This window comes from Hyalella azteca, unplaced genomic scaffold (assembly GCF_000764305.2).
Source record: "Hyalella azteca isolate HAZT.00-mixed unplaced genomic scaffold, Hazt_2.0.2 contig16941, whole genome shotgun sequence".
Classification (NCBI taxonomy): domain Eukaryota; kingdom Metazoa; phylum Arthropoda; class Malacostraca; order Amphipoda; family Hyalellidae; genus Hyalella; species Hyalella azteca.
This window is the reverse complement of record NW_025946746.1, coordinates 1-115,684: the sequence shown is the minus strand read 5'-3', so window position 1 is coordinate 115,684 and position 115,684 is coordinate 1. Positions and strand designations below refer to the sequence as shown.

At 37.8% G+C, this 115,684-nt stretch overlaps 7 protein-coding genes across 14 annotated transcripts; 5 read left to right on the top strand and 2 right to left on the bottom strand.

The window, feature by feature from the left end:
• Positions 1–2,742: 2,742 nt before the first annotated feature.
• Positions 2,743–11,374, top strand: LOC108664475 (myeloid leukemia factor 2). 5 transcript variants are annotated; one of them, XR_001930365.2, is made up of 9 exons: positions 2,743–2,877; positions 3,736–3,970; positions 4,401–4,487; positions 4,920–4,985; positions 6,124–6,319; positions 6,491–6,878; positions 7,894–8,207; positions 8,269–8,669; positions 9,763–9,824. XR_001930365.2 is itself a non-coding variant. In XM_018151067.1 (8 exons), exons 1-8 carry the CDS (start codon positions 2,810–2,812, stop codon positions 9,827–9,829), a joined length of 1,176 nt encoding a protein of 391 aa, XP_018006556.1. In that variant the 5' UTR covers positions 2,743–2,809; the 3' UTR covers positions 9,830–11,374. The 5 variants fall into 5 exon arrangements, 3 of the variants coding, with proteins under 3 accessions (XP_018006556.1, XP_018006557.1, XP_018006558.1); XR_001930364.2 differs by having other exon boundaries at positions 7,894–8,669; XM_018151067.1 differs by lacking the exon at positions 8,269–8,669 and having other exon boundaries at positions 7,894–7,962; positions 9,763–11,374.
• On the bottom strand, positions 11,292–15,639 carry LOC108664476. 2 transcript variants are annotated; one of them, XM_018151070.1, is made up of 5 exons: positions 15,251–15,639; positions 14,748–14,877; positions 13,774–13,906; positions 13,086–13,191; positions 11,292–12,261 (listed from the first exon to the last, which is right to left on the bottom strand). In XM_018151070.1, the coding sequence occupies exons 1-5, from the start codon at positions 15,452–15,454 to the stop codon at positions 12,145–12,147; spliced, it is 690 nt and encodes a 229-aa protein (XP_018006559.1). In that variant the 5' UTR covers positions 15,455–15,639; the 3' UTR covers positions 11,292–12,144. The 2 variants fall into 2 exon arrangements, with proteins under 2 accessions (XP_018006559.1, XP_047741067.1); XM_047885111.1 differs by having other exon boundaries at positions 14,748–14,856.
• Positions 15,640–21,850: 6,211 nt separating this feature from the next.
• Positions 21,851–31,155, top strand: LOC108664479 (AN1-type zinc finger protein 2A). The gene is made up of 7 exons (XM_018151072.2): positions 21,851–21,942; positions 24,112–24,250; positions 25,475–25,517; positions 26,185–26,356; positions 26,681–26,898; positions 29,215–29,317; positions 29,893–31,155. The coding sequence occupies exons 2-7, from the start codon at positions 24,196–24,198 to the stop codon at positions 30,088–30,090; spliced, it is 789 nt and encodes a 262-aa protein (XP_018006561.1). The 5' UTR covers positions 21,851–21,942; positions 24,112–24,195; the 3' UTR covers positions 30,091–31,155.
• Positions 31,156–34,114: 2,959 nt separating this feature from the next.
• Positions 34,115–40,695, top strand: LOC108664477 (probable tubulin polyglutamylase ttll-15). Its single transcript, XM_018151071.2, has 4 exons — positions 34,115–35,686; positions 36,074–36,629; positions 37,076–37,244; positions 37,631–40,695. The coding sequence occupies exons 1-4, from the start codon at positions 35,533–35,535 to the stop codon at positions 38,339–38,341; spliced, it is 1,590 nt and encodes a 529-aa protein (XP_018006560.1). The 5' UTR covers positions 34,115–35,532; the 3' UTR covers positions 38,342–40,695.
• A 3,845-nt stretch (positions 40,696–44,540) lies between these two features.
• Positions 44,541–49,487, top strand: LOC108664472. Its single transcript, XM_018151061.2, has 5 exons — positions 44,541–44,849; positions 45,647–45,748; positions 46,857–46,974; positions 47,208–47,370; positions 48,133–49,487. Exons 1-5 carry the CDS (start codon positions 44,783–44,785, stop codon positions 48,217–48,219), a joined length of 537 nt encoding a protein of 178 aa, XP_018006550.1. The 5' UTR covers positions 44,541–44,782; the 3' UTR covers positions 48,220–49,487.
• A 17,547-nt stretch (positions 49,488–67,034) lies between these two features.
• LOC108664473 (neuronal membrane glycoprotein M6-a) lies at positions 67,035–94,620 on the top strand. Of its 3 annotated transcripts, none has more exons than XM_018151062.2 (7): positions 67,035–68,263; positions 86,603–86,762; positions 87,512–87,529; positions 90,305–90,464; positions 91,137–91,278; positions 91,744–91,889; positions 92,478–94,620. In XM_018151062.2, the coding sequence occupies exons 1-7, from the start codon at positions 67,144–67,146 to the stop codon at positions 92,607–92,609; spliced, it is 1,878 nt and encodes a 625-aa protein (XP_018006551.1). In that variant the 5' UTR covers positions 67,035–67,143; the 3' UTR covers positions 92,610–94,620. The 3 variants fall into 3 exon arrangements, with proteins under 3 accessions (XP_018006551.1, XP_018006553.1, XP_018006554.1); XM_018151065.2 differs by lacking the exon at positions 67,035–68,263 and adding an exon at positions 69,462–70,743; XM_018151064.2 differs by lacking the exon at positions 87,512–87,529 and having other exon boundaries at positions 67,036–68,263.
• LOC108664474 (transmembrane protein 147) lies at positions 94,615–98,797 on the bottom strand. Its single transcript, XM_018151066.2, has 5 exons — positions 98,500–98,797; positions 96,928–97,063; positions 96,339–96,425; positions 95,742–95,876; positions 94,615–95,540 (listed from the first exon to the last, which is right to left on the bottom strand). The coding sequence occupies exons 1-5, from the start codon at positions 98,574–98,576 to the stop codon at positions 95,292–95,294; spliced, it is 684 nt and encodes a 227-aa protein (XP_018006555.1). The 5' UTR covers positions 98,577–98,797; the 3' UTR covers positions 94,615–95,291.
• Positions 98,798–115,684: the final 16,887 nt, after the last annotated feature.

Below are 115,684 nucleotides of genomic sequence, written 5' to 3'. Positions count from 1 at the left end.
GTATTATAAATTTTTGTGTCGTCAGCATACATCGAGCAAACGCTAGACCCAGCTTCTGGCAGATCGTTTATAAACGCAACGAATAGAATAGGCCCGAGAACGTTTCCTTGTGGCACGCTGCTGCGCACTGAAGTCCAGTCTGATACGGACCCATTAATACTGACACGATTCTGACCAGAAACTGGCGCACAGAGCTGGGATAGAACCCGCACCTCTCTGCTCCAATCTTGGTACTCAGGAACTTTAATCACCGGGCACTGGGATTGTTCTGTATTTTAAACAATAACTGACTCTGGAACACACTTCAAATCAAATTTCAACTAGCTGTTTGTTGTCTTTTTTTGTTGCACCTTCAAATTTGTTTGTCACTAGTCGAGGAGCGAGCAGAAATTTAATCATGAAAACATGTCCTAGAAAGTTTCCAGAATATTCGGGAGTCGTCTGCATTGCCTGCTAGGTGACTTATTATCAAAGTTATCCATATCATTAAATGATATGTTCATGTTTTTTTCTTATTATTAAATTTAATCCTACAAGAAAATTATACTGAGCAACCTCTACGACACATGGTTACGAAATGAGAAACTCGAAGTTTCCATTCGTCACGGATCAGCTGGTAACTTATTTTATGTGAAAACTGCGTGACCATATGACCTGACCGCCGCTTATCACTAATGTACAGTCTTAGTCTTAGTCTGGATTCGGTGAAGAATGGTGGTTGCGGAGAGTGTCTAAATTTGTTTGTTGCGTGTTATCCTTTATGTCGTTTTTCACGGTCTTTGAGACAAATAATTTTAGCTAACAAATACGTGATTGATCGATCGCGTGAATATTTTATTCATAGGATTGTCCCGTGCAAAATGATTTTCATGGAGATGCAGATCATAGTGGCAAACCAGTAAGTTTTTAGAATCAGTTCATTTTTAATTTCCTCATTTACTCAAGATTTCAAAAAATTTCTTATGTATGATAATTCTGGTATCCAAGATACTTTACTGGTCTACTTATAGGACTCAAAAATGAACTTGAGGAAGAGTCTAAAAACTCTCTGCTTTGCCACTATGATGCAGATGATGTGACGATGTCCCGTCCCGTGCAGACGGTGCCGTGTGCAGTGTTCACTCGTGCAGAACTCACAATTCAGAAGTGGCCGAACAAACGCATGACATTTCTAATTTCAATACTCACTGACCCTGGTCCCTGACTGACTCAGAGTTTCAGGTGCAATGGTTACCTATGAGGCTGTGACAGACTCTCAATGCTGTGAGCCTGTGACCTGTGTCACTGTCAGACTGTCAGTATGAGTTATTGGCAATAGCAAATAGCTAGGTGCATAACACATAAATAATTTTTGCCTTCATGCTTCAACAAAACTTCAAGAATCATTGATGATCAGGTTCACAACTTCACATTTGCATTTTATTTCATGCAAGTGATGCAACTGTGGAAACTGGAAACTAGGAAAAGCTTTAGCCATGTTGGAAAAGTCATTTAGGGAAGCACTAGTCTAGTCTGGTCATTATCATTCATGACTGATGGCCTTGAAGGTAGATCGTAGATGTTTTCCATTCTAGGACTTCTTCTATTAAAAGTATTTGATGATCATTTTAATTGATGGGGAAACATAATTTTACCTGCTAGAAATGCAATTTGTATTTTGTATGCTAATAAAACTAGGGTAAACGCGGTATATTCCGACACATTAAGGACGCATCGATAAATGAAAAACTATAAAAAAAACGTTTGCATTATGTAAGTTCTGTTGGCTTCATGTGACTCCATAGTGGCAAAGCAAAGAGTTTTTTAGACTCTCCCTCAAGTCCATTTTTGAGTCCTATAAGTAGACCAGTAAAGTATCATAAAGGTATTATTGCAGATTAACTACATCCAAAAAAAAGGGTGTTTTTTTTTTTAATTATATGTTTTTTGGGGTGTAGATTACGAATCTGAAATCCATTTTTGGCGGTCGGCATCGGAAAACCGATTTTTTTCCGACCCAAAAATCGCGCTAAAAATGCCTAAAATCTGCGAAATCGGTGAAAAATCGGAAAACATTTTTGAACTAAATCAATCTGGGAATGACTGTAAACCTATGTAAAACCCTAAAATCGCGCTAGGTTAGGTTAGGTTAGGTTAGGTTACGATATAGGCTGCTATTCCGCACCACCCAGGAGGTTTCAGCTTAGGCTCGTTAAGGCTTTAATTTATATACCACGGGCCTTTCCCCAAGAGGCCTATGGGAAATGTTACCCGTTGCACTGCAACGGGTAACATTTTCGTCTTCTTTGTCCATAAATCTGGAGATACATTGCCACATCGAGAGATCACAACCTAACGCCAACTTGCAGGTTGGGTTGGTTCGCCCAGGTTCCTTTTAGATCAAAATGCTATCTAAAAAAAGGAACTTGGCTGACTTAACCCAACCTAAGAGCTTTTTGTAAAATTTCGATGAACAATCCGACCCTAAGACCTAGTGTTTTGGCAGTATTTTGATGCGCAAATGTATGACGTCACCATTTCAACCATCAACAAATGCATGGAACTAAAACAAAGCTTAATATAAAGGAAAAGCTGGAGAGGTGACGGAATTACCCACGATGTCGGAATATACCGCGTTTACCCTAAATTTATTTGGAGTTTGGTGATATATTATAGTTATTATTACATTTTAGAGTTCTAGTTTTTGAGATTCGCTATTTGGTAATCTCTCTATTAGCTTGTGTATAACAAATACTATTTTTCAGATATTGGCAAGGGATTGACTTTTATTCAACAACTAAATTAGCAAGTCAAGACAAATTATTAAATAATGTCTTTGTTTAGTGCCTTAGGCTTAATGGGAGGCACTGGAGGCTTTGAAGAGGATCCATTTTTTGGGTGAGCATGAAGTAATTTTAGTAACACTTAAAAAACAGTTTGTTCCATTCCATTAGGTAGTTATAGAAATTATAATATGATTCTTCAATATCAATATTTGTTGGTCGAAATTGGATCCTGCTATGCTTAGAATTTCTGGGTGTTGGTATTGACCTAAAAATTACAAGCTTTATGCACTATCCTAGAATTCCAAAATGCTGGTCTACTCATTGGACTTCTAATATTCATGGGTGGCCTGACCATTTATTTTTCAACTAGGGTATTTCAGAATGACACTGTTGTCCTTGTCTTCACTGTTGAAGTTATTTTATTAATACAAGATCATGATCAGAATGTGCTGATAACTTTTCCAATGATAACTGTTGCACAGTGCTTAATACTTGGATGCTTAAACTGCCAGGCACTGTTTTTATAATTGTTAAATGTCTTGTTATCTCTTGAAATGTCTCACTCCTAAGAGGCTAAGACACATGTATAACCATAGCATATACATTGGCTGTATGAATGTCTTTTTAAATTGTGGCTGTTGCTTATAGACTGTTGACTCTTTCAAACAGAAGTTGTAGTATAGTGACACACTTTGTGACTCACAGTTATTTAACAACTTGCCAGCCAACAGCTATGTCTGTCACCTAAGTCTGTGGAGCCTGCTGCTGGTTGTATCTGCACAATGTTTAGTCAGAAAAGCAACTTTGTGTGTGAATTTAGCATCCTTATATAGGCAGTTGACTTATAAAAATTAAATTAAATTACCAAAAATCCACTCAAAGTAAAAATAGTACAACACATTAGTAGAACATTTTTGAAGTTATTGATTAATATCAATGCAAGTAAATCTCCCCAAACGACTTGTTTCAGATCGGCATCTGGAATGATGCGGCAGATGGATTCCATGATGTCCTCTATGATGAGGTCGCCCTTTGGTGGTGACCCATTTGGGTCTATGATGAGTGGCCCAATGATGGGAATGATGAGACAGCCACAGCAGCAACAATATCATTTACCCGTCATGGGAAGCCACATGAACAACATGAATTCACTCAGCCTCATGGCCAACCCTATGTCCATGATGAATAACCTCATGGCTAATATGGTGAGAATGTTAGAAAATGTGAAAATGATTCATGTTGGATGATCTTTATTAAATTTAGAAAGAATTTAACCAATGTGAATGAAAATGTATCCATTTTTCAGCTAAATTCCAACTTTGGGAAAGTTTTGAATGTCAGCATCTGCAATTCAATTCCCTTTCACATAATTCAAATGGCACAAGTTCATCCTAATTTTTACTGTGATTTTCTTGGAATTCATGATTTTTCTCTATAATCTCTTAATTTTCCATCAAATTGAAACTGATCAGAAATTGAGATCATTCAATAGATGAAAGCATGGGAATTTAATGAGCTTTACTTTCATTTTTAACTGCTCTATTTAATTTATTTTATTTATAACTTGAATTAAATGGAGACTCTGATTTTGTCTGTATTAATGAGAGGGTTACAAACTTGTATGTCTGCTGGCAGGAGCATGTGCAAGGTGAGAGCAACACGCAGGTGTTCAGCAGCTCTTCAGTCATGTCCATGACCATGGGGCCGGATGGCAAGCCACAGGTATGTCCAACATATTTTGATGATGTATGCCTGTGCCAGATTCTTTGTAATTCTGTCATAGGGCCATAATATCAAAAATAATTATGATTTTGTAACCCCATTAGCCAATTACTGATGGTTTTTCAAGTTAATCCCGCCAATCATAGACAAGAAATAGGCCACTATGTCTACTTTGGCCACTACATGTATATACTTGAGTGAATTTGATGGGGCACCTGGTCATCTATTGTTCATTTTTGAAGTGCAGGGAAGCTGAATGAGTAGATTGTTTCATTATCTTCAGGTTATATTGGAATCTTTTAGTTAACCATCTCTTTTCCTGGAGGGTCTTTGCAAATGATTTGCTGTTGCATGAAATATAAATGCCATGCATACTGGAAGAGGTTTATGATACTAGAAAATTCAGCTCTTATTAATATCAAACATTGCCAGATCAAGATGGCAAACAAGAGTGATGGTGCTCGCAACGTGACGCGTTTTGTGGGTGGTCGTGGCAAGGTTGGATTGTGTCTCTGAATTAATTTTCCATTGCATCCTTGCCAATATACCCTCAAATATATTCCCTGTGTGTTTACCTTATTTCTTATGCAGTGCTTGATTCAATTGAAGTTTACTTTGTGAGGTGAGCTTTCACTAACTTGTTGTTGTGGTTCATCTAATGCTGCTGAGGCATCATGTGGTGGTAGAGGTGCCTTATGAGCTTTTTAAAATGAATCCTACTGCAATAAAAATTATATTGGGAGTGTTGTGAGTGCTCCAACTTATCCCATTAACGAGTTTTTGTCGAGGTTTTCTCTGAAAAAAAAAAGTAAAAACTAAAAAAATAATCTTGATGATTGGTTTTACCTGGCAGTTAAAGGCGCATGCAAATTAGTATGCCTGTTTGTTTGAGATTGTCTTAAAATGCAAGAATTACATTGTTCAGTGGACAAGAATGAATTGGTTACTAACTCAAACTCATAACCTCTTACTTTTTCAGTCTTTTTGATAACTTTTGCAAGCTGAGCATATTTCTGATTCGATTACAAGTTGAAAATATCAGTACATGGATGAAATGTGACATATTTTGCAAACTCAGTTGTTTATATTGATGCAGCAAGACAGTACGGCACATTGACCTGTTTGTGTGCCATCTGTCTGTTGATTTTATTGATGAAGCAATACATACACATTAACACGTTGACTACGTATTGGTACATATGCGTACCACAAAATGTATTTCTCCAGGAGGTAGTGGTACATAATTCAGGTTGCCTAAAATTGGCCAAATCCGAGAACAAAAAGGCCAAAAAAGGCCGATAATTCAATGTATACTAGTTTATTTGTAGGTTCCGCTATAAAAATTCCATTTATTTTCTTTTTGCAGTATTTAGAATTTAATTAGGAAGTACCCCTATCATAAATTTTAGCCGGCCAACGCAATTGAGAAAAACTAAATCACGGAATTTGTCCAGAAAAAATGACCGTCTGGCAACCCTGCTTAAAAAAAGACAAAAATGAAATAATAGCACAAGATGAAGCAATTGTAGTCAACGTGTTAATGTGTATGTGTTATGTACACCTACTGCTACACAGAAACATCAACTACGTTAATGAAACAATCTTGACCTTGTGACAATTGCCCTGATTGTGTCAGGTTTACCAAGAAAGTTCAACGGTGCGCGGAGGCCCTGGTGGTGTGCGTGAGACACAGCGCTCTGTGGTGGACACCTCCTCTGGCACACGCAAGCTCGCCATCGGCCACCACATCGGCGAGCGCGCCCGTATCGTCGAAAGAGAGCAGAACCGCGACGGCGAAGAAGAGAACGAGGAACTTCTCAACCTAGATGAGAGTACGCGAATTTATGTTGAAGAAGCATAGTATCAGATGGTATACTATTAAATATTGAGCTCATGTCTTAAAAGAGACCTAGAAATGGCATATCCCTTTATTTAACTAGGTTGATGCTGTTAATTATTTTCAATGCCCAAGAAGTAATTTAAAACATGATTCGTAATTTCAGGTGAGGCAGACGAGTTTGAACGCGAATTCCGTCGTGTGGCCAGCAGCGGCGTTCAGCGTCGCGCAGCTATAGAGTCGGGGCGCGTGGGGGGCAGCCGACGTGCCGTCACGCCCCTCGCTATCGAGGCTCCACCGGCGACCGCGACCTCTCGCCCAGGCACGGACCGCCACGTGGACTTCAGTGAGACTCGAGGCCACGACACCAGCGACCGCTACAACCTAGAGCGCGTGCCCATCGGCCGCAAGTCTGGCATCGACGTATCGAACTTTGACCGTCGGCCCTCGGACCGCTTGAGTGGAGAGCGCTTCGAGTATCACCGCCCCAACACCAGCTACACTCCGGCCCCTACCAGCTACACGCGCCCCAGCTCATACATGCCCTCCGTCAGGTCTGCTGTTTTACAGTGTAGTTCTTGCCTTTCTTTTGGGTCCTACTTTTTATATTATATCGATTGCTATACTTCCGAGGCATCTTCATGTATGCCGTATTTAAGCTTGAGGCTCGCTAAAAATCTTTCAATGCATCAATGCCTCTTGACTTATCAATCCCGTATTTGTCTAATAGTAAGCTGGTTTATCGCCCAACCAACTGGAATTTAAATCCTCAACCCTCATGAAATCCATGAATTGATGGTTTCAAATCAGTATTTAAGCTGATGCTCCAATGTAAGTGTACCTCAATGGTCTAAAAAATTCCTCATGAATTCGTCAATTGGAAAATGTTCTAAAAGACTCTAATGTTTTTAATCCAGTAGTAGATGATTCTAGAGGCATTGTTCTTGACGTAGCTTAAATATGCTCCGTAGCTGCACTTGTACCTGGAGAAAACGTTTTTATTGTATTTTATTTATTATATTATAATTTGAATGCCGTGTCATTACAAGGCGCTTAGCACATTTCTCTACTTGGCTTCGATGCACGCGGCTGAACGGTTAGCTTCATTGCATGATTTTATCTGATGTACTGTTTGTTCATTTATTGTCAAGCTATGGAGTAGGTATCTGCGTAGAATTTATTTGGGATTGCATGAATCAGTCAGTCTTAGTTTGTTTATATCATATTATGGGATGTTCTATGATGTGCTTTGATTTTAAAATCGATGTGTGAGTACAGAGAGACGTCAGTGGTCCTCACGTGCAGGTTGGAGTGTAGGATGCTTCAGTATGATTCAATAGAATCTCGTTGAGGACAATGTTGACGTATGGAAATAGCATGTGATGGGTGAATGCAACCCGTGACTGTGTGGAGCCCGTGACTGTGTGGAGCCCGTGACTGTGTAGAGCGTGTGTTGTGACCGTGTGTGGCAAGTGTGAGAAGCCCGTGAATGCGTGTAGCGAGTGTGTGGAGGCCCGTGACTGTATGTGAAGAGCCCGTGACTGCGTGTGACGCAAGGCATACCCGCAGCTCCCGCTCGTACCGCACCAGCGGGCTGGGCCGCCCCCTCAGCTCCTACTCTGGCCGCCACTACAACAGGTACTGAGCCGCTCCAATGCCCTCACTGACTGCAATCACTCGTGCCCCTCCGGCACCGCTGTTTCTCTCTTCCTCGTGTCGCTTTGGTGATGCGTGGCAACGCATGTCAATTCCCTGCAAGATTTTCTTCGCCCTCTATCCTTAACTTGCCAACGAATATCGTTGTATATAATTCCTTGCTAGGTTTTCTTCGCGCTCTCTTCTTTACTCGGCAACGCAGATCTTCGAATTCAATTCTCTGCAAGGTTTTCTTCGCGCTCTCTCTTTACTCGGCAACGCAGATCTTCGAATTCAATTCTCTGCAAGGTTTTCTTCGCTTCGCGCTCTCTTCTTTACTCGGAAACGCAGATCCTCGTGTTCAATTCTCAACGAGGTTTTCTTCGCGCTCTCTTCTTTACTCGGCATCGCAGATCTTAGAATCCAATTGATTGCGAGTCTCGTCTACAAATTTCCACTCTGCATGGCTTGCTGTGTGCGTTCTGATCGCTCTAACGTCAACAAACAATTTTCGAAAAAACGAATCTACCTGCACGAAAAACTGATAAGGTATAAGTGATTGACCAACCATTGCCTGTTGCATCTATAATTGAGCTCTTTTTATCACGAGATGAGGAACCAAGTCTCCTAAATGTCTTCATCATATCGACATTGCGTGAGGCTCTCTTGCCTGACGCTTCTGGTACCTGTGGGCCCTGCGTGGAGTGCAGGTGAGAGGCCGTTTCCCCACCTCCACCCAAGTGTGCTGCTGCAGTGACAAGCTTCTTGACCTGGCCGAGTGTTATATATGCCTTCTTTTGCTGCTGCATCTTCGAGTTAACTTAGATGGTGGTGGCTGTGATAATAATTTATCGCAACCATTGTATTGTTGTTTTCTGCAAGTTAACCCGATTATCGATCAATATTTTTAGTTTCCTCAGGCATTGATTTTAGATTCATTGCATGCACTGGAAACCCCTGTCCTCTACAACAGGTGATGTTTGTACAAAAATATTGAGTTTAGAGTTTTTTTATTTGTAGATAACAATGCTCATGGTTTTGTGCATGAAATTTATGTTCTTATTACTCAGTGAATTTTTTTGGAGTTTTAAGATCCTACGCAGTATCTTTTCAGTTTTACTAGTACGGTTGATTATGATAATAGAAACAAGCCTTATATATATATGATGCAATGAAAAGTAGACTTTATATCGATGTATACATACATCATTGAATTTGAGTTCAGTTCTCTTCAATATAGAGTGTTACGATGATATTTTGACGAGGAAGACATTATATTCACGACCTGAATGTAACGTGCGTGCGTTTCATGTAACAAATGTTTTCTGATGAGCAGAATTTGTCTTCCTATCTACTGATGTAGTTTCATAATTAATGCTTGATTAACGTCGCTTGAACAATTTTGTATTCGCTTTGAGGTTCAATATCGTTTTTGGTTTTCTCCTTTACGACAAGATTTACTAGCATTTTTTCCCCACACTCTCGTCTATTGCTTGCCGTTTGCCTTGCATTAAGTGGTCGGTTTATAGCTTGCTGCTCTTTGCTCATGCTGCAGGAATCGACTGAGACTATACCATAACATACGATACTGATTGTGCTGTAGTGCTGCTGAGCAAGTCGTAATCATACCATTTAACGATTGAGTGATAATGTTGCATATAATTACTTCTCTAATGGATGTTTATAATTGCAATCTCGAGTATTATGCTACACATCCCATAGTACGTATGAACTTTTTGGAACATTTCTCCAATTTGTCTTTTGATTTGATTAGTCATCTAATTTGTTGTCTTTGATGTACAGCGGACGGGAGGGTAGAGGCGCGCACCCGTCTAGGAGTCACCGCCGCGCCGGCCCCTACGACCAGTGAACGGCACCACCCGACCTCCCCTCCCCCCGTGCTCACCACCCCTCTGCTGCTTCTTAATTCTCATGCCATTTCTGAAATATTTATATTTTTTGTTTTATTCCTTATTCTTAACCGTGCTGACCCTCTCTTCTTATTAATATTTTGTGTATTTTGCTGTCATCAGTTTATCCTCTAGATTCGTCCTATGATTGACTACCACATCTCGTATGTGTTCTCTGTCTCAATTCTATTCTTTCTCTTCCATTATAGTTTCTTTTATGAATTTCATGCTATACACGGCTAAAACCATGACCTACTAAATTTTCATAGTTTGCATTTCAAATAATACTATTTCAAATAATACAAATGCATTTCAAATAATATTATTTGAATAAATAATATTCAAATAATACGATCTAATAATGACAATTTTGTAATCTCGAGACGTTAGACTGGCAAATCTATCGTGTCTTTTTTGCTCCTGGATCTCAATTATTAGAGAGCTTATGCACTTACACACTATCGGGTGTCATATAGGTATGTTCTTTCGTGTACTTCTAAATGCATTAACTTGAAATCTAGGTTACTATTATTCAACTAAGTAAATCCTTACTGATTTATGTTAAACTGGATTCTAACGTTGACCTCTTCTCAGCCAAAGCTAGTTCTAGGGAAGTAAACATCATTGATACAGATTTAGAGCCAGATTGTGGATATGATGACTGTGTCGTGAGTTGTTGACATCAGAAATTAACGTTCAACGTCTGTGGTTGACAGGACTTAGGTAACAGCGATAAGCCTATTAATACAAGGCGTCGTAATTATTAATCATGATACTTTATGTGTAAGTGTAGGAGAACTGGATTCAACTGTCTATTATTATTAAAATCTATTGTTCTGCATGGTTATTTTACGGAGTTATTATGTACGAATACTTGATTATTCTATTCTAGCTTGTTTTGAATCTCAAAATCAAACATAATGATTCGAGCTCAGGGTTTGTGTCCTGTGTGTCGATGCGGCAGTTAGGTTGTTTTACATACACGTTTGCTTGTTATGCTACGATACACGGCTTCCTGTTATTTTACGAATAATACGAATAACGACGGACTATACAGTCTGAAATAAGTTTTTTTTTTGTTCTTTTATTTGCTGTGACGCTGTAAGGTTCTTAGGTACAGGCGAGAAATGGAAGACCTAGCCATTCACTTGTGCATTGATGCCCCCCATGCGACATCATCAACGTTATTAACACGATCACTATCTGTTCATTTAGTTCTGTAAGCTTCTCTTGCGTCGTATGACGAGACGAACTAGGTTTTCAATGCAGTGATTATGTATATTTTTGATCGTCAAAAGGTGTTGACTATCGGCGTCTTCGAGACAATGGTTTTACCCATTGAAGGTGCGGTACCTTAAGCGAAATACTTTTTGAGCGAGTTGAAGTAACACCTTATTTTAGATGGAAGATTGAAATCCAAGGTCCTTGAATGTTTTATTTGATTTGCGTTACAACTTGAAAGTTAAGTATGAATATGGCCACAGTAATACGAGTTTCTGAACGTTTTGTGCGTTTATTTATCCTCACATCGGTTGCCAAGAGCAGTTTAATTGGTTGAGTTTTTTTAGCGCGGCCAGTTTGTATTTACTGGAATGCATTTCATCTTCAACTGTGACAATGACTGCCGGTCAAGTTACGTCTCTGAAACCTTAATGCCAGATTTCAGTGCATCACAGGAACAAATATTGCAGATATTGTTCAATTTATTAACTTCGCATTACAAAACTTCTTGTGATCGGTGCATGTCCCGGGATTGTGCAAGTCGATACTCTGATCGGCCGAGCATTTCCTCCATACCAAAGGATACTTAGGCTACCGCAACCTATTTTATTCCTTTTAGTCCTCAACTAAAGTACAGTTTCTTGACCAGTAAAGCGTTTGTATGATGTACAATAGTTGTTCTGTTTGACCACTTTAATTAGTAAATGGCATCCTTTCTTGAAAAATCCGTTTCCTTTCCAATTTCTTTCGTTAAAGATAAGGAACATATCAGTAGAATCTAGTAAGAATTTAAAACAATTTAACATCAATCAAGAATTGGCAAGACATTTACCGCTCGATAAAAATGGGGCGTGAAATTTCCAGACTCTGAAGAGCATGGCTATTAATGGGCTGAAGCCTCAGATCAACAATATTGTCAAACACATACAGCAAATACTGAATCAGCTCAGCTATCAGGTGTAACTGACACATCCAATAAGCGTTCTAACTATTTAAAGTCTCATCGGCTTCGTCTATTATACAAAAATCCATGATTTATGCAAGCATGTTAGTGTCAACTTTTCTCCTGAACACTCTTCTGGGAATTGGGAAGTTGCTCCAGTGAAGATAAGTCCATGAGCAGCATCCGCAGAGACCCGTGTAGCTGGGACAAAGCACTCACGCAGCTCTCCTAGAAAAAAAAGTGAGAATAGCGCATGCAGGCAGGTACAACAAAAAACATAGGAGACTTGTTAAGATTTCGATGTAAAAAATAAATCTAAATAATAAAATAAATAAATAATAAAATCTAAGTAATAAAATTATAATAAATATTTGTTTTTTAATCGTCACCAAAATCCCTGGATTTAGAATTGGAAGGATACTTTGATGCACGATTTACTCGGCAGACACGGCTATTTAATCCAAAATCCACCGCGCCATATGATCAAAAAAACTCAAAAAGCCAGATTCGATCCGGCACTGGAGACTCGCTGCATTTAACTAAATTATTTACGAACTTGGATCTGTAGTAGTAGTAGTAGTAGTAGTAAAAGATTTACTAGCGCTTCAGATAGCTATCTATTTCGCGCCGGAGGTGAGGTCTTCAGCTACGTCAAAGATGTTTGGTCTCTTCCGTCTTCAAGGCTTATAGCCTGATCCATTTTAGGCGCAGGGGCTGGGCGGTAGATTCCTTACTGGTTCAGTTCAGTCAGTAAATCTTCGTCGGTATAGTTCGGGCGGTTAAGGTACCAGATCGTGCCGCGAGTCTCATTGAGTTTCTCGTGGGCGGCAGCTGTAACTGGTACATTGGCTAAAGTCTTTATGGTCGTTATGGCTTGGCTCTGTTGGTAGTTCGCTACCTCAACAAGGGATCGCTACTTGGATCTGTATATGTGATCTTCTTTTACTGTTAAAACACGACATTTGATCTTGTACATTTTATGATTTATGAGGGATCTTATAATCCACTGTGTGAGTGAAGGCATAACTATATTGAACCAGGGGACATCTCACTATAGTGGAAGGCAAGCAGTTGTCAGGGCAGCGCTGAACGAGGCTGGCATTGGTGCACGTGTTGTTGATGATTTGACACAAACCCTGTAGTAGCTCCTCAAACTCACTGAAATAAACAGGCAAAGAATCTAAATTTAAAATGTTAATCTAACGACAACACATCAATATGCAGCAGTTGAGTGCAACTGTAATTAAGACCAGATAGCATCAGAAACTGAGAATGATAGGTAGTATAACCCAATCAGATCAATAAAAATGAATGAATGCAATAATTATGCCTCACATGAAATTTCACGCAGGAGCTAATTTAGGGATGATTTAATTTAAAAACTGGTATAAGCTACTCCATTTTACTATGAAACTTAGCATACCTATCACTTGGTAACAAATTTATCTGCAAAAACCAAACTTTGCAGATACATAGAGCAATATCTAAAGTAATAGAATCCTTGAATTAATTTGATGAAAATGATATTAAAATTTTTTTTCATCAAAGGAAAAAGGCTAAAAATATGGTGAAATGACAATTTTTTATGAAGATATGATGAAACATACCTACCAGTGAATATGAGTGCTAACACTAGGAGCATACATTTCATCAACAAAAAGAGTAGCCTTTTTTGGGAAAAAAGTTTCTTTATAGAAATAATTATGAATTCTTCATTGCCAGTAAACCATGAGAACTGACCGGTGGTGCTTGCGTGGCATGGTCAGGCAGGAGTGAGCAGGGGGCTGCTGTAGGTAGTACAGTAGCAGATCCCTCTTGCTGCTCAGGCTGGCCAAGTGGTCCATGGTTACAGAACACCAGCTGATTCGCTCCTCTGAAACATAGTACTACTTGATATTTTGATCCACAAGTCGTACAAATTTAATGTGTGCTGCATTTAGCCAAAACACATTTATAGAAACAGGAAGTGCACTCAGTCTATCGTTTTTTCAAGTACACAGTATGGGTATATACTATATACAAACTAAGAATTAATAAGTATCAATGGACCAATGACTTTCTAGCTGAAGAAATAAATTTAACTAATGATTGAATCAGCAAACAATGAATCAATTTTTATATTGCATCTGTGTTGCATCTGTATCAACACTGTTGGTGATTTTTGTTACAGTCAAACATGAGTGAAAGTAACGTAGGTAAGGTACCTATCGCAAATTTTACTGTAGGTACATAGCAAGGCTTAAACAAACATTCATTGCAGGTTGCTGTCGTAATACCTACTTCACTTAATTTGAATAAAAGTGAAATGGAAAAAAAGAATAACAAGAAAAACTAAAAGTATACTACAAAACAAATAGAATTAATTTTTCATAAATTATAGGTACTTATAAATAAATAAAATTAGGTGTTAACTTATAAGGTCAATACAAAATTCTAAGTTGAAATAAATTCTATAAATTAGAAACCTCATGTGAATAATTATGCCTCCAAGAGACGTTTTCACTTCATACCACATCAAGATGAGTTTTTTAGTCTGTAACAGTATTTATAGTAATTTAAATTACTTTAAGATAGCATTGGAGCATTTAAGAAAGCACTCGTGTAATCATTACTCATTAGTAAAACATTCTTGATGGTAAATTAGTATAAAATTGCTGAATCTCTTTGTCTTAATACATAAATTAATGCTGCAACCTACAATCAAGGATTAATACCTAAATTATGTATGTTGAGCAGGTTAGAAGACTGCTGGCTCAGTCTGGCTTGATGCAATTTGTTCTTGGCCTCGTGAAGTTCAGAGCGGAGCTCATGCAATCTGGTTAGCTGTTTGACAGTTTTTGTAACCTAACAAAAATATTAGTATAGAAATATATAGTGGTGAAGTGTGGGAAAAAATTCAAATGCAAATGATGAAGCCAATACTAATGTCAAGACAAACTGACCAAGGGGGTTTTTTACTGTGACCCAAGAAGTTATACATTTTTACTAGGCACATTGCTTAATAAATTCTTTTAAAAAAATCTATAAAACATTGAATGAATAATCATAGCACATATTAAAAAAATGTGATATTTACAAAAGAATACCTATTATAAAAGATAACAAATATGATTTCTCTAAAAAATATATACTTCATTGTATAAAGTAAATTAAACACATTCAATGACAATTGTGCACTTGATGAGAAGATTTGGTCCTTCATATTCCATATGCTTACCACATCACTTGAGGAAATCTTATCTTCTTCTTCAGTCCAAGGGAAGCAATCCTCAGCACCAGGTTGAAGATTTAGTGAGTCCCCGATAGCATCTGCTGGTGTGTAATTCTGAGCTTCAAAGCCAAACTGCTTAAGTGTGTTGGCAACATCGGCATGAGCATAAATCAAAACATCCATTGGAGTCATCATGATGTACTGAACCATTGAGGCAGACGCAGGCAGTAAAGAAAGTGCCGGTAATCATAAATTTTGATAGATCCTTTCCCGCTCAAGTTTTCATGTTAGGAGCAAGAAATAAAAGAACTATAAAAGCACAATTCTGCATATGATACGTACATCTAATTCTATTTTTAATCTAATATCATCACAGCATGTGGATATAAATATAAATACACTCAAGAGTTCAACATAAGATTAAATAAAATTGCTGAAAATATCTAAAATACCATAAAATGGGGTAACTTAGACTCCCGGGGTAACTTAGACCACTTTTCTTTTCTTAACAAAAACCCTCAAAACTCAAAAACTATTTGACATAGAAAAATTTTGTCAATGGCCATTAAAGGCCTAATACTGAGGCTACATAACACACTAGAAAGATTTAAAAAGTTTGCATATCTAATAGGTTAAAAAATTAAAATTGTGACCCACAAAAAAAAAACTACCGGTATTATTTAAAGCCTGTCAGAGTACCTCCTCCAATCTTTATATATTTTGGTAAAATAACTCCAGGTTTGATGCATTGTAGTAGAACTCTTCTAGTTACATATGCAAATGACAAATTTTAGGAAAGTGTCATAGTTAGTAAATGGGGGGTGCCGCCTGCAAATGGGGGAACTTAGACTACCTAATGTCAGCCCTGACGGGGTAACATAGACCGGTTTGGAAGTTAATATAAAATTACCATATATAACATATTTTATGTTTGACAACCTATTAATGTTTTTTCTTTATGTTTCAGACTCTACAGTCTTATATATGGTAATTTTAACTTAATTTCCAAGCCAGTCAATATTACCCCGTCAGGGCTGCCATTAGGTAGTCACAGTTCCCCCATTATGGGGTGACGCCCCCCATTTGCAAACTATGACACTTTCCTCAAGTTTGTCATTTGCATATGTAACTAGAAGAGTTCTACTACAATGCACCAAAACCAGGAGTTATTTGGAGTTATTTTACCAAAAAAATAATTGATTGTACCACGCAGTCTAAGATACCCCAAGAGCTGGGGTAACAAAGACCATCACTTTTTTTGAAATTACATAAAGACTATGAGAGGCAGGAGCCAGCAATTTATGATGAGGTAACCTAGAGTATAGACCTGCATTTTGCATGTTTCAATTCAAGTTTAATTTAGCAAGTAAAAAATTGCATCATTTAAAAAAAAAGCGGTCTAAGTTATCCCATTTTACGGTATAATGTTTAGCTTGCCCAATTATATAAGATATAGTCAGTCATATGACTCATATCAGATATATAATATATTCCTGTTAATAAGCTAAGAAAAAGAATACAATCAACTTTAAATGAGTTTAGCCATCAATCATCATACAGCAAAAAACACTTAGAGGAGAGCCAAATACATAGCCAAAAGCCAATCCAATTTGCTTCAATGCTAACATTGATCAGTTATCATTTCCAAGAAATTTGTCATTCCTAATAATGCATCAAAAACTCGGCAAAATAGTATTGTAACAAATCTTCTCTTAATTGATTACATCATACATGTGCAACAAACAGAGATGGGCAATGCAACTTTGAAATGGTGGGGGAATTTCCTCCTGGGGGCGGTGGAAAGATCTGTGGGGGCCTCTGGAAAGATCTGTGTTTAACCTTTCTCTTTCAAAATTGCAGCATACTAAATATAAAGAAGGAGGCATTTGTTTTTATATGTGTCTGTCATCAGGGGGGCACTAGAGATTCACTGGGGAGCCAAGGGGGGTGCCAGCCTGGAAAAGTTTGGGAACCACTGCTCTAAATGTAGCGGGCGCTATCACTACCGCTACAATTGCTTAAATGTAGCGCCACTACTGCTACCGATAATGTAGCGACCGCTACAAGTAACGCACTACTGCCCACCTCTGGAAACAACTGACATGTTGACACTAGTAACAGGCTGAGGTTGACAACATTATACCAAAATCTTTTGTGCAGTTTTATTCTGTAATTTATATTATGTATGTATCATGCTGGTTTTTAAATAATATTTAATACTATTAAGTAAAATCTAAAGGCTTTATCTATAAATGTAGCAGCAGTGCTGTAGCAACAAAACCTTGTATCGCTACTTAAATATGTAGCCAGCGCTACTGCTACAGCTACAATTGCTTAAATGCTGCACCGCTACTGCTACCACTACTGAAAATGTAGCGCGCTACTGCCCACCTCTGGCAACAATCAACATCAGTATACACTTGCAGTCTCTGCTTTGTCACTTTCTCTCATGGCAAACTGGCAAAGCGTTACTGGCTTACAGCCAATACTTTTTTAGACTCTACCTTCTTGATTTCTATGCATAAACCACTAAACAGAGTAAAGTAACCTGGAGTATGGACACCAACCGTATCGAAAGATTTACCTTTTCCCACTTATTGAAATCTCATGTCCCATGTCACCAAACCAAATGACACATTTCCAGCCTCCAGGAATTAGTAATTTGAGAGCCGAATCATTCACTTTTGTTAACAATTAGAATGTAATTCATCAAGCAGGAATCATAAGAAAAATAATATAAAAAGCTCTAGCCACTAGCCAGTACCAGTAGCCACAGCCAGGCATGGAATATATCTACTTGGCAAGCCATGACTGAATTTTTCAGTCTGATTTTTTATGGATTTGCCAGTCATCATTCTGCTTCTTTGAGCCATGATTCCATTTTGATGAGTCATAATTCCCTTTTCTTGAGCCGTGAATTCCATATCTCGGCCATGAAAAGCCATTTACCAGCCGTGAGTTTATTTACGAAGTCCATGCATGTCTTACACCAAATCTCTGATTTTACCCTAAAAACAATTGAATAGTGGAAATGGTGGGAAACCTCTAGCATAGTGGCACAGCACTGATTTTTAGAATTAGTTCATTTTTAATTTTCTCATTTACTCAAGATTTAAACCTATTTTGTATGTATGATAATGCTGGTTTGAGTGGTATCCATGATAGTTTGCTGGTGTACTTATAGCCTATACTATAGGACTCAAAATTGAACTTGAAAGTCTAAAAAACTCTCTACTTTGCAGAGAATAATTAGACAGTAATTATTGCTGTCTATGACCTCTAGTTTTCCCACACTTGGCTTGGAAGCTACCATCAATTGATTCAATTCAATGCCAATAACTTTGCCCATAGCAAAGGTTACTAGCTAGGTAGCTATTACTATTAGGGCATAGTCATAGTGACAAGTGACAAACCACATACCGGTATTTTTTAAAATCAGTTCATTTTTAATTTTCTCATCTACAGTTCTACACTACAGAACTTCAGCTACTCAAGTCTCAAGATTTAAATTTAAAACCCATTTGTTATGTATGATAATGCTGTTGGCATTGGCAAAGACTATACCTAATTCATATTTCATAGTATAAAAGCAGAGACGTTTTAGACTCATCCTAATTTTTGACCCCTAAAAGTAGCTAGACCAGGTCACCAGTAAAATGACTGAGTAAATTAATATGGATACCAGCATTGCCATGGGCTCACAGTCACAGCCAGTCAGCCACACATGGCAACAGTACCCAGCCTTCAATTGGACAACAATTGATAGAAACAATCTCAATCTATCTTCAGTGACACATAGGCTGCCATTTTGCAAATACTGCATTTCCAAAATTACTGCAAATATTGCACTTAGGGCTGCAAATATACATAAAAAACTATTATACTCAATATACATATACTGGTCATGAGGAAATAAATACAAATAAACTTTAAAAACACAACCGAGCATAGCAGGAATATTTGTCGTTTAAGTGGTCAGTGAACTCAATCAACAATTCTACGGACCCGCCTGCAAACTCGCCTGTGGAGTGTGGACTAGCGCAACTGGGCTGCTCATAATTCCTTCAATACTCAACGGATCTGTATGAATTTTGGAATGTGAGTATTAATTATCAATACGCTACCGCAGGATTTATTACAGATTTTTACATGAATTATTTTTTAATTACAATTAATTACATATATATATATACAATATTTTCTAAGTAACTGGGAGTCGCATAGTGACAAAGCAGAGAGTTTTTTGACTCTCCATCAAGTTCATTTTTTAGTCCTATAAGTAGACCAGTAAAGTAAGTATAATGGATACCAGCATTATCATAGGGTAAACGCGGTATATTCCGACACATTAAGGACGCATCGAGAAATGAAAAACTATAAAAAAAACGTATGCGTTACGTAATGCCAAGACCTAGTGTTTTGGCAGTATTTTGACGCGCAAATGTACGACGTCACCATTTCAACCATCAATAAACGCATGGAACTAAAACAAAGCTTAATATAAAGGAAAAACTAGAGAAGTGACGGAATTACCTAGGATGTCGGAATATACCGCGTTTACCCTACTCAAGAAATTAGTTCAAATCTTGAGTTATTGAGGAAATTAAAATGAACTGATTCCAAAAAAGCTCTGGTTGGCCACTATGACTGGGACACTCATAATTCCTTCAATACTTAACAGATCTGTATGAATTTTGGAATGTGAGTATTAATTATTGATACGCTGACGCAGTAATTATTACAAATTTTTACATGAATTATTTTTTAATTAAAACCAAGAAACGTATTTTTTAAGCAAATTGGACACTCATAATTCCTACAATACTCAATGGATCTGTATGAATTTCGGAATGTGAATATTAATTATTGATACACTGCTGCAGGAATTATTACAGATTTTTACATTATTTCCTAACAGGCTAACCTAACCCAATCCCAACCTAACCTAAAAATAAGTCATGTAAAAACCTGTAATAATTCCTGCGGCACCGTATCAATAATTAATACTCACATTCCAAAATTCGAGCAGATCCGTTAAGTCATAGTGAGTAGTGACAAACCTGTCAAACCAGAGATTTTTTAGAATCAGTTCATTTTCAATTTCCTCATTTACCCAAGATTCAAACAAATTTCTTATGTATGATGATGCTGGTATGTGGTATCCAGGATACTTTAGGTACTGGTCTACTTATAGGACTCAAAAATGAACTTGAGGGAGAGTCTAAAAAACTCTCTGCTTTGCCACTATGCTTTACTTGTCTACTTATAGGACTCAAAAATGAACTTGAGGGAGAGTCTAAAAAACTCTCTGCTAACTGCTTTGCCACTAAGCGTGACAGTTAAGTCTTAAGTGTAGCCTATTGTTGAAGGAATTATGAGTGTCCCAGTTGCTTAAAAATTACGTTTATTGGTTTTAATTAAAAATAATTCATGTAAAAATCTTCAATAATCCCTGCGGCAGCATATCAATAATTAATACTCACATTCCAAAATTCATACAGATCCATTAACATCAAGTATTGAAGGAATTATGAGTGTCCCAGTTCACCAGTGGTATTATTGCAGATTAACTACATCCAAAAAAAAGGGTGTTTTTTTTTTTTTAGGCATTTTTAGCGCGATTTTTGGGTCGGAAAAAAATCGGTTTTCCGATGCCGACCGCCAAAAATGGATTTCAGATTCGTAATCTACACCCCGAAAAACATATAATTAAAAAAAAAACACCCTTTTTTTTTGGATGTAGTTAATCTGCAATAATACCTCACCAGTTACTTAAAAAATACGTTTATTGGTTTTAATTAAAAAATAATTCATGCAAAAATCTGTAATAATTCCTGCGGCAGCGTATCGATAATTAATACTCACGCTCCAAAATTTATACAGACCCGTTAAAAGTATTGAAGGAATTATTAGTGTCCCAGTTGCGCGAGTCCGCTGGCGACTGAGTGGCGAGTTCGCAGGCGGGTCCGTATAACTGAATCGCGTATAGCCTAATTGTCGATTGAGTGGTCAGTGGCCAACTGGCCATAATTACAATTAGGTACCACCGTACCAGTTGTAGGGTATGATTGTCAAATAAAACTTTCAAGTTTTTTCAATCACACGAGAAAGCTGAGGGTCAGTTTCGATTAAAAATATTGTTCATTTTCAGCGCCAGCAACACAAGTGCTGTGCTGCGCTAATAGAAGTGGCGTGACTGGCGTCATGCCATTGACTATTGAGGCATGACGCAAGAAATAGGAATTGGGTGATTTTTCAAACGTACCTCACAGTACTGGAGGAAATATTCCTCAAGTGATTTCATCATACAATGCTCCTTTTGGAAACTTTGATCCCATTTTATGGGATTTTTGTTTCAAGTTCAAACATTATGAGATTTTTCCCATAAAGTTTTTGTATAAAAACGGATATTACAGGTTTTCAAGAAGTAAAATAGAATAATTTTGATCCCCGATAACAATTTATTATTTTTCTCTCTGTTTATATGTATTTTCTTATTTGAAGCTCGTCAGTAATGATGGAAGGAATTTTCGTCCTCTGCATTTTCCAGAAATCACAAATTTTGTGTTCGAGTGCTGCGTCACTATCAGCTGGGTGAAGTGTATATAAGCCAGTGTTTGGGATGTTTCGAGCACAAAGTTAGCCAACGCTAACGTATTCAGGTGTTTGCTAGTTGCCACCATATCTGCTGTGAGACTGTGAGTACAGGCTGAGGCACAATGTCAACATACTATTTTATTTTCTGTTTTAGATGACCTTGATGATATGTTTCCCTTGAAATAAATTTCATAACTAGGCCTATTGTTCCTTGAAGTTTTACACTTGAAGGCTATTCCGCTATTTCTGGCCTTCTGGATTATACTGGATAGCATAGTAGTGGATACTGGAGAACTGAAATATACCTATCATTACTCAGTCATTAGTAATGCTTGTTGAGTTGTTGTTAGGAGTTGTCACTTATGTGCTTGATCCTGATTCCTGAAAGCATGCTAGCCTAACTTGCTAAAATGCTAATCTAAGCTGTCTGCAAGACTGCAACTGTATGCTAAGCTAAGTAATTTGGATTCTGGAATATATGGCTAAAGTTTCTTAAAATTGTGGGTATAATAAGTGTTTTATGAGTAATTTAATAATATTGCGGGCAAAAATATTTTTTCCTAATAATTATAAGGAAATTAGTCAAGGGCCACTAGATTTAGTAGATTAAAATTTTCCTACACATAAATTAAATATTGTGAATCCAATGTAATCAATTCTCAATACATTTGTAATCTTGCTGCCAAATTGGGAACTTGAGAAGTTTTATAAGAAATTAGATGGGATCATTGGGATGGGAGTTGGGAGATAAGTCATCTAGTAGGAAATAGGAATCTTGCAGCTCCAAAAAACAGCAGGAACCAGAAAGGCTCTAATTGCAGCTTGAATGGTAGCTTGGTAGGTATTATCTATATTTCATGCTGGTTGGGCCATAGCCTATAGTATATTAGGAATATGTTAAATTTACTGCAGTCTGCAAGCATAAGCATTTTCCAGGTCTCATACAATGGCAGTAGTCGTTGTAATTTCAAAGACTTTTGCTGAAGTTATCGACCAATTTTTTTACTTTACAACGACTTTCGAGCTAAAATAATAGGTCATTTATCTTTTTCAACGACTGCCAACTAATGGGACTCTTTCACAATAAACTTCTGACGACTGCCAACAAGCGACTTAGCGAGACCCGACAAGATACGACTGCGGTACTGACTAAAACCCGGACCCCAACAGCGCATTACGAGCGGCGGATGTAAAATGTTCAGCCCCGGGACNGATAAGAGTAAGGTGTGACCTCCGTATTTTAGGGAAAGCTTGCATTTGTTTACGCACAATATTTACGGTGAGGTGAAGCGGTGAATTCATTAGTAAAGAAACCTAAGAAGGCACTGCTGGTTTGAAAAATTAAACATTAATGCATTATCTGTTAGGTGTTTGTTGTATATAAAGAATATAATGTACATAGACTTAAGGTTATCTCATTATTAACGACTAGTCACTAGTGTTTTCATTGTTAAGTTATCGAACTACTGAAGAAACCTATCGACTATCGACTGCATAAATCCTATCGACTATCGACTGGCATGCGGTTGTTCAACGACCAGATGACCTTGAGATAAATTTTACAACGACTCTTGTGCCACACTATGAGACCTGGAGCATTTTTGTCTCCTTCATGAGTGGCCATAGGCCATAGCATAGCCTCTGCCAAATTTTCTTGTTTGGAAGGCATGAATATATATAGCATATAGCATGAAATATATTGCATGGCTCAACATCAATGAATTCAATCGCCTGTAACTATCATCATCTTACTATGCTGTTGCAGAGGAAGGTTGTGTGGTGGCTGTAGCCTTACCTAATTTTTGTCATGAGAACTTGAGAAAATTATGGATATCTTACTCTGTTCTTCATACCTACAATTCTTTGAAGCAATAAATGAAGAAGATTGGAATTTGGGAAACTGCTTCTTTTTACTAGAAACTAGCTGTGTCTGGTTTGGTGCTAGTGCTGCTAACTAGGGAAATAAGAGACTTTGCAATTATTTTTCAATAATTTTTCATTTAAAATCAAATTTTAAGTAATCACTAATCCCACATTAGTTGTTCTAGATTTGAATCAATAGATTTTTGTATTAAAGCATTTGCAAGTAAACCTTGATATAAAAAAACAATGTATAGGTATGATTTTTGCTTTCTGCCAATCCTGATACTTGCTCATCAGTTGTATGGCACTGGAAACAATTAGAACCCATATATACTATAATGAGTCTTTGTCAACTTATATTTAGTGCTTTTACAAAAAAGTGACAAAAGGAAATTTTATCTAAACAGATTCATTCATCACAGAAGAGTCAATTGCTCAGAGTGTGAATTTTCTCTCAACACTGAATTTGAAAGTTTCTTCAGACATTAGTCATGGAATTGCCACATATTGGAGAACACTGCAGTGAAGTGGCTTGCAGACAGCTTGGTAAGACATAGACAATAAGATAAAATGTCCTGATTTGTTTGCAAGTACGTTGTTCATGATAATGCTAATATTAATATTTGCAGCTATATATTATGACAAATGTCATTGTTATAGTTCATTATGAACATTACATTGCTTTGAATCTATGCTGATATTCTCATGAAACTGTAAAAGTTCTAGATATATTTGGATTTAGTTTAATTCATAATGTCGAAGTTCAAACAATAGTTGATGTCCAAGTAATTTTTCATTTTCAATACCATGTATTTTTCTATGTATATATTGCATATTATGAACCAATTTTACCATCTTTAAGAAAGCAAAGAGGACTAACTTCTCTCTTCTGGAAAAAAATTTTTTTACTCCTAAACAAAATATATGCATATGTATGTGGCTCATATGGATTCATGATAGATTTTTTTTACATATTTCCTATCTTTAGTAATATAAAATTTTTTATGTTGCTTGCCAAATAGTTCAATTTATCACTGGCTATGATAAGCATCTCTACTGCTAATGGTTGGGATAGTTGCAAGAATAAATGTGTGGCTATTTAGCCTAAAATATTTCATGTGCAGACAACAGGCTTGACCATGTAGCCCAGGTTGTTGAAGTGGTAATGTTCACTGGCAAACATACTAACCTTCTGGTGATCAATTATTATTATGACTCCTTATTTTTATATTCATTATGTCCTGAATTTATTAGAATTAATCCCTTATTCTAAGCACATTAGTCTCCATTCATCTCCAATTTACTGCATTACACACTTGTATTGCTGCAGTAGCAATGGCAAGATATCTAATACAGTAGGTCCTTCAATTATACATAGTACAATTAGTTGATTGTGTGTTCACTGATATAAATTGCATTAGCTGCTTCATTTTTTGTTTAATATCTTATTTATGACAATAATAGTATATATATGAAGATAGTCTTCTGTATAAAAAAAGATGGGGGAACATTTCTTGATTTCTAAATGAAAACCAAAAGAGTGGAATTTATCATTAAAGTCACCTGAGCCAGAGCTGTAGATAGACTTTCTAATTTGCTTCCTAGCCCAAAGAATATTTCAAGTTGTGATGAAAACACCTGAACCAGAGAATGCCTGAACAAAAATTCAAAAATTGCACAAATGAAATATCTTTACATTATTTTGCAATGCAATGCATGAATTCATCCCCAAACTTAGCAAAATTCTTATCTAATGCATGTTTTTTTCAGATTTCTTGCCGTTCACTTGTTCCCACTGCAAAAAGATATTTTGGTAAGTTACTTCAAATAACTGAAGGTTTCTTAAAGCTTCAGCTGCTGCTAAAATTTTACTAATCATTAATTAGGTACCTAGTTTTTCAAAATTTGCCTAAAAAAAATCTATTTATCCTCCTAGAAAATGCTCTATTCTCTTAGTTACTGGTAACTGAATAATTTTTGCCTCTCATTCAGTTGTAGTCTTTTTACTATATATCTACTATTTCAGTACTTATGCATCTGCACAAAAGACAGAAAATTTCAGTTCATCTGCCACTACCAGTCTCTGTGTTTGACAAGGTTTTGCTCCTAGAATATTAAAAAAAATGTTCCAAGTGTTAGACTGGGTAGAGCATTATTTTGTCCTGAGCTCAGGACACACGGACCTATTATTATATTCTTTCCCTTCATGATGCATTGTAAATACTCAGGCAAGAGTCCATTCCTTGCTCTAATTTGTTGACTGGTTTTATATGAAATGATTGAATTATCAGATTTCCCTGAAATAAAATTTTATATTTTAGAAATGATTATTTCTGCATCTTGGTAGGTAGAATTTAGTAAATTTCAGCTACAAATGAATCTTAAGCAATTAATTAATTTTTATCCACATTGATCAATTGATTGAAAATGAATGTTAAAATCCTTATAAATCTCATTTGCACCGTTGTGTATTTTGACAGCCTGCAGCACCACAAAGTTGCCAACCATCACTGCACAGAAGCCAGGCTCGTGGACGTTCAGGTTCCGGTGTGTCCACTCTGTGACCAGGCTGTGCCTGCACCGAGAGGACAGCCTCCTGACATTGCAATCAGCCAGCACTTGGACAACAACTGTAAAGTTAAGAAAGAAAAGGTAACCAGAGAACTAAACAGTTTGCATGAATGGCATTAGCAAAGTCATGACTTGCTCAAGGCCCTTCTTTCCTCAGTGGGCATTTGAATCTTGGGAGAAGCATCAAAAAAAGTATGATTATTCAGGATCGTCTCCCTTTTCTATCAATGTATTTAAACAATTCATTTTTAACTAATTTATACAAAAGAATATAAACTAATTTATTAACTCAGCTGCTATTATATATACCAATACAAATAAAATCAATGCTGCATACCTATACTTTGTTTACTTGTTTACTTTTCCTTCTAAAAGGAAGCCTAATTGTGGGAAAACATCTCACAGATTTTCACAAACAAATGCTGTTATCGTGGCTGCAAGAAAAAAGAGATGATGCCCATCGAGTGCCGCGACTGTGGTCTGAACTTCTGCTTGTCTCACCGCCACCCAAACGACCACACGTGTTCCAAAGTGCGCCGCATCAGCAGCACCGCTAACACCTCAGCCCAGGACAACTTTCCCTCACATGGCTCCTTTCTGCAGTCTCTCAGAGACCAGGCGGCGTGAGTAATTAAAATGGGTTGTGGAACAGATTGTGTGGGTGCCTGCAAACATCGTAATGCTTGGATGGCCTACTGTCAAAACTGCTCAAGTGCGGCGGATTGCGTCATGTAACGGCCGATTTCACATCTCTATGAGCTTAGATTGAAAAGCTGTTAGTGACTGGCTGACAGAGTAGGGAGCTTGTGGCTATTTTCCACATTACGGCGCCTGGACCTTTAGAAAGTCGGTTATTGTGCCTCTTATTAGAATCAGTGCATCAAATTGTCATTTTTAATCCAATTTGTGTTCTGAAATCTGTTCTGAAAATCTGTTCTGAAAATTAATATTTCTGTTGATAATGCAATAAGCAATTGCTGCTAACTGTTGAAATATTATTCATGAAAACAATCGTATAAAATAATTACCTAACAAATTCAGTGCTTGCTTTTAGGTTCCAACAATTAGTATGGCTGTGTCAAGCTTCATGTTTCCAAAATTTAGTTACTGCATCTCCTTTTACTGAAATGAGTGGAATTTATAACGCAGAAATCAGCAGCCATATTTTTTTATGTTGCATTATTTGTTCCTCTGAAATGAAGTCACGTAGGTTACGCTGTACAGTGAAGCGTGGCAAACGGTTTAGTAAGTGTGCTACCGTCGCAATGGAATTACTTACCATCATTTTCTATAGTAGATCGTTTCACAATATTTTTAAATGGTAAAACCAAGTTTTTGAACAACATCATGCTGATTTTAATGCCATATTTATTGCACCCTTATTTCTATAGTATCATGTTGATCGAAATGTTATGTTTATCATTTGCCTGCCGCTTCGATGTCATTCATGCAAGGTATGGAATAGGGGCGAGTGCTGTCAAATCCTGTTAATTGCTCATAAGCTTTTATTTTGCAGAAAACTTAGCTGCTTCCACTCTTAGCTGCTCATCTTGCCCAGTAAGATAGCTGCTCGGTGATGCCTGTTGTTGCTTACACTACAGCACCTCACAGCTTGTCTGAATGTTATTTTCACGAGAAATGTCAGACATTTATGCGCATGCATATATGATTTGTATCAGTTAATCGTTCGATCACTCATTTGTTTTGTCCTCATGCACATAATTAACAAATATATAGCTTATTAACTCTGCAACTTCCGACTAGGCAATTGAGTCTCATAACAAATAATGGCTTGAATTTTGAAAACAGGACATCTCGATTGCCATGACATTTCCGACTGACCCACATACTTTCTAGTAAGAAATAGATTTACTCAGGGATAGAACTTGCAACTTGTATGGCACACGTTCGCAAATAATCTAAAAAGAATTAATTTCACTGCTGGTTCCATGAAACGATCGCATTTATTAGCCGCTGATGTCAGGATCCCAAGTTAATTTAATGTTGTTTATGATATCGCCTATAGCTGAAGTCATTATAGCGCAAGCAATTTATACAAAATATTTTTTTACCGCAGTTCCCGCCTAAACATTGTGACTAGATGCATAGCTTTAATGAACTTTTATATCATTCTTAATGATTGTGTCATGATTAATGAGCCAAAGGATCATTGAATCCTGCAGACTAATTGTAAGTATCATATAATTGATTATGAATGGGCTAATACTTGAGGCGCACCCAGCATAAGGCGAGACACTCGTTCTTATGCTGTCAAGTCTACTCGGTCTTTCAGGTCCCTGAGTCGCAGGCTCGAGCAGTGCAGTGCTTGCTGCTGTTCTTGTTTAACTCTTGCAAAAATTATTTGCTGAAAAATGACAATTTATGATATTTTTTACATTTTTTCGTTATTTTTATATTTCAATTTTCTTATCTAAAAATATTCTTGAATTAGAATTTTATATATTATTTTGTATTATTATTCTTAAGTGATAATAACAGCGTTTCTGTTTTGTACATGAAGAAGCACAAGAAGCACATTCATGAAAATAAAACGAATTTTGATTGCTTTTTACATTTTGCATGCAAAAAGTGCCTATGCATAGACATACAATATCTTGGCTGAAAAAATGGGATCTCAGCGGATGGTAATGTTACTGTGCAGAAATCGGATCCGAGAAACAGGCGTCCAAATTCCCAGCAATGGTCAAAGAATGTCAATTACAACGTAATCTTCCTACCAAACGCGACGAAATAAGTCGATATGAACGTAATCTTCCTACCCAACCCCATAACATAAGTCAATTTGAACGAAATCTTCCTACCAAAGGCGATGAAATGAGCCAATTTGAACGTAATCTTCCTACCGAACGCGACGAAATAACATGTTAAAAATTATTGCATGATGTTTTCATTGTTGACATTATTTTTTCACTGCGCAGTGCACGCTTCGGACCGAACCCTTTCACTGCCGTCAACAGTAGCTCCTCTCACACCTCGGGGGGCGTCAGTGCTGCTGCTGTATCCAGGATACAAGCTGGCATGGTGGGTTGTCATGGACTCGTCTTGAAGCAAGTTGTGCAGTGAAAAAATTTCGTGTCTAATGAGGAACCCGGAGTAGAGAATTGTTTGTCTATTAATAATTGTCTACATTAATGTTGATAATAATTAATAAACTTAATTGGTGACTAGAAATTTCTGTAAATGACAGAATGTCGATATGTTTCTATTTTCCTTTTCAATCTACTAATTAAATTTATTTCCGTAATACGAAATTTTCTAGTGCAAACAAAATGTAAATAATCAAATAATATGTGACTAAATAACGCTGTACTGACATTTCAATTGGTGATCCTTTTTAACGTGCGCATGTAATTATATCAATAAAGATTTTCTTCCTGAAGCATTAACTGAAACCTAATTAGTAATTTCGAAGTCCACGATAATGTTTGGCTAACACTCGGCCAACTTAATAGTGGTTGGCATTGAATGAGTTAACGTAGGCTATAATGAAAAAAAAACACACATACATACATACTGTGCGTTAAAGACACGATGCTTGACGAGATAGGGCAGTTATTACAAGGAATGAGTAAAATTAACACGTACAAGTGTTGCAGAGTGAAGACGAGGCGCTGGCGCGAGCCCTGGCAGAGTCTGAGCAGCAGGTGCGCGTCGCCACGACCACAGCGCCTAGCAGCAGCTCCCCCGCCACGCCTGCTGACGACGACCTTCTGCTGCAGCAGGCGATCGCCGCCAGCCTGCGCGACACACGCGCTTCACAGCGGCGCTCTAGTCAAGACTGCCGGCTCTTATAGCACAACGCTCCTATACTTATAACTTATTTATAACCTCCTCCTCACTCCTTGGCCTTCATGAACACTGGTAGTTGTAATCATTACAATTAACGTCTTGATGTTCTATTACACAATGAGGTGGTGCAGCTCTAGCTAACTGTAACGGTGAACGCGATGCCACTAAATAATTACTAATAATACAATAAATAACGGGTCCTTCAGCTACTGAAGTTGCAGTGCCTGCATGGCCAGACACGCTTACGCTTGGCGCTGCTGTGGCAACATAGAGCAACATCTAATACTTGTAATTTATTTACTTATTAAGTTGATGTTATTGCGATACGGTTTGCAATTTTGTGCACAGACATAAATTTGGGCTTGACATGACGACCTGTTGGGCGGTTACTGCCTCGTATTTTATTAAAATCTGCTGAGCGTGCGCTTAAATTCAATTCTGTTGCGAGTCAGGATACCACATGAATAAGTTTCAAATTACTGGCTGGAGTTGTTCAATTATAAAAAGTTTCGATTATGATTTTTTATTGTGGATTCTTTTCTAATTTTACTAACAACTATTTGATGTTTAAGAAGCGATTAATATTTGAAAATTATTGCTGCACCACAATGCCCTTCATGTTAACTCATCACTTGGTGCAATGGAATTTGTTGTGCCATTGCAGTGCACTGCACGGCCACTTGTTACCCATTGCTTCTATGAAACTATTCACAGTCATCTACTACGAAACTACTCGGCGCATCACCTTGTGCGAGTATACTAGAAATTATCGAATTTTTTTTTCTGATTTAATGTCGTGGGTGTTTTACCCTCGCTCGTTCTGCTGAGTGTTTTTACTGTCTCGCTTCTATGAACGGAATAACGCGTGTCTCTGTGCCAGTTTATTCTTATTTTAGACGGCTGTTATACAGTACCGAACTCTGTACTGTATCTGTAATTACTGTGTCAACATGAAAATGTAACTATAATGTTGTTCATCACTCATTTGAATGAATTAGCTACTAAGAATATTTTATAAATGGATATATTTTTCATGGCTCTTAATGGCTTGTAGATATTTATGCAACAAATTGTTGGTTTCATTGTTCCAATATATCCTAAAAAGAAATAATATACGTTTAAAAATTACTTTTTAAAGACAACACTTCTAAAGAATCCAGTGTTTCCAATGTTACAGATGTACAATGAATTTCTAATTTTATTTTCGAATATTAAAAAATTAATTTTTTTAATTTATTTCAATATATAATTTTTTTTTCAACATTATTTATTCTGTCAATTTATTCATGCATTGCCTCCAACTTCACACAAGTGTGCAGAATTTCAGGTCAATTGGACAAGTAAAAGTGTGTCAAATATCAGTTATAAGATTTGTAGCTGACAAAATTATTTTTTCACTCTTTTTAAAATTGGAAAAAAAACATTTATTTTAATTTTTAAAATAATTTATTTTGTCATTTGATTCTTGCATTGTCTCCAACTTTACGCCAGTGTGCAAAATTTCAGATCGATAGGATAAGTAGAAGTGTGTTAAATTTCGATTATAAGACTTGTAGCAGACAGACAGACAAACAAACAAACAAGAAGTGAAGTTAGAGAGAAGTGTTATAAAAAAGATAATCTGCAATGCGTTTTGTATGTCGATTGCGTACAAACGTCTCAAACAAGCTACCAGAAAGAATTTTATTCAAGTCTAGTTTATACTTTTGATTATTTGAAAACTCCGCAATGAACTTGTCGGTCTCTGTCTTTGCTACTCTTGACATGGGTAAGTAATGGCTTAAAAGCTACTGATGTGTCGAGTTAATATAGGCTGCAACTTATTGGTATGGGGGATCCATCTACGTTTCTTCGTCTTTTATGTCATCTTCGACTCGTTAGCTGTCTTGAGGATATCTCTTTATTTTAGTCATACTACTTTGGTAATAAAACACAACATAAACGTGATGTTTATGGTAGTAAAACCAGTCTGCATCGCAAGACTTGTTTGATAATTATATGACGAGTGAAAAAATCAACTACCACGAAACTTTAGTCTCAGTTGCTAAATCTGCTTGAGCAAACAACGAAAACGAATACCAACCAATGTGCCTCAATACAGTTAATTTCTCATTATTCTTTTCGAATTAATTTTGGACAACGGAGGTGCTGCCTGAGTTTGAGCTGAGTAAAGCTCTTGTATGCAATATCTTCTCAACATTTTTTCCTATAAATGACATATTTTCCTTGATCGTTGTATCTAATACGTCTAATTTACTGGAGTGACGTTTTATTTTTTAAAGACCATCTTTGCTCACTCGGCTCGCTAGATAAACTTTGTCTTGTTTATTTTGGGTATCTTTGTTAGCACCTATGGAGGTGACGTTTTACTGACGCTAATTCATTATTTTACTTGGAGATAATTATCCGTCTTCTTGCCTACTTTGTCATATCTAAACTTTTCAATTATGTGCCTTGTGATAACTAGTCTTCTGACACTTCATCACTCCTGTCATCTGGAAAACCACAGTAATCATAGCAGCGATTGCTAGTGAGATCCTACCACCAGTGCCAGTGAGTTTGGTGATCGAGCGAGTAGAATATCGAGGACAAATTTTGTCCAGTAACCTTATTCGTATTTCGCTGTCCAATTGAATTATCCTGTAAACTGAATATTAATTTTAGGTACTTCGTGAACAATGCGTGCGCTTCAACTTGTCAAGAATATCTCTCTGATCTTGGATAAGCATTTCATCTGAAAATGATGTGAAAAGTTTTTATAATCATTTGTAGCGTCTGGGGAGAAGCAGTTTTTTTTTAAGTAAGGATGATAGGAAATGAAGTTAAAGTAAAGTTACGTTCTCCGAACGCTTCATGTTCTCCGAATGTAAAGCTTCGGGTAGCTCTGTTTTTTCCACTTTTTTAAAATTCTTTAACTGTTTTTTTCTTTAAAAATCTGCTTTCTCGTTTGAATGTACTAGAAATTTACTGAGCATATTTACACATTTTTCCGTCCTGTCTCATGAGGCATGTTGTATGTCATCAAGTCTTATAAAAAACCTTTCCATATAAAGTAATATATAATTTCAACTTTGTTTGATATGAATTATCCTTTTAGTGCCAAATAAGGTTTTGCGATTACTGGTTTTATGTGGGGTGCGCGGCGTGAGCGAAATGAATCACTTAACTAGCAGTTAATAGATTCTCTTACATGGGGTCGTCTGACGTTTTAACGTAAATCGTTTTCTGAGGCAGTTTACTGTAACTACCCACCATCGAGCTTAGAGTGTCATACTACGGGTCTAAGTTATGAAGATTATCTTAGCGCTTTTCTACTGTCATAAGATTAATAGCATTCTGCTGTCCTAGTTTTTTTACTAGGATTCTTAGCGTTTGTCATTGTCTACTATATCTTGAGTGGCTGACGCATCGTGTAAGCGACCTGTCTGTTCTGTTGCTGCTCTCTTGTCCGTTGTTGAAGTCTAAGAAATGCACCCGCTCATATTTTTGTCGACGAACTGATCATTTACCTCTTAACACCCCCCCATGGTGGTGGGTGGTTAGTGATTTTTATTATTTAATTCCTGATGACACAGGTCTGCCACCTTGTTGATGCTTGTAATTTTCTCAAGGCACTGGTGCTAATAGGCTTCTTATGTGATTTGTTAGTAAACCTCGGATCTTGTTGAGAATAAGCACTCCAGTTTGACCTTGTTAATAAAACGCTCCCCAGTGTAAAGCTTTGTGGAGAATAACTTTGTTGATCCACCCTTTCAGTATTAACCTTTTCAATTAAATACCTTGTTAAGAATATGCACTTCAGTAATGATCTTGTTAAGAATACGCACCATATTAACATCTGGGGTGCTTATCCTTACAAGATCCTAAACCTCTATACTACTTTTACTGCAAGGAGTGCGAGACACCAAACTTTCCCGGCTTCGATCTCGATGTCTACAAATATAATATTCTCATTCTTGAAGTGTTAATGGAAAACTGCAATTAATTTTTTCACCCAAACTAATAAAGTTGAATTCTAATCATGAATTGGAATAGAACTTGATAAAGTACAAGTAAGAAACGTATTTCGGCTTTGTTATTTAACAATAAAAACTGATTCCAATTTTTGAGTCAACATTCGTCAGTTGCCTTGACAAGTAACTTTTATTTTCTGGTAAAAAGTTCGGCTATCCAGTTAATTTTTTCTTGCGTTAATTGTTGCTTGGTGTCTCGCGCAGGGGCTTGGACACACCCCCGGTCCTGAGTCCTGGTCAGCTCTCTGATTCCTTATTGCTAAAGCGCTAGTAAACACGTGGCCACTAAACTAAAACTAACTAAACTCGACTACCTTAAAATAGTGTATTCCTTGAAATATTGAAGTTGACTGTATACACCATATAGCATATAAATACATACTTAAGTTCGAAATAAAAAATTTTCATGTCGTTTGGGGAATATCGATCCTCACCTGACGGAAAATTCATAGCCATCGTCTGGTATCAGCATCACGTTTCAAAATTTGCGTAAAATAAAATGGCTTATTGCTTATTAATAGCGGCAAATGTTTACCGTGCAAATATTTGTTCCTAAGTCGTTGGGATAACATGGCAGAAGAGGTTGACCATGTTAAGGAAAGCTTCAGGTCCTCCACTGTGACGTTTATATAACGCATTCTTCTTGGCTCCCGAACTCCACCGTGAGCTCGTCTTGTCTGACGCCTGCCTTCGTGGTGACATGCCTGCCGTGGCACGCCCTTAGACGGAGAGGGTTGGTGCTCGGTGCGCATCATGGAGGCTATCTAAATAACATTCAATTGCAGCTAATCTTAAATGATTTGTTCTTCTTGTTAAGGAGATGATGTTTATTTGTTATTAAAATGAAGAGTAGAATAAGGCAGTTCAAATTTAATAATATTATTATCGTCTTATAGTTGTCAGGAGATCAGCATAGAAATGTAATTCTGTCTTGTTAACATCATTCTGTCTTATCAACAAAAATGCGGACCTCTTTGACTACCGTATACTCAGTCGAATTCATTTATCAACAGACATTGTAAAAGAAGTGGAAAAATCATTCAAGTCAATCCTCTATTTAATCTATGTGCGATGACATTGAGTCAATTTTCAAGCTAATGCTGATTTCAAGCAATTTATTAATATGGATTTATTAAGAAAAGAAACGTGTCGTGAAGCGGTGTTCTCCTCGTCCAGCGACGTTCCATTTTATACAAAATATACCAGCATCAGATTTTTCTGAATATTCACCCGCTCGTGGTCGGTCGAATATGAGTCAGCGTTTCGATGGTACCGACGTATCATAGGTACGTAAAGCTCTGATACACATTGAGGCTGCTGCGACGCATAGATGTGCTCACGGCGCGTCCACCGGTTTTTTCTTATGTTGGCCTTCTGCTGAAATAAATGTGAGTGTCCCTGGTTTAGTTTCACTACCTCGAAGAGCTGTACAAGATGGCGATACGGCTATCGAAGAAGAGGCGCGTGTGGTTGCTGCTGTGCGTGGCTTCCCTCACTCTGATGCTGCTGGCGGCGACCAGGTGGATGCGTGGCACTTCTGGCCCTCAGCTGCACCCCTCAGCCCTCACTCTGCACTCTCGCAATGCAGGTGAGTTCTCAGTCTCTACCCTCTAGCAGTAGATGTTATTATCAAACACAATTTCAAAATAAAGAATTTCTAGCCCGAAGTTATTCATTGTTTAACAGAATCTGCATTAATTGTTTTCTTGTAGCTACACTTATTTACCCTCTGTGATGTCGCGAATTCGCACCGATGTTGCCATACGACTGACTTTGACAAATACTTGTGACTAATCGCTTGTATGAACTGGACGGACTGTAAGCGAGCTTTCAGAGTCTTCCAGTTATTCCAAGTTGTTTACACAGATTAACAATTGAATTTGATGAAATGTGCGATACGAGTATGTCTCCAAGGTAAAATTCATCGAGTTCAATTAATTTTCGAAGGCATAATGTCTTATGATGCATTCTTCAGGTGCTCCAATTGCTTGGGTGCGAGGCCAGAATCAACACACAGGGTATCTGCGTCACGTACACGAAGTGCTGAGCTTCCTTGGTTACACGGTGGTGAACTACACCGACGCTGAGGGCCTCACGCAGCCCTGGGACTTGTTGTGGTCACACGCTTACCCTTTCAAAGAGTTACGACCTTTGATGCTAAGACTACAGCCACACCAACGAGTTAATCACTTCCCTGGCTCCGGGTTCATCAGTAACAAAGTTACCTTGGCTGAAAGTGAGCTGAAGTCGGTGCCGCACGCTTTCCGTATCCCCAAAGATCGTGAAAAGCTGCTCAATTACGCCAAACTTAACCCTGCTAAGTTGTTTGTACAGAAGAGCAACAACCATCGAGGTATTGCGGTCAAACCTCTCTCTGAACTCGACCTCAGCGCTGAAGGTTCATTCGTCCAGGAGTTTGTCCACAATCCGCTCCTCATCGATGGACATAAGTTCGACATCGGGCTGTACGTCGTTTTAACTTCCGTGCGTCCATTGCGCGTATACATCTACTGGGGCGACGTTCTTTTCAGGTGATTATAGTCTTTATAATGAAAGCTAGTTTGCACTGAAACCTCTGAGCGATATTCCTCCATCTGGCGATAATTGAAGCTGAAGCTGTGAACTCACTAAATTCTGAATGAGTGATTAACACGACAGAATTTTTTTATATTACGGCTGGTCGTATGTGGTCATTGAACGAGCTTCCCCAATGCCATAGTCTTAGTAAAAGAAATATACCTTCTAGGACACTCTAGTTTCAGATCGATGTAAACTGAGCTGAAATATTTCGATTGCTCACTCATTTTAGACCATTCAATAAATAGCATTGCAGTTAACGACACCAAACAAGTTAAAGGTCAGTGTCCTGTAACTAACCTCAAGGCTGGACGTTTTAATTATATCGCCGTGAACTGAACCATGTTATCATGTTGATTTTTTTCTCTTCAATGTTACTATCTCGAGATTCATGGTTCAGGTTCTGCCCCGAAAAGTACCACCCATTTGATCCCGCTGTGAAGGATAAGTACGTTGTAGGTGACGACTACATGCCTACGTGGAAAGTGTCTTCGCTCATCCCGTACTACACACTGCAGGGCTTTGGCATGAAGCAGTCATTCGATGCCTGGCTCAGAGATCAGGACAAGGTTGGTCTTTTTCACTATCACTCCTCATATCTAAACTACAGCTCAAGTCTTACTCCTGTAGCTTTTATTGCTGGAAGATACCAGTGCGAAATTTTATTCCTTTCTCCGAAACTCATCCTGTTTGGAATGTAAACTCATTGAGAATGCGGTCGCTGCGATTTTAGCGTAAAATTTTCAGTTATTTTGTTTGTTTAAACTTCATTTTAATGGTGATGTCTATCTTATAGTCCAGATCTAAAGTCACTGTGGATGCTGTTCAGAATTGTCTCGTTAAAAGCTCGTAGGAAGACGTCAGCTCTCAAGATACGACATTTATTTTATTTATCATGCTGCCTGCATGCAGCGATGCCCTAAGCATCCCACAAACTGCACCTGTTCCTGTTCAGGACCCTGAGCTGGTGTGGAAGGGCGTTAGAGACGCCATCTCCGAGGTCTTCTACGCCAAGGAAGACGCGATCATCGGCGCCGTCCTCAACTACAAGCGCCGGCACAACTTCTTCGAGATGATGCGCTTCGATCTCATCGTTGACGCCGACCTACACGTTTACTTGATGGAAGCAAACATGTCTCCAAACTTGTCTTCCGCGCACTTTAAGCAGAACAAGCTGTTGTACCGCCAAGTTGTTAAGCATGTTTTGGGCGTCGCCACGTTGCCCGTCAATGAACTGATGGCCGCTGCCAGACTCAGATCAGAACATTTGACCAAGACCGACCCAAGCGTCGCTGTTAATTTAGAGTTGTCTGAAGACCAGCAAATGAATGCAGCTTTTAAGGACGTAAGCGTTTTTCCTGAGCACTGCGCCACCAACTGCGCCGGAGATGCCAAAGGTTCCAGCGACTCGAAAGGTTCTGACTGCGATGACGTGTCGTGCCAACTCTGCCAGCGCTGCGTCAGTTCAGAGCTTCTACAGGAGCTCCTGCGAGCTCATGGGGAGCACCAGCGCAGGGGCATGACCCGCCGCCTCCTGCCGCCCCCCATTACGCCCCCCAGTGCTGCACACACTCCAGCCAACATATCGCACATCAACCCTGACAACACGCTCATCACTGAGTGGTTCAGAGGCAAGTGCTTGCTGGACGACACTTTCTGCTCGTAGTTGAATGATAGGCACTACCTCTTCGGACCCTGGTTTTGCAGCGATAATATTGTCGATAAGAAATTCAAATATGATGCAGCGTAAACAGCTTCAATATCGACTCTCATCATATGCTTTACTGAAATTGAAAAATAGTTACGCGACTATGTGGAATTCGATTCGAGACGACAGAAGTCAATGTAAAATCAAAGGAAATTGAACATAATAAAAACGTTACAAACTTAGAGAACTCGGGAGCTCAAAACAAGCCACTCGACGAGATACTCAAACCGATGTACTCAGAAGACAATAGTGTTCTTGTCAAAGAAAATACTGATCTTGAAATAAGCTCGGAATTATGTGTATATTATTTCTCGAAGTTGAAATCGTCACTGGCGAACTCGATATTTGTCAAAAAGCAGTTTTCTAGTGTGCGAATAAGTTAGGCTCATTCCAGTTTGGATAGAATTCCGGCTTCCTCATAATTTGTATTGCGTCTTGTATTGAGTACTTCAGTGTTTTACTTTTTCTGGACCTTGACTTAAATGAGATTAAAGCGAGGCTGCTGAAATTAAGGGTACCATTACTTCATCTAATGAACTCCGTGAATAATTTTCTTTAAGAAAATGGACATAATTTATAGAACAATATAATTTCAATGTGAGAGTCGATATCCGTTTCTGCATGAATGAGATGAGTTTGAAATATATCCTGATAGTGGCTTTTTGAAATAAATCCTGATAGTGGATAAATAATGAGTGATAACTCATGAAGCCACTGAGCTTCCACGAGTGGCAACTCATGTTAGTTGTTATCTCGACTTCGTGGTCTTTAATTATATCAAGTTAGAGCTTTTAGCTGTTTTTTTTTATTCGTCTTATACTTTTACTGATAATATCAGGTAGGCTTTAGAATTTATATACATAATTTATTTATATAATCGTGATGTATTTTCGTTAATTTGGGCGCGAGTACGTAGGTCCTCTTTATTCGAACATCCTTCGACTAGAACAATTTACAATCCGAAAAAATGGGTAAATAAACTTTATTTATATATGTTTATAAATAGGCCTTGTTGCGGCGTCTGCAGAAATTCTTCTCAATAAGTTCACCTAATTAGTTATTTCGCTATTTATTCCCAACTTTTTATAGATTTTTTGAGATTTTGGATAAATGTTACATCGCTTGATCGTCACGGTATTTGCGCCGTGTGTAAGCGCTGGATTAGGTTACGTTTTTTAGTTACGCTTTTACGTTTTTATTGCTCAATTTATGGTGCTGCAAGTTTTATGTTCTGATGCATGTTAAGCTGAGTATAATTATAGTGTAAGGATAACTCTGTTGCACATGAGCTATTATATCTTAGTTTATTGTGATATGTTACGTTTAAAGTCGCAAGAATGGAAGTACTCATATTATTTAGTTGAACATATTTTCCCCGTGGCAGCTTTTTGTGTTAGCTCTCGATTGCGCGATTAGTTTGAATGTCCCGTAGGTAAAGCATTCGACATGACCGACCTAAGGCCAGAGGTGACCAAATTGGGGCTCGCCACCCCAGTTCAACAGGCCGAGTGACATCACTTGAATTGACATGATTAACCTTCAGAAGCCGTACTAACATAAACACTTACGAGTTCCTAACTCCGTCAGCCTATCAGCGACGGCTTTTCAAACCAAACTTAGACATCACAGACTAGAGATCGGCAGCTACGCGTACTTACGAGAGAGTTTTGATATTACGGCGCGTTTCTGGTTTGCAAGTAACAAGCTTTTTCAGGATAATTTCGGTCCCTGGTGTCTTGGACGGGTCTGAGTTAGTAACAAGTTTGGGAATTAAGTCCTTTGCCGTGGGAATTACGGAAGCTACATCACGGTAAAGGACTTCACTCTGTGGTCTCATTTATCAGTGATGAATAATATTCGTAAACTTAGAATCTCTCGTGTTTCATTTATTATCGACGAATGCTATTTTTTTATTAGCATTTATCTACCAAATTTTATTTTTAGCATTACTTGGAATATTCAGCAAACTTTGATGCTGGTAAATGTTATAGCTCTGCGGCTTTGTGTGGGTGCGAAGTAGACGCTATCATATATTTAATATTTTCGACTTTCAGACAGCTTCGAATTCTGTGACAGAATCAAGCAATTATTTCGTCCATCGAGCTTTGATTTCGTTCGACTGTCAATAGACTGACGTTTCTAAAACATGTGCCGGTATTTATCGAAATGTCGAGGAAAATTTCATGCGGAAAAAGACTTTTGAACCAAACATGCACTTACCTCAAAGGTTTTATCCCCTGTTAAAGTAAGCGTTTACAATGTCATTTTGGGTTTCGTGTTTGCAGCGATTACATATATTTTCTGTGCATTCATGTGTCTTTAAGTTATAACCTTCCATGCAATGGCTACAAGAGTCGAAAACTGTCCCTAAAAGGGGTAATGTTAAGTAACAGTGTTCAAGTCTTCATACTTTTTATGCATCTCAGCGTTTGTAACCTAATATATGAATTATGTGCCTTTGAGCATTATACAGGGTGTTTCAGAATTAAGTAACCCTTTTAATTTGTTAATAAATAAAAAACTAAGAACGTTATGAAGTTGAAACTTGTTTTATTTAAAAGAAGAACATTTTTATGGTAATATTGTATCCTAGTTTTTAAATATAATATCTTTTAAATGCCCACCACAATTGTTTTGACAAAATAGGGCTCTTCTCTTCGTTGCTTTCATAACCTTCATTAGTGTTTCTGACGAGAGTGCAAATTTTCGATAAAGATATTTAAATGTGTTTTTTGAAGGATCCTTGTTTTGAAATGGATCCTGTAATCACGTTGAACTTCTGTTATTGACATCGTTATTGACTGTAGCGATAATTTTTGTTCTTTCTTCTTTGCTGTAGCGAATCATGATGAAAATTTAAGGCTTGATAATTAAACACAAATTTAGCAAGCTATACAGGATAATGACGTAACTATGATGCAATATTACCATGAAAATGTTCTTCTTTTAAATAAAACAAGTTTCAACTTCATAACGTTCTTAGTTTTTTATTTATTAACAAATTAAAAGGGTTACTTAATTCTGAAACACCCTGTATTTACTATTCTGCATCACTCCACACTAAAGTAAATAAAGTAGTAAGTAAATTAACATTAAATTCATTTTAAACTATCATTCCAGCCCTTGACATCCACTTAAGGGTCGCAAAATTGGAAAATGAATTCGTCTTCATGAATAAAAATTGTTATTTTATATAATTTTATCTCATTCTTAATATGGCAGGGGAGACACATGAATGTATTTCGTCACAATTAAGAGTGATGACGCATTGCTGGTCCGGTACTGTGAAGTGGAAAGATCTTTGCCAAATGTTTTTTGAGGCGACTTCTTGTGTAGAAAATATGTATGTACAAATTTGTTTTTTAATTTCTACAGAGAAAATTCTGATTAATATAAAAAGTGTTTTTTTTCTATGCATCTCCATGTTCAAAAAATATCAATGAACAAATTAATTTATTAAATCTTTGAAGAGCAAGTGGCATTATCTGGATAGTACTTGTAGTAATGTGGTATCATTAAAGTCTTGTACAGATAACTTGAAAAGAGCGCCTGCTGTCCGGTAAATGACAACACGAAATTATTCGGTTTGATAAATTTATCAATAGCAGCATCTTTGTGATAATCGAATGGCAAAAAATTTGAACGAAATTTATCCCATGAAATAAGCGTCCACTCGCGTGCAAGAGATAGCGTTTCATCAGACTACCGTACTTCCTAAATTGAGCTGATATAAGGTATCAGATTTATTGTGTTCTTTCGATAATTTTATCAATTATTTTTTAATAATATTTTATAGAATCAGTAGGACAAGACGTGGACAAGAAATAGAGTTGTATGTGCAGAGACCCCGATGGCAGTGAAATATAATGATTAAATATATAAATGATAAATTAACTATACAGCACTCCATTTCCGTTTAATTACAATAAACTTTTCAACCAAATAATGACTGTTTATTTTCTTTCGCATCATCGTTTATATTGAAACTTTTGTCGAAAGCTAAATTTGTCGAAATATTTTCTTTATCTAAAGTGGTGGACTTTTTGATATCAATTAAATCGCAAATAGAATTGTAACTTGTCACTTTTTTGTACTAGTCGAGAGTAATTAAGCTTGATGCTAAAATCCTATAATCTGACGTGTTAAACTTAAATTATGAAACTTCGGGATGAATTTATCATAGAAATCGGCATGTAAAGTTAACACCCGCACGTGCCGTGTTATTGACTCACGTATGATGCTATTATTGTTAGTACAACTCACTTATATAAGAAATACAGAATTCAAAAGGACTAATAATTTTAAAGACGTATTAGGAGTGATAATGAAAAGGCAAACTCACCCACTCACCCAGTCAATCGACTTTCTCTGGTGCATAAGTACGATCCTTACGGATATCCTATGGAGACTTGATCACTTAAGGCCGAGAAAGATTATATCCCGTCATGTTGAACCAATACTGGGGCTGTGCCAGTGTATATAACATATAGAATAGGACAGAAGTGTCGGCATTGAAGAAATAGGCCCATGGCCTGTTGCCGATTCATGAACTTTTCGTGACTTGATTCACGAGGGATCCGGCCTTTGGAACCCGATCTTTCCATAACTGACGATTGATTGAGATAGGTGCTGGACTTATTGCCTGGTCCGTAATTTGCTAGGCATTTTAAGACTGAACATATGCTCCTGCATAGCTTCGTCTAGTCTGTTCTTGAAGATGTTCATACTCGGAGCGTCAAAGATGCTATCAGGGAGGCTGTTCCACATGTCGGTGACTCGAAGCGAGAAGAAATGTTGTCACATGGATGTGTTACGAAGCAGTTTTTTTAGTTTATAGCCGTGGCCCCTGGTGTTGGTTCTTGTTTCAAATTCTTGAAACAAGACATTCTATGCTTGAATGTTATATACACTGGCGTGAGACTGCCACAAATGAGGCTGTTTAACGTTGTTAAGCTGTCTCATTCGTACTTTCATTTACAGATCATAATCAATTTTATACGGAAAATTTTATTCGTATTTTATTTCGGCAAGTGACAAAGCACCACTAACTACCTTAATTTCATATGCAGCTTTAAAGAAGTTTCTTCTTCTCAGTTAGCATGAAAAACAATCTACAGGAGCACAATTTGGTATATATTTGTTCATTGACCATTCAACGTAAAAAGTTGTTTGAACAATCTGGGAGAAATAGTTTTTATTGTTTTTTTTATCATGTGATAACATATCGCAATAATGAAACTATGACTAGCTACATATATATTGAAGAATTTCTCTGAATTGTGAATTGCCGCATCACGTAATTTGTAAATCATTAATTATCGGCGGTGTGAATACACTAGCACAAATGAGTGAATGGATGTTAATACTAATCAAATCGATAAATAATAATATTACCAGTTCAAAACAATAAGAAACTATTCGAGTGTTAAATAACGTTTAAAAAGAATTTGAATGAATTTTGCTTCAATAATCAAGGAACTCAAATAACGCTTCGTGGGAGGCGTTCGCGATAAGATAACATTAAAGTTTTATAACCATTATCGATGCATGTCAAAGATTTGTACTGAATCCTTATCGATGCGTCAAATAATACTAAAAACATTCTTTAAATAAACGCTCACCGGTGTACTCATTTATTTGCGAGTTAGACTATTTTTTATAGTTTCCGCGAACATGCATATGCACAGTTATTATACACCTTATCTAATCTTTCACCTATCGGGTATTACTTTCCAGATACGCAACATTTCATGGCCAATAAAGAGAGGTCATTGTGGAGCTATAAAAAAGAATGCAATGTTGATATTTATAAATCTATTATTAATTAATATCAATCTACTCACTCAATCTATATTTTATATTCCTACCTAACCATCTACCATAAACTATTCGCCACCAACTTACACAATAAGATCGAACAAAGAACGAATCCCTTTTCGAAGCAGTAATTTATTTTTTCAAAGACAGCCGCCTCAGACCGAGTTTCGTACAGCATAAATGAGTCGGTACCACACCAACGGCAAGCAAGAAGCGGACGTGTTCCATTGTAGATATAGTGGGCTATATCTCCAATCAAAATTGCCTGTACTGATAACACGAACAGAGGGTTATCAGCTCATTACTGATAACTTTGTTATTAGTTAACATGATACAGTTATGGACGATGGTCGTACACCCAGTTGTCCGTGTCAAGGTGCCTAACCTTGATTTCATTCGCGCGGCTGAGTGGGTGGAAGCATTTATAGATAAATTGTCCTAACATCATGAGCCAAGATATTATTTGCAAACGTTCATTGACGTGAATCTTTTGTAAAAAAATACTATAATAACGGCATTACGATCTTTTCGTGAACTTGTGCATTATAAAAATTAACCAAAATCGTGTCCACGAAAATCTTAATGATCGCTTTCATAGAAAAGAAAATGGGTTCCATCCTGCCTACGGAAGCCTACGCCGATTATTCATGTAATTTATGTTATAAAATCCATGCTGAAAATACAAATGTACTCTTACGATATAATCTCAGCGACCGTGACAGATGTTAGTCCTTGAAAATAGCGATAGTTGATCTGCACTCACATGTTTATCTACTGCATGCACGTGTAAAAAAATAGCATACATTCTTCGTAACTATCAAAACATTAACATAAAACAGTTATATTTTCAAAATGGAATCCGATTATGAATGTTCATACATCATAAATATCTCTCTTCAAGGCGAATGATTTTCGTTCAGCATTACCTTTCGATGCAAAATTTTAGCAATATAGATATTGTGTTAGGTATTTTTTTGATGAGATTAACTATAATAGACATCTGCACCAGAGTTAAAATGATCACTTTTCTTTCAAAATAAGCCCATATTTTAGCATCACATGCATTGGATGACAAAGCTACCACAAAGAAAACGTGCAACGCAATGAATGCAATGAATAAATGAAAACCATATATTTATGTTATTGTGCTAAAAATTTTCATCTAGTACTTGGCCCCAAATTATCTTACAACAAGTTTAATTAAGGCCTTGTGCGTAGCTATTTTGCATTCATAAGTTGGTCTGTTTCTGAAATCCATGTGATGTAATCAGAGGTGGGCAGTAGCGCGTTACATATGTAGCGGTAGCGGCGCTACATTGAAGCAATTGTAGCGGTAGCGTTAGCGCCCGCTATACTGTATTTAGAGCATGTAGCGGTAGCGGTAGCGGCCGCTACATTTCAAAGTAGCCCTGCCCAGCTCTGGATGTAATAGATGATAATTTCCAGGGACACGCTGCAACACGTCAGCGGACTGCACTGAACCTTACATTCAATGCGAGGCTGAAATTTGTTCATGTCCTGATGGCGAAAATAGCAGCATCATCACTGGTGAGTTTGTGTCAGTTAGTCAGCAGCTTAGCAATAATATAGATAATATATCTCAGTAATTTAGAGCGATTGTTAAAATTTGTAATTTTCAGAAACGAGCTTTGCTCGATCTATTCCAGAAAATTATAAAGTCAAATGAAGGTGAGACTTTCTTGAGATGTGAGACTATAGCTTAGGAAATATGTCGATACAGTGTATTCTGACTTTTTTTCACGTGCTTACATCAACCAAATTCTAAATCACAGAAGAAAATAATAAAGCATACTGTTTTATACGAGATGGTTCGTAAAATGGCTGGGAAACTTTATACGTTCTCCAAAAACACACAAAAAAGCAGATGGCCAAGGAATGCATTGAAATTTTGTGTCGCCATTTTATGTACCAACAGTCTGATATGTTTTTTTGTCCAATTGCAGTCCGTCCAAAGTACAAGTTAACACACATTGAAAGAGTCTTCGAACGTTGATTACGTTCATAAAATTTGGTAGGAAGCACCCTTATGACCTTCGCACGCTGGTCATAGCGCACAACATTTTAGAAACGTTTTCTAGATTTATTTAATGAATAAACTGCGTAATCTTCAATTGGTCGAGTTTGCTTGAACGTGTAGACTATTTCAATGAACTTGGTTAGAGTTGCTGTTTCGCTATTGCTGGATGATGATCGGAATTATCGGAATACTTAGACTTGTTGGTCCCGAATTTTTGTCATACGTGTGTGCCGCAAAGTGAAGGGCGCAGCGATATTATAATGGGTTGCATTGGTGTATTTTTTCATAAACTTGTCTGTATACCATATACTATGTTAATAAGTTAATAGTTGTAGTTGTATTATCGGGTCATCCTGTCAAAAAATGGACCATGTTCTGCTTTTGTCGACGGTATCGTTAGTACAATAGTGTAATTCCGATCTTTTTCTATACCACTCAACAGCATGCATGGGACCGAATATAGTCCAATTAAACATACTCTTAATACTTTTTCTTTAATAAAAAAATATTCATTTGATGCTCTTCCTTTTCAATCCTATCAAATCCTGTCATGATTGTATATTCATCCCCTAGCATCCACCCTCACAATTCTATCCTCTCACCCCCCCCCCCCCTCAGGATGCTCTCCCAGCGTCTGGCATGACGTCGGGGCGGCCACGTTGCGCTTCTTGATCGTCCTTTTCATCGTCCTTCTGTTGGTCCTCATCTTGTACATTATGTTCAGTGATTCATGCAAGTAAGAATTTATCTATCCTTCTGATTACTATATGCCTGAACTATGCAAACTTATAATTAAAAAATTACTAAGATTTCTGATGACCATATAGGCAAAGCCTGAACATTTTGAACTTCCATGAAAACTTTCCACTCGCGTAGGAGTAGTATTCATTTTTTAATAATTAATAATTACACTAATTAATGAAACATTAAATAACTCTAAACGCGTAATGAATAGTTTCATATGCGCAGGTTTTTTCGGAGCCGTTGCCGGTGTTGTGTCACGAGTACCCGAACCTCAATCCCACCAACCCAGGGGCGAGAAGACGACAGTATTTCCAAAGCATCGGACAGCCCTCCAACATACGATGAAGTCGAGAAATTCCCGCCATGTTACTCAGAAGCCGTCAAAATGGTAGGTCTTGGTTGATTAATCAGTAATTAGCCGTAGACTAAGGTCGATCAAATTTTTGTTTATTCTCAGTTTTTCTAAATAGTTTCCAAGAATCTCCTTTCATGTCATATGCATTCACTGTGTATATTGAACTTCGGCCTAATTTTATGCTCAATATTTCGAAACAGTTTTCTATTTTGGTGCAGTTTTTTCCTGATTTGTATATGGTTATTTCAATTCGTGTTCATTCAATCAGAGAAATACAAACATACGAGTTTACTGGACTCATCGCATCTAATTTGGTTCATCAATTCAGCTCAATAGTCTATCAAATAATTTATGTATATGAATACCTTATAGCTATATTTTTTATTCATAGCTAATTACCTATGTAAGGTTTGATGATAAATCACTTACGGTTGTAGCAGAATTGTCAACATTGCCAACACTGTACATCCCTTTATAACCGATATAAGGTAGGGATAATACATCATGCAGTTATGGTTGCAGTACAAAATGGTCATTTTGCTAACACTGCAACACTGCATACATGTAGTCCCCTATTTTAACCTGTGTAAGGCAGGATGATGAATCAGTTATGGTTCCTGAACAAAAGAAATGGTAACATTTCCAACATTGAAGGTCCCTGTATGCCCCCAGACACTGTAGGTCCCTGTATGCCCCCAGACACTGTAGGTCCCTGTCTGTAGGTCCCTGTATGCCCCCAGACACTGTAGGTCCCTGTATGCCCCCAGACACTGTAGGTCCCTGTATGCCCCCCAGATGTGCATCAAAGTTCCCTGCGACGGCGGTGAGTCCCCCGACACCGGGCCCACGTCACCCACAGAGGAGTGCGTCCTGCACATGTGACGTCTTATATTTACTTATTATAATTTTATGAAATGTTTTATTCCTAGAATTTCTTGCGTATTTAATTTAGCAATTATAAATATAATTTTCGATTGCAAATAATCAGCCTAAATTATACTCGTTTTTGATGAATAATTTTCCGCAATGTGATCTAGGACAAAATACGTTATTCAAATATGAAATTATTTGTACACTAATCTCTTTTAGAGTTAATAAAAAAACTTATATAAGGCTCGGAAAAGAAAGTTATTCCATGAAAGTCGATTATAACGGTATTTTTTTCATTTTATGGATGATACGTAAACCTACACCTCAAAAATGTGTGTCCAGCATATGAAACTATTTAAAAACAATTAAACATAAGATTAAGTATTGGAACTTTCACTGCAGTCGTCGATTGATCACTTTATTCCTGTAACATTTAAAATAAATTTCATAAATTTTAAATTAACTGAAAATTTAATAAAGTTTGCGAGGTCGCTGACCGAATTATATTGATTAGCTATATGGAGTACTGGACACGAATTTTACTTTTTGAGTAGGTAACAAAAATTCCTGATTCTCATTGCAGTGAAATTATAGCAGTGGAAAGTTAGAAGTTCATTCTTTCTAACTAATTAACTATCCCCATCATTCATTCTAACCATCCGTGTTTATAGATAAAATGAATGACTGGTTTTAATTTTCAAACTAGCCAGATATCCTCAGATCATGAGAACGTTTCCTGCAATTTGTAGTGCTATAATGAACCTTGAATTGAGTCTCGGAAATGTATTGATTAACGTGGCGATAGCGACTTCTTATATGCGAAGTGTAGATCTGGAAAAGATTGATGGCAGAATTAGTTGTTCAGCCAACCATTCTTTAAATTTCTTGAGTCATGCATGGCTTTTATTGACTCTATGTCAATAAAATTGTAGCCTTATAAATTCTTTAATATGTAACTAAAAGTATTGAATGACTTTATTTTGATCAATATAGTTTAGCAATTAATATGACACTTAAGCTATAGAGTTCATCTAAACCTGTATAGCCCCTATCCGAACCTATATATAGCTCCAAATTAAAATTTTATTCGTTCAACAGGTGTGATAAATAAGTACGAACTATTTTATTATAGAATTACATCGGGTTTAATGACTGGTAAGTTCACAATTAAACTAATGTTTTTTTATGTTATGCTCCATTTTTTATCACCTAACCTAACCTAAGATACAAGGCTAGCTCAAGTTGCGTCTTTTAATTAAAAAGTGGTGCAGACAGCAAATCACAATATATTAATATTATCAATTATTGTTTCATAACGTATTCTGCAATTTTAAATAATTCACCAATAAATATTAGGAAATTATTTGAAAAGCTTTTTCATTCAAGTCCGCATTTGTTTATCATGATCTATTGATCTATAGACTATAACGTTGTATAATTAATTTATCACAGTTTCGTTTCCTTAGATGAACCCTCGCAATCATTGATGCGTTTAGTTATTGTTATACAACTTTTTTTTTGTTTGTAGCAACCATGGCACATGACAATGGTGTCGGCATTGAGGATTAAGCCCTATCTGGTCTGCTGCCGATAGGCGACATTGTAGAATTTTCACTGATAGCTTGGTCTCGATGCCGCTACTCCTTGCTCAAACCTGGCTGTTTTAGCTCCCTAAGCCTGTACTTTTAGGAATAAAACGATAATAAAATGCTAAAATGTACTCGCATCTTTCCTGGGCCCAGTGTCAGCGAAACCGCCAAATCCTCCCTGACTACGATGCAACTTGGTAAGGTTTAACACTTTAACTCAGTGTATCACCTGCTGCCGTGCAAGTAACAGTTGGTCCCTGACAGCTCCGTGCAGTAGTCGCGTGCGGCTTGTCAGTTCAGGTGTAGACGAGTTTCCCTCAACTCAAGCGTGTCGAAGTGCAACGCCTTCCTTCATAACTCACGTTACTCAAGAAAGTTTCGCTGTGTCACATACCATTCATTCATCATCGTAACCATTAATTCCGTGCTATGTAGTTTCATTTGAAGTTGGCTATATTTATTTGAAGAACATCAAAACACATTTCTTCGGTAAAAATAGGAGGAGAATATAATTTTAAAGCTAGAAACTGTTACTTAAGCCACTTGACTATTCTGAATTTATATATTGAGGTTTTTATCGGTATTATTTGATAAGTTTCTTTAAAATAACTGTTTTACAAATATTTCCAAAAACTGCTTAATGCCGTAAAGGAAGACCCACGGATTTATATAGAATATCTATAAGACTATAAGCACGAAGACAAAAATTAAGTAAACGGTGAGTTTATACGGAAAATAAAAAATCAACTGCTCGTGGATATAAGTTGGGAAATTTATACACCACTCTTAACCTTTTGAAACATTTATGTTAGAGCGTAGAAAATTTTTAGCTGGAGCTCTTCCATAGCATCTAACTCCCTGCAAACGGCTTTTGTGGAAACCTTGGCTGTTGAATCTTTCATGAAGCTCAGCTGTTATTTCAGGAATTATTTTCTCTAATACTTTGATATATAGTACGATTGCTGCTCTCAAACAATTTAAACTCTCGGCCAGACTTGCGCCTCACTGGGGACATTTTGGTTCCACCATGAATGCAGGTATTAGTTTTTATATGGTAGGCCTACTGACTAAATTTTTATACTTCTTCAACCCCGAGCACTTGAGTGATTACTGTTAACCCCTGGCTGTCATTGTAGCCGTAATTCTACCTCTTTCTTGGGATGAGTAGTAAGCCATTTTTGAAAAATGTTAATAAATATTTTTCATTTTAATGAAGTACATTTAATTTCTGTTAATACATCAATGAATATCTATAATAAACGAGAATACATTTAAATATGTAAATATCTGATTGTTTAAAACAAGCAACAAGTTATGCTGACAAACTATTAGGTGTTTACACTATTTGTCCAACTACCATGGATTGTGATTTTATTCCTTTAATTTATTTGATCAAGAACCTACATTACTTGAATCATACAACCGTCGCTTGAAAAGAATTTAGATGAATTTATATTTCAGCTAACCTGGGGCACCATGCAGCTCGGTACTCACGTGCTTGTAATTTGGCTAATTTGACACGTGAATCGAACCATTCATGCCCACCTTACGCAACCCTGAAGGTACGAACGAGGAAGTATGTTTTGCGTTCGGGAGTGTATAACGTATTTTGCTTTTATTATTATTTTCAATCTGAAGAAGTGTTGTTTCAAAGTAAGACATTTTTCAATAATAGCTAATGTATATAACCGCTAAGTGTCGGTGGGAAGCGTTGGTGCAATATTAATTCAGTTATGTTTTGTGAATTTTGTTTAATGCTTTTTCATTGGTTTTCCTCTCTTGAGTTTTCTTGGAGTGTGATGCCTCAGTCGAGGCATTTATCGCATTTCGAGTTAGCAATTAATCAACACATTTCGGTTATGTTGACAACTTCGGTCCGTCCACGGATACATCGATGCTCCGTTTTTTATTATTCTATATTTACCGAGTTCAGTCCGAACTTTCGTTATTGTAATGTACCTCCGATGAATAAGGTAAAACCAATACCGTGTTCATGAGGCTATCTAAAAAAATATAATTCAGTACTCACTGCAGTGGACAGAGAGCGCATTTTCTCGTCGACGAAAATGTGATAGTCACGGACGGACAGGCGGACAGACAGACGGACGGACATGACGAGCACAAAAGGGCACTTTTTCCATAAATGAGAAAAAGCGTTAAAAACACATTTCTTGTTAACTTGATCAAGCAGTGAAAGAGATAAGATGCTCTAATAACTGAGAAGTCTGCGTCTTTTCTCTAATTAATATCCAGAAATCATAATATTTTCTGTTCGTTCAATCGCTCGTCTAAAAATCAAATTTATACGTCCTTTCCAATTTACTCTTTCTGTGTTTACAATCTTGAAAAAAGCTCACGTTTAAGTAGATCTTAGGAATGACAATGCTTTCTTACACTAGCCTCAGAAAGGTGAATTTCTGCGTATTGAAATGTCTACTTGGTGGGGCTTGGTCTGCTTGTTGAACCCACCAATAATTGATGTTCAATATATATACTTCATATTTGATCAGTTCGCAGTCTCTACAAGACGTTCAGATCGCACAGCTGGCTTTGGCTTTAATGCATCAGCGTGGACGTCGTGTGCGTGATAGCGTTCCATCCTGACACGATATTCCCAGGCGTCGTCTTGAGGGATATTTATTGGCTAATTGATTCATGGCCATCAATGGCAAGTATGAATGGGAACTCCGATGCTGTTGATAAGTTATTTTCTGAGAGTTTTTCTGTTTTCTTTTCCCCATAGGCTCGTAATAGGCGATATCACACTACATAATCAGTGTAGACGACACTCTTATTTACAGTATTTGACGAAGCTTTTCATCAATTGAATATATACACTACCTAGAGATTAAACCTCAGCCAATTTGGTTTACTTACTGATGAAAATTTGCGTGCAATGAATGGCACTGGTAATTCCGGAAAGAAATTTCACGATATATTCATTTTTATTAGAAGACACTGTACATTCATTAGTCATTACTCGTAACAACATTCAACACGTTTCTACATGCAGTACTTGCTAATAGAAATATTGACACCAATATTGACTTTGTAGTTGGTCAACCGAACAGAAAACATTTTAAACATTCTGTCGATATATTTTTTTCGTCCGTTTTCAAAGACGATTTGCGGTCCTAATCTGAAAAATTGCCATTATAAATACATTTAATTGAAACGTCAATTCCTATTTCAAACAGCTTAACCTTTTGTCCTACTTTATATATAAATATCATTGATGGCTACTACATTTCAAGATATCCTGCGACAATTTATTTTCCGATTATACAGTAATGTCGTTTAATTGTTTCCAGTAAATGTAGTTAGGACGTAAAATAATTTAATCTGAGAAGTAGCATTGCGACTAAATATATTTCGATTATCTCACGCCCAATAATTAGTCGATGAAACAATCTTTTTCTCTGTATGATCGGCACAGTTAGTTTGTGGATTTTCCCTCGACCTTCGATGTTTTCCCACGCGCAGGGAACGAAAAATTGGGTAGAATGAACGGTGAGCTAGCGTGAGGTAGCGAGGGACATTTACAACAAACCACGTTCTCTAACGACATACTTGAACCACAGACCTTAATTTTTTTTTAAATTGCAGAACATCCACAGCTTATTGCGAGATTGAACCGCCTTATTTGCTATGCTTATTATTATGACAAGCTGTGTATTTACTATGAGTATTTTCCATTGTATTTCACAAAGTAATTTTCACAAAACTAGATCGGTATTTGAAGCAGTGACAATCATGACGAGGCAGAACAGATGGCCAGGTGATGTTTATAAGAGTTGTATAGTACAGCACACATGGTGGCGCGCCTGAGTCTAGCACGTGGCTCGAACGGTTGCTCACTGTAAACCTATATAGACACAAATCCAAACCTGATGCCGCTGTGTATTTGGAGATGTGTGATTGATGCTCGTGGGGGGACATACGTAGAACGTGTGTCTGTTTAAAGCGGACATTCGTTTTGTCGGATATATCAGAATAAACGTGTAATAAATATACACTTAGAATGGAGGAAGATCATGCATTTTACTTGAATTCAAGAAGTTTTGAAATATAAAATCGTAATACTCACATGAAGCATTATGCGCATCAAATAGCTTAAGATTTGGTCCCTTAGTTCAAGGTAACGTAATAATTCTTGAACATCAAACTTTTTTGCGGCTGAACGCGCATACGCTCACCACCTCGCTGGATGATGCAAGACCTGATGTAACGCAGCTCGGTCCCAATTGCTGTCTGTCTTTCATCATTAATATCAGTGATGACTCTCGTGACGCTCTACATATGCTTCAACGATGACCTCTAATGCGGAAATAAGACATATTGTAGCAATTATTTTGGGAGCGCTTCATTTGATAGTTAATGTAGCATAAGAATAGTTTGACCGGATCGTCTTTTCTTACGCATGGATATCTTGCGAAATGAAGTTGCTTAGCATGGTGCTTATACGCGTTTGTTATGCGTATACGCTTCACTTAAAAAATATGCTATATTCATGAGTTCAAATGCTAAAGTTTATGATTAAAATAATTTATAAATTATTTATTAATAAAGTTTGATAACGCGTTACGCGATTAACTCCATGCTCACAGTATCATTCACCCTAACGAAATTTGGAGGCATGCGCGACATAAATCAGCTTCTCTGTGTGTGTGAAGCACGTAAATCAGCTTCTTCCCTAACAAAATTCGGGGTATGCTTCAGCCTCTGCCCCAGAGTTGCTATGTTCGCGTTAGAGTTATTCTGGGTCAGTTGGCCAACTGATCGCAATCAGCGACTAGTCAGAACCGCCTGGCCGACTTTATAGTCTCCTGAGAGTAGGGCAAGAGTTGGCAGAATCCCCTCAGTCCCCTCACCAGGCTCTGGTAGCTGTCTGATTTGGGGACCGGAATGTAGACCAAAAAGCGGACATAGAGAAGCTGATTTACGTTCGGTCCGAGTCCTAGGCGGTTCCTAATTCAGGGTCGCCACCAACTAAAAACCCTAATTAACAAAATTCGGGGACCGCCTAGGCTTCGGCCGAATATTCACTACACTCGGCGCAAAGTTATTCGTCAGGGTCAGTTGGCCAACTGATCGCAATCAGCGACTAGTCAGAACCTCCTGACCGACTTTATGGTCTCCTGAGAGTAGGGCAAGAGTTGGCAGAATCCCTTAAGTCCCCTCACCAGGCTCTGGTAGCTGTCTGATTCGGGGACCGGAATGTAGACCAAAAAGCGGACATAGAGAAGCTGATTTATATATATATATATGTTAATTCGGTCCGAGTCCTAGGCTGTTCCTAATTCAGGCTCGCCATCAGCTAAAAATTTTGATAGGGAATTTTGATAGGTTTAGTGTCCGCTTCGGCTCAGGGTTCGTAGAGCAGCCTCTGGGCAGCGGGCTAGCTCGGTATGACTCGGCTCGGCCAACCCTTGTCATACTCTATAAATTCAGATATAAGAGATTCTGAACAGAAACTGATTTCAATCGGGTGACCAAGCGGACCCAGCATAACTTTGTGCCGAGTGTAGTGACTATTCGGCCGAAGCCTAGGCGGTCCCCGAATTTTGTTAGGGCTTGTGTCTATAACCCTCAATAACTAACCAAAACAATCTGCCATATGATCCGATTTGATCTGCCGCGGAAGCGCTCCTGCCATGCAAGCGACTCTCAGGTACGAGCTTCGTGACGCCACGCCACAGGAACGCTCCATATAGATAGGGTTGGCAGTGATGCAATTAGAGCAAGCCGCTCAACTGCTGTGCTCATCTCCAGTGCGCAATGCAAGGGGGGATATTATCACGAGTATCATTATCATGCACGACTATCATTACCATCGTCTTGCGTCATCCGCTGACATGAAGACTGATATTGCTTCCTGCTCCGCGTGCATAGCCGGGATGAGAAAACTTTTTATTGCACCAGCCACTTCCAGATATTCGTTTTTATTAAAGGCAACTCACTGTGTAGAGAACGACATTAAATTTTGTTAGTAATCAAAATTCAAATTATTTTTTTATTAATTTATATTTCTAAATAGATCCTTGATCATGGCAGACTGCAGTAAAAACAATAGTAGGCCGAAGACGTCACGCAGGCCCGTAACAAATAAATGATGTAGGGGCGCTGAATGTAATTCATTTTCAATATAACTGCATTGTATGAACGGTGTTTTGATCGAGTCTTAATGTTGTGTGTATTCAACGCTATTTATCACCTGATATTTAAATATCTTCTTATGATGGCAATGTCTCGCTGTTTGAATGTTGCAAAACAATTTATCCAGCGTTTTTACATGACAATCAGCTGAAAAGCATAAAATACGTTCGTCTGATCTTTATTTATACGCATAATTAGTACAAATATTGTTCACCTCGGCGTGAGATAAAGGTTTATGGTTTTTCAATGATAACAAAAGTATCGGTATTACCGGGCTTTCTAGTATCTTCTTATGGTCTGAAAATTTTAGGTACTGTATCAAAATACATCTTACTTCGCAGGTTTTTAAGTTATTTTTATCTTTGATAACACGGTTGCATTATTATCGCACTATGAAATATAATCGTATTATTAATCGTATTATGAAATCAATCGTATTATGAAATCATTTATTATTATAAGTTTTTATAACGGCCGATAAACAAATTAGCATTCGGTGTTGTGCAAAGAAGTGATTTTTCCACGTAGTTGGTAGACAAGGTTGGTGCAGAAGCGATTTAGTCCAATTGATGGTATTACTCTCGTAGAACTTTTCGTTCTGTACACATAATTCTTTAACTACTCTATTTTATAACATTTTCCTTGAAAACAAATCGAACACTTTTCTCGTCGGTAATATTTTAATTGCCTTATTTGTTGAGTATTATCTTCATAAGTATATTTTTGGATCACCATATCTTATCTATTACTTTTTTCTGTTAGTACTTTATTCATTGCCGTATTCCGTGAGTAGCATTTTTATTGACCTATAGGTTTAAGTACCCTATTTACCAACATGCACTCCGAGTTGATTCAATACTCCTGCTTCCTAAGTTTGCTGTTGTTACAATTCACTTCAAAAGCAAGAAACTCAATAAATTTGCAATTCACTCATTGCCATGTAATAAAAAATTGATGTTTTTATTACATATCCTCAAAGACCGTTGGGTTCAAGTGACCTCGTATGACCACATTGTGAGCGATCGGCCTTCAATGAAAGCGAGTCGTCACCTATTAACAATAGAAGGAAGCGATATAATGAAACTTTTATTAAAATAATTTTATCTCTATCTCGATGTAAAAGACTAATTGAAAAATTCGGCTATTATTCCGAATAATGCGTGATCTGACCCATGATTTGTTCGAAAATAATTTCGAATCGTGATTACTCGAATTACAATTTTTTCAACATTAATTACGTATTTACACTTCGTTCTGATTGCGCACAACAGATCTACATTTTTTGGAACGAGACTATATCTATAACTTATTCAATATTTGCTACGTAATAATTGAAATCTTTACTTTCTCTCTCAATCTCAATTATTCTTTCAATATTGATAAAATTTTGTGAGGACGGTATAGTTTGCTAATATATTTTCGAAATCATTCGCATTTTAGAGTACCTGGTGTTCTAGTCCAAACACCATCTGGTCTAAATTCAATGATATATTTAATTATTATTGAAATACATTCTTCTAACCTGGGCATCTTTTATATATGGTCTTTTATTTATTTTCAATAAGATATCATATCTATAAATTAAATTTGGAGCAAAAATACGATTTCAGTTGCAGCCTCCTGATGAGTCATATTTTACCGATGAAACCACACTAGCTTAGTAATAAAAATTTTCGAAGTTGCTTACGTTTATTTACTAATAAATCGAATTATTTAAAGAAGACTATTATTATAAAACTCTACAATATGTTATTATTATAAACTCTAAAAAAATAAGATTCGCATAATGTTTTTTGCCATGATATTTATAATCGCGCCTTGGTTCGTCATGACTGATTACTTTCTTCTGGAAACTTGTTATAATTTCATTTTTCATATCAAATCCCAATATAAGTGCCTTAAAACTCATTGCCTTACGTTTTCATCTTTCTGAAGTTCATCTATTAACCTGTTTTTGTGTGTTCTTCTAACTCACTTGAACTGCAAGCATTAGCTCACCATTGCTCCTAAGATAACCATGCGCAGTACCGTCATGTACATAACATTGACCACGGTGACGCTCACTGCTAACATGTCACTCGTCGCTGCAGCGGCTAGGTAACTGAAGTATTCTATGAACGCCAAGGGAACCAGCAAGTCAAGAGTGATCGACAAGAGGGTTAACGCGCAAGATTATACGTTTTGACTGATTTAAAGTAACAAAGTCCATAAATATCCGGTCGTTAGGATCAAGATTAGGATTAGTAACAGTTCCATTTATGATGAATATTTGTGAAGTCCTTCGAAGTTTCGGTAAACGCCTGAGACGTTCACAATTGCTGCCGCTTCCCACTGGTCCTATGTCCGGATTTGTTCTGTTATATCTTCGTCAAAATCTTCTTATTCGGTTTCGTCGTATGGAATTTGGACTTGAAAATCGGATGCATCCTCTGCAATTAACCCTGGAGTGGTCGTGTTATTTTCTTAAAACGAGGCAGATATATTATGTTCAAATTGGTTCATCTTTGATACAAGATTTTAATCTTAAGGAAACGCTCGTATTTGTTTCTCGATTTCGCGGCTGGTAGCTCCTTCTTCGAGATTTCTCCTTACATGGATCCACTGCCGCTATGATTGTTACAGATCGTTAAGCCTCTAGAACATTTTATCGTGCAGCAAAATGTACAAAAAAGCCATCACTAAGGACCCGAGCGGCAAACTGAAGGCCCGAAGGAGCGTCCGCAGTCCGGGTTGTGGCGGCAGCGCAATGCTATTATAAAACAATAGTAGAAGTAATATTGGAATTATGACGTATATTGCCACCGTTTCTATAACATTATTCAAGGTTTCCGGGCTGACAAAAATTTTAAAGTGTAATTTCGCCCTCCAGTGTTCGCACCCAATGAACTTCTCGAAAATAAATCTAAATCGCATTGCATGCTCTCTACCCGACACCTAGTCTTTGACTCGATGTTAGAATTCATCCATTGGATCAATCCATTACTTTTCTACTCCTTCTTCTGTGCCTTTATTCGCTTTTGGAGGTTCTACATTGCTAGCAGGAAATTTTCTAGCGAAATTGCACACGCGTTCCACTCCGTCTACAGGCATGTTCATCTATCCCGTGAGCGCGTCCCGTCTCTCAGTTTATTTCTCGGGAACATACCGGCCAATTCCTTCATTCAATGCGAGAACGAAATCTATGTCAACGAGCGATGAATTTTTGAGCCGGTCGACTAGCAAAGGATAGAATGGAGCAAGACACAATTTTTCTGTAATGCTGATGATCGCTATGTCTCCGCCTTCTGGATAAAAGCAGCCTTTGCATTGCGAACTTGGTAACTAGGCACGGCCGGTATTGAAGAACTTCGCAAATTTCGCGTTAGGGCATTTTCTCTAATAGAACAGGTTGACTGAGTCATTAACGAAAATCAGTTTGTCACCATCTATACTCGGTTTCGTTTCAGAAATATCTACTTTATAAAGTTGCTCATCTTCCTCGGTTTGTAATAATCTCACGATTGCAGGAGCGACTGTGGCTTGATGGTCAAAAATCTACCAAGGAGCTTCAGTCAATAGCGCCAGCAGCCGTTCGCTGGTGATGTGGCCACCCTTTGCTCTGAATGGAGAGATGATCAGTTGATCGACCCCTTTAGACACGCTGGCATACAGATTGTTTTTCTAGTAATGCCTCAGCGCTGTGACAACAATCATGAGAATCATCGATAGTGCTGTCAATAAGATCGCTGGCCAGTTGTGATTTGATGCCCAGGTTTTCATTTGTTGCCATGAATCTATAAAACGTCTGAGGCTGACCATTCTGCCTATTCTTCGTGATCAATTGACTGCGAACTCAATTTTTTGCAGGTTTCCGTTGATTAGAGTGTTTTTAGTCTTCGAATTATCAACGTCTTTAGCACTGAAAAACTATCGATGTTGTAGTTGTGAAGTCAGCAGAGTCCGGCATTAAATTTGAAGAAATTTTCGATCCGACTCTGATATGTTGTACAAGAAGATGGAGACACAACAGTCGACCATGGAAGCTTAACTTAGATCAAAAATAAACAACGATCTCGCTCGTTATCATTCCAGTCTCAGTATCACTGATACATTTCATCTGTTTTTTTCCTTTATGATCCATGTGTGTGCAATGCAACAAAATTACAATATTCAAATTCAGAAGCTTCCCTGCCTTTTAAAACTTTTTTTATATCTCAACTTGAATCTTATGTTTGACACTTTTATTGAAACACGACGAAATAACGAGCTTATGATCTTGATGAGTTTAAATTTTAAAACCTTACATTTCTGACATTCTAAACGTTAACATGAATGGAACGTACAAGGCAGCATAAAATGTCTCACGCTCCTATATGGGAGCTTCTCATAGTTGAATGTTGTGAGTGCCAACGCTGCAGCAGATGTCTATTGTGGACTCAAGTGAACCAGGGGACTTTGTTGATGGCTTAGTCACCATCACAAGTGTAATTCTTCAATATGGTTTAATCGATGGTCTCTATTTATGATGAACAATAATTGCTCTGCATAGAAGTTTGATGGAATTGTTCACGATGCAGATATTGTTATTGCGAGCATAAATATAAAATGGTTAAGTGGCAGAGTGAAAGAAAAGCCATCAAAGTTCTCGAAACATGCAGCGAAACAATACTCGCATATTAACATGCATGGTTTCCAGATACTTAGTTTCTTAGCGGTTACTTAGTTACTTTACTTAGTTTATTTGCTTAGTTGCAAGTCGATATTGCAAGTGCCATTAATTGTTGGTCGAAAAAGGTTAAATGACAGATTTTTTACACCTCTAATTAAATAATATCCGCCCTAGCGTAAAATTAAAATAATTTAGTGAGGATGTATTATTCCATTTCATGGGTTGCAATGTAAACAGTTTTTGAGTATATATATATCAATCCTAGTTTCAGCTTCTTCGATTTGAAAATAATCTTAAATTAACATATTATTGCCAAAGTTTGTTAGTGCGAGTGCTTGAAGCCTGGGGCCGCAAATAAACATGGAGCTGTTGGGGCGCGTATCCAGGATACTTAGCTTTTCGGAATATTAAATGGACTTAAAATTGGGAAAGGTATTGCAAAACTGTGAGGGGAGAGTTGGATACAAAATTCAAAGTTGATTTTTAATTAGGCATTTCATCTTAATTAAAGAAGAGAAAAATATATTACGTATATTTTGAAACGCGAGTGAGTGCAGGAATAACAGGATTCGGCATAATATATATGTATATGGGATTGTCAAATTGCAAGGAGTTTCGAGCCCCGTGAATGCCGGTCTCACCTGCTAGTAAAAAATATTTATGGCTCCACTTCTGCATGATGTCATACGTCATTCGCATCGAAATTAATCAAGTAGTATTTGGCCATTCGTCTCATTTATAGGAACACTTAAGAGTTTTAAGATGATTCCTGGCTCTCCCCTACGAGGCCGTTACATTGTAATGTGATTCTGTCAGCGTGGTCTGGGTCAAAGTCGTCTAAAAATCATATGATAGTTTGAAAGGCCACAGCTTGACGGCCCAGAGAATGAAAAGTTTTTTTTTACAATTTGTCCCGTCAGTTCATCGATTTTCATGTGAAGGAGCCTGGAAATCAAACTAATTGCAGCACAAATGTTCACGCACGTCCGGAGGAAGCGATGGAAAACCCTGGATTTTCGCTCAATACGCTGAGTCTGATAAATTAAGTCAAACTCTCGACTGAAATATAAATTAATCTTGAAATTTTTATTTTAAAGTGGGAACAGATGTTGGTCCCAATTGCGGATAGGAATTTTTCAATGTATGAGGAACTATTTAATTGTATAGAATGTTTTCTTATACATGTGAATACGATGTATTTTAACACTTCTTACAAATAGTAGGTAATGTTACATAACGTTGAAGCATTACCTCATATTTCCACTTAATTACATAGCCATTTATGATAATAAACTAAATCTTTATTGCTAGTCGAAGCCACCATTACTCTCGAAATCTCTCTATCTTGTGAAGATATTCATTTCTATGGCGTAATATATTGGAACGCGTAGACATGCTTCATCATTTAGTGAGAGTTGCGAGCCCTCGCAGGAGCAATATAATTATTGAAGCAAGACGCGTTCTAGAACAATACCAAACCCTGCGAGGAAAGTCTTCAAGAAGTACAGTGATGGTGATGCGCTTGCACTGAATTAAGGTGAAGGAGTTGATGAGATGCAGTATCAGTTCAGGAACAAAGGTAATCTGAACTCGTTACAGCATAGCTCTCACTGAACGTTTTTGTTCTTGGAATGACAATGGATTGAAGTTTTCGTACGACTTACGTTAATTATGTGACCATAAATTTTCACCATTTTCTAATCAAGTCAAACTTTCACTTTGGCATGCATAATCTCAAACCACGGAATATGTGCATTTATGGAAATTAATTAATTTTGTTGGAATGTTGAGTGTCGGAGGCCTTAAAAAAATTATGGAACTGATACACATTTAAGCAGCTCAAGATTCATACTTTCCATACAGTGCGCATGTTGAACTTGATATAATGCTTCCGGAAATCTTACAGATATTAAAGTTCTGTGTAGTCTTGTCCGAGAGGAAAATCAGTAGACTTTAGGCATCAAATAATCGAATGCATCGAAATGAGTAACAAATAAAGTTCATTTTATGTCAAGAAAGTTTTGTGCGTCTCCTGAACATTTTTCACTTGTGCGTTGATAAAACAGGGGCCGAGCAAAAACTGCGACAGAGACACTCTCGTTGGAGCAGCTTTCTTTCTTGCTCTCTTTTCCCGTAATTAAATGTTCATGACACACTAGAATTTACACTCCATATTAAGTCGCCTCTTTAACAAAATCTTTAGCTTTTATCTATATTTTGACTAATATTCAACAACCTTGTCAAATTTCAAACAAGCTTGCAAGTTAATTTTTTCCAGTTAATTTTATTCAACAAGGTTTTACAAAGCGCCGCACTTTATTTAACATCTATTATGTCATAAAAATGTTTCAAAACCTTATTTGATTCATATTTAGTTTCAACGGAGCTGCTATGATCGCTTGGTATAATATATTTCCAGCGTTAGTGAATAGGATGGTCGGAGGCAATGAGCGCTCTGATATTGACAACGCATGGAAATAATACATAATCTTCTTATTTATCAACAGTTTTGCTTGTTCTCGAATCACCAGCAGAATTATCTCTATGTCACTAATATATTAATGCATTTTACTAGCAGCCTTCAATAAATGAATTAACATTTTTTCGTCTGTTATAATCGAATTTGTGTGATTAATATTCGAAATTTTCTATAATTTCAAGTTTTCATTAATATATATTCTCGTAGATAAGCAAATCTTATTCCAAATTCTGTTCCTCATTCTAATTTGGTACATATATTGTTGGAAACGCCAATTGTGATTCAGTAGTTATTAACTGATTCAACATCCAATAGATATGTCTAAGCTAGACCTACCTCCGTTTCATACGCTAGGGTTTTGTGAGTAACTCGTTATATGATACTAATCCCATTAATTGGATTTGTGCGCGCTGACGGTGCTGGTGCACGCAGCTTTCTTTAGTTTGTGACTAGCGTGACACTCTCCGTGCCCTGAATTTCAGTCTATTATAGTCTCGTGCAGTTTATTAGAGTGCAGTTTATTAGAGTGCAGTTTATTAGAGTGCAGTTTATTAGAGATCAGTTTATTAGAGTGCAGTTTAATAGAGTGCAGTTTATTAGAGTGCAGTTTATTAGAGTGCAGTTTATTAGAGTACAGTTTATTAGAGTACAGTTTATTAGAGTGCAGTTTATTAGAATGCAGTTTATTAGAGTTTCGTGCAGTTTATAAGAGTGCAGTTCATTAGAGTTCAGTTTATGAGCGTGCAATCTATTAGCGTGCAGTTTATTGGAGTATCGTGCAGTTTATTAAAATGCTGTTTATTAGCATGCAATATATTAGCGTGCAGTATATTAAAGTCTCGTGCTCGTCGACACTCAAGTAAAACTGTTCCAGGAAGACCAGCCATCCTGTGGCTGTGATGAGGACAACGCCCTGCGCGCGCCACTGCCGCGTGCCGTATGTTGCATGTGCGCTCTCATGCGCTCCTCAAACTCGGTGCATGTCTTTAAAATGTACAGTGTACAGTCTCAATGTACAGTGTACACGAGGGCAGTTGTAGCGGACAGTGCATTTATCAAGTGCTAACTGCGATCAATTATTATCAGGTTACTGGCCTCGTGTAAGGGGTTATAGGCTCTTAATTCCGTGACCATGTAGCGCCAATAGCATGGTAAGATAGGGGCGGTTATCATTTGAAAATTGTACTGGCTGCCACTACTGTCCCCGTGGACATGCACCAATTGCTTGATGTTGGTTATAGAGCGACTGCGGGAAGCTCTGCGGTATATTTTATTCACTACATTTTATCGATAGTCGATACATTTTTTCGCTGATTTGATATTAAGGTGGTTTTCTTTTGGCGTAAATTTACGGGTGCTTTTTTTATTATTTATTTGATTTATGTTCATCGTTTGAATTGTTCATGGTGTATCTATGCCCAAATTACATTTTATTTAGTTGATATCAATGCAAACAATCGTGTTTGTCTTTTATCCGTTAGGTTATCATCTGACTATTCATCAAATACCACTCGATAATATAACGTTCTAGATCTTAAATGTCGCTACAAGTGAGTGAAATTTCCATATCGCTCACATTTAGTTAATTTTTTCGTTGAATTTTTCTTGTCTCACTTTAGATTTAAGCTCTTTACAACTGTGGATGTTACAGACAGTTTTCATAATTTATTAGCTTTTTTTGAAACATTATCGAAATTTTGCATTTCTAAACGAATAAAGTTTAAACAACGCATGAATGCGATCTATTGCTAGCCCAATAATTGTTTCTGCACTTGAGAAGATCAAATCAAACGCGAGTTCATTTAGCTTGTTCACTCGCGTGAATGATGTATTACTCGAGATAGTGAACATGGACTTGACGTTTCACATGGAAAAAGAAAGTTCGTCACAGGTAATCATCCGTCTTTATGGTACTTTCTGCTGCGACTTGAATGCAGCGTCGCCTCCCTCACGTCGGAATAGGCACCGTGTGTTCCTACATCATGTGTAAAGTTTTTATGATGATTAAGTCCTAGAGAAATTAATTCAATTTTTGACATTGGATTGGAAGCCGAGCGACAATTTTCCTTCAAGGCAAAGTAAAAAGTGCTTAAATTTGTGTGCCAAAATTCATTCCAATATTTACAGCAACAAACGTTGTAGGGAGTGTAGTGTGTTGTGGTGGTGCATGTTTTAAGACGATTTTGTTGCAAAAGATGAGTGTAATGCATACAGTACGAGTGACAAGTGTGATGTGTTGGTGTGGTGTATGTGATGAACGCTTTGTGACGCGTGAATTGCGTATGGTATGAAAAGATTGGTGGTTGGGGCGTGGCAAGTGCGATACATGCATGGGCCCGTACGATGCGTGATGTGTGACGCGTCATATCATATCATAGTGATGTCAGCGCTGAAGATAGGTCTGATGTGGTCTGTCACCGATTCTTGTACTTTCCATGACTTGTCCGCAGGTGATCTTAAATCAGATAGTTCGACTGTCGATAGTTTGAAATAGCTACTAGACTTCCACCGGGTTCGATATGGTGCTAGGCATTTCAAGTCTGAACATATATTTCTCCATAGCTTTATCTAGTCTGTTTTTGAACGCGTTTATATTCGAAGCGTCAACGAGGTAATCGGGAGGCTGTTGAGGGACTCGTGGCACGTTTGATGTATTGAGAGGCATTGGTGATGTGATGCGACATTTGTAGTGCGAATGGTTGGCGCGTGTAATAGGTGTGGTGTGCATCGTGTGGCGCGCGTGAGATGCATTCAATGTGGTGAGAAGATGAGTATGGAGAAAATTTTGAGTCTTTACTTTACCACACTCAAGAAGATGAGTGTGGTGCACTAGGAGCAGTGCATTAGGAGCAGTGCAGTGCAGCGTATCATGCAACCCCGTCTCACGATCGGGTGTGGCAGGATGATACGGTGTGCTTGCAGCTTGCATGAGAGAGCAGCTAGCATGCCGCTGAGCAGAGAGCAGCTAGCATGCCGCTGAGCAGTGAGCAGCTAGCGTGCCGCTGAGCAGTGAGCAGCTAGCATGCCGCTGAGCAGTGAGCAGCTAGCATGCCGCTGAGCAGTGAGCAGCTAGCGTGCCGCTGAGCAGAGAGCAGCTACCATGCCGCTGAGCAGTGAGCAGCTAGCGTGCCGCTGAGCAATGAGCAGCCAGCGTGCCGGTGAGCAGTGAGCAGCCAGCGTGCCGGTGAGCAGTGAGCAGCCAGCGTGCCGGAGAGCAGTCCTAGCACAAGCCGTCAACTTTACGATCGTTTTCACGTATTTCGCATTTCGATTAAGTCGTCGTTCTACTGTACGGTCATACGCTTGGATTTCATTGAAGAAGTCCGATAAACCTGAGTGCAAGCTGTGAGATTAGGTTTGGCATCTTTGTTTGTGCGTAAATTCTTTTTTTTTTAATTCGCCTGATGAATTCAGTAGAAGATGAAATCTGTGATATATGAATATTCATCAGTTGTTTTGCCTTTGATTTTCCCGGCTTCATGAAGACCGAAGCAATTAAGCTGAGCATGCAACTGTCTTTGCTTAGAGCGTTCATTTCGTCTCCCATATATTACTTGTTGGCTCTATTTTAAACCGTTATTATCGATTAAATTCTTCATTTGCACAACAATTTGGATATTCAATCTTCTTGACATATTTGTTTAATGCATTTCTTCATTAACCTGTTTGTTTCATTAGTTAAAATATTACAGTCTGCGTTTAAATATCGAGATTGTTGTGGTGACCCGAGCCTGAGCGCATTTTCTATGAGCGATCTTGGTTATTCAGGGCTCGTGTTCAGTATAACAATCATTTCGCTCCTTAACTCTACATTTCATGTGAATTTACCGAGTGGTACAACGTAAATCTCCTGCACAATTCAATATCCAATTTTTTTAGTATTTGTAAAAATATATGTTAAATTTGTGAGTAAATGCTCATATGTAACATGATCATGTTCGATGATTTTGTCTTACAGGTACCTACATTATATGTAATGGACTATAAGTGATATTATCAGATATTGTGAGAGTTTGGGGAAGAAGCGTATAATTTGATTCCTTGCGTTTTATTTGTGTTAAACCATGGGTTCTCAGAATTATTTGCAAGCTCAGCCCTACAGACAGAGCACTTTACGAAGCGTTTACAGCGTTGGAGACGTAGAAGGGGTCTTAGGTCCCCCGGCATTCTCACAATCCCCCTCTTCATACAGTACGTCACTCAATGAGCCCCAGTCTCTGTACGGCTTCCCGAGCAGCAGTGGCAGCATCAACGACTCTGCTCCAGCTCGGCAACAGTTTCCATCTTCAGGTTCCGTGAAGAGGCAGTCGGTGCTACGCGCGAGCCAACGCAATAATCCTAAACGTAAAGCCATCGCTCTCACTAGCGACCAAATCACCGCCCCACTTTCCCTGCTCACTGCATTTCCTACCAAGACAATCGACAACCCTTATGCATCCCTTGTACCCCGATCAGTGCGGCGTAAGAGCTCAGAGACAACTAACAACACAGTTACGACCAACACATCCGGAGAACAGGCGTCTGATCCACCACCGTCCTACAGCCCGCCTCGTAAAACCTCTTCTGAAGACTCAGTGAGTCGTGGTAACTCCAGAAGGAATAGCGCGAGACGCCCGCGATCACGACGAGATTCTCGTCCAAATCCCGCTGATACGGACAGTGACCAAGCAGGGCGAAGTAAGAAATCAGTAACAACATCCGACGACTCACCGTGTGGCTGCTCCGTAGATATGAGTCAGTGGGGCGTTCAAAATGGGAATCATATTCATTCGGAATCGAGTGGCTGGTCCCAAAATCATCCGTCATCTCAAGTTCATCCTCAAATTCATGCATCACATCCCCAACAGGGACTGCCGCGGACACTGCCACCAACTAATGTGCCTTTCCAAAGAATATCCCACACAAAATATCCAAGCAGTCCCACTGATGTTGATGCTGGACCGGAGCACAAACCGTCATCGGGTTGTCGTGGGGTTGGGCGCGCTCCACCGTCCTGTTGCGGGCACCATTGCTGCCAACAGCCGTGCGCCTGTCAGGCCAGCGCTCGCAATACCTGTTGCAGTCATCACCATAACTCCTGTGCCCAGGCATCAGCCTGCCAAAATCACGCTCCCTTGTCGCAAAATAAGAACAATAAACATCATCAATCGTCGGAAGAATTCAGCAAAATTGATAAACCACAAGGTTAGTGGATTATTAATTAGATTTATGCATGCCAAGTTTTATTTACTAACTTTTAGTTCAAGTTTATGTGCTTATTATAGGTCTCTAGATGATCACGCTGTAACGGGCTTTTCAATATTTTCAAATACTGATAAGTAATTTCATCTTTTTATTATTCATTTATGATTTAATTTTTTCCCCTAACACATTTCTTCTAGCTTATTTGGCACACAGCTGCCGACTTGTCAAATGCTACTAATATTTCCGAATGATGCCAAAGTTTACAAACTTTTCCTTTGATATGATCGCGCGAAGGTTTCACTACATGCTATCGCATTTCTGCTTGCTTAAGAAACACTGACGCAAGCAATCTTCTCAAGCTCGCGACTCTTTTGCCTGCTTGCACTGCGTCAGCTTCCACCCGTGACTCTCATTTTTTTCAGTTGTTTTAGAAACATGAAAATCAGTTGATAAACGGCAAACAAATTTACTAGTAATATAAAGTCAGTAGCGTACAAAATGAAGAATGCATGCTACAGTGTGCAGTCGGTGGAATGTAGTTGTTTCAGGATGAGCTGTCGGGGAACATGAAGTTCTGTAGCTGTCTTTTAATTTTTCGTTAATTTGCCTTCAGTAATTCGTTCTACTGATTTTCAGCTAAATAATACCATAGAATTGTTTAGTATATCGCTGTAAATTTCTTTGAACGCATTGAAGTTGTGGTTCATCTGTTGAAAGTTATTTATCATTTTCATACATGCTGATTTCTTTTGAATGGATTTGTTATAAACAGTTTTTTTTAAAGAAAATCAATATTTATACCTCTGCATTTAGACAATAAAGTTTGATATTAAAGCGAGTTATTCAATCATATAACGAATAGAAGGCCACTGAAGTTCGATTTAAAATCTTATAAAAGATGAAAAGTTAAAAATTTTATTCCAAACAACTGTACACGGAAACTTACAGAAAAGTCTCCTTCCACATCATGTGGGGAAAAAAACGCTATTATAATGTAACCTCTCTAACATCCACTGTTCAGTAACTCCTCGGTGCAGCAAATAGCCCACAATCAGGCAATATTGGAGCTAGGGCAGCTGGGCGAGGCTACAGATTCTCTGTTCATTATACGAGTTCATGATGCGGGTGCCCATGTACCGAAGTCAGCATCCCTGTCTGCTCGGTGTGTCGCTGTCGTGCTATCAGTCTGCGTCTTGCCTTGTATCGACGTTGTTGAGTCGCCCTGCGGTCCGTGTGTACAACTGTACAAGGATTAAAATCGATCGTTTGGTGTTCTTGGATCGCAGTTTATTTTGAAGATCGTGCAATCTCAATTTATGGAAGATACTAAGCAATTATTTGCCTGACTCGTACATGGGACTGATGTAAGGATTGCTGCTGTCGAGAATAAACTATAGATTTTAAAGAAAGGTTTATTTCCAGAATTGACTGAAACTCGTTGTTTCCGTGAAAGTTGGAGTTTTTTCGTTTCTTCATTGTTACTTTAATGCACAGAATATATATATTCGGAACCTTCGAAACGTTCAATGAAATTCGCGCACCGCCGGTATTTTTTCATCTTTGAATCCTTAAAAACATTTTTGCTTCTATATTAGGTCAAGTAACGTAGTTTCAGACACTGGTTGCATTTACTATAAGATATCAAATTTCCTTTACTAGCTAGAAATGGCATTATTGACAAATGCTTTAAAATTAGGTTTCACCCAGTGACATGCATGCTCCGGAATACGAAGAAGTGAGTTGTCATTTAACTCCTTGCGTTAAAGAAAGTCAAGACGGCTGCTCAGATTTAGCTGACCATAGGCGCTCACAGGACGAGTGGGAGCCCAACCATCCAATTTCTCAGCCTGTTGCACAAAAATGGAATAAAGACAATTGGTCCTCGTGTGAGGGACATATTGACGCAGTAGCGTTATCACATCGAGCTGTGCACTCAAATGGTGCTTACAGTATTCCAAACTCTACGGAATACATTACAGTGCAACCTGAATATCCTCGGTCTACTCTCCCCAGACATCTGAGTGAGCCCATACCAAGTACATTCTGTAGACAGGCTAGCGCGCTCTCTTGGAGGACTGACGAAGTTGCATCTGCTCCACCCTCCCACCGTTTTTCTTCAGGAATTGCTTTTGTCCCACTTTCCGATAGAATTCCGAGTTTCATCCGAGAACATCACTCGTCAGACTTCCTGCTTATGGCTACTCCGAAAAGTTTTAAACGAACTAGATCTTGCGAAAGGAACTTACGATCATCCACAGCTCATTCACGAGACTCTGAGGTGCCCTTCTTCGAGGAGGGTAAACGAAGCTCGATGGCTGTCGAAAATGAAGACTTCGAGTACTGCTCGGCGTCGCAGCCCCTCCAGAGCCCGTCTCGTGCGGTACCATCGATGTATCACCGCAACATCGACGCTGTACTTCGGAAGCAAGCGCGACAGTTGAGGAAAACTCGCTCTAAGGACGTTCCCGAGCGGAAAAGCAGTCAGTTTTATACCTAAAAACTTTAAATTAATTTAAAATGTCATACTGTAAGCACCATATATTGTGTATTTAAAGTTAATTTTTATTACAACACTTTTTTTTAACTTCACTTCTTGTTTGTTTGTCTGCCTGGCTGCTACAAATCTTATAATCGATATTTAACACACTTCTCTACTTCATCTACATGTCCAATCGATCTGAAATTTGGCATTCTTGCATAAAGTTGGAGACAATGCGTGAATCAATTGACAGAATAAATTACTTTAAAAAAATTATTTTTTTTTTCAATATTAAAAAACTGAAAAAATAATATTTGGTCAGCTCCAAATCTTATAATGGACATTTGACACGCTTTCACCTGTAAAAAAATTGAAAAATTAATTTGGTTAATATTCGAAAATAAAATTAGAAATTCATTGTACGTCAGTAACATTGAAAACACTGGATTCTTTAAAAGTGTTGTCTCTAAAAAGTAACTTTTAAACGTATATTATTTTATATTTTGTTTAAAGATCGTATTGAGCTAGAACAATAATAGATTTATCTAACTATCTAGTTGCTACACCTACCAATTTCTCGGGGGAAGTTTCTTGTTCATTTCATAAAGTCTTGAAGTATTTATAATTGCTGACACAGCAGTTTCCACTTATTTCATCATCATTTGCATGTATCGATTTTCGAGAGTTGAAAGTTTTATGTTTGCAGTCTTCTGGATCCTGGCCTTTGAGTTTAAGAGAGTTGTCGGCCAAACACAGGCTAAAAATCGGAATGTTGGAGTCTGATAGTTGAAATTTATACCTACAATCTAGGAAACGAAATTTAAAATAGCTCTGTCGTTGTTGATGATACAGTATTAAAACTTCAAAATATAATTTTTATTTTTTACGAGTTTAGATCTATGAACAAGGCACGAAAAGGAAAAGAATCGGCGACAGGCCACATCAGGCCTACACTTCAGCGCCGACATCACTATCACTATGTTATGTTATGTTAAAATATAGGAAAGGGAATTACCAAGCATTTTCCATTTTTTCTTGTACCAGTACTCATAATGTAAAAGAAAATGCCCAATCAATCAATAACTGACTGTTGCTGGCAATTTAAAACATGCTCAGTGATTCAACATTAAATTTCAATATCTCAATAGCTGATTATACCAAACGTTCTGTTGTAGTACAAACTTGAATTTCATTCTGAAGCAGGTACAACTGCTCTTCTAGTTTATCATAGTTTATCTTCGAAAGTATTTTCTTCTGAACATTAATTTATCATGGTTAACTGCGTTATTCGCTTTCATTGGCCCCTCTAACTTTAAATCATAGTAATCATTAATCGAAATTTATTATGAATTGCTATTATTACTTGTGATGAAACCACCAGCAGAGAGACCAAATCGTATCTCATTTCTGTTGCAGAAAAGAATTGCGTCATCCATCGTGCAATCCCAGTCATAATATTCAATTGGCTAATTTTAACTCCGCCCTAACCGGCCTAACGTGGTTTTTGTCTGCAATTCATCATTTTCATGGAAATATTAACTTTTATCAAACTTAACTAATATTGAGAGAGCATTATGTTGAACTGTTGATGGGTCTAGATTGAAAGATTATTCAAAAGAAACATTCGGCTTCGTAAGTGGAACCATTGATTGTCAAATTTAGACTGCAAATCCTCTATACAATAATACAAGCTCAAAATTTCCCCCAATTAAGTTTCTACTTTGATGATTGCTGTTATTCACACAATGAGACTACTATGTGCACGTAATAATGGTGATTTCTAACATTCTAACATATTCCGACCAAAACACGTTCACGATCGACTGAGTTTGATTAGAGTATCATGAGTTTTTTTGTGCGGCTTTTAAGGTTGAATCATCAGGTGACTTCACTCCTTTGCAATTCCATAAAAATTAGTATTTATTTTTCAGCGTTTCATATCTACAAATTGAATTGAGGAACGAATTATTTTGTGGCTTGCATGATAAATGTTTTTATTGCGAACATGCCCTTAGGCCGGCTACTCTTGTAAGTAATTAAATGCAGAGGATTGTGCGCATCTTGTACGTGCGTAAATTGTACCTCACAATAAATCTGTTTCCGTGTGAGTACCAATAATTGAAGAAACTCGAGTAATCTATGAATTTTTTTTTTCATTAAGAACTATGAATGTTAGTAATCAGATTGAATGGTTGTGTTACTAGTGGCTGAAAGCCCTCTAGTGGGTTCTGGGTGTTAACGTTTTAAATCTGTACTGACTTGAGCCCGAGCAAATGACGGTAGTGGCAAAGTTGTATACGTCGTACACGCATGGTAGGCAGCGAGTTGCCTCATTGGCAGCAATTGAGGGCATTAACAAGCTCACCAAACACACTCCCTCTATCCTGCAAGACGTAAACTGAGTTACCAGGATAGTTTTTTATGGTCGCTGTTCATTTCGGGCTTACACGTGTATACTACTTGCAGTGGATGAGTGGAACAACGAAACGTCTTGAGAATGTTATATCTATGAAGTTTTAAGAATGAAAATAAATTTGGTTATTTTGAATAACTTTCCAGTCATATGTAATTTATTATATTTTCCAATTGAGCGGCTGCTGAAATTTTATTACGGTAACATATGAATTTGAGAAATGTTTAATTTTTAGCAATTTTGTCAACAACAAATTTATTCATGAGCGCAATGCTCACTTAAAAATTCAAACACAAAGTCTCAAAACGAATAAACCATATGCTATCCTTATTGCATACGAAAAAAAAACAGATAAAATAGAATTGGTTTTTCATTTTGCGGACGAATAATCATTATAATGCAAACACAACAATGGCATGGTTGAACTAGTTAAACCATGCAACAATAGGATCAGGCCAGAATATCGTTTGAGTGAATGATGACCGAGTGTTATCGAAGAATATTTACTATACATTGTAGCTTGAACTTTTTAAAAAATTTTCAACAAGTGCGATTTTTAAATGCTAGGTAGAAAAATGACTGAGCTTAGAATTATTACTGCATGATTTCGTGGCTGAGAAACTCATTTTACTTTCAAAATTATTGTTTTATTAAGCAATAATTAGCGAATAATTAAAATAATCTAAAAATGATTAAACATAGCACGTTCTTTCATATGTTAATTGTTGGCATTTAATTCAGACTTCGGTTTTGTTTCAGCCTAAGAAAATAAATTCGTTATTGAAGTTTGCGAACATCTTGAACATAAGAACATCATGGTCGATCTTTTTATTATTAGATACTGAGTAGATAGATATACTCAACATTGATTTATCTTAACATAAATTTATCTTAGCTGGTCAATCAATCTACCAGTTCTGTATAAAATCGATCATTGGTTGAGAAATGCTTAAGAAAACACTAATTTTATATTATAGTCTGCAATAATCATTTTCCCGGCATTAATGCACATTTGTAAATGAATACGCTAAATTAATTATATGAAATCTCGCAACAAATAAAAGAGTAAATAAATAAAAGAGAGTATGAAATGCAGTAACAAAAATGAAAGGGAATACAAGTGAGAAAGTTGTTTCACTGGAGCACAAAAGAATGTGCATTGTTTCCCGGCTCTGCATTTGTTCTGTTGGCTGCAGGGCGCAGGGCGGAGTTGCCGCCAAGTCGCTGACTTGAGAAGACGAGCGTCACGCCGACGACACTTCCTCAGCGAACACGCCCTCCATGATAGCACACTCAGAGAAATAAATGAGAGATATTTGCCACAAGAATAAATGCATTTTCGCCTTTGTTTGGGTCAACTTGACCCAGTTTGGCCTGGAAAAAATACGTATTAGTGCTACGTTTGCTCATTGCTTGTGCTGTAGCCTAGTGTAGCATGTGTAGGTGAGAAAGTGCGTCACTAGTTGTACTGTATGACCCTTTCATTTCCTGAGCGACCGATTTACTAGGATGTCTCTTGCTTACGTGGCGTGCTCTGCTATTCTCATCTTATGCGAAGTTGCAGTTGTGATCGTCGGCTGTGGAACAAATTGAATATAAATACTTATGACTGTAAAAATGATTGTAGTATAATTACAATGAGATGCAGTTCATAACCCCAATCTGATGAATGGATGGAAGTTACTTTATTGGGTAGAGTTTTTGAAACCCGCAACCAAATATTACGATACCATGCAGTTACCTACACATTGTTTGAATACTTGAATTATATTGGATTAGGTGAGAGCTGAATTCATTGAGAAAAAATATAACTCAGTACTCACTGCAGTGAGTGACAGAGAGCGCATTTTATCGTCGACGAAAACTTGAGGTCACGGACGGACGGACAGACAGACAGACGGACATGGCGAGCACAATAGTGCATTTTTTCCATAAATGAGAAAATGCGCTAAAAAAACTCGACTTGAAAAGCAAATTATAGTGTAGAATTGTGCAGAATTATAGCTCATAATTGAGAATATACACTAATTGTGATATTATTTTAAAGGTGACGCTCGAGTTACTTGTCCTAAATTTGCTTCGAAGCTATTGAAAAGTTGAGCATTGATGCAAGGATCATGCGATTACATTTGACCCGCTCACACATTGTGCATCATTGGGAGGTAAATCAAGAAAGTTAATGTACTTCCATCCAAGATTGTTTGGAGCAACTAATGTACTTCAATTTCTTTGATTTGCTGGCATTCATGAGGTGGAAACATTTGGACAGAAAATCAGTGCACAAAGAAAAAAAAAATTTTACGATTAGAAGTTTTTACTTTGCGAACATAGTCATAGGAATGCAATTGCCTTGCATGTACTGGATTCTCTATTAATTTGTTTTCTGTACCCTAAATAATTATTTTTAATTTAAAGCATTTCATATAAATTTAGTTGCTCCTAATTAGTATGAAATAACTCCCGTTTCTAATTACAAAGTAAGAAACTTTCATGAAGAAGGCTTAGAAAACGTGTCATGAATCAGAGGTTTTTAATGGTAGAAAATGGGCTGTTATCGACATAAAAAGATTGATGTTTCAGTCATCAGCCGTATGATTTATTAAATCACTTCACGTAGGTTTTCTCATATCGAGTTTACACAAAATATAAAATTAATTTGAAAGTTCTTATGGTTCTTGACTCGCTGTTTGAAAAACGTTATTATAAACGTTGCGTTCTTTGCAAAAAGTGATAGCTACGCAGCTGCAGCTACAACCGCAGGTCGTAACGTCCCTGCTACGGCAGCGTTGAGCGTGCAGCTGCGTGCTTTGAACAGTACAAGTTTGTTGACGTTAGTGAGCGGGTGTTTAGTTGCTGCCCTCCCAGTCACAATGAAGCTATGCCTTCCCCGTTTTATATGTTATTCTCTGTACTTTATGCTCTTGCTTCTGGCAGTAGAAGCATTGACTGAAGTGTAAATGGTCCCAATTATTGTTCAATTAGTTCTTAGGAGCTTATGGCTCACAAGTTTGTTACAGCATTCCTGGAAGAGTGTAAAAGTTTGCTCCGTGCTCAGTTCACAGAGTTGGTTCTCGTCCAAGAGGCTATCGTCTATTCCACCGATCACAGTTTTTTAAGGATGGCTGACCGTACTTTGAATTTTGAATACGTTTGGTTATGAATTACATCCTGAACCTGCTTCATATCTCGAAAAAACTTGGACAGTTGTACAGGCTGGATTTCATGTTGTCTTCAGGCATAAAATTCATTTCGAATAGGTTACCATGATTTGGATAGATTCGTTGCTTATGGAAGGTGACTTCAGATAGTTCTTAGCGCACGTGATATATCATATAAGGTAGATCTGCTAAAGTCTTGGTAAATAATTAATGCTTTCTGATCACGACATGATCATAATCATGTCGTTTGTTACTTTGTCAATGTTCGTGCGAGTTTACCCTGTCGCCCTGTACCTGTGTACCGCCATGACCTTACGTGTGATTGATGTCTGTGTCACAGTATGAGCTGTATGACTGTATGAGTAGCCCGTCCGTATAGGCTATGTCGCAGTGACGGCCTGAATTATTATTATTATTTCCAAAATTGTCTTGCACTTGCCCAGAGAGATGCTTATAAAATTAATTTAACAGTCTCAAGGGCTGTGGTTTATCAGAAGAAAATGTTGAAAAAATTATGCACCTGGATCAAAGCAGATCAGTTGTTTATCTTTTTTATTGTCGAATACGGCACTGCTGCGCCTACCACTAAAAACCGTAAAATATTGGCCACAACTGCAATGTGTAGGGTTTGATTACCGCAGATGACTACGAACGCTTTACAAAGCAATTTTGAGTGCGCCAGAAGTTCAGTTTTGTATACTAAAATAGATCGTTTTTATTGAAGGCCTTCAACATGAGTGCCGTGGCGACTTCATCTGCTTAGAGTAGCTTCTCAGCTGGGCTTATTCTATTGCCTCATCTGAGCTGCTAAATCATTCAGCTATGGCTAAGAAATTTTAAGCAGTAATTTTGGCTTTAGGTCTAATCAATTCACTCGTACAGTATATATAAGTTCGACGATGCAGCCTAGACTTAACATGTCCATCAATACTTGAATATCATTTATTTCAAAAGTTTCCGTCGCAAGTCAATGGAAATGGTTCATTTATATATGTTTATCTAAGTAAGCAAAATCCTAGGTTTTGTTTACTTGGATATAACGTTCGTCCCACCGACCTATATTTATATTGAACCATAATTAACTAAGGCGTGTCGGAAAAACTATCTACATACTATCGAGTATCGACGCCTACGCGGCATTAGTACGCGTATTGGGAAAATAATTTTAATTGCGAGGAATTCGGATAACTCAGCTGCACGTAATTAGTTGCGGATATTAGTCAAGTCAGGTTTGGTCAGCAATTTAGCCTTACCGAAATTCCTAAATAATAAAATATTTTCTGGGCATTAAGTTTAGCGTCACAACCTATATTCAACTCTCATTTCTTGCAAAACAAGTCGAAATTGAATTGATGGTAGATGCGATGCATGTAGTAAATTAGAATATAATTATGAAATTTATCCATATTCCTGTCATTGTCACGCTTAAAGCACGAGCAAATAATGAAGTGGGGAAAATCTCCTCATTATGGACATTCACACTACAGACGTACACGTATATAACCTCGAACGCACGTACCGTGTCTCATTTCGCACGGTTTCTCTCAGACGTCCCTCTCAAGTGAAATCGTTACGTCGATTTTACATGAGAGCATCAAGGCGATGGTTAATATCTTGTGCTGTAGGTTTTATAGCCTGAATGTTCTGACCTTGATGGTTGCTCAGAATTGTCGTTTTAAGTATTGTCCGAATTCCAAGATATAGATTGTTAGCTAAAATGGATTCAAAGTATGAATTAGATTTCTAGTAAATCGGGTGTAAAAGAGCGGCTAAATTTCTTAACAATATTTTTATTTGTAAACTTGGCAACCGTACTGCCAGCAGCGCATGTAATAGGCGGACAGTAATGCAGCTGCGGAGAGTGAAGCACAATTATACTTCTAACCTCGATTAGACCCATGATCTTCGTCAAAATTAGTTTTGGTGTTCGAGTATCAGTTATTGGTACGTAATCTGTATAATTTCTCAATGTTTAGTCGGGTAATTTGTGTATATTATGACGATTTAACAGGTTCGCATGTTGGTTAAAAGATGAAAAGGGAAGTAACCTCTCTAAAAATCAACGTGAAATTAGTAAGAGATGTTAGATGTGTAAACATGTCTTGTTTCCCATAACTTGTCGAGTCATCGAATTTGGATCGGTTTTTAAATAGGAGGTACAAATACGGAATTGTGTGGTGACAACCAAACTTTTGCTATTTGTAGTAAGTAATATTTATAGTTAGCTTCGCTCTACTTGTACAAAATGTATATATCAAGCGCTGGTAGGCACTGGTGGTTCTGAGGAAATAAGGCGGTTGTGGTCGTGCAATAATTCGCTTCGGTTGAGTATTTTTAAGAAAGTCACGTTGAACTCAAACGCAACTGTTAGCATACTAAATCCTGAATTGTGACTGGCGTGGTTTTGCTTCTATCAACTAATGCATGGCGACGTGTGTGCACTCGGCTGGTGATGCGAGCTCACTGTTAACTTAGCTCATCTAATAGAAGAAATTATCCCCTCTTGTTAGGTTACGAACTGTACATCACGATGAGCTGTAGTTGAGTGTGGCCTTCTTAATACTACTATTCTCCTCCTGAAGACTGAAGATCTCCTTACTTATATTTGAAGATTCACAATGGGTAAGTTAACGGCTTCACGAATGTTGCGCTAATGATAAGGAATTGACTATTCTGAAAAATACTACTTCCGTTGTTTTCTTGTAGTTCGAATTTGTAGTTGTTGTACTCTATCATAGTAAAAAACGAGTCAGGATTTAACGTGCCGTTTTATCGAACTGTATTTAAAAATTTTTTAAGTGTTACGAAAAAAATGAGGGTCATCTCCGGCTATTCATTGCATTGCACATTTTCTCTGATCATTTTCTCAGTTCAACATGAACTTATCGTTGAAGGCACGCTTTAGGCATATGTCGAGTAAACACGATAAGCTGTGCCGTGGCACAACTTGACTCATGCCGTGTTTGTGCGGAGATTGTGTGCTGGCACGTAAACACAGTTGAACGTGTTGGTTCTCCTTGCCTTCCGCGCTCCAAGTATTTCCGGCAATGTTGTTCACTACTATCGTCTATCGCCCATGCTGCTAAAATGCAAATATTTTCAACATGTTTGAATTTACAAGCGTTCCTATATGAATTTGAAAATTTCTGTTAGCAATCAGTGAATTTATGAAGCTTTTCTACTTTAGTACCGGTATATTGATTCTATAATTACAATCAGTGAAAGGCTTATGTTTGTCGTAAGTAATTTTTCACGTTTTAAAATTTGTTGAGTGTGATTCGTAGGAATGGCTACTTTTGTATGCTATTTTTCAATGTCCGGCAGTAGGTTTTTCTTATATTCTTGCTTACAATATTTGTCAGTGACGAAGAAACACTTTAATTACACTGCCTTTCCAAATCTTGTGCAAGTTTCTGATTATAATATTGATAATCACATAAAAATCAATATGAACTATAATATCGATTATCATATAAAAAAAAAACAATACGAACTGTAAATTCGTCCCTGAAGCTTGCTCAGAGTCTAGGTAATACAGTTATTTTGCTGGGACTTGTGACAATACGCGCACCTGCAGCCAGGCAGGGCGGTACGCAGCAGCATGATCAATAGACTGGAGTTGTTCGAGTGTAGAGCGATGCGCGCCGTGAGTCACCGCAGATGATCGGTGACTTCCGTCGCTGCCTCCTGGAACTTATCCTAACGCTGCCTGGTCGCTCAACTCGTTCGATGACCAACTGATTTCCTGCTGTGAATAGTAACGAACAGCAAATAGTAACGAACAGCAAATAGTAGCGAACAGCAAATAGTAGCGAACAGCAAATAGTAGCGAACAGCAAATAGTAGCGAACAGCAAATAGTAACGAACAGCGAAAAGTAGCGAACAGCGAAAAGTAGCGAACAGCAAATAGTAGCGAACAGCAAATAGAAGCGAACAGCAAATAGTAGCGAACAGCAAATAGTAGCGAACAGCAAATAGTAGCGAACAGCAAATAGTAGCGAACAGTGAATAGTATCGAACAGTGAATAGTATCGAACAGTGAATAGTATCGAACAGTGAATAGTATCGAACAGTGAATAGTATCGAACAGTGAATAGTATCGAACAGCGAAAAGTAACGAACAGCGAAAAGTAGCGAACAGTGAAGAGTAGCGAAAGGCGGTGAAAAATTACTATGTGGAAAAACTGTTGACAATTAATAGAAATTTTTTATTCGCATAAACGAGTTTAGATATCTTCGTATATATGCAAAAAGTTGCACTAATACTCAATATTTGGCCGCCAGATTTTACATTCGTTCATCTATGTATATTTTCTTGTAGCATGAGTAAAAATTTATGTATACCTTGGATCCACAAATATCACCAATTTCTTCTCTTTTTAGTTGACGAATTTTGTCAATAAACACCGCCGTAGTGTAAATATGAGCTTCAAACTTTTTTGGTGGAGCAGCTAGTTGTGCTCGTTACGAGCATTTGTAGTAGATCATTGTAACTACTGGGGTGTCGGGTGTCACCATTCGTTATATTCATGCACTGAGCGTCAGCTAATGTATTCTTGTGTGTTCTTGATGAGATGTTTCCTGTTTTAATACATCCCAGCACGGTGTCCGAACAGCAGCTGGGGAGGTCACCATTATATATACGATCTTATACATCGCTCGTTCCTCTATAAAATGAAAAGAATTGTCGCAAGATAACGTTTCGACGTAAGTGCAACAAATGTGCTGGACAAGAGAAAATGTTTTTAGGAGATTAGATTTGGTTGCATTAGTCGTAAACGGTGCAAAAGTCCTAATTAGTATATTATTATTAGACAGGAAACGACGTTATCTCAAGCATTTTAAGTCGGTAATTATCTGAAGCTAACGTATTTTATCGGATCGATTGTGATCGAAACCAATCAATTAAGCCAGTGGTTCCCAAACTTTTTCAGGCTGGCGCCCCCTTTGGCTCCCTACTGAATTTCTAGCGCCCCCCACAGACACATATAAAACCATGCGCCTCTTTCTAAACAATTTAGTACCGTGCAATTTTAAAAGGTAAAGGTTAAACACAAATGTGTATTTCACAAATAGAATCCCTTTTAGTGAACCAATATGTTTTTCAGCCGTTTTAACTGTTTCAGCACTAGAAACCTAGGACGTCTCGGGCTAATTTACGGCCGGACTCGTGGCCGGTCGCACGACCAATCTCCAAATTCAATTATCAAGTAATATCTCCCAAACTAATGAACGCACCTCAATAAAACTTGTAACATGTATTCAGCAGAACTTGACGGTGATGTTTAGCTTGCGAAAAAATTTTAAATATCACCTTCATTCATGAGTTATATTGCGATACACGCCGAAATTCGCAGTGATCAAAGAATTTCTTCCAAACTACCGAACAGATTTGAACGAATTTTTGAATATACATTCCTAACTACCAAATGGTGTTTTTTATATTAAAAAAATTTTGATTATACCGTCGTTTGCGAGATTTTTTTTTTTCATTTCACCGTCATTCTTGATTTCACACTTCCATATTCGCTTTCGTTAGAAAGTTACAGATATAGGAGGAACGACCGGCTTTTCTACCGGCTGGTTTAACCAAGAGCCGTTTACGTATAGCCGTATAACTCGCAAACGAAGGCAAAACGAAAAAATTGTAACGAGCTAAACATCACCGTTGCTGAGGTTAGGTATTAAAATACTAAATTTCGTTCAAATCTGTTCATTAGTTTGGAAGAAATTTCTTGATTACTGCGAAGTTAAGCACGTATTGCTGTTTAAATCACGAATGAAACTCGCGAACGAGGGCACAAGCGAAAAGTTTTCACGAACTAAACATAATCGTTCGGTACTTATGACTGTAAATTCAAAATTTCGTTCGAATCTGTTCAGTAGTATGGGAGAAATTCCTTGATCACTGTGAATTTCGGCCCGTATTGCCATATAAGTATGGCAAAAACAATTGAAGGCAAAATTCAAAAAATTTTCACAAAAATTTTTCCGTTAGGTCCTAATGAATACGTGTATCAAGTTTCATCGAGTTAAGTTCATTAGTTTGAGAGATATTTCTTGATAATTGAATTTGGAAATTGGCCGTGAGACCGGCCGCGAGTCCGGCCGTTAATTTGTCGGAGACGTAAACCCACGAGAGGTTAAAAAAATATTACTCAGTACTCACTGCAGTGAGTGACAGAGAGCGCATTTTCTCGTCGACGAAAACGTGAAGTCACGGACGGACTATAACTTAGTACTCACTGCAGTGCGTGACAGAGAGCGCATTTTCTCGTCGACGAAAACGTGAAGTCACGGACGGACAGACAGACGGACGGACATGGCGAGCACAATAGTGTATTTTTTCCATAAATGAGAAAATGCCCAAAAAACAGATCTGGTTGAAAAAAACCATCGCTGGGAGTCATGTGCTGCACGTGTTGTGTACAAATCAAACAAACGTTCGAACTTCTGACTTTGACTTCGGACTGTCGCCCCCCTATCGCCCCCCTATCACCCTCTTCTTCTTTACCGCCCCCAAAAATCTTTCCATCGCCCCTAGGGGGGCGATATCGCCCACTTTGGGAACCACTGAATTAAGCAGACATTAAGCCTTACCAAATTTCTGCGCGTTCCTGTTTATGCATATTAACACCGGAATAAGCTGCATGGTGACTGTAGTGGTGACCTTACTGCTGGAGTAGACAATTATATATTCAATTCTTAGCTGTGTTTTCTGTTAAAATTAAAATTTTGCCTGCGCCCGATTACGTTTTATACATTTTTAGATAATATCCTTATCAGTGGACGCCGCCTAAGCTTTACTACATTCTTGATTTACATAAAGTTGCCGCAAGTTGTTATCAGGACATCTGTTCGAACTAAGCCCGTTTACGTCTGTTTGCTGCGTTTTTTATATTTATTTGAAGATTTCACATTCTTCTAGTTTTGCTTTGGCGTTGACAGAAATTCGCAAGTTGAGAAGCTATAAGCCAGTCAAGCAACCCGCTGAGAAGCCACTATGCTAGAGGTCACCCTTGCAGATCTCTGTTTTTTCATTGGATTTCTTGTTTCTGTTCGAAGCTGAGAGGAAAGATTAGCTCGCTAAACCTGCTGCCCTGCTAGCTAACCGTGTTAGCCAGACGTCCGACAGTGATTCCTCTGCATCAGCTATACGAACATTGCACGTATTCCTTCAATACCGACGAATTATTGCCGAAACCATCTGTCGAAATAATAGCTTCCCGGTGGTTTTATTTTTTCGCGCGTCATTGTTTTTCCTCATGAATCGCAATTTTCATCATACTGGAAGATGTAGTAGTTGCCGATATTCGGGAGTGTAATGCTTGTAAGCGAATTATACTTGGTCGGCTCAGTTTTTAAATTACTCGTCATTCTTAAATCTATCGATAGTAGAAAATACAGTGAAATTAAATTTAAACGATGAAACTAGATTCAATCAATCATAACCTTGTCATGGGCGAAAGGTTTTTTATTTAACGTATCGTCTGCTCATCTGTTTTTATTTCAAATATTCGAACTCTTTCATTAATAAGATAATCTATCATCAAACTTACATAATTTCTCGTGGCTTCAAAATCAGCAATAGTCATTTTCTTTTCACAGAATGTTACTCTAAACAAAGTGTAACACTACACAATATTCTACGCCATCGCGACTAATATGCGTCTCCTGTTTATGCATACAGTTTTATGTTTTCTTACAAACGCTTACTCTCTTGCTGTAATTAGGAAGCAGGTCAGGAAGTCGTAGTCCCACAAGCGACCTAAATCCTTGTTCTCTAAGTGCACTTAAGTGCAGTAATTACCGCTGCGTAATGACCAATATATTGAGGCGACTAGCATCACCGGCGTGAGAGTTACCGGACTGTGAGATCATATTTTCCACTATTTGCCATTTATACAGTGGGGGGAAATAAATATTCGTACACTTGAAAAATCGTATTTTAATGTATGTAAGTACACAAACTTAACGGGAAAAGTGATTTAAATTATGTATAGAGACGCATAGTATTCAAAAATACTATCAAAAGAAATTAAATCTCAATGCAACAAAAAACAATGCAACATGTTCACTTTTCTTGTTGCATTGAGATTTAATTTCTTTTGATAGTATTTTTGAATACTATGCGTCTCTATACATAATTTAAATCACTTTTCCTGTTAAGTTTGTGTACTTACATACATTAAAATACGATTTTTCAAGTGTACGAATATTTATTTCCCCCCACTGTATATTAGGCGTACAGAGCTTGTGTTTGTATTAACTTGTACTAAAACATTGGTAATGGAAAAATTAATTATTATTATACGAGGTTCTGAAACTGGGTCTAATTTTTTTATGAAAATATTGACAAGAACTATTCTACGACTTGCTCGGATAACTTGTTATAAAATAGATAATTATTATGAGGAGCATTTTCCGCGATCAAAGCATTTTTATATTTTTACTGGCTAAACTTTTCTAGCTTTACGTTGATAGAATATATCTTCAACATGTTCACTGCTTTATTTATCCATTTTACTATAAATGCTCATCGAAAAGTTCGGTTTATTTCAATTATGCGAACTACTTATAGTGATTTTTTGATTGGTTCACATAGAAGCGACTGGAAAACTTGAAATAGCTCCCGTGTTAGATTTCAAACTAAATTAATGAGTAAATTGTAAATGATTCACAGGAACCTTCCTACCACCATTTTGATTCCATAAAATGCATCAGAAAAGCAATAGTTTCGCCACGGATGTAGGGCTTTCCTGCTAACCATGTAAATTCTAAATCATTCAACGGAAATTTTCGACTACCAATTGAATTTTATAAAAAAGCTTTAGACGGGCAACTAGTTTCGTAAGTGGTGCAGAGCTGCTCAAAAATGAGCTCGCAGCAACTTGGGTACGCTGTGGTGCCCGCTCAGAGAAGTCTTGCTGTGTCTGGTGCGGCTATTTCCGTCATAGCTGCCCAAAGCGTCGTCAGCGTCCATAGCGTTGCGTGCATACCTCGTATCTCTGTAGAAGCGTCTGAGTAAGACGTAACTTGCGATGTGTCAAGTGGGTAATGTTTCTTATAATTCCGATAGTTGAGCTTGAAATATTTCAATGATTAATGCAGAGACGTGAAAGATTCAATGATTTTTTTTGTGTAGTACATCTTTTAGAGGTTTCGGGGGAACTGATAATTTAGGAATGTAAACCGAACATTTGTTTTCATTTTTTATCTAAATTACATTGGAGCGGGTGCTCTCTGTAGTTCATGTTCTTGGTTGTGTATAAACGCTTAATTTTCATTTCTAAGGATATGTGGCTTTGCTCTCGATTCTATGCACACACAGAAGTTATTTTAGCGCAAACTGTACGGTTGTAATTTAATTTATATTTTATTATTTTTTTGTTTGTAACTGATGTGATTTAAATAATCAGCCAAGACTAGTGAACACTCACCTACACGTTTTAACTCGTGCTTGACCTATACGGTACAGTGAACAGCACCTGACGCTCTGTAATCTCAGCTTCGTGATGACCAACCCATGCTTCTAGTAACCGCATGCACTGTCAGGGATTCAGGGTTTCCTTAGTACTACCTCATTGTGACCCTACAGCCCCTGCCTCATTGCATTGTGACCCTACGGTCCATGCCTCACTGTGTCCATACAGTCCCTGTCTCACTGTGTGTGATCCTACAGCCTCTGCCCCACTGTAACTGTACAGTCCCAGCCTCACTGTGTCCCTACAGTCCCTGCCTCACTGTGTGTGACCCTACAGTCCCTGCCTCACTGGGACCCTATAGTCCCTGCCTCACTGTGACCCTACAGCCCCTGCCTCACTGTGACCCTACAGTCCCTGCCACACTGTGTGACCCTACTGTCCCTGCCTCACTGTGACCCTACAGTCCCTGCCTCACTGTGACCCTATAGTCCCTGCCTCACTGTGACCCTACAGCCCCTGCCTCACTGTGACCCTACAGTCCCTGCCACACTGTGTGACCCTACTGTCCCTGCCTCACTGTGACCCTACAGTCCCTGCCTCACTGTGACCCTACAGTCCCTGCCTCACTGACCCTACAGTCCCTGCCTCACTGTGACCCTACAGTCCCTGCCTCACTCTGACCCGCCAGTCTCTGCCTCACTCACAGTGACCCTCTATCTCGTGTTCCGACGTAACCCTCCAACCCGCATTTCACCCTTGCAGATCTCATCCAACCCGTGTTCTATCCTAACCCTCGAGCCCGTGATCCACCCCAACCCTCGAGCCCGTGTTCTATCCTAACCCTCCTTCCTCACCCATTTCAGGATCAGGATGCCAGGACTGCATGTCACGCGTGCCGTACGCGACGCTGATCGCGACGGTAATGTGCTGCGTGGGGGTGGGCGTGTTCTGCGGCACCATGTACCGCGGCACCACGCTCACCATGCGCATGCTGCAGGAGGTCTTCCGTCTCCAGATTGAGTGGTCAGTATATCGAGGCGGCTTTACGTTCATATTTATTTTATTCAGTGATTTGTAACATATCTTTGCGGTTCTAGGTTCTTCATATTTAATTATTCAGTGATGTGTCACTCATCTGTACAGTGCTAGGTGCTTCTTATTTATTTAGTCAGTGTTGTGTAACATATCGATGCGGATCAACGTTCGCTATATTTATTTATTCAATGATGTGGGGGCTTAACATATAAAATTTTTCTCGGCATGCTGTATTTATTATTGGTGAAAAAGCTACATTTTATGTTTTACAGGACGTTTCCGATTGATTGATGTGATTAATTTATGTAATTTTGTTCAGAGTTGTAGTAGGAATGTTTATTTATAATTTATATATTATAGTTATTAAATATAACAAGTTTACTCCAGGAGATGTTGACGTATTTACTATCGTGTTGTGTTAGATATATTGCTTGACAGCTTGTAGTGATAGGCTCACAGGTGTCTTTGGTTAGAATAAATCTGAAATATAGTTTCTTGCTTAGCCTGTAGGTATTCTCTACATTCCACCTTTTCCATGCAGTAGTAGCACAATTTATTGCTTCTCAATTTTCTTTCATGAGCTTCTTGATATAGCTATAAGCTTTATTTCTTTATTTTGAAGTGTACGCACTTCTCTGTAACCATATGTTAATATTTTATTTTGTAACCATATTTATGTTTTATACTTATGTTTTTGTTTGCTTGGGGGTACGGTGTGGTGCAACTCACGAGTGTAGGGACCGACACTCGGCGAGGTAACTCTAATTCATTTAACGCTGCTTCGAGTTGTGCATCATGCATACTAATGTGTGTCGTGCATACTAATGTGTATCATGCATACTAATGTGTATCATGCATACTAATGTGTATCATGCATACTAATGTGTATCATGCATACTAATGTGTATCATGCATACTAATGTGTATCGTGCATACTAATGTGTATGATACAGACTGATGTTAGTGGCGACTAGTGTGTGCATGATGAATAGAGCAATGGATATGACGTCGTGAATAAAGTATTGATGGTTGTTCGTGTAATGATGTGCTCATTGTAACGTAAGTAATTTTTAATTAAATATTCGCATGCGTGTTCACACTATTCCTAATGAATCACACTTCTATTGTTTATGAGAGTCAACCTTTGCTCTCGTTGCATGATTTGTTTTTCTGCGTTTTAATTGTTTCTTACGTTAGATTATTTGTTATTTTTATGCATGATTTTCGCGTAGTGAGAAAATTATCTTCTCATTCATGTTTATTTCTGTGCACATTAGAATGTAGGACAACGCCTTCTAGCTTCTATCCGTGCATGGCTCAGTTGATAATAATCAGTTAGTGCAATTATTCACGCAAGCAAGCAATAATTTTGCAAAGTATTCCGTTCGGTTCAACAGTTAGTGAGGAATACTTTTTAATTTATGGTAATTATTCAACACGTTCATAAAAAATAGCAGAAGTTTTCAACCAGAAATTGCTTACCCTAAGCATATTATTATGGGTTAGTTACAAGTTTTCTATTGATTATTATTGATATTTAGAGTTTTTTCCTGAATTTCCAAATCGATTGTCCTGATATCGTTCTATGGGTTTTTTTGCTGCTGTTGATTTACATTAGACAGCATAAATTCATTGAACGTACGGTAGCCAATTCTAAACTCATAGCATTAGTTGACAAGCAACCTAGTTCATAAATTCACTAGGTACAGGAGTTTATAAAATACTGGGGATTGTTCCTGAGCGCCCCACCGCTGAGCTCGCGGTGTCTGACTGTAGGTCTCAGTTGTGGGGTTAAGTTATTATGTAGGTAGGATTCCTTACATTTCCCTTCTTTTTTTACTCGTCTCTCTCGTGCGGGCGGCCGACGTCCCGTGTAAGCGACCTCTTGTTCGAGTGTCTTCGTTTCTGTTGCTTTTCACCTGTCCCTCCTTGTCACTTCGTCTCTTTGAGATGCTAACGCTGCTTCTTTCGAGCCAGCTTCAGCGGTCTGGACATCCGAGACCTTCCGCCCTTTGTGGGTGATGAATAATTGAGACCTTCCACCTCTATGGTGATGTTCATCTTGACTTTCGGTGCGAGATAGCTAAATAGCTGAAGCGGTTGTAAACATTTGGCCACTAAACTAACTAACTAACTTATAAAATACTGAATGCTTTACAGTTAATTTTATTGTCAACGAATTTACCTGTGACCTGCTTCAGTATCGATACATAAATTAAGCGAAGCATTCGATCATGAGCTGTACTATCAAATCCCGCTTAAGTACACGTAGCGGCTGATTTCTCGTCTTGGATTTGCGATTATGGCTTGAAAAGCCGTCAGTGATTGGCTGACGGAATTACGAACTCTTAACTATTCTTGATAACACGGTAATAGCAGCCTGCCAGCCTGCCACAACTCACGGGTCGCACAGGAAAGTTGCATTGCATGCAGCTCCTTACCAGCGCAGGATCATTACGCACAGGAAGTCAGGACTTTAATAGGTTCTTATTGGGAGTTCAGCCAGACTGCCTACCTTGCCTTGCTCTAGTTTCCTTGCTAGAATCTGAAGCAGACTTTATGTGTTCAATTATTATCACTAACTAAGGGGCTGCGGAAGTGTAATGATACATAATTTGTTTGCTGCTTGACGTATGAATTACGCCAGGAATCTAAATTGCTTGTACACTCTACTTTTGTTTGTTGTTTCTTTTCTGCATGATCGTAAAGGTGGTTATCTGCTCAATATTCAAGTTTCAAAACAATGCTGCTGTCCATTCAACCTTTTCTTACAAGATATGATTCTCAACCGCAGTTATGTGCATTTTTTATACTTGACTACGATGTTTACGTGTTTATTGCTAAACATAATTATATTTACTTTGAAAGCCTTATATTCTTATAGAGGACTACAGTAACGTTTGTATTTGAAGTCGAGCGCTCTCGGGTCTGGCAGGATGTTGCTAGGTGAGATGTATCTTCCTTAGATTTGTTGAGATGAATCTAAAGTCTAAACTATTGCACGATATCCTCGAAAGGCTCGCCTGTCGGAAAATCTTAGCAGAAAAAAATAGTTGAACACGTTATCATCAACATACTCGTTGACGTACGAGCAATTCAAGTAAACGACCTTATTTTCCTTCATAAGAGACATAACATAATTTTTTCTTTGTTAGATACCCAGGTTTCAGCTATTTATTCCAACCAACAAAAAAATTTGACTAAATTAGTTTGAAATAATTATATTGGTTGTCCTGTGTATGATAGGAGGTCCCGACTTACCAAACAGGGAAAAATGTTGATCTGCTGAAAATATTTGGAACGAATAGAATATAATATGGAATAGAAGATAAATCGACTAGAAAAAAATGTACATCCGCGCGCCGTCGCTCTTGAAATTATTATTTCACTGGTTTTATTCTGCTTATGACTTACATTCATACTAACCGCGAATTTTTTATGTCAACTCGAAATGTAGTTCTCAAATTGATAATAATTAAATTATTGAGTAAGATGATGATAATTCTGACTATACTAATGAACAATTGCAGGGTTCAGCCGGTACAGCTGACGTTCCTGGTGGTGGGGGCGAGCATGGGGGGCCTAGCGCTAATGATCCTCTTCGTGGGTTGCCTGTCTACGGGCGCCACCCGCGCTCGAGTCTACGCTTCCTGGCGCGGCAGAGTGGGCGGCCGCATCTCCTGTGCTCTCGTCAGTGATGGTCCATCAAGATTATAAACATTTATTTCAAATATTAACGCGATCCTATCAAGTCTAGTAGCTACTTCAAACTATCGTCTGTCCTGAAAAGATCCGGTCAAATGACACGATTTTTGGTCTTCTGTGAACAAGGCACGAAAAGTAAGAATCGGCGACAGGCCACATCAGGCCTACACTTCAGCGCCGAGATCACTATGTTATGTTATTTTCGCCGACTTGTCATTCAATTTAATATTGCCACCGTCCCTATTTGACAACCTTTCTATTTATTCTATACATTACCTGGGTTGAATAATTTATCAACTGTCGTGAAAGCGTGTTTCTGGTGGGAAGCGGTTCTCCTCAGAGTAAGCCACATATTCAAAAATATCACCACTGATCACATGAAATACCTCGTGTAATTGACACTTGTCTGTCGCAGCACATTTAACTTGCCCGGCATATTTCTGATTTAGTAATTTAATTTATCAATGTTAAATGCTCATGTTGTGTTTCTTCATACACATTGATTTAATCACATTTATTTTGGTATGTTGATTACTTTTTACTTTTTTGTGTCCCCCTTACAAGCATGGCACTAAACTCACTTTTTCAACCATTTATCATCGTAGCTTTACTGCCGCAGTATTCTGTGTGGTATTGCATAGTTTTATTTGTTTACAGTTCATGACGCTAGCGTACATCTTGGTGATAGTGTGGCTGGCGGTGTTCGCAGGGCTACTGCTCGTCACGATGCTTTACTCCATCGCCTGGCTGCAGTGCAGCGTCATACCTGACAACCAGTGCATTGATTACAACCAGCTCGGTGAGTCTATACAACCAGTGCATTGATTACAACCAGCTCGGTGAGTCTATACAACCAGTGCATTGATTACAACCAGCTCGGTGAGTCTATACAACCAGCTCGGTGAGTCTATACAACCAGCTCGGAAAGTCGATACAACCAGGACGTTGATTACAACCAGCTCAGTGATTCAATGCAACCATCTTGGTGAGTCATTACAACCAGCACAGTCAATTTTGGTCTACCATCGTAGGCATTGAAATAATAGTATCTACTACCACGACTCACCATATGAATGCAAATTAATTGCAATTGGAGATGAATTAAAATGTTCTAGTCCAACTCCGTGTACATCGTCTCATCCCAGAGAAAATTGGTAGAATATGTATTGGAAATCGATTAATTTCTGTTTGACCGGAGGTTGCTCTATAATTGATTTCTACTCAATACCTATAATTCGAATAATTTATATTATGGGTCTTTCAGGTTTCTTGTTCCCCGGAAGCACTCCTGAGGAAGACAAGAGAATTTGTCAGGGGGAGAGGAAGCTCTTCTGCAAGGACTTCGTCAATAACGCCGAGGTTATGTTCATCATCGCCACCAGCGCCACGATCGTGGTCATCCTATCTTTGGTGAGCCTTGCATCGTGAAGCGCAATCCTAGCGTCATTTCTAGTCGATGCTCGATAGTGCTTAACTTGAAGAGTATTTATCAATTTCTGACATTATCTTCTGATTTTATCTTTACACGAAATTACATTCATAAGCATTCACTGAAGTAAATCGTTATTCTTTTCGCCAAATTAGAATTAGGTTTTAGTTGACTTGTTCGAGAATGTTTCTTTGTCTAAGTTAATCTGATTCCAGAATTAAATATTGGTAGCCATTTATCTCTTGGGTGGGGACTCAGTAATTTTATGTAGGGTCAAGGTAAAGCATCAAAACCGACAGCATTGAAATACGGTAAAATCATTGCTTTTACCGTATTTCAAGCAGTATTCCAGCAAGTTTCTAAATGGCTCTTAAAATGTAAAAAGATTCATCCTCCTCAATATTAAAAAGGCTGCACCTATCTTGCGAGTTGTTTGAAGTGTTTGCTGTATTACTTCTGAATGTGCCAGTGGTTTGATCCCCCCCCCCAAGACATGTGTGGTTTTGGTTCGATTCTGTGAGGAAGCAAAACATTAGAATCAGTCAAATTCATGTAATTTTGTTTGGCAGATCCACTACCTGATGTGCCTGGCTGCTAACTACGCTCACATCAAAGACCAGGAGAAATTCATGGACCTGCAAGACCTGCAGTATCTCAGGGACAGTTCCGAGATGTCCACGCTTCCCAAAGACCGATTCTAGGATACCGCCCAAGGGATTTTCTTGCGCAACTCAGAGACTCTTGATCGCAACCGCCGGCGTCAGCAGAGCAGCGAGCGTTTTTAGTTCTGCTTCGATTGAAGCAGACCGAAGTGACGCCAATGCATACAATTTGAAATTAACTTGATGTTATTTATGCTCATTTGGCAACATAATTTTGAGCTAAGAGAGGAATTGTGATCGCCACTGAGACGTGAAATTCTTCATTAGTTACGAATTAGCTTTAGGAATAATTACAGTACAGAGTGCATGGACCAACTGATTTAATGAGATGCACTTAGCTTCAAATACTAAATTTAAGCACCTGTTAACACTACTAACACATGATCTGTCCTTGAATTTCGCAACTTCCTACGCAATATTAACTAAGAGTTGTCTGATTGAATCCCTTGGCTGGATGCTGGCTCTGAAACTGAGGCTTTGTAGTGCCTTCATTGATGTCAAGAAAAGTTCTAGTGAAAAAAAAAAACTTTTCTTTCTCGAACTTTTATTGAGGAGGACGAATAAGGAAAAGTTGTTCCTCGAAAGATCAAGATAAGTAGTTACTGAATAGAACTTTTTTCCCATCTACACCCTCGAGTTTCTTGTAAATTGAAGATTGCCTTGATGAAGCTCTACATCTGATCGTCATTCTTCACGATGCGCACTACAGGTTCAGCTTCAGCCCAAGCATCCAGGCGATTTCTGTTCTCAATTACGTGCTATTATTAACTGAATCGTGTTCTCAATAGATTGATCTATGCCTTATCCTGTATAAGCTTAGCGGTTTTATGATAGTTGTGCTTTCCATGGATCTTTATAACCTATTTTTTGGTACTTTGATAAATGGATTATGTGTGTTCATGTTGTTTAATGCTCGACGTGTCTTGTGCGATTAGTGTAAGTGACGATATCTACAACAAGTTAATTTGGAGTTTAGTTTCGTTTAGGAAGTTAAGAGTTTTGATATTATACGGCAATTGTCAAGTAATGTAAAATAAAATTTTGATTCGCCAATCTACCATGAATATTTGTCATTATCAAACATTTTAAAATTTTTTATTGGAATTTCGATGGTTGCTGACGTGTACGAAGCGACTGGGTTAGTAAATATCTTAGCCTTATTCAAATGTGAATCTTGTGAGCGTAATTTACTCCCTCAAATTGTATTATATGGACTTATGAATCTCATCAGCATATTATTTCATTTCTTTCAACGTTTTTAGTATCTCAGGTTTAACTTTAACTTAGTTTACTTGAATTTTTTTGTGCATTGCTGGATATCAACTTCACAGTTGAGCTTTTATTTGTCTTACAGGAAAATTTTGTTCGTCGCCATTCAACAAGTTGAGTCACGTTTCATGAGATAGATAAATGCTGAACTCCAAGTTGTTTGATCGCGGTCGTCGAGACAAAATTGTTAGATGTAGAGCCGAGGCAAATTTTAATATAAGTAGCTATGAATTTCAGTAGAGCAGAGTACCGGTACTGTTAAGTTCATTTTCCTTGTAAATTTCATTTTATACACCGATTTTATACACCAATCCATAATATAAAATTCTTATGCAATGTTGGTTAATGCTAGAATTTTCTTTCACAAATATTGTTCAACAAGTCTATATAATAGCGTTCGGACCTTAGAAAGTTTCTTGGACTGAAAGACTTGTCGAACATTTATAGGTTTTAGCGTTATAAGTTTTTCAACAAGTTTTGGTCGTTTCTTACCGCCAGAGCTATTTCAAACAATGCCAGCATTGCCATCTTCCTGCCTCACCCAGCTACTGTTCAACAGCTGTCTTTTTAGGCTGCTTACTTCAGAGACTGTAAACACCATAATATACATATATTTCTTCAGCGATAGCATGCAATGGTGAATAAATTTAGATTTTTTTCAGCCCCATGTCAACAGTTCTTTCTGCAGAAACTTTAGCACACTATACGACCTTCTCCAATTTGGCTCGGCCCGTAGTTTCACTGAAAGCTACTTGCATCAAAATAAAATATTCACTTTAAATTCAAATTTTTCATTATAAACCTGTTGTCCTTCCTCTACAATTATGAAGATGATTTTCACAGCGATATTCATCAAGTCATTCATATTCAAGCTAAATAGTATGTGTATCCCCAGAAAAGAAACAGATGAAAAAATCCTTGCTAAAACTTATCTGGAATGACGAGTGCAGAAAATAAATGATGCGAAAGAAGTTCCTCGGATAACTAGTACCATAAATATATAAGAAAATTTACACAAGTTGACATATAATTTAACAAGAAGATTGAGAGACTAAGTTGAAATAATGAAATACACAATTGTAATACATGCCAGGTTTCTTAAAATTAAGTTACCATCCGAAGCGATGTTATAATGTACATATACTGCAGCGATACAAAGTGCATTTACTGCAGTGAGGTTGGCAACGAGGGGGGGAAAGATGTGTTGTTGACTTCAATTTTAATAAAATCTTACATGAGCATTCTAGTTTCAACAAAACAATATAAGCTAAAATGATCAAAGCTGTACGAGAGGTAATAAACCCGAAATTTTATTAACGTTATTCAAGATTAATTTTCACAAGAGAACGTTTGAAGATACGCGAAACAAAACTCTACAGAAAGCTAAGCCTTGCACAACAATATGGTACAAGATTCAAGACAAGTTTTTTATGACGATATGGTACAATGTCTTTATGAAGGACACTGCTGCACTAGGAGAGTGAGGGATGCAGCCGAGAGCAAGAGTGAGGGCACGGAGGAGGCGAGGAGCATATTGAAGGCTGTGGGTGCTGAGCCTGCCAACACGGCAGTGTAGATGGCGGGCAGTAGTGGGCAGTAGACGCTGCACACTGCAAGTAGTGCCAGCAGTGGTCGGTGTGGTGAACTGCTGTCAGTGCGCGACCACAGATACACCAAGGCTGTCACTGCCAGGTGGTGGACCTGTAGGATCATTAGACTGATATTCTACTTCACTTTCAACATTTCAGCAAGCGAATTTGACATTTATGGGTTCTATTCACACAGAAACCACATAAATAGCAACTAATAGAAATTGAGCACATAAATAAATGAGAAAAATAAAATAAAGTCAATTTCATCAACAGAGAATGCAGGTATAATAAGTGACGTGTAGATGCTGACCATGACAACATTGGCTTCCAGGCTCATGATGATGTATTTCCAATCAAACTGGAGGCCTCGGGCGCCCACCCATAAAGGCAGAACCCTTGTGAGCACCATATCAGCAGTGGACCACCCTAGACCTGCAATCAGCACCTGCAGATGAAGAAAATTTGGTTTAGTCTCAAAATATTTTTTACTGTATTCCTGATTGAATGTCAGATAAGTTATTGATTAAATAATAAATAAATACATTACTAGACATCCTTGAAGGCTATGAACAGATTTTCTCCACTCATAATTTTGCATGATCAATAAGCCTTATTTCAACTTCTGTTGCTCTTCCCTTGTTTTGATATATGCTAAAAACAATAATAACCTTTACAAAATACAAATTTTTTGGCCCACACAATATAAAAAGTCAGATCAAACATTACCGGTATTAGCTAGAATAATTTTTTTTTGCCAAACCTGAAAAAATCCTGAAATCCTGAACCTGAAAAATCCTGAATTTTTGCCAAAAAGCATGAAAAAGTCCTGAACATGCATATAATACAAAAATTCTGGAAATGAAGCAATGCCATCAACCTATATTAACAAGTATAACTTTAAACTCACCTTAATGGGTCCAGATGCTGATATTTTTCTAAGCACTAAACTGATGGCAAAAAGGTCACCAAAATCCATTGTAGATTTGAAGATTTCCTGAAAAAGTAACAATCATTTTACCTTCTTGAATACAAAAAAGTTGAGCCATGAAAAATTCCAGAATAATTTATATGTTTGTTGTCATTTAGGGACATAAACTCAAAAAGAGACAACATGAGATGACTGATCATTTAATTTTCTCAGGTTACACAAACCAAAAGCTAACTGTTAAAGATTGGACATTATCTCTTAACATTCAAGTCTAACCAACTAAATCAAATTTTAAAAACTAGCTTCATGTAAATTACAGCACCCAATTACTGGTATTTGCATAATAGTGTCTACCTGAGGAGCCAGGAGCTAAAATGAGTGCAAAGGTATGAAAAAATTGCATGCATAGAAATAACCAAAATTATTAGGATTATGATGGGTTAAACAGTATATGTATTAAGCAACAGATTCAATTAATTTATTATGAATAGGTTACTATGGAATATATATATATTTGAGATAAATAAGTGAAGATCATATCATAAGAATCCAATTTTAAAGAGCTTACAGTCAACAATGAAATTCCTGCAGGTGAAGGTAAGTCTGCAGGAAAGAATGTTGCAAGCAACAACATCTTGCAGAGCTGAGTGAGCAGGTACATTCCTCCCACTTGAACACACTTCCAGAAAGCTCCATACTCAGACCTGAGAAATTATTCTTGTTAAAGAGACGGCTACAAAAGCTGTTAGCAATAAATGAAAATGTAATTATTTACTAGGGAAAGTAATACAAAATAAGTAATTGACCAAAGCTTTAACTGCAACTTTAAATAGCCTCTGAACATGAGCTAAGCTAAGAGTTTGCAATCAAGAATAATGAATTAATGAAAGAGCTGCTTAAAGTAGCAGTAAAAAATAATTGTAATATAATGAAACAGTTTTATGATACAATTACTTTATATACAAGAAACTTGAAAGCAGGACTCTTCACTGTAGATGACATTATTGCAAAGCAAAGACAATGAGACATGAAACTGTGCGTGTGTATATTTATATATGTAAATAGATGTGCCAAAATTGAGGAATGGAAAATTCTATGGAATCAGCAGCCAGTTTGCTGATTCTAAGGAAACAGCATTTTGTTGCTGATTCAGAAAATTGGACATTAGAGTTAGAACATAAATTGACAGAGTTAGAAAAGGTTAGGTCAAGTTTGGAAAAGTTCCTTTATATTTCAATAATAAAAAAAAACTTGAATGACTGACCTAACTCACAATTCCTACAGTATAGAAATGCTATTCTACAGAATTGGCAACCTGGCTGCTGATCCCATAGAATCAGCCATTTGGCGATTTTGGCACAACTGTATAACATAAATTGAGAATCCTGCAAGTTCTTCAACCAGAGAACAGCAATCAAAGTAAAAATTTGACTAGCATAGAAATCCTTTAACTCTAAAAAATTAAAAATTTTGTTTAGTGATGGGGTTGGTAATTTTGTATATTAAAAGAATATTTTATTTAATGTATATTAGTATAATTTAATGAAATATAGCACTGAATTGGTTTGGAAGCACCATATTGGTTCTGAAATATGGTTAATGAGCAGAGACATGTTCATATGTAGAAGCAAAAAAGTTCTCAAACTTCTGGTTTGTACTTGGAGAAGGTGGCACAATGCACATGGAGTTGTTTATAAGTTAAGGTATCACTGTATTGCTAAATGGGAATTTTCCTTCTTGTTTCCGACATCTTTCAGCAACAATATGGCAGATTTTCAATACAATTGAAGTCTTGGGGCCTGATCATGCAATTATTTCTATTTTTTAATAATTATATAGGAGGTAATTTATCCAGCAGTAATCTTACAGTTCCAAAAATGGCAGGAAAGCTCTAGTTGCAGCATTAAAGGAAGATATTTTCAATGCTAGCTTGATTGTTTATAATTTATTTTCAATTTAAACAAACTTATTTTATATAATGCACACAAATACCATTACAAAAAAATTTTAATATTCAGTCCTAATTCTAGTCTAGGTACCTCATAATCTAGGAATAAATATATAATTTACAGTTTTCAAGGCATATTTCTAACCTATTTATAAATAGGATTTATCTAATTTTGTAAAAAAGCATACTTACAGTTCAAAGTATTTATAGGTGAGAAAGTAAGGACCATAAGCCAAAAACAAACAGTTTCCCAAGTGATAAAAAGTCATGGCTTATTTGGCTTTGAAATACTTCACGTTATTACTTCAATTCTTCAAGAAAATATCAATGATAAAAGAATAATCAGGAGCAAACAATATGTTTAATTGCTCAACTATCAAAAAATAATATGCAATAAATAACTATAAATAGTTATTTATGTAGATACTGGAAACAAATCACAAATGGAATCAAATTAGCACACCAAAATGCAGAATCCAGTATTAAGGTTTTCAGCTGTCATTGTATCAGAGAAACATTTGGTCAGTCACATTAATTTGATTAAACACAGGAAATGATCACTTTTGGAAGATTGTATACTTAAATACTTCATGCAAATGCAATTGATGAATAACAACCAAATGAGAGTTATTGAGTAGCTATATTAGTATTACTATATAATATACTATATATAGTTATAGTAGGTATATGTAGCCTACTTGGACAAAGAAACAAGAGTTACAAGACTAACTATGCAATTAATTTGGGATTGTGCCACATTGTTTCTTGCTGGGACTAGATTTCATGCTGCAACATGATATCACAATTGATATGAATGGCTGTTCCTGTAAATAAGGTGGTAAAGTCATTTCTGGCCTTATGCCTAGGAATATGCATGACATGGTTAGGCTTCCAGTCCTCTCAGTCAGAAGTGTGCCAACTGGGTCCAGAATTGGACAGGGGATGAGTGACTTGCATTTTGAAGTTCAAGGGAACCTCCTAACAGTCACGGGTATTTCCATGCTCACTGACCCTGAAACTATTAGGTCATTGCAGGCTGGGTGCCCAGTATTGAAATGTTTGCACAAGCACTCGAAGAGGAATGTCCAAACTAAGTCTTAGCCAGGTAAAATCAAGAAATTTTCACGATATGCATCAAATTGTCAATTGACCATGGCGTACTTGTATTTAATGACACAGAACCAGTTGCTGTGGTGCCATTCAAGAATCTTGTAGGGTTGGTCTTGACATTGCATGTGGAACTTGCCCATGTGGGCCGTGATAAGTTGCTAGAATTAATAGGACGTCTTGTCTGGCACCCTTCTCATTATCAAATTGTTCAAGATGTCTGTAGCACTCGTCATAGTTGCCAAATTTTGAAAGAATTTTCCACTCAATTTGTTCCACCTACAATTAAGATATGCACAAGCTATCCATTTGAGCTCATGGCAGCTGACCTAATCTCATTGCCCAGAACCTCTTGGGGTTATGTGGGATGTCTTGTTGTAGTTGACCACTACCATAAAATGGGGTTACTTTGATCACTTTTCGTTTTTTTAACAAAAACCCCCAAAACTCAAAAACTATTTGACATAGAAAAATTTTGTCAATGGCCATCAAATGCCTAATACTGAGGCTATGTAACACAATAGAAAGATTTAAAAAGTTTGCATATCTAATAGGTTACAAAATTAATAATGTGACCCACGAAAAAGAGCTATTATTTGAAGCCTGTCGGAGTACCCCCTCCAATTTTTTTTATTTTTTGGTAAGATAATTCCAGGTTTTGATGCATTGTAGTAGAACTCTTCTAGTTACATATGCAAATGACAAATTTTAGGAAAGTGTCATAGTTTGCAAATGGGGGGCACCGCCCCCCAGGGGGGGAACTTTGACCACCTAATGGCAGCCATGACAGGGTAACATTGACCAGCTTGGAAATTAAGTTAAAATTACCATAGGTACCTATATAACATATTTTATGTTTGATACACCTATTAATGTTTTTTCTTCATGTTTCAGACTCAACCGAGTCTTATATATGGTAATTTTAACTTAATTTCCAAGCCAGTCAATGTTACCCCGTCACAGCTGCCATTAGGTGGTCACATTTTGGCACCCCCAATTTGCAAACTATGACACTTCCCACAAATTTGTTATTTGCATATGTAACTAGAAGAGTTCTACTACAATGCACCAAAACCTGGAATTATTTGGAGTTATTTTACCAAAAATAAAATTGATTTTACCACCCAGTCAAAGAAACCCCAAGAGCTGGGGTAACAAAGACCATCACTTTTTTTGAAATTACATCAAAACTATGAGAGGCAGGAGCCAGCAATTTATGGTGAGTGAACCTAGAGTATAGACCTGTATTTTGCATTTTTTACTTAAAGTTTAATTTATCTAGTAAAAAAATGGCATCATTTTGAAAAAAAAAATTGTCAAAATTACCCCATTTTACGGTTACTCAAAGTGGCTTGCTGCTGTACCCCTAAAGAACAAGACAAGTGCTGCCATAATTGAAGCTTTCAATTTTCAAATTTTTCCTTGCCTTGCTCATATTCCAGCCAATTTGCTTACTGACAATGGGCCAGAGTTCACATCGCATGACTTCTCTAATTTTCTCCTTCAATCCAATATCAATCACAAGTTGACGATACCCTTCTGTCCATCTAGTAATGGAGCTGTTGAGCAAGTGAATTGTACAATTAAGAATTTTTTGCGCAGTCTGGTTAGCAATGAACTATCTTGGGATATTGTACTGCCAAAGGCTCTTATAGTGTATAATAATACATTGCACTCAGAACTTCATATGTCTCCCTCTAGCTTTTTGCTAACCAGGGCTCACTGCCTCCAAGCTGATCCACCTCTGTAAAGTGTCCTGGCGCAGCATTGGAAGAAGGGCCACCCTAAATTCTCAAATTTTGAAGTAGGTCAACTAGTTTTGATGAAAATCCAGCATACGGGGTTTTTAAACATCAATAAGCTCAGTCCTACTTTTAAAGGGCCCTTCCAAGTGAGTTCAGCTAATGATAATGGGTGACATACCAATTGTTAGTCCCGGAGATGGGAGAGGTGATCAGAGCTCACCACACTCAGCTTCGTGCTTATAAGATGCCTCCTAAATATATATCTGATCATCCTGTGTACAAAGAAAAAGTGCATGGAGATCAGGATGATGGAGGGATGGCAATAAGCAATGATGTACAAGGTGCAGTGGTAAGTGAGGCTCAAGACCCTAGAGCAGCAATAACCCCCATGTGTGATGATTTATCGTCTGTTTCAAGTTGTGGGTCGAGTGTCTTAGGTGTTTCTGGTTGTAGTAGTAACTCTCCTCATTCATCTGATGCTGAGGCTGACTTGAGCTCATCATTCTCTGGTTTCAGTGGTTGTTCAGATGGTGAAAATTCAGTTGATACACAGCCAGATAGGAGAGTTTTGTCAGTTACATCTAGTGGTTCATTAAATCCTTAAGTATTCAAGTCATTACTACATGGGTAATGTTGAGTTTGCCATTTTGAGACAATCAGTGAGACCCAGGTTCTAAGGCTTTCCACAGCCATGGTTGAATGTCCCCATATTGAGTCAAGTCCCATTGTTCAGCAAGTAGAAACCATAATGTCAGGTGATGCTAGGCAATCATGTGATTTGTACAAATTGACTTTGGATTGGGATGATGACAATGATTTTGACCTTTCTTCCTTGAATTCAGATCTGATGGTTGATGCATCTAGGTAAAGTAACAACCCAGAAGGAGCATTGGCATCTGACCCAGAATTTTTGGCAATGGTTGGCGAGTGGGAAGATGAACCATCAACCAACATTGCTGCCAAACAAGCAATCACTGTGACTTCATTGCTGGAAGCTGGTACAATTGCTCAGATGGGAGATGCTACACTGTCAGATGCAGGACCCCAAGTGCTCCCAGATGTCAGTGCTAATCATCCATCTTGTGGAAGTTCTGAATCACTTTTTACAAGATTGATTTCTGATTTAAAACTAATAGAGGGGCGTGCCTCATATCTGCTAGGAATGCAGTGATTGGTGCCAATCAGTCACTGCAGAGGCGCACCAGATCGAAGGGTCTTGTAGAAGAGTTGCCTAATGTTTAATCTAGAATTCTAGAAAGACATTCTCATAGATGGATTAGCTCTTAAGAATTAGAAAAATTGTCTTGCTGCTATTGTGCTTCTTTTACTGGTGCAATTTTGGCAAAAATTTCACTATTATGATATAATGTGTAAATATGTAGCTCTTGAGTCAATTTTCGACTGTATACATTTGTAAATATGAATATATATTGTGTGAATTAGAGTTTTAAGAATATTTTTTTATTAAATGGTATTCTTATTTGGATGTCAATTGCTGACACATGCCCAATAATTGTGTATAGGGCTTTAATTGAAATAATTGTGTAATTTTAGTCTTGTGTTGCATCATAATAAACTGTAGACTCCTGCGTCTCGAAATAATTTTCTCGAAATGAACCGGGACAGACGAAACGAGACGAGAAAATTCCGGGAAAAAAATAACGGGNGTAAATTCCGGGAAATTTTAAGGTACCTATTTTAACCGGGACGTCTCGTCTCGTCTCGGTATCGTCCCGGAATTCCAACGGAAGGCTGAAAATTGTCCCGGTTTTTATTGCGAACCGGGACAGAGCCTGTTGTCTCGTCTCGTCTCGGATTAAAAAAAATACCAAACGCAGGAGTCTAATAAACTGTCAATATTACCCATGGTTATAGGTAGAGTCATTATGGCAATTTTAGCACTATTGCGTGTTGAACATTCGTTTTGATGCCTGGGGCAAATATTTTTTAATCATGTTGAATAAACTTAGCCCTTTGGATTTTATGGTCTCAGGCATTAAGAATGTGCTAGTGGGGGGGGCATGTTGCAGGGAGCATAATTAAGCTAGGTTTTAGCACATCCCTTACTGCCTTCTCCCATTTAGCTGATTTTAACCTATCTCTGATGTATTCATTATTAACATTGACATGTTTTCTCTTATCTTGTTCCAGCATCTATTTATTTTATATTACCAGTGTCATTGCCTTGATGTGAAGCTGTGGTACCGTAATTTGTCTGATCAATTGGGAAGTCAGAAGGCTATTATTGCTTGTTAGCAATAATAGCCTAGGTGAGTTGGCTGCTGTTGTTGTCCCTTCAGGCTAATGGTAAGATGATGCTAAGTGTCTGAGCATCACTGTCTTGCTCAAGTTTTTCTTACTTAAGCTTCATTTCCACAATTTTCAATAGAGGCTTTTGGTTCTTAATTTAACTGTTGTCATTGCAAGGTTTTTCTGAATGTGCATTTTGTTATGTGCTTTTTATTATGTGTTTATTTAGTGTGTACCAGCTATTCTGTCCCATGTTTGTGATGCTTTTCTAAAGTGCCAATATGATTCATTAACATTTTTAGTCAAGTTATATTATTTGTTCAGTTAATTATCTACATTCATTAAGTTCAGAGTTTTAACCTTGAAATCTTGATTTGTTCATTGTACCTGCATTAACTATGATTCTGTTTTCTGTTCCACTAATTAATGCTTCAAGCATGTTTATTGTCTTAATTGGCATGATGGCCATGAGTGGTTAAATTACCTTAAAATATTTCTCATGTTCCAAAGCGTTGTCATGAGTGTAGCCAATTTAATTTCCGTCAATTAATTTTAGTTATGCTTTTCAGTTAACTAGTGCACAAACCACCATAGTGGCAAACCAGAGCTTTTTTGGAATCAGTTTATTTTCAATTTCCTCAATAACTCAAGATTTAAACCAATTTCTTAAGTATGATAAGCAGGCTGGAATTCTAAAATTTGTGGTTCACATAAAAAAGTGTTCCGCCTTAAAAAAAACTTTCCAGGCAACTAGAAACAGGTTTGCAGGCCATCAGAAATTGGCTTTGGTTACGGCAGCTATGATCGTATGAACGTCAAGTAAGGCAACACAGAGAAGGTCCCATGCAAGATTGTTAATTGCGAGCGTCACTCACAAATGAGCAAGAGGGATGCATCTACAGAAGGAAATACTATTTACTCCCAACATAATAGTTTCAAATTAAATATAAAAAACATTTATGGCACCTATTTGTTACCTCAGCTTTCAAATTGAGGAGAAACTCATCAGCAGTTGGAGAAACTTCTCAAAGAAAAGGCAATGCACAACAAACAACATGACACTTCACAGTTGACTGACTAGAATAGACTAAATAGTCAATAGAGTACTTGAAAGTCAAAAATTTAGCATTCAAACCTTTAGATTCTGTGAACCTTGTGATTTCTTCATTATTAAAACTTTAGAAGGCTCATAATATATCATGTAAAGTTTTCACTCAATTATCGTCTCGAAGTTCGGGAGCTTTATCTGCAGTAATGTTTTAAAGTTACCTCACCCACCGATTGTGTAATGAGAACTAACCACTAACCATCATTAGATTCCCGTCACTGTCACACACGATTGATTCTGCATGCATGTATAATATTTACAAAGGTTATTAAACCATTCTGATTTCTGTTGAATGTCAGTTACTGATAAATTTTTAATAAAGAAGAATTCATATCTTTCATTTTTTCACATGACTATATTGATGTCGGTTTCACATTGGTTGTCGGTGCGGTTGGTATCCCTGCTACCTTCTTTGTTGACATTTTTCATTTGGCTGATTGCTACGAAAGGAGATTGTATGTCTCAGCTGATTGCATCGGTGGTCAGTTTTGTATTTGTGGATTGAATCATAGGCAGTTTTTCATGTATTTGTGAGTGAGTGTACATAGTGAAGATGTTATTCTTTGCAATTTCCATCAATAATGACATAACTACTCTATTGTATTACGCTCTTGAAATAAGAATTGTAGTATTAAGCATCAAGTTAGCATCAGTACGTTAACATTGTGTGCATTTGAGGCGGTCCCTTCTAGCTTTCTATCGCTGATTGGATTCCAGTGGCTGTGACGTTGCACACGTTCTAGCGATGATTGGATCCCTGTGACAGTACGTTGGATGCGTTCAAGCATTGATTGGATTCTTGTGACTGTTACGTTGGACGCGTTCAAGCGCTGATTGGATTCTTGTTACTGTGATGATGCAAGCGCTGTTTTTTTCAATGAAATTGAAACAGCTGTGGCATCTTGCAGATACTCATCAGTGATGATGATGGACTGAAGTGGAAGTGTGCTGGACGTTCCAGATTTTTGGGTCCTGCTTTCCGATTTGCTATGTTTATCAGTTAATATATTACCCCTCTGGAATTCCACACTGATTGATAAGGCTGGTATCCATGATACTTTACTGGTCTACTTATAGGACTCTAAAGTCAAAAATGAACTTGAGGGAGAGTCTAAAAAACTCTCTGCTTTGCGACTATGCAACCACCTCCACCTGCCCATGCTCTAATTTCTAGTACACTTTTAGAATACACTACACATTTGCAATCCACATATTAGACTACATTTATTAGTCATTAATACCCTTAAAGTTTGTTTTGTACTTGAGTTGTGTGTTTGGTTAATTTTGTACAAGATCCCTTAATTAATATTATAGAGAAATTGTTTCATTATCCTTTCACTTAGATAGTTACTTCTAAATTTATAAGCAGACAACAAGTTTGTCTCACCCACTAGGGCTAGAGACACACGGTATTGACGGTAACAACATGATAATACAGGTTACCATCATACCATGTATGATGTATATAATATTAATATATATAAAGCCTTACAGCCTTACAGGATACCTTCATGTTTACATAGTCTACTCACTACTCGGCACTCAGTAGGTAGTCAGTACTCACTACTACCGTACACGGTACATCTTAACACAATTAGCCTATTAGGTAGTATACCGAGTACCTAATGAGTAGCGCCTGCACCCTGTACTGGCACCATCAAATGACATTATGACAAATATCACAGCCAGGGATGTGGGAAAAAACCAACAGCACCAAAGTTGCTGGCACTCAACTCTACACACTGTAGTTTTGACCAGTGGCCACAGGCCAGCACCAGTATTAACACTGACTGCAACTCTCAAAATAGCCTGTATTCCAGTGGTGCGACTCATTCAAACTTGAATAACTTTAGTTACAGACAAGGCAGCAAGATCAGGACTAGTGCGCTGCTCTTGTGAGTCTTGTCTGAGCGAGTTCTACAAGCTTCTGACATAAAAACCGTGAGCCTCTATTGGTGCATGTTGCCTGGGATGGAAACTTTCATCTTTCTAGGCAATGTGCACCATATGAGGTAGGTAGTACATGGCATTTATTATTCAACAGTTTCAACCAGTGTGGAATTCTAGAGGGATATTAAATTAACCAGTACACATAGCATATTGGAAAGCAGGACCTGAAAGGTTGGAAAGTCCAGGAACTTTCCACTTCCAGTCCATTTTATTATATACATTATACATATCCTATCACTTTTCAACTGTGATTGGTTTATGGGGTTGTGATTTTAGCCCCTTCCAGCTTTCCAGCTGTGACTGGTTAATGGAGTTGTAATGTTATCTGCTTTCTAGCTGTGATTGGTTGCTGGGGATGCTTTCAAGCTGTGATTGGTTGATGGGGATGCTTTCCAGCTGTGATTGGTTGCTGGGGATGCTTTCAAGCTGTGATTGGTTGATGGGGATGCTTTCCAGCTGTGATTGGTTGTGCCCATAAGCCCCGCCCCCAAATATGGTATATGTACTACAGTACTGGTTAACTAGCCTAAATACTTAACTTAAACTTGATCATTACAAACAAAAAGCCTGGAAAATTAAAAAAAATCCATTAAATAAAAGAAAAATAGAGAATATCTATCAAACAAGAGACATTCAAACAATTTTATAACAAATCTGAGGTAGGGTAAACGCGGTATATTCCGACACATTAAGGACGCATCGAGAAATGAAAAACTATAAAAAAAACGTATGCGTTACGTAAGTTCTGTTGCCTTCACATGACTCTCAAAACACTTCACTACATATCAGCAACAATGAAACGTCACAAAATGTTGCCATATTTATTAAAAAGCCTTTAGAATGGAAACCTACCAAATCCCTATATTCCGTCACTTTGTGTGGCAATATTCAACACGTGGCGAGTTGTATTGCGTCAGCGCTTCAAATTTAACTGATACGTATTGCCGATATCCACGTGTTCGAATTCCGTTTGCTGTGTGAGCTGTATTGGGATACAACACGGCTTTGAATTAGAACAAATTCCGTTTGCTGTGTGAGCTGTATTGGGATACAACACGGCTTTGAATTAGAACACTAACGAATATTGAACACTACTTAATTACGTTTTAATCAACAGCTATTAGGCTTTTAATTAGGGTAAACGCGGTATATTCCGACACATTAAGGATGCATCGAGAAATGCAATACCATAAAAAAACCGTATGCGTTACATAAGTTCTGTTGCCTTCACATGACTCTCAAAACACTTCACTACTGTTATTCACTATTTGGTAGAGCCATGTCAACTGTCAAATTTGACACATTTTTGGATGATCTCACCACGTGGCATGCATTGTCTCTCTTTGGATCTCAATATTTTCCCACTAGATGGCCAAGACCTAGTGTTTTGGCAGTATTTCGACACGCAAATGTATGACGTCACCATTTCAACCATCAATGAACGCATGGAACTAAAACAAAGCTTAATATAAAGGAAAAGCTGGAGAAGTGATGGAATTACCTACGATGTCGGAATATACCGCGTTTACCCTAAGCAAATTTCAATTTTTGTACAAAGCTTGGAACGATCTGTGTGTGTCCAATTCAGGTTGTGTCGGAATTAGTTTTGATGGGTCTAAATCCATCACTCAACTTAATCATCTATTAATTTATTTACGACTTGAAATCAGCGAATACAAGTTTACTTAAAGGATTCCTAATATATTCACAGACGTATTTAAGTCTCAAACCATAATATTCTTCCTATAAAAACAGTTAGGGTAAACGTGGTATATTCCGACATCGTAGGTAATTCCGTCACTTTTCTAGTTTTTCCTTTATATTAAGCTTTGTTTTAGTTCCATGCGTTCATTCACTTCATTGATGGTTGAAATGTTGACGTCATACATTTGCGTGTCGAAATACTGCAAAAACACTAGGTCTTGGCCATCTAGTGGGAAAATATTGAGATCCAAAGAGAGACAATGCATGCCATCTGGTGAGATCATCGAAAAATGTGTCAAATTTGACAGTTGACCTTGCTCTACCAAATAGTGAATAACTATTTTTATAGGAAGAATATTATGGTTTGAGACTTTTAAATGTGTCTGTGAATATATTAGGAATCCTTTAAGTAAACTTGTATTCACTGATTTCAAGTCGTAAATAAATTAATAGATGATTAAGTTGAGTGATGGATTTAGACCCATCAAAACTAATTCCGACACAACTTGAATTGGACACACACAGATCGTTCCAAGCTTTGTACAAAATTTGAAATTTGCCTAATTAAAAGCCTAATAGCTGTTAATTAAAACGTAATTAAGTAGTGTTCAATATTCGTTAGTGTTCTAATTCAAAGCTGTGTTGTATCCCAATACCAGACTGGAATAATGGGCAGGAGTCACCCGTACAAGAGCAAAAATCACCGTCAACGAGGGACAATTTTACCCGTGGCCATGGATAATTTAACCCGTAGCCAATGGCCATGGATAATTTCACCCGTGGGGCCGTGGCCATGGATAAATTTGACCGCGCCCGTAGAGCTACAATTTCAACAGTAATGGCCATTGGCCAAAAGCCCTTAAACAGCACATCACCAGAAAAAATTCATTACATGTAAGGCTGTATACTGAATTTGTCGTACCTTCTTTCACAGATAAAGTCACTCACACTACACTCAACCGTTTTGGCGGCGTCTCTCATAATACGGATTACAGACACGCGAGCAGCTACATCAAACCCTTCAGTAGCTAATTTTTTTTGAGCATTTGATGACGGTTCGCTCTAGCTCATACGAAAAATACTTTATAGGTTCGAATAATCTATGATGCATTTTAGTAGAGTTACGAATTTCAAGAAAGCATCAATCAGAAAATTAAAAATCCATGCTAAAAATTATGTTTTTGAAATTAACCTCATGACAAACATGCGAACATTCAACTTTGTTTTTGCACGTTTGTTTGGACATCGATCATGTTCAGCTAGTGGTCATGTCAGAAAACCTGAGAGAACAATATTCACTTTCAGTTTTATGAGCCAATACAATACATAAACCAATTTATTCGATTAGAAATTTCTATAATTTGTAAAAACGCGTCATACTGATCGAATTATCATACAAATTTTGATTAAACACATTGGACAATCCATGTTCATATTAGATCCGAATGTCACTCTTTACATAATTTTATATAATTAATACGTAAACAATCTACGTTTTAATTGATAAAAATGATACGGTTAACAAAATTAATGCATAACGACTAACGCTTATTCAAATTATTATCATGTTAATTACATATGGCGCACAGAGCTGGGATCAAACCCGCACTTCTCTGGCCAAGTCCAGGTACTCTGAACTGTAAAGCCTCTGGGTTACTGTTCATTATTCTCATTTATCTCCCATGAGATTGGCAATTTTCGCTTTTCATATAATAATCTATAAAAGTCGTGGTCTATAACAATTCCCTATGCAGTAATTCATCCGTGAGTGAAAATCAATGGATATTATTTGGCCCTTCTTTTAGAGTATCATAGTAATATCAGTCAGACAATAACGTGTTGGCCTTGGCATGAAGTTATTGATATAGATTTGTCAATGCCAAGCCTGCGCTTAGCTGGTCATTGATAATAATAACGATTCATAATACCATAGAATGCTGTGCAATATTCCTGAAACTCCAAAAATTAACTCCTTCATCCTATTCATCGTGATTGAAACTATTTCAAAGCTCACACAATGAGCTGTAACCGAGTTATACCTCCAGTCAAACCGGTCTTATTCGATTGATGAAGATTAGGGCGCATTCTACATTTCTACCATCACTTAATAAATCAGGTAACGATGCGCAACATTCATAATAACGGAACTATATGCCTAAGACTATTGCAAGTCAAGCTATCCGCTTTAACCTTCCCCGAGTTTTACGGTTGCATGGTTACATACTTTTGGTTAATAAGTTTAGTACCGTATTAACACATTACATAGCATTAACATGTAACCTTAAAACTTGCAGAGGGCTTATGGAAATATTCATTATACGAGTTGTGCGAGTGGATGCTAAGCAAATAATTGTGCGAGTAAATGCTAAGCAATTACATAGAATGTTCACAATTCGACAACTAAGATTATTATTCATATGAAAAGCATGAGTACCAATTAAAATGACGAAACTCATCAAGGGTGAAGAAAAAATGTTTTGTTTGGTATTGCATATCATAAGTAAGGAAATAAAACAACAATATTTTGTTTGGTATTCGTTGTTAGCAAATGGGGTAATAAAATAACTTTATTTAATTTGGCATGCGTTTTAATATATTAGATGCCATTATCTATCTTTAAATCATTTACGAAGCCTTTCATAACACACCTACAATTACTGTGTAAAAGTGAATGTTTCACCAAGAGAAATGGGTGGTCTGGATGACCCACTTTGATGAGTGAACTGCGTCCGAATAGCGATGCACTTTTTTTGACTCACTTGCCCCATTTGTGGATAATACTGACCTATTTCGGGCCCTTTAAATTTCAGGTATGACTCACATGTGGCAATAGGTTGCTCTGATGCCCAGATGCTAGCTACGTATCCGTGCTACAGGTGGCTTCAAAAGAGATTTGATGCCAAGAGCGAGTCATAGTATAGTAGTATAGTATCTTCGGCATTAAATAAATAGGCCTGGATAGGCCTGTCACCGATTCTTGTACTTTTCTTGACTAGACTGGCCTTACGGACGGTAGATTTAAAATCGCTTCTAGATATCAGATGTTCCGCAGGGTACGAGGCATTTTAAGACTGAACATATGCTCATGCATGGCCTTGTCTAGTCTGTTCTTGAACGCGTTTATTCTCGGAGCATCAACAATATCTTCAGGGAGGCTGTTCCACATGTCAGTGACTCGAAGCGAGAAGAAATGTTGTCGCATGGATAAGTTGAACTGCATTTTTTTTAGTTTATAGCTGTGGCCCCTGGTGTTGATTCTTGTTTCAAATTCTAGTAATCCTTCTGGGACCTTGTACAAACCATGAGTATACTTGTATACTTCAATGAGGTCACCACGCAGGCGACTTTAACGGAGACTGGGAAGCTTCATAATCTTCAATCTTTCTTCATAAGACTTGCCCTTTAATCCTGGTATTATCCTTGTTGCATGTCTTTGAACACTCTCAACTAAATTTTTGTCCTTTTCAAGTCTTGGTGACCACACAATGTTTCCAAACTCTAGGTTTGGGCGCACGACAGAGGTGAACAACAGCTTCATCATTTCTATATCTAGGTACTCGTAGGAGCGTCTGATCAGCCCAAGCAGTTTATTGGATTATTAACTTGCGTTTCGATATGCCTATAAAATTTCAGCTCCCTGTCGACACAAACTCCAAGATCTTTTTCCACGCAAGACGTCTCAATCATAACCCTCTCGTTGCAACCGTGTCTTCTCATGCTGTAAGCTTGCTGTTCATTGTTCTTGCCGAGGTGAAGTTAGCATCTTCAAAGCATAGTAATATTACCTAGCTCCGCTGTGCAATTTCTATGCCTATGAATTTACAATTATATAATAGATAATAATAATAGCAGTGCCAGCGTTTAGTAGGCTGTAGGCCTGTCGCCAATTCTTAACATCGCAGAACATTTGCAGCTTGTTGCGGTCTCGAACGCGCAACTCACTGCTCCAATTTTGCTTGACTGCTCCTTGTTGATTCTGACCAGAAACTGGCGCACATGCGGAGCTGTATCAAACACGCACATGTCTGCTCCAATTTTGGTACTTTGAGCTTTAACAACTGGGCCACCAGGCCTGAAGTAGACTAAAGATTCTTTATGTTATACGATTAAAATGAGTGACTTTTGTATTGTATTTATAATTTATTTGGCTAAAACATTAATTTCTTAAGAATTTCATAGCAACGATCCAACGACCAGCGCTAGAATATTAAGAACAATAGAAATACAATATTAAGAATGCATTGACACTTATATTATTAAGAATATTAGGAATGTGATTTCAAGAATGCATTGATACTTATATTATTAAGAATATTTGGAATACGATATTAAGAATGTGTGGACACTTATATTATTAAGAATATTAGAATACAATATTAAGAATGCATTGACACTTATATTATTAAGAATATCAGGAATACGACTTATATTATACATGGACACCTATAGTATTAAGAACATTAGGAATACGATAATTAGAATAAGTGGACACTTATATTATAAGGAATATTAGGAATACGATACTTTAATACCGTACGTGGACACTCATATTATCAAGAATATTAGGAATACAATATATGGAATACGTGTACACTTATGTTATTAAAAATATTAGGAATACCTTCAGAACACTTATATTATTAGAACACAATAATAAGAATACGTGGACATGTTTAAGAATACGCGGCCATTTGACCAAGTTGGATACATACGGCCCAGCAAATTGAAGGCGGTATGCTCAGATGTTAACAATAAACAAAAGAAATACGATAATAATAAATATAACAGTTTCAGCATTTATGAGGCCATATGCCTGCCGCCTATTCTTAACAACGCACAACATTCACAGCTTGTTGCGGTCTCGAACGCGCAACTCACTGCTCCAAGTTTTGCTTGACTGCTCCTCGTCAATTCTGACCAGAAACTGGTGCACGGGTCGCCTGCCGAAGACCACCACTGCCCTGGACCATCATGATTCCTGCCTTCCGGAACGTAGCCTTCAACAATTCAAGCCGTCCGTCTCTAGGCCGTTAGTCGAACCAGCCCTCGGTTGAACGGACACTTGTCGAAGGACGATAAATTTTGGAACAGAACTATACTATCTGAAACCTAACCTCAGATGCGGTGAACGTAAAATTATGTAATTTAACGATGCCCGGAAGTCAGATTCGATCCGCGGCCTGGTGGTGCACGGCAGGTTCTATGCGTGGCCGGAGGAAGACAAAGCCGAGTGGTTCACGGCTGATTGGCGGATGTCCGGAGAGATCCAAGGCGTTCGATTCAGGGCTTATTGGTGCACAAAATTGGTGGTGCACGGCTGTGCTCCCCTGGCGCACATGCAGAGGCAGCAGAGCTGTATTGAACACACGCATGTCTGCTCAAATTTTGGTACTTTGAGCTTTAACAACTGCAGGGCCACCCGGCTTGAAGTATTCTGAAGATTATTTATGTTATACGATTAAAACAAGTGACTTTTGTATCGTATTTTAGACTCCTGCATTTGGTATTTTTTCTTATCCGAGACGAGACGAGACAGCAGGCTCTGTCCTGGTTCGCAATAAAAACCGGGACAATTTTCAGCCCTCCGTAGGAATTCCGGGACGATACTGAGACGAGACATCCTGGTTAAAATAGGTACCTTAAAATTTCCCGGAATTCATAGCCATTTTAACGAGACATAAGGAGACGAATTAATTATTGATGTGGTGTAAACTTCAACTTACGATCATACGTTTATGCAGAGCTTGGCAGCGCTACTTTGAAATGTAGCGGCGCTACCGCTACATGTTCTAAATGTAGCGGGCGCTACTGCTAACGCTACACCCACTAGATTGTAGCGAGCGCTACCGCTACAGTAAAATGTAGCGCCACTACATTAGCCGCTACAATGGCCAAAATTATTGGAAATCTCTAAATATCTATTGTTCTGCTATTGGGATTTACTCATAAACATTTAATGCTAATAAAACATTTTCATAACATATCAATGCAACTTTATTGCAATTAACCTAACCGAACTAGTACAGGTTAGATACAGTAAATAAAGTTACAGTTATTTATATGTTTTACCTTTCTTACATGGAAGTCTACTTTAATCTACCAATCTAAAAAATTATCCACATATACATACAAAAAATCAGTCTTTTTTTGTACCTATATATAATGTGGATTATTTTTGAGATTGGTAGATTAAAGTAGACATCCATGTAGGGAAGGTGAACATAAAAATAACTGTGTAAAAATAACTGTAAGCTAACTGAAACATGAAAGAATACCTGTAAGTGGTAACTGGTAACCACTTAACAAGTAACAACTAACATGTTGACACTAGTAACAGGCTGAGGTTGACAACATTACACCCAAATCTTTCATAGTTTTATTCTGTAATTAATATTATGTATGTATCATGCTGGTTTTTAAGCAATATTTAATACTATTAAGTAAAATATAAAGGCTTTATCTATAAATGTAGCGGTAGCGCTGTAGCGACAAAACCTCGTGTTGCTACTTAAATATGTAGCGCGCGCTATCGCCACCGCTACATTGCCTTAAATGTAGCGCCGCTACCGCTACTAGCGGCCGCTACATGTAGCGCGCTACTGCCCACCTTTGCCTATTAGTAGCAATAAAGGGCTAACTTGTCATTCTTCAACCCATGTTTTCGAAATGATTCGTATCGTAATCGAAAAACTTGTTTTGTCTTAAATAATTAAGATAAATCTCGTCTCGTCTCGTTACGTCTCGTTTCAAATCTGTCTGTCTTGTCCCGGTTCATAATTTACCGGGACACAAGTTTTAAAGTCCGGGACAGAAGTCTTGTCTCGGTTCATACGTTTATTCTGGGACAAATTTTACCCTCCGTCCCGTTATTTTTTGCCCGGAATTTTCTCGTCTCGTTTTGTCTGTCCTGGTTCATTTCGAGAAAATTATTTCGAGACGCAGGAGTCTATCGTATTTATTATCTATTTTACTACTGCATTAATTTCTTAAGAACTCCATAGTAACGACTCGACAACCAGTGTTCTCAACTTAATTGCCTGTAGAACCATCCGAGATACGAGTATCATATACATATGCTTGCCGACGATCCAATCCTTCGAGGTGATGGTGTCGGTTGAAAGTTATTGGAGAACGACGTTTCAACCGTTAACTATGTGGAATAGCAGCTTGTGAGCTGAAGCATTGTTGGTTTAAAATTCGTGAGGTACGATGGGTCAATTGAGTACAGCTGCTTAGGTGCCACTGCCAGGATGACTATATCAATAGCATTTAGAAGGTTGATGTTGGCTCCTGGGCTGATTTGAGGTAATTTGCTGGTCTATGGCGCGGCACCTCTCGTTCGGCGGCTCGGCGCGAGAAGTTGAGAGACGGTAGGTTGCAGCTGTTCACACGCTATTTTGTAAAATTGCCCGAGAACAGTAAATTCTCACCCGCGATTTTCGAGAAGCACCCGGGAGGACAAAAATTGCACCCGCGATTTTCCAACTTCACCCTTGAAGAGCCTCTTTTTACC

What these genes read in the sequence shown, in the direction of transcription:
- LOC108664475 (XM_018151067.1), top strand. Translation starts at nt 2,810, where the DNA reads ATGTCTTTGTTTAGTGCCTTAGGCTTAATGGGAGGCACTGGAGGCTTT. An exon ending in ATAACCTCATGGCTAATATG is followed by an intron (nt 3,971 to 4,400) that starts GTGAGAATGTTA and finishes GTCTGCTGGCAG; the next exon opens with GAGCATGTGCAAGGTGAGAG. An exon ending in TTGTGGGTGGTCGTGGCAAG is followed by an intron (nt 4,986 to 6,123) that starts GTTGGATTGTGT and finishes TGATTGTGTCAG; the next exon opens with GTTTACCAAGAAAGTTCAAC.
- LOC108664476 (XM_018151070.1), bottom strand. Translation starts at nt 15,454, where the DNA reads ATGGTTCAGTACATCATGATGACTCCAATGGATGTTTTGATTTATGCT. An exon ending in GCTCAACATACATAATTTAG is followed by an intron (nt 13,907 to 14,747) that starts GTATTAATCCTT and finishes ACTATGTTTCAG; the next exon opens with AGGAGCGAATCAGCTGGTGT. An exon ending in ATGCCACGCAAGCACCACCG is followed by an intron (nt 13,192 to 13,773) that starts GTCAGTTCTCAT and finishes TGTTTATTTCAG; the next exon opens with TGAGTTTGAGGAGCTACTAC.
- LOC108664479 (XM_018151072.2), top strand. Translation starts at nt 24,196, where the DNA reads ATGGAATTGCCACATATTGGAGAACACTGCAGTGAAGTGGCTTGCAGA. An exon ending in CACTGCAAAAAGATATTTTG is followed by an intron (nt 25,518 to 26,184) that starts GTAAGTTACTTC and finishes GTATTTTGACAG; the next exon opens with CCTGCAGCACCACAAAGTTG. An exon ending in GTAAAGTTAAGAAAGAAAAG is followed by an intron (nt 26,357 to 26,680) that starts GTAACCAGAGAA and finishes AACATCTCACAG; the next exon opens with ATTTTCACAAACAAATGCTG.
- LOC108664477 (XM_018151071.2), top strand. Translation starts at nt 35,533, where the DNA reads ATGGCGATACGGCTATCGAAGAAGAGGCGCGTGTGGTTGCTGCTGTGC. An exon ending in TCTGCACTCTCGCAATGCAG is followed by an intron (nt 35,687 to 36,073) that starts GTGAGTTCTCAG and finishes TGCATTCTTCAG; the next exon opens with GTGCTCCAATTGCTTGGGTG. An exon ending in GGCTCAGAGATCAGGACAAG is followed by an intron (nt 37,245 to 37,630) that starts GTTGGTCTTTTT and finishes GTTCCTGTTCAG; the next exon opens with GACCCTGAGCTGGTGTGGAA.
- LOC108664472 (XM_018151061.2), top strand. Translation starts at nt 44,783, where the DNA reads ATGATCGCTTTCATAGAAAAGAAAATGGGTTCCATCCTGCCTACGGAA. An exon ending in AAATAGCAGCATCATCACTG is followed by an intron (nt 45,749 to 46,856) that starts GTGAGTTTGTGT and finishes CCCCCCCCTCAG; the next exon opens with GATGCTCTCCCAGCGTCTGG. An exon ending in ACTCAGAAGCCGTCAAAATG is followed by an intron (nt 47,371 to 48,132) that starts GTAGGTCTTGGT and finishes TATGCCCCCCAG; the next exon opens with ATGTGCATCAAAGTTCCCTG.
- LOC108664473 (XM_018151062.2), top strand. Translation starts at nt 67,144, where the DNA reads ATGGGTTCTCAGAATTATTTGCAAGCTCAGCCCTACAGACAGAGCACT. An exon ending in GCCGCATCTCCTGTGCTCTC is followed by an intron (nt 90,465 to 91,136) that starts GTCAGTGATGGT and finishes ATTTGTTTACAG; the next exon opens with TTCATGACGCTAGCGTACAT. An exon ending in TCGTGGTCATCCTATCTTTG is followed by an intron (nt 91,890 to 92,477) that starts GTGAGCCTTGCA and finishes TTTGTTTGGCAG; the next exon opens with ATCCACTACCTGATGTGCCT.
- LOC108664474 (XM_018151066.2), bottom strand. Translation starts at nt 98,576, where the DNA reads ATGACTTTTTATCACTTGGGAAACTGTTTGTTTTTGGCTTATGGTCCT. An exon ending in CAGGAATTTCATTGTTGACT is followed by an intron (nt 96,426 to 96,927) that starts GTAAGCTCTTTA and finishes TTACTTTTTCAG; the next exon opens with GAAATCTTCAAATCTACAAT. An exon ending in TGGAAGCCAATGTTGTCATG is followed by an intron (nt 95,541 to 95,741) that starts GTCAGCATCTAC and finishes ATGATCCTACAG; the next exon opens with GTCCACCACCTGGCAGTGAC.